The sequence below is a fragment of the Abrus precatorius genome, unplaced genomic scaffold (assembly GCF_003935025.1).
Source record: "Abrus precatorius isolate BTA unplaced genomic scaffold, Abrus_2018 Scaffold4, whole genome shotgun sequence".
Classification (NCBI taxonomy): Eukaryota; Viridiplantae; Streptophyta; class Magnoliopsida; order Fabales; family Fabaceae; genus Abrus; species Abrus precatorius.
In genome coordinates, this window is record NW_020874384.1 from 2326515 (window position 1) to 2428766 (window position 102252).

Here is a 102252-nt window from a genome sequence, read left to right on the forward strand (position 1 = left end):
AATATTTGGAAGTGGGAGGGAGTTTTCTTCATCATCCTTCTATTGAGATAGGATTTCATCTTCGTCCTTGCTAAAAGAATAAAATACTTTGATTGGGGGACCCATAACAGCATGTTCTTAATGGAGGTTTCTTCAAGAGATTGAGAGGGTAGGGTTTGCTGAAATGGTTTGAAAGGTATTTCATTGAGGTCTATAAATGAACTAGTTAAAAGTTGTGTGTATGATTGAAGGTCGAAATTCATATCACATGTTGAAAAGGATGAATAGTTTCGTAAGTTTGGTAAGGTGAAGGTGAAGGTAAAAGTTGTGGTGGCTGGGTTACACATGCCAAGAGACAGTGACTTCTTAGTCACGCATGCCAAGAGTTAGTGACTTTTCAGTCATGTAAACCAAGGCTACGTGACTTCTCAGTCATGTAAACCAAGGCTACGTGACTTCTCAGTTACGCATGCCAAGAAATAGTGACTTCTTCATTTATCTATAAATATATTTATCCAAAGCTACATATTTTCATTCAAACTTGCATCCATATTTATTCTTCGTTTCTCTCTGTCTTTGCTCCCATTACTAAAAATGTTTTTCTGGAAGCAAAATGAACACAAGTCTGCCTTCATTGGAAAAATGGTAAGTTTTACACATTAGCATTATTAACTGAATATGTAAATCAATATTCTACATATAATGTTACTAATTTATTAATAACTGTAGGAAACTGAAAACATGATTTCATCTTTTTGTTATTCAATGTCAAAAATCTAGTCCTCTAATTGTTTCTATACTTGAACAACTTGGTTTTACTGGGGTAGTAAAGCTAAGGCATCTTAAGGTGGATCACACATTGATAATAGCTTTGGTCGAGAGGTGGAGACCTGAAACTCACACATTCCATTTTTCAACAAGAGAGTGCACCATAACCCTGGAGGATGTTGCATTTTAACTCGGGCTAAGAGTTGTTGGTTTACCAGTCATTGGTCCAACAATGTTTGACTGAGAAGAAATGTGTGACACATATCTCGGTATCGTGTCAGTCAAGGGAGAGTCACTTATTGGCTCTATACTAAAATTAAAGTGACTGAGAGACAACATGTTGCTATTACCAGAAGAACCATCTGAAGAAGAAGTTCACGCCCATTGTAGGGCTTATATACTAGGTTTAATTGGTGGTGTTTTGATGCTTGACAAAACAGGCAACAAAGTACATCTTATATATTTAACTTTATTAACTGATCTTAGAAGAACAAGACGATATAGTTGGGGTTCTGCTTGTTTAGCTATGTTGTACAGGAAAATATGTAGAGCCACAAAAGTTGGTAGCAAAACAATGGGTGGTTGCTCATCACTATTAATGTCCTGGGCATGGTATCGTATGCTATATATTGCGCCAATTTCTAGTAATCTACTAACATACTTTCTCGTGTGCAGATGGAGCGGGAGTAAAGTACTAAACTTTCGAAATAAACCTCACAATGATGTTATGGGGTATAGATCAATATTTGATCACATTCAAGCTAATCAAATAACTCTTCATATTTATTTTCTTATCTTTTACACATCATCTTAAGTAACAAAGTTAAATATATTTGTAGTTTTTATAGGCGCCATATTAAGACTTGCAAACATCAATACCCATGGAAGCATATAGAGATGTCCAACTGTAGACTTCATGTACCATTATCCTTTGTTTTGCAATTGTTGACTGACACCAAACAAATAGAGTCAAATTACAGTTTCGTCTAATTCAAGAAGTCTCTTCTCCACCGAATAATTTGAATGAACTCCACAAAATTGACATGAGAGAAAGACAGGATGAAAATTAGGTTACAAGACCTGCTCAATGGATTGAGATATGGAACAACAGACGTGAGCTAATAATAACGGGTCATCCAATGCAAGGCCTATTGTATCACACAAAAGAATACACGGAATAGTACATTGTCAATTCTATCTATTTCCTATCTATGTCACCACTACTACAAGATCCAAGGAGGAGCGAACAACAACTAAAGACTACCAATACATTTGAAATGGGTACGACTTCCATACCATCGTATCACAAGACTGCATCAATTTTTCTGAACATTACGCCAGAAGCAAACATAATTAACACAAGACATTCGTTTGCAACAACATCGAAGAATTTTTTTACTAACTTATTTGGAGTTGATTTTACAACTCCATCTTCAGCACAAACTTACATGCAGTCTCTTTACCAACCAAATTTTGCTAATGAACCTGGTAATTCATCAAATGTATTTCAACAATTAGACCTTCATGATGATTCAAATCCTCCATAAGTTCATCCTGAAATCTCAGAGCAACAACCACAACAACGAAACCCACCACGTCACAAATGTCGCTCTCGTTGTGGAAATGGCCACCATTACGAAGATAATTAATTATTAATGTTGTTATGAATTTGTTATCATATTTATTAACGCACTTTATCTTCATCAATGTTACCTTAATAATATGAAAATGTTAATTTTAAAATATTTGTCTCAACTATAAATAATTAACTTATAATTTAATATTTTATTTAATTTTTAAAAATAAATTTTTTATTTTGAAATAAAATTTATTCAAAATTATAATAGTAACGTTTTAGAGTTTAGGATATTAAAAATTATAATATTAAATAATGACATTTTTAAAAATATAATTTAATTAAAATAAAATTTTATTCAAAATATCATTTTATCATACTAATATTTAAAAATATTAAGTCATAATTAAATATTTAAATAAATAAATAGAATAATATTTAATATATTTTTTAATTTTAAAAAATATATTTAGTATTCTTTAAGTATAAATAATTTAAGCATTAAATTATTATCTAAAATAATATACTTATTATTTAAATATTTTAAGTAGTTTTTAAAAATTAACTAAAATAATTTACTTATTATTTAATTATTTTAACTAGTTTTTAAAAATTTAATTATTATTTTTTTCTAAAAATATTATTTATTATCTTAAATATGTCAAATAAATTTTAATAAATATTTAAAATTAATATTATTATTATTTTTATTTATTTTAAAATAATATAAAAATATAAACATAATTCAAATAATAAAACTTATTTTATTATATATAACTAACAAAATATTTATTAGAATAACATAATATAAATATTCATTTTAAGAAAATAAAAATATAAAAATATAATTTAAATAATAATATTTATTTTATTATATATATATATATATATATATATATATATATATATATATATATAATTAACTCATAATTTAGTTCCTAGAGAACTGAATTTTGGATAACTAAAAATTTAGGTCTATTCTAGTAATTAAATTACAATAGGGTCTATTTGAGTGTTTTTTTTTTTTATATATATAATTTTACTATAAAAAAGTCATTAAATCTATGCATATTATTTTAATAAATTATTAATGCATAATTTACTGATTTAATAATCAATAATAACAGAAATATATATATATATATATATATATATATATATATTTAATATTATGTAATAAAATACATATATTCAACAAAATAAATGCCAAACAAACTAAGAGTTATTCAACAATGTTTATTAAATAATTCGCGTTTAGAAAGTAAAGTTTTTTTTAATAACATATTATGGCCAATTTATTATTTTCATATACATTAAACATAAAATAAAACAAAAGCTTGTTTTCCTCTTATCTTATTTTATATAACTTTCATCCTCTATCATATTTTTTTTTATTAAATGGGATCTTAATTCATTGATTTTGTTATCATATGATTTGTGTTTCTAATTGAATGATATTTGAATGATACAAGTACATATATTTTGTATATAATAATAATAATTTAATATTTGATTTCTTAGGTAAAAGAGTTAATGTCTGAGGAATGTTCAAAAAATTTAATTTTATAAACTTAATCCATAACCAATGTTAAATTGATTTTAAAAATCTAGATCCATATTAAACCGATTTTTTTATTAACTATATTTATATAACTAGTTTAGTGTCTAAATCTATTTTTTAAAATTAATTTTTTTTTTAGTTATCTAAATCTATATTTATAAAGCAACCTTATATCTTTATTTATTAAATTTTAACATTATATTAGTTTACAAAATTTTATTGTAACTATATTTTACCACTAATATTTTTTTATTAATCTTAATTCTTATAATTAAAATTAAATATTTAAAATAATTAAATATATTAAAATATAACAAATATTTTTAAATTAATTACCACTGTTATTTTTATATTTACGTTTTTTTTAATTTTTAAAATATTATAACAAAAAATTTATTATTATTTATATTATTAATTTTATTTTTATAGATTTTAATTTAAATTTTTACTATAAAATATTTTTATTAAAAATAAGTTAAAAATAATAATAAATATTTTATATATTTATATTAAATATAATATATTAATAAATATTGTTAAAATATTTATGAAATGCACTAATTTAATGCAATATTTTTTATAATAAATTAATTTTCTCTTAAAAATATAATTCAAAAATATATTAAAGATCAATTTTACATTAAAAATTAGATTTAAAATTAAGTTTTAAACTAATTCAACGTAAAACTAAATTTAAAATCGATTTTAAACTAAATTTAAATTTTAAAATTATTTTTGAACTGATTAAAAAAATAAATAAAATAGTTTAAAATTTAACTCATAATTAATTTGTGTGATGAATAAATGATAAAAAGTAGAATATATCTAAATATTTATTACTTTAATAAAATATAAAAATAAAAAATATTTTTAATAAATTAAAATATACGTAAATATTCTTTGAATATGTATTGTTAATATAATAGACTAGAGTACTTTTGTATTCATATTTTATCTTTAATAAATATTGATGCTTAATAAATATATATATATATATATATAATGTTATATTATTTATTATAAAATTTAAATATTTTTTGATATAATAATTTCATAATAATTTAAAAAAATTATAGTATCTTTTTACCATATATAAAAATAGTTTTAAAATTGGTTTTAAACTAAATTTAAATTTTAAAATTAAATTTAAATCAATTTTAAAAAAATTAAAATAAATTAATTTATAATCTAATCCATATAATTAAATTTTAAATGAATCTAGATTAATTTTTTAAAAATCTAATCCATAAACCCTGTGTCTAACCCATATTTGGCAAATGAGTGAAGGATATGACATTTGCAATTTGGATAAGCTCCATGGTGGATAAAAAAAACACAGTTAAGTGGGCCTGTGGGCTAATTATTGGGCACCGCATACCCTTATAATACATGGGCCGTGAATATGATTTGAACCAAAAAATAGCAAAAAACAGAAGAGTTTGGTACAAAACAAAATTCAGATCAATGAGTAGCAGTTGACGAGAAAGAAAAACCCTAATAGAAGAGTAGAGAAAAAGGAGAGGGTTAAGATCAGAGAAGAAACCATGTTTCCAGGAATGTTCATGCGGAAGCCAGATAAAGCTGCAGCACTTAAGCAGCTCAAGTCTCATGTCGCCATGTTCGGGGCATGGGTTGTTGTTATTCGAGTCACCCCTTACGTTCTTCACTTCCTCACCGCTGAGAAAGAGGAACTTAAGCTCCAACTTTAGCTTCTCCCTCTTCCTCTTTTGGTAATCCACCACCTATATTCTTTTATTTTAAATATTTATGATCCATTTTTACACCAATATTCGGAATTCTATTTGTGTTTAAGATCCCTTGGGTATCTATGCAAGGGCCAGATTGTTGCTGGTTTAGGTTGAATTATTACATGAATAAGGTCTGCAAGCGATTGTCTTATTTTGTGTACTAAATTATAAGTTGTAATTAAGGTTAGTTTTGAAATATAGGAATGCTAGCAGCGCATTATTTTTAGTATTGGATCAAATTCTTGTAGGTTTGAGTTCAAAACCCTTTTGTTTTCCTAATACTGAGCTGCTGAATGCTCATGAGAATTTCATAACATTTTTCCCCTTAAAATACTGGTATCCAATGTAGCCTAAGTGAAGAGTATACCTCCACAGGCGGGTAATATGTGTTGTGTATTACAGTCTGTAAACGGACCTAGGAATCTGTAGGAGACAGCATTGTGCTAGTTCTAGTATTTTTTTCAGTATGTCAGAGTTCAAAACATGTTACATACTTAAGCTGATTTGCATTCATGTCAATTGTACTTGTCCCTCACGTGCTAACACTTCATAGGTGATAGTGACATGAATTTTAAACTATTAAACGGCATGTGATTGGCATTTATTTCTCCATGTAAGTTACTATGCCTGCATTTGTTGTATGTGCTTCATCAATCTAATGGCGTGCATGGTTGAGATCCAACTGAAAATTTGAGTTTAGAATGATGAAATAATATTTGGTTATTGACAATTGATTGATTTTTGATTGGAACTTATGATGAATTGAATTTTGGGCACAGAGTGTAGTTAATCTCTCTTCACTGTACAGCCCTGTGTTTTTCATCCCGCAAGAAAACTGAAAGCCGAAAACTACAGATTGAATTTAGAGGTGCAGTAAGGAACAAGAACACCCTTTCTAGATTGGGTTTATATGGCTGTTAAGCATTGGGTCACTAATATGGCTTTCATAATTAACTTTTCCAAACCTAAGTTGTAAGTGGTTGCGTTTTACTCAGTACATAACAGAGGGAGATGTCATTGGATATATTGGGAGATATAAGGTTGGTGGTATCTGTCTTTTAGATGAAAGGGAGAGGGTTTATAAACCTTGCAAAACCCTCCTAAACACATGTTTTTTAGTTTTCCCAATTTGAAGGATTTTTTATTAACTTTCCTTCATCCTCTCTTCTCCTCTTCTTCCTTATACCTAGTGTTATCAAATGGCGGTTATGGCAATGGTGCCTAATGGTGGCATTTTTTCCCCAAACCCCCACTAGCATGGCAGTTTTTAATGGTTGTGGATGGCAGCACCATGGCGGCTGTTATGCTCCTATTGGCCATGGTGGAAAATGTTAGTTTTAAGGAAAAAAATGAAATGGACCTCTGGTCCGACCTCGTTGAAAGTGACCCTAGAACCCAAAACCATACTTTTTGATAGTGTCACCATTACGCCACCGTGGAGTGGCTGTCAGCGGCGGGATATTTGTTGTTGTGAAGTGTTTCTGCAGTTGCAGAGTTTGAGCCCTAATAAGTTCTCGGTGTGGGTGTGCATTTTTGAAGCATGATGGAGAAAAGGAGCGAAAGTCCAATTTTGCTCCTGCCAGTGTCATTTAGCCCTTTTTTATGGGAAAAATGGACTTTTTGTCTCACTTAAAATTTTTTCCTTCTCTTGTTGAGCAAACAGTAATTACACATGTTCTCTCTTCCTTCTCTAAAGCCAACTTATCCTTCATCTCCTCCTTCAGCATTTTGGCTGGAGAAGACGCCCTTTCTGTCTTTTTTCTGGCAACTGTGACTGTTTTTCAGTATCTATTTTCCATTTTGCTTCTCTATGCTCTGTTTTTCTGCTCCATACAGTGCTCTATTTGTCACTCTCTTTGCGTCTATTTTGCTTCTTCTGATACTCTATTTTTATTTTTCAAACAGTGGTCTGTTTCTCACTCAGTTTGCATCTTCAGTTTCCCTCTTTTATTAGTTTTCCCCTCTCCTATTCTATTTTTTTCAATTCTGATTTTCCCCCTCCGATTCTGTTTTACTCCCCCCATTTTTTTGGTTTGATTTTTCCTTATTATTCTGTTTTCTTGATTCCATTTTCCTGTTTTCACTTCCAAGTTACCTTCTCCATTTTTTTATATTCTGTTTTTCTGTTATAACTTCAGCTTTTTTTCTCTATTCTACAACCATTTTATTATATTTTTCTCAAAACCTTGTTTCTTTCATATGTAGTTAATTTTGTATCACATTTTACATTTTATATATATACCTACCTGTCATCTGCCAGTGATAACATTCCTTATACCCTTCAAACCCCTTCCTTCCCTTTCCCTCTAAATTCCCAAATAAAGCCTTAGGGTATTTGTTGTCTAACTCTCAATCGTATAGTGTTCGGCACCCAATTTTGTCCCCACTTTTAATTGTGACTTTTTACCTGAAATTTCTATAGCTTTTTAATTTGTTTGTTCATTGTTTATGGTGTTTATACAATGATTTCTGTCTCGTTACAAACAAAAAAGAAATAATGTTTTTTTTACCTTCCATTACTAGGCATGTAATGGTGTATAAGCTTTTAGCTGTTCTTTGTTTTATTTGATTTTGTTAATTTAAGTCGGCAGATAAATTTTATCATTTGTGACTGTCTATTACTAGGCATCTAAAGCATCATTGGTTCTTCCCTCCGGGTGATAATGATTTATATTCTTACATTTTTTAAAAAATTTTTGCAGTGGGTCTTGAGGAGGTGTTCAGGAATATCTTGTCATGATGTTTTTCATGTAACCCTCGAGTTTGAGAGGCCATGATAAATTTATTTTTCATATTCCCGTTACATTTGGAATATCAATTATATGGCGAGTAGAGGCTATTGGAAAACAATTTTTATTGTATCTTGATCTACAGTAACAAGCCGACGAAGATTTTATTTTAAAATTTTGTTAATGATTTTTGGTTTAACAATGTTTGGCTTCGTTTTGCACGAGCTATAATCTGTCCCGGAAAAGGGATAGATCTTGACATTTTTTCTTCTTTTTATGGAACGGGGGATTCTTCTGTGCAAGACAAAAAGAAATGAAAAAGAAAACGTTGTGGCGAATTAGAATTTTTTTGGGCCATAAGCTTATCGTATTTTTCACATTATTAAGGCGTTTTAGCGATATAATCAAACCGGCTAGGCAGTCTAAGTCATGGTTGAACCGGTGTAAACAGTTAATCTGGTTTTCATAAGAATGGATTGTCCAGGAGAGAAATGTGTTTTTTTATTATTTGTAAAAATTTATTAAAAATATTATACTACTATTAACAAGTCTTATTCGTGATTTTTTTGAATCAATAATTATTAAGTGCCAGAATTCTTGCAACATAAGAGTCCGATTTTCACAACGGAAGCAGAGACTCCAACACTGCGTTGAGCACTGAAGTACAGAACAGAGAGTTGTTGAAGCCTTTTGTCTTGCGCAATGTATGTATTTTGGCCTTTCAGTCAGAAGTGACGGGTTAACACTGCCGTCATCATTCTAGTTCTCCACTACCACTTGTTGATCACATCATTTTCCAATGAAAATGGGGTCAATAAGGGTGTGACAAATGGCGAATCTGAGTTACATCTTTAGAAACCACTGGTATACAATTTGCCGCTGGTCATTCGATTCATAAATTCATTTTGGACAAAGATGCTTATCCTGTCTTGTCCCTAACAAGTAAGAAGGGTAACGACCATTCAAAACCATATAAAAAATTACAAGAAAAACATCGAATATAAAGATAAATAAGTAAAGGGATCAAATCTGGGTGAATATATCTGATCTCAAAATATTTAGGAGTAAGACTCACCCCATTGTTTCTACCTAAAGTCGTGTCAAAGAAATCTCATATATTTAGCGGCACCGAGGATATGCCACCGAAAAACCCAGTAGCCCACGTGTCAATACCATCATCGTAATTAAAGCAACCAAATTATTGTTCAATCAGCAGAGGGCAAAAGCCTTTGCACAAAGTCCAAACTTTCACCTAACAAAAACATGAATTCTATCATGAAGTTTCTATTTGGAAGATTGATGATGTCTTCATTGTCATAGAGTGCAACCGATGTCCTTACAAATTGGAATTTCTTCCCTCTCTTCCTTGGCTTGCTTCATATTTGGCACAAGGTTGAAAAGAGGTACAAAGATCTTATGTTTTTGCTCTGCCAAATGGTTTCAGCTGAAAGAAGTAAAATTTGATGATAAGATTGGATGGTGAGGGAGTTTGGTTGAGTCTTGAAGGACAACTATGATATCAACATATCACAAGGAAAGAGGAAAATCCAGAAATAGAATTAGTACAGTTAACAGTACATTCTATGCAATAGGTTGATGGATGAATTACCTGGCTCCGTGGGTACCAGTGCCAGCTTGAGTCTGAGATTGGGCCAGACCATGTTCTCTTCTGCTTCACTTCTCTTTATGTCTTTGGGGGTTGAATTCTACAGCTACACGGCTTTCTGGTACTTTCTCTTTGTGTGGTCCCCCTCTTTGTTATTCTAATTATCTCGAAGTATAGTTGATGTTTGCCATTATGTTGCTCTCGTTTTTCTGGCTTCACCCCTTCTCCCTATGATTCTGCAGTGTTATAGGTTCTCTAATGCATCCTTTTCTTTCATATGTATTAGTCACTCAAAGCTAGCATTGACTTCATTTAGCTCATTAAGCTGCTTATTCTCTAGAATTATAAAACGACTAATTAATTTTATGTCAAGAATGATACTTGTAGATGTTTTACATACTATTCTACTTATTCAAGTCAGGTTGCTTAATCGTAGTGAGGTAATTTTTCTCTACAGATTGGAGGAGAAAATTGATTCAGTTATTTTACCTTTAACTTTCCTCCACCCTCTGCTATTGTTTTGCACCGAGTGATAATTAATTGACATCAGAATGATCTTGGCCGATTCAACTTGTGACAAGTGACAGGAATATATAGAACTCAATATAACTGAGTGAAATCATTACAAATTTTCTACTATAGAGTACTAGATGATTAAGTCAGCCAGAAAGTCGTTGTCATTAGTTCTTTACAGCAGGTTTGTAACACTACTATAAAACAAAAAATTAATTTGTATAAATAATTATGAAGCACATCTTTTGAAATTTACACAACAAAGCCGCGCTCAGGTGAAGAGCACAGTTGAATCTTGTATTACTAATCTTCTCTTTTACTCGTTAATATGCTTTCATTTCTGCTTCTGTTAATTTTGCATCACATGAATGTTAGTAGTTGAACAGACATCAATTGCTCAAGTGAATTTGTTGATTTTTCTGTTAATTAACTGGCTTATTTTGTGTTCACTATCCATGTCCAAGCTATTTGGTGACAATTATGGGTCTGGTCATACCATGGAGTTTCACATTAGCACTAGTGGATGGATATTCTGTTATGGTCAAATGCCCCATTCGTCAACCTGGAATACTGCTGATTATTGTTGTGGGAGATTGGGTATGTAGTTCTGATCAACAAGTGATATCATATAGATAGATACTGGCAAACGTGTGTTAGTAACTCCAATTTATTTGCTACAGGTGTTATCAACCCTCACACTAGCAGCAGCTTGCTCAACAGCTAGTGTTGTAGATCTCCTGCTCAACGTGCAGGAGTCCTTTTGCCCTCCAAAGCTTTGTGGCAGGTACAGGATATCAGCAATTATGGCCTTTTTGTCATGGTTTCTATCTTTGGCATCCTCTCTTCTTAACCTTTGGCTATTACCCTCTTTGTGATTCTCATTTTAATTCCCCTGTAAAAATATTAAATTAATCATTATTTATTTGTAGTTTTTTCCTTGAATTATAGCATGAGAAATACGAAGGGACAGGATTTTAAATGATATGTAGTCATAAACACTCGTATAATTTGTATTTGTAAACATTTAAAGGATAGAGAAGCTCAATGTTAAGTTGTACATAGGAGCATAGGACATCTCGAGTCCAATGAATGTATACTCAGCTTCAAAGCAGACAAGTCAGCAACTACATAAATGTAACATAAATTGTACATACTAAACATGTATTTCACCATCATTTACTTCTAGCCACCAAGTCCTCTAGTGCCCATTTTGGGGAGAAGTCACAGCTAAACACAAAATCAACTTACAAAATAAACACTTGTACTTCAGAATTACAGTTAGATCATGAACCCGGCACCAGATAGCAAAAGGGGCTTTCTTCTTATTCTATTTATTTTAAAAAAAGGCACCACAAAAACCTCCCAAATCGAGCATATAAATTTGAAGTGTTCCCGACACTTACTAAATGGCTCATATCAAGCAAGTGTACATTAATTAATTGTCATTTCTGCTGCTGCACAACAAATTAAATTCCAGAGATAACCTCAAAAAGGCTTGCTTTGGACATCCAAATATACTGTGGGAATATCATACAAGCAACTGGCGTTAACTTCATCAACATCAGAACAGAATTTCATAAAAATGTGCTAGACCTGTGCTCAATCGGCAGCTTTGTTTCTTTGTGATATAATGCCATCTATCTCAAGTTTATTCTCAGGAGATAACCGCTACTGTGAGCGTCTGAAGACAAAAAAATATATCAGGATACAATTTTGGGAAACAACAAGCTATTATTCTTTTAGCTCGGCATTTGAGTTTGGAGCATTTCTTTCCTCAAAGCTACTGCCAGTTCCTCGTTCCCTTGTGTAATGTATCCATCAATAAAAGCACCATATATTTCAGAATTCAGATGAAACCCCTTTCCAACCATTTCTGCCTGAATCTTCAACGCTTCTTCCATCCTCCCTTCCAAACATAACCCCTTTATCAAGGCCTCATAACTCTTTTCCCTTGGAAACAAGTCAAACTTACCAGCTGCACACCTAAAAAATTCCAGTGCTTCCTGAACTCTACCCTTATCACAAAGCAACCTAATCATCACATCAAGGGTTGAAGCATCAGGTCTGAAATCCCTCCTAGACATATCCTTGTAAACAAGAACAGCAGAATCAACATCACCAGCATTGCAATACCCCTTGACAAGATGCTCATAAGTTGCAGCAGTGCTTTCAACACCAGCCAATGCCATTTCCTTGAAAAATTCTTCAGCCCTTCCAACATCTCCAATGTTGCAAAACCCGCCAATCATAGTGTTATAACAAACCACATCAGGCTCCATTTCCTCATTTCTCATCTCTTCCCACAACTTGTCAGCATCTCCCAACCTCCCTTCCTCGCAAAAAGCAGCCATCAACACACTATAGCTGTAAGCATTTGGTTTACACCTCATTTCACCCATTTCATTCCAAATTTCCTCTACCTTTTCCATCCAACCATCTTGATAACAACACAACATCAATTCATTATACGTATGCACATTAGGGGTAACTCTAAAATCAAAACTCCTTTTCGAAATTTCCTTTTTTTCTTCATCTAACCGGAATAACTCACGGTAAATTGCATAACCTGCATCCACCCCTCGGCTTTGACAAACCCTAGGAATCAAACAATTCAAGGTGCTAACTTTAGGGCTAATCCCGCGAGAGAGCAGCATTCTAACTATTTCAATAGAAGGGTCAACCTTTTTAGAATCCAAACACGCTTTAATTAACAAATCAAACACAAAGGGAGCAGACCCAGAATCTCGGTAACTCTTAACAAGGGTCTCGAAGAGCTTCAAAGGGGACGAGTCAAAACGACAACCTTCATCCTCGTTTAGCTGAGAAGCCCGAATGGCAGTTCGGATGACATCGTAAGCGTGTGAACTGAGGCGGGCACGTGCGAGGATGTGGATGATGGTGGAGTAAGAGGAGAGGTTGTGATGGCAGAGGGAATTGGATTTGGTCCAGTGGAAGAAGCGAAGAGCGAGTTGGGGTTTGTTCTTGAGGTTGATGCTAATTTGGGAAAACTCAAAAGGGTCGATGCCGTTGGGGCACGCCGATCGGAGAGTGCTCCAACGAGACTTTGAACGTTGATGGGTGAGGATTGAAACCACGCTTCTTACAATTCCACTTTCAGAGCTTTCGTTTGAACAAAAGTAAGAGATGAGTGGCAGAGGTTTCGGCCACAGAATCAGAGGTTCGTGTAAGCGTTTGAGGAGTTGAATCGCCATTCATAGCATGTTATGTTACCACTTCTTTGTCTTTGGTTTACTATAAAAATTTACTAAAATAAATTATTTTAAATGTAAGTGTTTTCTTTCTGTTAGGGAGTAACGTGAAATATTAATTTAATCTTAGGCAATTTTTTCAAATAGTGTTTGCCTAAGATTAAATTAATAATTGAATGGCGAAAGATTGAGTAAGAAAAACAGCAAGATACCAAAAGCAACAGAGGGAAAGAAAAGAAAACATCAATAACTAAGCTATGTCGTTTTCCATGGCAAAATGAAAGACTTTTCTTTGCTGTAGCGATTGACTCTTTTGTTTTATTTTAAAGTAATCACTAACTAGTTTGTGAATCTGTTACGGTCCAATGTGAATATAATTCCTCAACTTAATATAATTCCAATATGTCTCTCATTTTGGTTTGATACGGTTCCATTTCTATTCAATACTATTCATTCACTAAACAACACTATTTTTATACCTTAAATTGCTTAGGCTAAAGAATTTTTCTCCTCTTATGTTATGGAGGGTAATCATGCATACAACTCTGAAAGAATCAGCGTCAGTGCAGCTGCCGAAGATGGTTTATTGAAAGGCATAGATGGAACTTGGAAGGAATTGTTTCCATTGTTGCCAAGGACAAAACAGAGATCAGAATAAATGACGAGACCAGAAAAGAGAAACACATTAAACTTTCCCTTTACTATAAGGTTCCTCATGTTTGTTTCTGTGGTAAAAAGAAACAAAAAGAAAAATGGTCAAAAAAATAAAGGATAGAAAAAGGATCAAAGTGGTATCTGGTCATTATTGTTTCAATGTGGTTGTTCAATTCTTCTGGCATTTGTTCCTCAAAGAAGCAATACAATTGGGAAAGGGTATATAGGATAGGTTCTCCACAACCATTTATCTCGGCCTCTGTGAAACATCCATCACTCACTATGCATCTTCCTTTAATGCCCTCATGAATTGAGTTGGTAATGCTTTGCAAATAATGGTTTTGTTTAAATGATTTTAAAATTTTATTTTAAATAAATTAATAAAGTTATGATATTATACTACGATTTATAATAAAAGTTTATTAATTTACTTAAAAATAAGATTATTGAAATGCTTAATTAGACACATTCTAAAAAAAAATCCCATAAACTCTTGAGAATCAGTTCCTCGATCAGACTTATATCATGGGTCATTAAGATACAAAATGGATAGGGCCTTAAATCAGGTATAGTTTCTTTTCTAGAACCAAATGGACATAAAGATTAGAGCTTTAGAAGGTACAAAATAACTAATTACGAAAAGGAATTTATTCCCTAGTTCTTTTGTTTTTGGTTTCAAAACTTCAATCACGGAGGGAGATTGCGTGTCCGTGATTCTCTATCATCCTTAGCTTTCAACTAAATTAAACATATCCAATTAGACATACATATCCATAGTCCTTCATTCTTTGCCTAATTTGAAAACACACTTGTGTCAATTACTCAGAATAAAATGCCCAACTTATCTGTACCATATCATTCTGACATTAAACTCGATAGATGCTAAATTCTTATTCTGTAATGGAAAATTCCTATATTGCATTATTATCTTCCCTCATCCCTTCATTACTTTCTTGCAATATCTACTTGATATATATTCAAGACTACATGATCTGCATAACATGATAACCAATAAAGCATAGACCAACTCTCAATTATATGCACAGATTGAAAACTGGTGCAGCATGCATTCATCAGTCTAACATGCTAGAACATCACCTAAAGTAAATAAAATAATTAATAATAATAAAAAGGTATAAATTCTCAGGTGGGGCATGACCCAATATGCCTTATGTCTGGCTCTTTTCCTTCCCGTTGACGTGGGGATTCTCATATGAAGTCTCTATTTACCACCATCACAACCATCCCAAGAGGAGGCATTAATTCCTTTTCAATTGCTTCCACCATAAGCCAAATCAAACCCAAAAATCAAATGACATCTTTCTACTCTCTCAAATCACTCTAATTACCCATCACCAACCAACACAAAATCCACATCACATTCCCTTCACATATAAATACAATCACCGTTTAACGCATGCCACATATCAAATTAACACTCATACACCATCATGAAGTACAGTGAAATATCCCATTTCAGCCACCCACAACACAAGCTAAGATTTGAGTACTCCGAATTCCCCTTCAAATGCGATGGCTGCAAGGAAATTGGCATAGGATCACGTTACAAATGCTCCATTTGTGACTATGACCTTCACATGCACTGTGCCATGATAACATCACCCACGTTGTTCCATCCATTCTACACCAAGTGCACCTTCCAGTTCATGTCAGCACCACCAGGTGACACACCACGTTATTGCAACGCGTGTGAGAAGGACGTGAGTGGGTTCGTGTATCACTGCAAATCATGCGGGTTCGATCTCCACCCATGTTGTGCCAAGCTTCCAATGGTGCTTGATGATGGCGAAGTGAAACTCTTCTTATATAGCAAAGTTAGTTCTGCATGTCACCGTTGTGGGAGAAAAGGGCGTAGCTGGAGTTACAGGTCCAAGTGCAAGAGTTACAATCTCCATGTTGCATGTGTGAGAGAGTTGCTGGTGGAGAATTGGCATGAAGTGTACGTGGGATGCAGCAAAGTGGAGAGTAACATTCCTAGGCTGAAGAACACTCTTTACAGTGCTCATAACAGCAGAAGAAGTAAAGGGAAGATGAAGAAGTGCTGTGAGATTGCAGGGTTTGCTTTGCAGATTGTGATATCAGCAGTGTTGGGTGATCCAACGGCTCTCATTGCAGGCATTGTGGGCTCGTTCATGTCACGGGCTTAAGCTTGAGGGGACAGAATCTATCAGTTTAAGGATTTGTACTTTGCTGTTGTTAACGTTAATTAAATGCTGTTTAAACTATCTTGTCAAATGTCATCAGTTTCAGTTTATAGTTCCATGATTTGAACAATTATTCAATTTCAGTTAAATTCACTTGAAAATTATTAAACTCGTCAAGTTTTTCGTTTAATCAAGAAAACGTTATTTTAATGCTTAAATGTTGATGTGATTAGTTTGAAGTTTTTAGAAATTAAAATAATATTTTACTCTGTGAAAGCTATGTTCGTCAAGTTTCAATTCACTAAATTTATAAATCGTAATTACCGAGTATCGTAGATGAAGTAGTAGGAATTGTTCTGGATTAATTTGTTTTCTCGAGTTCGATATATTATGTGATATAAATAAATTTATAAAAGTGTAATATATTGTTACTTTATATAAATTTATAAAAGAAAATATTTAAACATTTAAATTAAAATAATTCATTATATTTTATACTTTTTTTTACTTTTATTGTATTTTTTATGATTATTAAAAAAACTTTTGATATGAGAAATTTAATTTGTTTTAAAAATATATAAATACTTAAAATTGGGATACAAAATATTACTCATGTAGTATTAAACTAGGAAGACTAAAAAAATACAATTAAGTTCATAAGAAATGAAAAGGTGTCTTTTGATTATTAGTTATAAGTGTTTATTTTTTTATTAGAGTCACCCAGATCAGAGGGTCCAATTCGAATGATGTTGCATTTTTTGGATATAAATTATTTGGGCTTTTTTCTGGGCTAAGGATTGGGAGGTCCGGTTGAATTAATTGCTCTTTTGATGTTTTTCTTTACCTCTTCGACCAAAAATATAATTACTCTCAAATTCTTCACAAAATGTTTGTAGAGGAGGAATCAATTTATATTAATATAAATTCTACTATTTTTATATCACTAATAAATTTATATAAAATATAACTGTAATAATAATGATTTTCATTTATATTTTATAGAATATGTTCCATATAAATTATAAAATCTAATTTTTTATATTCTATTTTTGTAAAAAGTTTTTCTACGTGGAAATACTGTCCTTTTCTTTGATTATGTTTTGGATTAGCACAAATTCCTATGTTTCACATCGCCTGCAAATTAATTGATATTTTTCATAGATTTTACTAACGAACCATACTTTCATATTTGTCATTTTTTAATAACTTAACCACAAATATATTTATTAGAAGAAAATAAGATTCTCTAACATTTTATACCAATCGTTTTTGGAAAAAACACTTTGACTAAATTGAATCATTTTTTCCCTTCCCTGAATAAATATAAACATTTAAAAGTACATTTAATCTTTTTGGAAACATAGCTCAAGAAAATAATAAAGGAATGTCCTACATAAAATGGAAACATAAAAACGTGAAATAGAAAATTTCAGGCGAAGGGGCTAAAATCCACGAACAAAAAGTAATGTGAAAACAAAAAATAGGTTAGCATTGAGAAAATTCAAGGATGTTTCCTTATGGACCCTTCACATTATGATTGTACTGCTATTTTTGGGGCCATATCGTGATGTGCTCCATCACTTTATTGTTACTGAAAACGATAAGCATTTTCATGACTTTCTAGTCTCTTCTCTGTTCTCATTCTTCTTCTTTTTTTGTGATGAATTTTCAATAAGACAATTTTCCATATCAACTAAGTTAAATGCATAGATAAAATAATATATGCAATACTGATAATAATATACGCGTCAGCTTGTGAACACAAGTACAACTACAAGACAAATCTTCATTAAGTTTAATTAATAGAATAGAATAACATCAACAAGTTGTTTTAGGGTTGGATTTATGCTTATGACATTTTATTATTAATTAAATATCATAAGTACTACAGTTTTAACCTAAACCACTTGTCTACAACGATAAGTTACAAGAAAATATTTCATTGACATATATAATCTGATGTTCTTTATTATACCTATCATTGTTTGAACAAGAGAGAAGAAGGGATTGATATTGATTTTTTTCTTTATTAGTTTAGCATGTTACTAATTGAAAAACCATGAATTCTCTGTATGCCATCTGGAAAACGGGACCAAAACCGTGTCGAGAAATGCACGACATAACAACTGTAGGTTGCGTTTGTTTCCATTCTTAGGGAAGAAACTACGAAGAAGAATGTCCAAAAATGAATATTAAGAACCTTCCAATCACCTTCCGTGCTTTGCATGAATTTGTCGCATAAATATGAAATCAACAATAACGTCTTCTTCATTTATTTATACTTTACTCGTTCTCTTTTTCTTCTTTGCCTCCTATAAATAGCATCACACCCGAGAACTAATTTCTTTATTTCATACTTCAGAAACAAACTAAGAAGCATATGGGAACTTGTGCATCATCTGCTCAATATACAAACAAAAGTGGTAACCAAAGTTGGCAATCCACGGTGAGCATAGTTAAGTTAGATGGAAATTTGCAACAATTGAAGAAGCCAATAAAAGCATGGCATGTTCTTTCTCAGAACCCAAACTGCTTCATCTGTTGCTCAGAATCCATGTATGTTGGCTCACCAATGCTTCCTATCCCTCCAAATGACGAGCTTCAATTGGGTCATATATACTTCATTATGCCACTTTGCAAATCCCGATTGTCACTTTCTCTGCAGGACTTGTGCGGGTTTGCCATCAAGGCTAATGCAGCTCTTGCTTCTTCAAAAGCCAATTACTCAATCTCAAAATCCAAATCTTCCTCACAAAGAAGTTTTCGCACGCACCCAACTCTTTCAAATGTTTCTCTAGGATATTCCCATTAGAATTTTCGAAATTTCGAAGATGGGTCTAAAGTTTGAACGTGTGATCTTCACCCATGTTGAAGATGGTGAAGTCAGTATTGCAGTTTAGAAGTGCAAAGAAACTGCAACTTTTGTGGGATTCAATGGGAATCATAAATGATTTTTGAAAGGTGAAAGGAATTAAGGAGACAAACACTGCAGAAGCCTGAACAAAATCCAATATGTATGCTTAGCTAGCTAATAAACATTTGTGTCAAATAGTTGTATAATATTTTAAATTTATTATGTCGACTCGCGCGGTTGTTTATTAACATAGTTTATTACTTGCTTTGATTATGTACATAAAATTTTGAGATCATTGATTTTGTGTTAGCACTTTGTACAAAATGCAATGATAATGAAAGTATATGATATTCATGTAAAAAATTGATATTGGATTATTCCTTTTTCAACAATTATGGTGGTTGAATTGAATTTGGGTACCAAGACTTATAAGAAATATTATGACATGTGTGATTTCGTCATATATATTATTGCTTGAACAGGTAAACCAATAGGTAGCTTCTGTTTTGGTATGACCATATTCTAAAATTTCCAAACCTAGTTGCTTTTGCTTATTAGTAGAGGATCCCTATTAGTCCTTAATAGGGCCGGGAAGACCTGGACTTCCAGGGTCAAGTTGTGGCTCATTGAGGGCAAAGGTGAGGTCCACACTCATTTGGCTCCATTTCACTTTAAAGAGCTATTGATGCCTGGGTTTTTGTTTTTCAGTTACAATTATGTTATTTTAACTGTTAAAAATTAAAAAGCATATATGATATTATAAATTATTATTATTATTGTTATATACTCAAAATATTTTATGTCACTTTTGGTTAGTGAGAACCGGTTTTTTATGTGTCCTCTTTATGCCAGCAGTTTCTTGAGCTTTATCGGATCTTAAGGAATTAATTACTCGATTAATAGTTGTTTTGTAAATTATTCTTTCAAAGAAACTGTTTTATATAGCATAGATATTATTAAATTTATTTTTTAATTGAAAATTTATTAGGATGACACAAAACCATTAAAAATACATGGAGAATTCAGGGACAGTGATCAAGAATACCATAAATACCATGACTAAAGAGGAATCAAGCAAGAGCTGAAGCAAATCTACATTCAGTTTAAGCAATTTTATCCTCATTTAATATTAATAAACCTAATTTCACTATCATTATTTATCTCTATTAATTTTAACTTCAGTTTAATCAACTTCATGTATTAAAAACAAATGAAATAACAGAAGCAAGAGAGAAATCATAGGGACCAATCATTCATGCATCATGACAATCGATACATGGACAAAAGAAAATAAACAATTTCCCATGCGAAAACTATATTTTAAGTATAAATGGCAAAGCTTTATTTTATTTATTGATATATAAATATATAATTTATCTGGAAGCCTTCCAATTTCCACCCTTCATATTTTTCTATATATAATTTTCCCTTTTTCCCTTTTCTATATATAATTATTTTTCTATAATAATTTACAAATTCAGAAAGGCACGCACAACAATTGATTGCTATTTCTGTTTCCCCTGTTATTTGTTGAGGCAGAGACAAACGGGTACACACACGGCCTCTTAAATAATAATTTGTAATTTTAACAAAATATTTCATAAAGAATAAGTTTGAATTTTTATATTAACCAAATAAGTCTAAAACATAATTGCTAAATGAAACTTTTATTGTATTCATAAAATCACCTTCCATAACTGTATGATATTGTTAAATGCAAAACACTTTCCAACCTCAATAGCAACATAAAAGTACATTCTATTCACACAAAATAAAAACACAGGCTCAATCACTAGCTCTTTTATTCAAAAACTTTGTGACTCCATCAATTTTATTCAATTTGAGATGAAAGGATTTAAGAGGAGGGTTTCATTTCAGCTTTAATGGCATCGACCAGCTGATCATAAGCTATTCCCCATGCATTCTTCATGTCAGGCGACCACATTTCAGGCACAGCTTCTTTTATGGTCTCCAAAAGTGCGAACTTTGTTACCTTAACAAAATTTAAAAAAACAAAATATACATTAGTCTTCTACAAATGTACTCTCCATATATTAAAAAAATGAATATAGGGTGCTGAGATATGTAAAGAAACAGAGAGAAAAAATGAATTATAAAAAGTATTTTAGCAATAGGAATAATATAATGCTTTTTTTTTTCAGCTAAATTACATTTGAGCAAATATATCATTTTCGATCTATTTATGGACACTGTGACTTGCAAATAAACAAAGCTTTGTGTAGTTTATATATATGTATACCTCAAAATGCTCATTGGCCACGCCGGTTTTAAAATGGGTAGCACCTAATTTTTTCAAGTTAGATTCTCTAACGGTGACTTTACCAGCCTTCCGCAGTTGAACCGCTGATTCACAAGTCTGCAATAACAAAAGCAAAATTAAGCAAGGAAATTTTTTGAAATGACAACATTTAATATTATTAATATATTAAATTTTATGATTTTTTTTATTGTGCTCTTTAAAAAACATAACATTTAAGAAACAGTTTTTTCTTTGATACATGCAAATGAAAAGTGGTGGCTCTAATTCAAAGTCTCAATGGTAATGAAAGTCAAACTAAGTAGGCTTGCTTACCATGACAAAGACAGACATGGCATGGGGCTTGAGCTTCGGGTTTTGCTCCAAAGGAACTTTTGAATCTCTCAAGAATGAGAACAATTTCTGAGCGGATGGAGCAATCTCAAATATTCTACCAAATGAAAAGTCATGGGTTGGTCAAACAAATTAAAGATGCATGAGATATAAGCTCAAAATGGTTAAAGAACAGAATGCCTTACTTCAAGAAAAACTTGAGACCAAGTTCTCCTGAATTCTTCTTCATGACGTTCCATGATTTCACGACCAAAGCTTCTTGCTCTTCCGTGAAACCTTTGACCTCGGAGGTTGTCATGTTCTCTAGTATGCTAGGTGGGTGCTAATCAAGGTATGTGTTTGTGGATTGTGATGGCTTTGAGTTTTTATAGTGTGATCGTTGTTGGCCTTTCATGGGAATGGGGAGTCATTATCGATGGCTTGTTGCTCAAGATCTAGTGGTTCTTATATATCCAAATGTTACTTGTTTTGTCATTATATGTTAATACAATTCAATCCATTTGATTGAGTTGCAGCCTTTGTTGTATATAAAAACAGTTGCAATGTGGCATTACCAGGTGTCCAAAACTAGGGGCTGATTGAGGAGAGAATAGAATGGTTTGGGCTACGTGGGTTGAATGGTTGAACCCCTTTCGTAAGCCATGACCATATCAAATTCTATTCAAAGTCTTATGCACACACGTAACAAAGCCCCACTTCCCTTCCTTGCCATATCTTATTCATAAATAATTATATTTCTTCCCTAACTTTTTATATCAAATTCTTCTAACTCTTTTAACCTTCAATATAAGATTTTTTATATTTTTAATTTTTTAATAATTAATATAATAAGCTTTTTTGGCTACACTGATTGTACTCCAATATGATTATCGACTTTTAATTTTTAATATGTTTTAAAAAATAACTTATTAAAATAATAATTTTTAAAACTATTTTTTATTTTTTATTTTGTTTACATAAAAGATAAAATTTATTTTTTTATTTTTAAATTTTGTTTCTATTGTAGAAAAAATTAGGAAATTGTGTCACATATTCAAATGCTCTTAAATTTGGATTTGGATCTCCTCTAAGTGAAATGGATATCTAGTTTTATTTTTATTTAAATTAAATAGATTAGATTAAGCAAAAATATAAAAAATGACAAAAAATTTTACTTAAACTTAAGCGAATTATTTTAGTTAAACGAATTTTGCGCCTTCTCTTTCAATTTTCTATTCTCCTTCTTTCCATAATTAACATTTTCTTCTTAACCTTCATATTCAACAATTTTCCTTTTCTCATATCGAACTCCTCTCTTCCTCTCTCAACTCATTTTTCACTCCATCTCATACCCGACTCTTCTCTTTCTCTTTACACTCTCACGACACTCCATACCTATCCTTTTTCTTTTCTTTCATATTCAACTCTCCACCATCATCCTTATATCACATTCTCTTTATTTCTATTTTTCTTAGGTCCCCTCTTTCCCTCACACATTACCTTCATTTCTTCAAATGTACAAAATTTACTTAAGTCAAAATAATTTGTTAAGCGAATTTGTAAAATTTGTTTAAGGCAAAAAAATTTGCTTTAGCTAATTCTACATTAAAATTTTTTGTATTTTTTACATTTTTACTTAAAAAAAAATAAAACTAAATATCTAGTTACTGTCACAACTAGAAAAGATCCAAATCCCTTAAATTTTGTTTGCAAATATACAGAACAAATACATGTGTTGTAATATAGCAAGTTTTGTTAATTTTTTTATAAATACAATTTTGTTTCTAGTACAAATGAAATATAACAAAATTTTAATACATGTTTTTATCTTTTAATTTTGTGTCATTTGTATACAAATTTTAATTAAAAAAATTAAATAAAAGTTAAATTTCATCTCTGGTATGGACAAAATTTGCAATGACAGTAGCAAAATGAATCCAAATAGAGAAATATATATAAACTAATTTTTCAAAAACAATATGTTGATCATTTTAAATAAATTTTCAACATGTATAATTTAATTAAAAAATCTTATAATCACCGAAAACATTTTCCCATAGTTTTCTATCTCAGCTTGAGCCAAGGCAATTTCTCTTTCATGCCGCTGCTGTAGTTCAGAACCCGTAAATTGCATACACTTATGATTCCCAAACGACTATCTCAATTATACTCTGATCCTTCGTTGGCAAAAGTTTGCCAAAAAAAGTGTCTCTATCGTCATTTTTAAATCTTTATTTTTATGTAAATATAATCATTATTCAAATAATTTTTGTTTAAAATGTTATTTTTTATAAGTACATTAATAATAGAGATATTTTAAACTCAAAATTTTTAAATATGAGGTTAATGTATAAAAATGATAATGTTAAAATAAATTAGAGAAAGCTGTAGTAATTTGTTATTGTTGCGTTTGAGTGACTTATTCAATTGACAAAAAATCATTGAATATAATAGAAAATCCGAGGGTAACATATAAGAAGTTAATGAGGAAAAAACATAATTTCATGAAATATATGATATAAGGAATCAATTCATTGATAGTAATATTAGAATTATATCATTTATATAACATTTTTATAATAACTTTTTACAGCACTATTTTTTTTCCATTATATTAATTATTTTGTTTCATACTTCTTTCTCTTCTCTATCTTTTTGTTTTGTTATGATGACTACGTGATACTAAACCCGGTTATTCTTTGCCAACTGTTAGTGATATTGAGTGCATGCTGTGCATAAAAAACAGAGGATAATATCTTTTGAACAACAAAATGAGACAACTTTGTCTCATTTGATTATGAAGTGCATTTTTAAAATGTGACACCAAAAAAATATGATATGAACTTTTTAATATTTAAATAATAAACCCAAAAAACAATCCAATGCAAGATGATTGTGTAAGTCATCAAAATACTCACAATATGTTCTTTGATTTTTTTTTCTCTTTTTAAAAATGCTATTTCTTACGAAGTATTAAGTACAAATTAAGAGTAATGAATTAGTAATTTGACCAATCAGTTTGCCCATAACAATGCATGAATGATATTTAAATAAAAGTCACTCACATATAAATTGCAACTCATCATATTGTTATTCTTATTTTAATATTTTATTAAGCAAAACCTAACTCAGACTAGTGAAAATTAGACCCAATTTAATTAGTGGAGCTGGCATTTTACCTAAAAATAGAAAGATGAAGTATTAAAAAGAGTTAAAATAAATATTTTAAATGATAATATCTGATTGATTGAGCTAATCATAAATTGATACCTATCAATTCTGATCGTATCTGCAACCAGCTAGAATTCGTCAACAGAATATGTGAAGCATTAATTATTTGATTATGTTGTCTCTATTCTATTCCACAATTATAAGGGGGCCACTACAAATGCTTATATATATATATATATGTATGTATGTATGTTGCATGTAGTCAAGGAAATCAAACAATCAAGCTTCTGAGCTTTAAAATATTGTTCTCAAACCTGATTTTCTTTCTAAAAGGAGTGCACTACTTACTTTTCTTACGAATTGAATAATACTTCATGTTCCATTCCAAATAATTTTAAAGAGAACAGATTTTAAGAATTCTTACAATTCATCACCTACAAATTACAATTATGAATTGTTAATTAATGCTAAATACTTTCAAACATAGCAACCCCAACATCAACATACATATATTATTCATACAAACGAATATTATTCAATTTGAGAGGAAATGAGCTAAGGAATTGGAAGAAAGTCTAAGAGGAGGGTTTCATTTCGGATTTGATGGCATCAGCCAGCTGATCATGAGCTTCTTCCCATGCTTTTTTCATTGCCGGTGACCACATTTCAGGCACTGCTTCTTTTACGGTCTCTACAAGTGCCGCCTTGGTTACCTTAAAAAAACCAAAGAATCAACTATACATTAATCTTCTAGAAAAGTACTCCATCAAATGCAAAAGCACTCACCATGCAAGATTAACATAGGGTGCTGAGATATAGATATATTGATGTAAATAATATGATATTTATTGACATTTGACAGTTACAATTTCAGCTATGCTCATATTGAAAAAATATATACCTCGAAATGCTCGGCTACTACACCTGCTTTAAAATGAGTAGCACCTAACTTTTTCAAGTTTGATTCTCTCACAGTGACTTTACCAGCTTTCCTAAGTTGAACCGCTGATTCACAGGTCTGCAATACCAAAAACAAAATAAAATGATACCAAGAGACACAATTTATGTACTTCATGATCGGTTGTAATTAAATACGTTAAGGAGAATAATGAAATTGAGACAATATATTAAAAACTACATTAACATTTTATAAATAGAATCTTATTAATAAGATGAGATCATTTAATTATCAATGACATAATTTAGAGAAATCCAACAAATAAAGTTATCGATCGAAATGGTGAAGTAAAAAGCTTACCATGACAAAGACAGCCATGGCATGGGACATGAGCTTGGGGTTTTGGTCCAAAGGAAGGTCTGAATCTTTCAAGAAGGAGAAGAGTTGCTTAGCTGGTGGAGCAATCTCCAATATTCTAAATAAAAAGTTTGAAGGCAAAATGAGTTGGAGTATATAGATGAAGTTGAAGAAATGGATTGGCTTACTTCTTGAAAAACGTGAGACTCAGTTGTGGAGAATTATTCTTCATTTGGTTCCATGATTTGACCACCAGAGCTTCTTGCTCTTCGGTGAAACCTTTGCCCTCAACGTTGGTGGCCATGTTATCTGGCAATTGTGATAACAGTGACAGTGGATGATGTTGTGGCTTGTTTGATGCTTGATGTTTGGTGCACCTTTTATAGTGCAATTCCTTCATAATCAAGTTGCCTCTTCGTCGCAATGGGTAGTCATTCCCCTGTGCCTCGCACGTTCTTTCATTCTATTTTTATTTTTTTCAATATAATACTTTTTATATGCTCAATGGAATATCATAAAAAACCTTGATTTTTAATTTTGAATTTGAGTTCAATAAATATAAAATATTTTAAATGCCTAAAAATTATGATAATTATTACTCATAATAATATTGTTCAAATATTTAACATGGTGAAATGGAATAAAATTTATTTCGCTTTATTCAATCTCATATATTTGTTTCCCAAAAAAAAATTATTATTTTTAATTTTTCAAATAATATAATTTTTTAGTTTATCTCTTTCCCGTTCGCACCGTTTGCTGAATAAATTAATATCCAAATAAATCCTCCACGCTTGGAAGATGCAAATGGTGATGACCTGCCAACGTAGCCACATGGATTGAAGTTTGAACTTTAACGATTGATTGACCACTCTTTGCGTTAGCCATGAACAAATTAACCTCTAAGAGAAATGTTAAACATGCTGTAATATTGTGTCTTATGTTTTAGAACCCTATTATATAATTATAAAATCAGAAAAAAAAACAAAAATTATAAGTCAGGTGAAATTATAAAAATACTTGTTTATATATTATTCAGATGGAAATAAAAAATATAGACACCATTCATAGACCAAAGGAGGGAAGTGAAGGTTCAGAAAGAGAGAGATATGAAATTTACATGCGAGAGCATTTTAACCTTAATTCTTATATTTCATCTCTCTCAAACCTACTCTAATAAGAGAGGGACAAATGTCTCCATTTTAAGGCAATTAATATCGCAATCGACAACAAAGGAGGATTTGGACCAATAACATAGTAATATTCGTGAGCAATGAAACGTAGCCATAATGATTTACGTTAACACACAGGATTTTCAGGAGGACAACTCCAACAAATGTAAGTGTAGTTGGATATTAACTGTTTTGAGTCATGGGCTCTACAGAGCAACTGGTTACAATCATAAGAAGAATATCTTTATTTACTTTTAATGCTGATTCAGTTGTGGGGTGTAGATTAGACCTTCATTCATCATACGCCCTTCCTATTCTTAACACATTTATAAACAGCTGGCCAAGATCTCCCCCACCCTAATAATGCATTTTTTATTGAATGAAGTGATCACGTGTTAACAATAATTTCCTCATCACATCCCTAATTGGAACTCATAGGCAGCAACAAAACCTTTAGCGCAAAATCCTCTTACAACCCTTTTTCTTTGATGTTTGCCATTTTGGACACATCTCTTGATGGGGGAATTCTAAATAACCTACCGTATACTCCCACCAACAATTAAAAGAGGCACAGCATTAAGGCCTTGCCATAACTACACTTCCAAAAACAGTGCTAGAGGTGAAAGCTCAATTGCAAAACAGCATACCCTTAAGAGATGGTGACGTGCTGACAAATAATCGGTAATCAACAGCGTACCCTTTGAAGTGTAAGTGGCCTCAGGTCAAAATTTCTCTCATTTTAAAAAAATAAATGATCAACTACATCACTTACCTAAATATCAGCAACCAAAAATCAAGACAATCAGCCACTGAAGATAATTTTTTAAAAAGCATATTGACAAAAAGTGAAGTGATATACAATATGGAGAAAGAATGCTATTCTTAACCACATCCATAGTTTATATCAGGTGTTGCAGCAACAGCTGAAAATGGAATTTCAACTCTCTCCTTCACTAGACATCGAGCTTCGCCATTTTCCAGCACCAGAATTCTCCCAGGGGGACACTGAGTAATTGGTTTCTCACTCTCATTCTTAGTGATGGTCCTCTTGTTCTCATTTTCTACTCCGTGAGACTGACTCCGGCCTTGTACGCTGAAACGAATGCCTAACTTACCTAAATTAGGCCCAAAACCAGACAAACTTACTATTGATACCACGCCAACTACTGTGAGCATTGTTTTGGCTGCAGAAGTCATAAAAGCTCCCAATCCTTTTCTTGAATTTTTTTCTCCACTTTCAACATGATTTTGCCCTTTCTCACTTAAACTCTTTTTTGCCTCAATCATTGAATCAAGTGTGATTAACCCATTGCGACCAGACTTATTCACGGAAGGGATTTGTGAGAGATATTCCTTGTCCAGAGATGCAGAGTATGGAGGGCGGCTTGGATATGGAGGAAGCAGTAGATCATTGTTAGGCTCCACCTTTTCACTAGCAAAAGTGGAAGCTTCATGTATCACATCCAATTCCTTGCCTTTGTACTCCTTAAGCTTATCAATTAACATTTTGCGACTATTTTCAATCTCAGTCAAGGCCATTTCTCTTTCAAACCGCTGTTGTTGCTGCAGAACCTGTAATTTGCACAAAATACTTATGATTCCCAAACTATTATCTCAATCATATTTCGATTACTTTCCATAGCAAATCATAACAACAAATCAGAAAAACTTTAAAAATCATAGCACAAGTACCATCGCAAGTTCAATGATAATAACCTCGTACTGATGATAACAAAAATCATATTTCTTTCAGTGACACTGTAGCAAAGAGGTGTAAAAGACTGAAGGCACATTGATCACTAGTTCCAATGAATCAAGTTTCACTTCACACTGGGATTTGCACGGCCAAGAATGAGAAAACTATTCATTTAGAATGCAAATATGCAACGGAGCTTTATTTGTAACTGTAAGGTAGGATGAATATATTCACCAAATTTCTACAATAATCTAATCAAGCAAGCATCATAATAACAGAAATATTACACTATAAAGCAAGTAAGAACAAGAACTTCAATTTTGACTTTAAGACAGAAATAAAATGCAGGGTTTCTTGGGCTTACTAAGAGATGGACCAAAACGCAAGTCAAATCTCAAATTTACTGATTGCTGCATCAGTAATCAACCATTAAGCTAAACATTAAAAAAAATAAAATAAAAAATTAAAAGACGAGCCCTCTTCCTATTCCCCCACAAACCCTAATGACTAAAAAGTCCCAAATTGAAAACCCTAATTTACTCTTAAAAAAAGAGAGAGATTTTGAAAAGAGGGGTACCTGCAAGGAAGAAAGCTGGGTCTCCAAGGCCTCGAGGGCATCGCAAATGTTGAGAAGCCTTTCAGTAGCGTCGTCGTCATCGTCATCGGCGTGTTGGGAGGGGCCATTGGCGGTGGCTCTGTTGATGCAATTGCTGATTTTGAAACGAAGTTCTGTGGCTCTGGCCAACACCAACCCTATTCCTTCGTCCTCCATTTCTCTCTCTATCTGTCTGCGTCTGTTTCTTGTGCTGTGTTGGATCCTAATTTCAAAGGACAGACTTTGTGATTTGAATTTGCATTATTAATTTTTGCGAATTTCAGAGGACATGAAAATGAAATACAAAAGCGCCAAAATACCTCTCTTTGCTGCTTCTGTCAATCTATCACTGTCTGGCAGTGGTGGGGATTCCAATCAAGTGATTCTGGTGCTTCCCATCTCTATGAAAATCTACTCTCTCCCTCACTTTTCTGTCTTTTCAAACTCCCCAAACAGACCAATAATATGAACACAAAATATCACTTCCACAAAATACTCAATTTTCTTTTTTTTTTTTAATTTATTTTAGCCATGCAATTGAATGTTGTCTTAAGTGTTTGATTGATATAAAATTATAGGATTTGTATTTAATTTTTATTAAATATTTTATTAAAATATATTTTATAATTTTTCTAGCTCACATAGCCTACCTAAAAGTTTGATATTCCTTGGATGTCTATGTATTAAATTTCATGTTTAAAAAGAGAGATAAGAAAAAAGAACAAGTCAGTAAGGTTTAACTTTTATTTAAAAATTAATTAATTATAAAAAAAAGTTAAGAATTTTTTTAAATCTTTGTAATCTTCTTATCTCTTCTTTTTTTTTTTATCATTTTTAAAATTCATATATTTTTTACTTCAATTTGATTATTAGATGAATGAAATAGTAAAAAAAAAATATTTTTAAAAGTTTGAAGTTAATTTTAAAGAAAAATAATATTTTTTAAAAATATTTTAATTTTTAAAGTGAGAATTTTAAAGAAATTGTAAAAAAATAAAAACATTATATTTAAAAATATTAATTTCAAGGAAAAACATATTTAAGTTTTTATATATTTTTAATAAAATATATAAAAATAATAATGTTATTTATATTATTAAACACTTTATCATTCTTTTTTTTCAATTTTAAACATCCAAATAAATAGATGTTTGACCTCTTTTTCTTTTTTTTTTTCCCCTTCAAATTCTCTCTATCTCTCTCCTCCAAATATTTAAAAATTTTATTTTAACAAATATTTTTATAAAAATTAAATTTAAATTATACAGCTTATATATAAATCAAATATTTAATTAAACCATGAAAATTTTATAAGACTACATTAATGCTAAATAAATTACATTTTAGTAAATAATAAAAGTTTTTTAAGTTCTGAAAATATTGAAGTAAGGTTGGTCGCCTTATTTTGTATTTAAAAAAATAATAATAATTTTAGGTTAAATTGAAGGATCTATCATATATGTAGTTAAATTGAATATATCAAAATTAAATTATTTTTTTATAATTAAAAAATATCCTATCTTAAATAATAAAAGATATATCGAATCGTTCTTCATCAAAGAAATTATATTTTTTTATAAAAATAAAATAATAACATGGGAAATCGAAAGTATAAAGTAAAACAAACCATGTCAAATAGTATTTGATTTTATTTTAAACAATTTAAATATATGACGATTAATTTCATTTATTTTGATGAATCCAATCATAATCTGAGTTGGAAATGTAATAATTAATTATTGTTGAGAAGCATTTTTAAACTGGGAAGAGAGGCTTTGGATAAAGGGAACCAAACAGATCCAACAAAGAAATAATACAACTATTGGGTGGGGCTTCTTCAATCCACACAGAATATAGATTTGTGAAAGCCAACATCAACTTCATATGCAAATTTATTCACATATCATTTGATTTGCATGCATAAATGAACATAAATTAAAATACAAAGCAAGCCTATAACATCATCACATATATTCAATTTTTTGAAGTTTTTGATAAATTCTATATTTTTGTTTGTCCAAAAATTTTGAATGGTGTTATCCTTTTTGTTTTTTTTTTTGGGTCCAACAAGGAACATACAAACAGTACTTACATTTTCAAAAGGAATAACAAGTGCCTTGGTTTGAAATGCCAATGAGGTCTCTGAGGGTAAGAGATGCTCTGGTATACCGTGAACATGTCGATGCAATAAAATCTGGTTTGGTGTCAAGCATCTTCACTTGCAATCAACTCGTTCACCTTTATTCCAACCATGGCCTTTTGCACGAGGCTCACAAACTGTTCGATGAAATGCCCCAGCCAAATGTATTCTCTTGGAATGCCATAATTATGGCTTACATAAAAGCACACAACTTGACTCAAGCACGAGCCCTTTTTGACTCTGCCTCTCGCAGAGATTTAGTTTCCTATAATTTAATGTTGTCAGCTTATGTTGGTGCTGATGGGTATGAGAATGAAGCACTTGATTTGTTTACTAGAATGCAATCTTCACGTGACACAATTGGGATTGATGACTTCACTCTCACTACCATGCTTAACCTTACTGCCAAACTACTCGTGGTGTGTTATGGGAAGCAGATGCATTCATATATGGTGAAAACTGCAAATGATTTAAGTAAGTTTGCTGTGAGTTCTCTCATAGACATGTACTCTAAATGTGGTTCCTTTTGTGAAGCATTCGATGTATTCAATGGTTGTGATGGGATGATAGACTTGGTTTCAAAGAATGCAATGGTTGCAGCTTGTTGTAGGGAAGGAAAGATGGACATGGCTTTAAATGTATTTTGGAAATATCCTGAATTAAATGATACCGTGTCTTGGAACACATTGATTGCAGGATATGCCCAAAATGGCTATATGGAGAAATCACTTACCTTGTTTGTTGAGATGATGGAAAATGGTATTGATTTCAGTGAACACGCTATATCAAGTGTTTTGAGTGCCTGCTCTGGTCTAAAATCATTGAAACTCGGCAAGTCTGTCCATGCTTGGGTGTTGAAAAATGGTTACAGTTCAAATCAATTTATTAGCAGTGGCATTGTCGACTTCTACTCTAAATGCGGGAATGTTAGATATGCAGATTCAGTGTATACAGAAATTGGGATTAAAAGCCCATTTGCAGCTGCTTCCTTGATTGCAGGCTATTCATCTCAAGGCAACATGACAGAAGCCCAAAGACTTTTTGATTCACTGTCAGAAAGAAACATTGTTGTCTGGACAGCTCTATGTTCAGGTTATGTCAAATCACAACAATGTGAGGCAGTCTTCAAACTTTTCAGGGAGTTTAGAACTAAAGAAGCACTAGTTCCTGATGCAATGATCATTATAAGTGTGCTTGGTGCCTGTACCACGCTAGCTGCTCTTTGTTTGGGAAAGCAAATTCATGCTTACATGTGGAGAATGAAACTTAAGATGAATGAAAAATTGCTGAGTGCTTTGGTTGATATGTACTCAAAATGTGGGAATATCACATATGCCGAGAAACTCTTCCAACTAGTCACTGATAGCGATAGAGATGCAATCTTATATAATGTCATGATAGCTGGTTATGCTCATCATGGCTTTGAAAATAAAGCGATTCAGCTTTTTCAGGAAATGTTGAAGAAAAGTGTCAAGCCGGATGCAGTCACTTTTGTTGCGCTTCTATCAGCTTGTCGACACCGTGGATTAGTAGAACAAGGAGAGGAATTTTTTATTTCCATGGAAGAAGATTACAGTGTATTGCCTGAAATTTACCACTATGCGTGTATGGTTGATATGTATGGAAGGGCTAATCAACTAGAAACGGCAGTAGAATTCATGAGGAAGATTCCCATACAGATAGATGCTACAATCTGGGGAGCATTTCTTAATGCTTGTCAGATGAGCAGTAATACTGCACTTGTCAAACAGGTAGGAGAGAACCTATTAAATGTTGAGGTAGATAACGGGTCTAGATATGTGCAATTGGCGAATGCCTATGCTTCCAGAGGGAAATGGGATGAGATGGGACAAATAAGAAAGAAAATGAGAGGGAACGAAGCTAAGAAGCTTGCTGGTTGCAGTTGGATATATGTGGAAAATGGTATTCATGTATTTACTTCTGGTGATACATCTCATTCAAAAGCAGATATAATATATTCAACTTTGGCATGCTTGAACGGAAAAATGCATTTATCTTTCGCAGAAATGAAGCGACTTTATGAAATTTAGGGTGATGTTGAGGATATACTTTGATGGTCAACTAGCCAATGCCACTCAAAGTGGATACCCTGCCATGTAGAGATCATAAGACCACCATTCAATACAGCATGCTTATAGATACTATTGCATCAAGGAATTGAGTTTATACTCAATCAAAATTATAGTACTACTGTGAAAGTTATTGGCAGACCTTACTTTTTCATGAAAGCGTGAACGGAAGAGATGTATAAGAGTTTTTGACAGACTGAGACTACTTCACCTTTTCACCAACCTAGCCAATTCATCATCCTGCTACTTCACCTTTACACCAATACCAGGTAAATGACCTGTCCCTCTTGTATGTATTTGTATAATATACTTATAACCTTTATGCAGAAATCTTTTAATGATCCATTTCATCTTTGCTGTAAATTGCCCTTGGTATTATGTATTAATAATTGAACCTACATGTTAATATATGTGATATTATCATATCCTATCTTTCACAGAATATATTGGCAAGTGCAGTAAGGTACAACAAAGAACCTTAAGTTGGCAAAATGACTTATAAATCGATTATCAGGATGCAAACTTCTGTGAAGGCAGTTATTCAAGACAGAAATGTTGTTGTTTTTCAAGCTACATGACCAACAGTGTCTCATATTTGGTGACATATGGAGTAAAGAAGGACTAAGCTCATTGATTATGAAAGTTCATGGTGAGGTGATTTTATCCTTAAGCATGTCGGTGCTACAGTCGGTGATTTGAAGCATGCGGATGACAAAGTAGGAACATTTCCTGAATTCTTATGCTTTAGTTCGGTTTTCAAGCATGTGAGGAGCTAGGGCTGTTGTAGCTGGCTGTTGAGTGTTGACTTTCTTGCTTTATGCCATTCTTTGGGGACGAATAACATGAGTCCATTATTCACCTAGGGTAGTTTTGCTGTGCCTTCATGTTAAGTGTTTCCAAAGGATTTGCTCGGGTCCTTGGAGATCCTTGGAGATACTTTAGATACATTTGGCTTGTTATGTTTATGGTTATCTGAAAATTAATATATCTATTGGTGCCATCCACAACGTGATTTAAAATTTAATCTAGATTGAAAAGTGTATTAATTCCTCCCTAGAAAGAAAAATGAGAAACCATGATTCTAACTATATAACTAAAACTTGTAGAAATAATTAAAAATTGAGAATTTTTTTGAGTAAATGGATTTATTTTCAATGATTCTCCCGTTACCTTCTCATTTTGTATGGCAAAAAGGCCACAAAAATTGTACTTCGTAGCATTTCTAGGTGGCAGTAATGATTTCTAATGACCAGTGAGCAGACACACAAAAAGTGTTCAGGATTGATCCATCAGACAAAGCAGATGTTGTGGAAAAGAATTAAGAATATACATCCAAAATGTGATAAAAAAAATAAAAATTTAGCTATAGTAAAATACTTAAACCCAAGGACCTTAAGATAGAGTTATGCAGCAAAACATCTGTAGTACTAGCCACCAAAATTTTCAGATTGTTGCTTGCTATCCGACTTACTTTTTTCTCTGCTTCCAACCCTCACCTTCCGAGTGTTTCTGTTCTGAGTTTATTATTTTCATAGATACAAGGTAGACACATTTCTTCTGCTTACCATAAGATGTAAGTCTTGTATGGATGTGGATAGAGAATAGACAGACAACTATTCTACCCAGACAAATTCATGAATCCTATCAAGCATGCCGTTACCAAGCTAATTCCTTTGAAATCAAGTAATGGAAAGTGAAGTTATGAGGGGTTAATTCAATTCCTTTCCAGCTTGTCTTTGATTGAAGCTCTTGAATTCTCTTTTGAGAATCTGGTAGATAAGGCTTAACCATCTCCATCAAATTTGATGCTCCTAGACCTGAATTCTTTGCATAGGAATCAACTATCTTTGGGAGAACTATTTTCTGTTCCTTGCTTGTGGTGATGGTGGACTGAATGTATTCTTCTTTCGCAGATACTAGCTCCTCCAAGACTCTCTTGGATGTGTACAAACGTACCTGAGAAAGTTACAACCAACCCCAGCTGAGAGTCTGAGAAAGTGACCAAATAAGATAATTTCTTGAGGGCAGGGAGTTGTGTAAAGTTACATTAAATAATGTCAAGTACAAAGTCATCTATTATAGCCCAAAGCAGTAACTGTATAAATGCAAGAATCAATTGAAAAATTTTGTTTGTTCAAATCATTATATTCAGACCTGTAGACAATGTTTCAAATAATCTACATCTATAAAGATGGGCTTTCTGCTTTCTTGAGTTACCAAGAGAAGAGGGTTTAGGGTTTAGGTTTATACATATCCCTCTACACAAACAAATTGAAAATACAAAAAGACCAGAAGTCTACCGCGGGATCAGAATGGCTTCCAGAGCAAAGAGCAAATAATAATAAAGGTTCTGGATGATGTATAGCATATCCTTTTCTTGCATCTCTAACTTTTGGTTTTGTCTTTGAAGGAAACCATGACCGCAGCCACTAGGAGAAAAAGAAAGATTGAATACTGTGTTAAGAAAGGCGAAAGACAATATGATTTGAGCTTACTAATTTGTTTGCAATGTAAAATGAAATATGGAGTCTTCTTAAAAGTTTTTGGAAATCATATTTACTTGTCCTGGACGAGGCAATCTGCATCCCAGAATGAAATTCTGTATCAGGTCTACGCTTATAGTATGTCCTCCAATGTTATATGCAGCCTGAAATATATTTGCTTATTTTAGTAAGAATTCATAAATACCAGTCGATTCCATGGAGTTTTATGAGTGACAAACGTACCTTAAGTACTGAAGACATTCTTTTATCATTGTTGGCTGCAATTCCGTAAACTAATAAGGCCTGTGGAGGACAGACAAGAAGATGGTGGGATTGGTTCATGGACTTGAAGCAATACCATGAATGAGATAAAGAAGAATAGAGATTTAGAAATTTTACATGCATTGCTAAGGCATTGTGCACATTAATCCAAAAGGCGAGCTTTTCTTCGTGCTTCATATTTTTAGGATTAACTTCTTCTAGCCGAGAAACAAGTGACCTGCAAGAGAGTAGGATGCAAGTTGTTCTATCACAAAAAAGAAAGCATCTAACCAAAAAGAACATGTTCAAATCTTGGTATACCGCATACATTTTGGTGCACTGTACTATTGTTGATGACTTCAATTTTCATCGTAAAAGCGTTGATGTGTTGTTTCTTAATCCAACAAACAGATTATTTAAAAGGAACTTATGAATTTGAATAAAACAACATGATTAAAGAGAATAAGCACTATAAGATGGCTCACCTAAATCTACGGAGCATGTACTCAATTTCTTTTAATTTCTGGTTATCTGTGCACAATTGATGTATCCTTATCATTGAGCAATAAGGTCCATTAAATTCTTTGAAGCCTCTGACGTGGAGAGGGTTACTGGAGTTTAAATTGATGGATGAATGTTTCTTCCATTGTGATCCCAACTTACTACTCTGGCTCTGTGAAGATAAATCATAGCCAGATGATGAGAATGAAATAGGGGATGAAGCATTTTTATGACCAAGAGAAGGTGTCTCTGCAAGTTCACAATATATAGCTGATATGCACTTAATCATCTCCTCAGAAAGCCAATTTGGTGTTTCTGGAACATTATCCACACAGCAATTCCCAAGATGCTCTGCCAAGCTGGTTGAACTGGATTTAGCGCACTGAGCTTGCTGGTGAAAATAATTTGGAAGCCAGATATTAGAGGCCTGCATATGAAATAAAAGGAAGTGACCACTTTTCTTCTAGTTTTCATATACTTACCTCTAACATGGATAATGGTAGAGAATGGTAAGAGTCTAAAGCTTTGGTCTCAATGTTCACAGGAGAAGCTTCAATTGAGCATGTTGTTTGTTGAGATAGCGCTGAGTGACATCGATGAATGCTAGAGTCTAAAACAGTTTCTGGTTCCAACTGGTTATTGCATTCCTTGATCTGAAAGTCAGCTGAATTACTGGGAGAAATGTGATGACTAGAGTGCACAACTGAAATTTCTTTGTCATAGATAGCACCACTGCCAGGCGCTGTAGACGTTCCTTGGTTAATGTCTGAAGCTAAGTCCAATCTCCTTTCCTTGGTTGATAGAGATGAAATTTGTTGATCAAACCTTTTCCGATACAAAGACAGAAGATATTGTTCCAAATACACGACTTCTAATTCTAATATTCCAATTTCCTTAATCAGTTCCTTTGCAGCCTAAAATAATGTAAGAGGTGTATGTAATGGATAGTCAGAAGCAAGATCCAAAAAATTTCAAACAATTTAAGGAGTAAAACTGTACTTCCATGTAAATGTACCTTGGGTATTGAACTTTCTATTGTAGCATCCTGTGAAATAGGCAGATAACTTGCTTTCTCTAATGTATGCCGTATCACAAATTGTTGCTGTAATCGTTTTTGAAGCTGTAGAATCTTCAGAGATAAAAAGCTAATTTGTATGAAAAGCTATAGATAAAATGAATTCTACATTCCTTGACTCAAGGCTTATCTAAGCTATGTATAACAAGGAAAATCGAATCATTGCCTTCAAATTCATTTGCTTATTAGTAGCTAACCCATATAGTGACAACTTAATCAATCAAGATTTTTACCTCTTGAGTTAAGGAACTTTGGAGATCCATATTATGGTGTTGCCTCTTCTTGGATTCAATGCTTTTCTTTAGTTCCCCCAGTTCCTTTTTGTGACATAAAAGAAAGAAAATTAGCAAGAGTTGTACTGCTTCATAGTATATAATACAACAAACACTACTTTTATGAACTGAAAAACATTCTTTTGTGAGAAAACAAAAAAATCAGGGCTAACAAATCAAAGAACAACGCTGGTAAAGGAAGTTTCTGAGAGAGAGAGAGAGAGAGAGAGAGAGAGAGACCACTTCAGGCCTATAAGAAGTTTCACTGATGCTCTCTAATTCATCTCCCATGAATAATCTCCTTTTCATTGGGTCACTGCAAAACAGTAACAAAATGTCAATAATAGGAAGTGAGGCACATCACATCGTTTAAGTTAACATTGATACTGTTAGCCTGCAAAACTAATTAAAAGAACTTCTTCGTAGGACCAATTTTGGCAGTTTAGATGAATTAAGTACAAATTGCACCTTGATTTTTAAAGCACTTACTACTGATTATATGCGTCTCAGGAACATGATATTTAACATTAGAAACTAATAACCGTTAGGTTAATCTAGTGTTATCATCCCTCTCAAACAAAGCAAGATTATGTATATTTAATAACAAAAATGTGAGAACAAATTCTGGGTACCTTAAAGAACCATTATTTGGTTGAAAAGTTAATATACTTACTGAAGACCAAGATGTATGTCACTGCAAATCTTTCCTTCAATTTATTTGGTTTAGAAAGATGACAAGCACACAAAGAACGAAAAGAAAATGTTCAAAGTAAGAAACCAATTGTGTCAACAAAAACCTGTTAGAGCGGTTGTGACTTGGAATTGACACAGTTGGGTCCATGAACTTGAATTGCTTGAAACCAGAATCCCGCCACTTTATTTCATGCATGTTAGTGTCAGAATTGGCTTAAAAACTGCCCATGGATGCACCAAAACTACATTAAATGCGACAGACACTGGGACCAGATATTGACAAAAGTTTCATAACAGTGACATTGTCAAAATGTAAGATACATCCAAAATACATTAATTTAAAGCAATAGTGTGCTTACAAGTAGCAGAATCTCCACTCTGATGGAATGAGACTTCTCGCACAGACAAGTTTTAGAAAGCTGAACCGAGTTTGGTGGTTCAAAAACCAAATAGGCTCAGTTATATCTATTTCAATAACACATTTTCCCTTTTTATATTCGTCAGGTAAATGTGATTTTCAACCACAAAGATACCAAGACAACAAGGGTATATTTGTGCAGTACTGCTGTTGACAATAGCAGCTCATAAGATTTGGTTTATTTTTTAAACTATTTTGACTAGTCTCACATGACTAACCAACCCTTTTGGAAGCCTTTGATAAAGTTGTGCTTTTTACATTACATTGAAAGAAGAAAATAATGTCATAGCTTTTGAAGAATATATTTGAAAGTAAAACTTGGGGATTATAAAAGAAGGATATGACAAGAAACATGAAGCAAACTGAGATACGTGCATCACAGATTGTGGCCATCAACAATGATGCTTACATATAACATGCATGTTTAAAGGCACACCAACTTTGAAGCTTTTGTGGTGGTGGGCTTTTTGCATTGCATGAAAAGAAGCACTTCAGTTTGGTTTTTCCCTTTATCTTATAGCAGTGTCTAAAAGCTGAGACCTTCACCGTTTAGAATGGAACAAAGTGACAAAATACAGAGTGGTGATTAAGATGACAGTTTGTTGGACAATGGACTTGCATAAGCATAATGCATACAGTTCCATCCACTCGTGCACTTCAATTTCTTTCTATGCCATTCCAATAGCAAATTCCCATGTAGTGCATTTCACAAATCATTTACCATGATTTGGTTTTAAATGGTAAAAGTGCACTAGTGCAGTGTCCTTGAAGTTTGATCAAGTCATTTTTCTTTCTTCGTTAAAGAATAGTTTTCAACTTTTAACCCGGTAAGTTTATCTCTCTAGTTGAAAATATAATTAGATATTTTAAACTTGTTTTTGGGGTTTATTTTAAACAATATAAGTAGAAAATTAAAAAAAAAACACATTTACTGTATTGTAGTTATAAAACTATAATAAATACCCTTTTTTAATGAAATTTTGCCATTATTAATTGTTTAAATTCACATTAAACATTGAAATTATCAATTTTTTAATATAACATGACTTCTAATTGTTTATACATTACACAAACAAATTTTACCTACCAATTAGACTACCTGGTATGATCCTCCTATGACAATGGCAAGTGAAACCAATGGTAATAACTTTACTACCTAATCTTGACAGATAATTGATCACGTTTGGTGTAAGGAATTGTAATTTTATGTAAACAACAATTAAAGGGGTATGCTTCATTATTAAATTATATGTTGTACAAAAAACAGTTTCAACATAATATTACATAAATTTACAGATATATTTAAGAAAGTAAAAAAAATCTTAATTTTTGAACCGCGTATTATATAGTCTTGCTCCCCACGACCCCTCCACTTGAAGAAGAAAACACAGTGAGGTTGGTCACTTGGAAGGAAAAGGAAGACGCACTTAAAGAAAAGGAGCCTCAAAAGGGCTGAAAGTTTATTGTCAAAGGAAGAAGCTGTGTATGTTTTGATATGAAATGACTGGTTTTGGTGGGCTGTCCTTTGTCCAATTTCATGGAGAAAATTGGATACAACCAATTTGTGCATTGTCAATTACTTTGGTGGGAAAAAGTGCCTTGCCTTTTGTCATTGGATAGGGTGCTATACACGTAGTGAAGAGCATAAAATTATGTCTCTTATGTAGTTACAAAAAGGGTGTAGATATTTGCATGTATCCATGGTTAATATCACACATATTTTACATTAGGCAAATAAATAAAATACCCTTTGATGAATACTGCTTTTCTTTCTTTCTTTTCTTGGCCATAAGTAAAAGAAGGAATAAACTTTTAACAAGTTGATAATATAATATGCTCACCAGCTATTCTTTTTCTTTCACCTTTCTTTTCTTTTCCTATTAAAAAAAATAAAATGTTTCTGCGTTATCAAGGAGTGTGTTTAAACAATAATTTGTTTCATATCTTCAATAGTAAATTTTATTAAAATAAATTTAAAATAACTTATTTTATGTGTTGTTTGATAAAGCTAAGTAGAAAGTTTATATCTTATAAACTAGTTGAAAGTTTATAGTGCTTTGAGTAGTTGATTGAATTAATGTTGTTTGAAAAAATTAAAAGTATATTGAATGATTGAAAAAAAAACATATAATATTATATTAACATATAATTTCAAAATTATTTAAGATTTTTATCTAAGTGTAATTTATTTAAAAGAATAAGGATAAAAGTAAGATAGAACTATAGATAATTATAAGCTAAATGCTACTTTAACAAGTTTTTCAAAAGCTAATTTTTAAAAGCTCATTCTATTATTTAGTTACTAAATGACTTTATCAACTTATTTTCTTAAAACAATATAAATTATAATTCCTAAATAAGTTATAAACTTATATTGTCAAGTACATTTTTAATAAATTATATTAAAAAATTTACTAAAACAAAATAAATAATTATAATAATTATAAATTATATATTGCTAATAAATTTTTCCTCGACTCTTCTAAAGAGATCCTACTTTCAAATGTTGGTTAGGTGCAAAATAGAAGTAAAAACCACATTTGGGTCTTGCAACTTGGAGTTTGACTTGTGGTTTGGTTAATCTGGAGAACCAATGCAATTGTATTCTATTTTATTTCCCAAAGTTGGGATATTAATAATTAAAAAGGGTAGAAGAGGGTTCAAGTCACCATTTGAGTTTCTGACTCTGATCAATAAAAATAGGAATAGTTAATTAGAAATGGACCTTTCTTATCGAACAAAACAATTATCAAGTTTTCAAAGGAAACTGACAGACATATATACTTGTGTGAGTTGTGGCTTTAACCTTTGATAACATTAGCGCTTAGTACGACCTTTTCATTCAATAATCCAAAACGAACAAAAATTCTACTAATTTCAAGACCTCAGAATTAGTGCAAAGCTAACATAATTAATGGGTCTTCAGATATGACTTATTAATATAAAACGTTTAAGATACAGCAAATCAAGCTTCTTATGTCAAAACTTGACACTAAACAATATAAGACGTGTTAGTAGAACTTCGAGTTAAAGTCTGGAAAGGCACGGAGATCAAAAAATAGGAAAATAAATTAGAGGAAGCATTTAATGATATTTTGAAGTGTATGAATGAGTTAGTGTGTTTGATAGTATATGGAACCAATGCATGGATATGGGGTGCCGAACATTTTATAACAATGTCAGAAGATAACCCAACTTTCTTTCAAACAAAAACACAATCTTTTCGTTGAGATTGGTGAGAGTGGAGTGTTTTGCTCTGTGAGAAATGTTCTCTTTCCACGCCTGTTTTTCCTGTCTTTTTTAAGGATTTTAAACGTTTATAAATAGAAAAATTTTATGAAAACTACACATTTATTGTATTAGCTGCTTATCATTTGTTGAAATTAACAAAGCTTTTTTTTTTTCATTGTTTTTTAAGAACTAAAGTCTTATAATAAACTAAAAAATATATTTCATCTCATATAAAATAAGATTCAGATTCTCTTCCGTTATTATAAGAATTAAATATCTAGTTTTATTTTACAAATTTTCTCTCTCTTTTCCATTTTCTTTTCTTCCTCCACCACTCTTTAAGCTTACACCTGCTTCCTCTTCTTCCCATGTTAACAAAAAACAAAATACATTAAATGTATTTGTTTATTATTTAATACTCTCTCATAAAATAATAAAACAAATAAATAAATAAAACATAATATTACTCTTAAAAACTAATGAGCCACAGTAGCGTTGAAAAATCTTAATCAAATAATAAAATATTGAGTTGAACTAAATAATTTGATCCACTTAACTTTATACATAGATGTATGCGTGTGTATCCGTGAGATTAGAACACAATCGAATTTGAACTTTTGCATGTAAGATGCATTCTTGTTTAATCTTGTTTAACAATGCTCTAATAGCATTGGATAAAAAATTAATAAGTAAAATTTTATTAAAAATCATATTAAAGTATGATAAAAATGCATTAATAATAATTTAAAAAATATTTTTTTTATTTCTTTAACTAGTATTTTACAATTTTTTTAATGCATATAAGCGCATGAATTTCTTAAATCAAGATCGCGTGTGGTCGCTGACAAACAGATGACAGGTTAATACCATGAAAATATAAAAAGTTAAAATAAAAAATAAATCTAACTTTCGTAGACGGAAAACTTATATTTATAGATATATATAAAAGAATACAATCAAAATAGTCACACACAAAAAATTGTCCTTTTATGTTTTCTTGTACAGACGAACAAATTTCCTATGTTGCCAACGGTGGCAAATGGGATTATACACAAGCACGTATTGAATAGGGGTTCCAATTTAGGTTATGTTCATAAAGTCGAATTTGTGAAAACCTATTCCTAATATGAAGTAAAAATAAATTCAATTTAAAAGAAAATCAGACAAGTATATAATTAATTTTCCCTTAACTATACCTTACGTTTTATTTTTAGAACGCGAGTATATTTTGTATATTATTTTACAGTATTAGACATCAATATCATTGCATCACATCCCTATATATTAAAAAGATATTTACTAATACAGATTTCTTAAAATATATTAAATCAGCACTTTACTAATGTGTGCGATGTTTGGAAAGAAATAGCATTAAAAAAATTGGGCTTGAACAAGAAAAATAATGAAAACAGAAAGGGAAGTGAAGTAACCTCCACTTGTAACTCCAAAAGATAGGAATAAGAACATCCTAGAGGTTGTCCTCAAGGGTGTTGATAAAACCCAGGTAGACATTTATACATGAACTACTAGCAAATAAATGCAGCAAGGCTATATACAGCGCTAGGATTTTAAACAGAAACGCAAATGAAGCAGGAATAAGGAGCTTGGAACTATTCTTTTGGAAACATATATCATCAGCAGAGACATGGCCAAAAGAAAGAGATATATATGAAAGCAAATTGTGGGGGGTAAACTGCATTGGTGTAAAATCCAAAATGATTAATTCCATTAAAGGCAGCAAAGCAATTTATGTTAGACCTGTACGCCTGTACGTATATAAGGTGTCCTTCAAAGTCAATTTCTGTCTACAAACTCTGCTGGCAAGTTTAGATCAAAAAAACCACCTCCAACACTCTCCTTTCTAGCACGCTTCCGAGACGAGCATCCACTGTCATCTGAACTCCCTGATCCAGAAGGCCTATCAAGTTCTGCTGTTACACCTACGCTCGCAGCATATATACAACAATCCTTTTCACTCAGTAACATTTCTGATGAGCATCCACAAAGTCAAACTGAAGAAAACATACATAAGAACATTCGTAACATAATAGAATAAGAAAACTAAAACTATAAATTTACAAGTTGCCACCATATTTCCATGTGTGAATTTTTTCAAAAGTGAGACCTACGAAAACTAATACTAACCAATAAACCAAGTTCAAGAATCATAAGCAAAATTACATATGTAATTTTCGTTCATCCGCAAACTTGACACTTTTTGACAAATCGTAGTCTATTATAACCAGAGTATAGCATGTGTTGAATCATAGCAGTGACTGTAGACGTAATACTGTAAATAATTTGTTTTTACGCATAACAAAATAAAATGTTGCTGCAACAAATCAAAACCTTAAAACCATCAAAATTAGTTGCTCAACAACTCAGAACAATAATTAGCTCACACAAAATTTCATGTTAATACATTCTTTATGAGAGAAGTTTTCACAAAAAGCCAATGCATAAAGTTTTGGTCCAGCTAATTATTCAAACAAAACTATTTACCAGTATTATTGGCTTTGTTGCTCCAACAAACTGAAAGTTCTGATGCCCTCTCGATCCCCTTTGACTTATATGGAGCAATACTATGCATGCCAAGATGGAGAGAACCCAATAAATCGTTCTCGATGCATTCATACCTGCATCAAATGTCAGAATTGACAATTATCAATGTCAAAAGTCAGTAATGTGCGAGGACCTTGCTTAAAGCAGAACTCACATTTTTTGACAAAGTTTGTCAGTAATTGTCGAAAGGTTGATGATCTGCATCCTTATCTCCATAACCTTATCATCTGAAAAGGTTTCAAAAGGCTCCTCCAAAATTTTAGAGAGCTTTTCAACATTTGCCTCAAGCTGCTGCTGTTGATCCTCAAATAAGTTTTGTTTTATTTCCCTTTGAGCTTCTGTCATTTCTTCCTTAAAAAGCTCATCTCCAAACATGTAGAAAGCAAATGCATATGAATATGATAGGACACGCCTAGATCTGAAAAGTCTGGCAAGTCCATTATTTACCCAGCTATAATCTCTAAGTGTAGAATCCTTTTCTTCTGAAATTGCAATCTTCCCTTGTATAGTCTCTTTCAGTTTGCTTTCAAGCTTAAAGGAGTCTGTGTGAGCTTTATATCGGTTATGATAGTGCATATACCGATATAGATCCCTCTTTGCCCGTTCAGCTGTTTTCTCTTGCTCTTTGTATCGACCACAGCTATGACCAGCTATACTTGACCAAGTATGCTCTCGGCCAGTAGCTCCACCACACAACCAACTGCACCAAAAAGGGAAAATTATTATAGAAATCAACTCCTGATCCCAGTTACCATATTTAAAATTAACCAAATCTTAATAGCCAAAAAAATATATAATTGCGTCAAATTGTTAATGAACAGAAAAAAGTTGGGTGAGAATATATAATGCAGGAAGGAGGAGTGCTCACCAAAATGCTTGGCCACAGATACAGCTAACCAAGTTACAACCACCATTCTTCTCCACTGGTTTGTGGCACTTTGGACATGGTTTTGTATGAACAGTTATCCAATTAACAGTTTCTGATTCATCGCGACACTTCTTAGCCCAAAGCTCCCACATCAAACATGAACAAGGGGAGTGTGCTTCTGACAAGCAACTAAAACAAAATTGTAAACCACATGAACATTCTACCTCACACGGTTCATCATCCTCAACCCGTATTGCATTCCCACAATGAGGTGTGCTGGGACACCATTTAACTCTCTTATTGTCTTCAATGTAGGATTCAAGCAGAAAGCGTTCATATTTCTCTGCCATATCAGGGTGCTTTCTACTTAGAAGAGTTCTTACAACAGCTTCATCACAAATGGAATTGCACTTGTGTGCCATGCATCTAATGCGTTTACTTTGACCCTCATTTATCTTGACAACAAAATGCTCTGTCCAACCTGTAAAAATGGACATGAATACAGAGAATCACATAAATGAAGTTTGCATGAATTTCCATTACTGTGCAAAATTTAACAAAGAAATATAATTTCTGATGACACCTCAAATCCAGACAAGTCCAACCATTAAATTATGAAATCAAGATATATCACAATTAGAGACCAATCTTTTATAAGGGTGTGGAAAAAAGGCTGACATAGACCCTCACTAACTGCATTATCAATGATACAATTATAAGCCATGCCATCAGCCCAACACCTGATAATTTTGTTGAAAAGCTATAGAATTGTCACCTATGAAATTTAGAAAACCAAAAGCCACGATGAGTAACAAAACAACAAATGGCCACTCACAGGAATTGCAAAAGCAGTGACCACAATCCATTCTCGTTGCTTCATGACTAGGAATGTCCTCTATGCAGATTTCGCACATTACTGTAGAAGGAACAGATGAGTCAGAGTCGCGATGTTCATCCACACTAACACCAGCCTCAGCAAACAGAAATGTCTTCCCCTTGTCTACATACACTGCAAACAACTTCTCCACATCCCAACGATGATAAATAAGAAGCGTACGAGCATGTTGCTCTCTCACTGAAAGCATGTCCATCACTCGGCGCAAATCCTCCCTCTGCATGAATGCGCATATGGATATCAGTAAAATGAACAAATATAATTCATCTAATCAAAACACACTAGGCAGTTTCTTTTTCTTTCTCACGTCACCTGTGCAGCCAGCAGTGATTCCTTCGTAATCACCTGCAAGTACCAAAACAGTTCAGCAGAACACAGTCAGTGCAAGGAAAGAACACAAAGGAGCCGACTTCACATAATAGTCACAATGAAAACCAATCCTCGGATCATATAACCCACAAAAACTACAACCAGATAGAAACCTTTAAAACTCAAACCATAAATTCAGTACCCACAGTCGAATTCAAACAATCAGACCAAAAATTCAACAAAATATTTATCTAAAACAGTTTTAAAAGCCCTACCTTCAACAAACCCGTCTCGATATAAGAGCAAAAAGATAAATGCACTTCATGAATATAACAATCCACAAACCATGCGATAAGGGAGGAAAAAAAAAAAAAACACACACACACACACACATAAACGCACGAAAATCATCAAAGAAGGAAAAACATAAAAAAGCCAGTTTTTTCACATGAAGAAAGAGAAGATGAGAAATCGGGAATAGCCATAAACAGCGTATCGTATCGGAAAGGAATGATGGGAATACCTGAGTGGTAGGACCCTTGGAAGAGAGGAAAGGAAAATCTTGGTCGTCGTTTTCAAAGGGGTCGACAGAGTCTTCTCGATCGGAGTAACGGTAATCGTCGTCGCTGCTCGCGTAATCGTCCATCCCCACCTCCAAAACCCAAAAACGATTGAATGGCTGTCGAATTTCAATTGATAGAACAAAACGCACAATTAGGGATTCGAGATAGGATCGAATCCGGTGATCGGAAAATCAAGAACGGAATTCCGACGATAGCGCCGGCAAGAGAGAGGGCAGGTACACACACGCCACTCCACACACACACACACACACACACACACACACACACCCCCACGCAGAGACAACCTTTCCTTTCTCCTTCGCAATTTTGCACTTAGCTTTGCTCACACAATGATAATTATATATAATTATATTATTAAATTATAATGATAATAATAATTGTACCGAGTGATAATAATAATAATAATAATAATTCATCTTCTCAGTCTTCTCAGATATCTAAGATTTGATTGGTCGCTCGAATTATTTTTTGGGAATGGAAAATAAAATAAGTGGTTTGAGAATTTCACTTTATGATACTAATAACAGTGAATTTTCCTACTTCTTCCTCGTTTATCTTTGCGTGCAAATTACATTATTTGATTTTTTAAAAAATATAATGATTGGCTTTATCTTTAGGAAATATTTTCCTTCATTTAAAAAATATAAATAAACGGTACGACAAAACTTGGAAGATTTTTCAAAATCTTCAATTGGAATTTTGGATTTATATTAATGGTAAGATTTAAATTATTTTTTATTTTAGAATTCAACAAATGTATTAAAATTAGACACCTTAGACGTTAAGGAGCCCTGGTTTTAAAAATTAATTAATTAATAATATTTTTCGGTTCACAGATAAAATCAATAACTGAAGTACGAGCAACTACAAAGAAAACAAGTGTCATGCACATCTTTAAAATATAAGAAATCGTGTATAGGCGGTTTAAGACATGTGTTTTTTCAATTAATAAATGTATTTTTCATTCATGAGTATTATTAAATTAAAATAAAATAACAAAATGCATTATATAATCATTTTAATTTTAATAAACTTAAACAATTGATATTATAATTATTGATAAATATTTATTTTATTAAATAAACTAAAATTAAAGGGAAAAGGATAAAATCTAAACTTAAATTTGAAAAAATTGCTTGATATAAGATAACTCATTTGACATGATAAAAAAAATTCAATTATTAAAACATTTCTATTTAAAAAAACTCTCATTTAATAATTAACATTTTAAATGGAGAAGTATATAATTATTTTGTACTATTTTTCCTTTTATATTGTATTTATTTTATCTCATAAACTGAAGGCACACATATAGTTTAGAAAAAGAGAGATAAATTATTTAATTTTTGTATGACGAATAGTTTTTGATAAATGTAAAGTTTATTTTAATATTCTTACACTTTTAAACAAAAAGAAATTTTTTTAATAAATATATTAAATAAAAATGTTTTTAAAAAAACAGTTATCATCTTTTTTTGTTAAACTAGTATTTACTTTTTAATTAAATATTATTTTTTTATAATTTATCACTTAATCTTAAAAATTTTATCTCTTTAACACAGTCATATTTTTTAGTACAATATTTTCAAGATAACAGAATGGTGTCTCTTTTCAAAATAAAAAATAAAAAATCTAAGTCAAAAAGTTATATTTATTACCTATCAAATACAAGACTTAAAAATTAACATATAAGTCTTATTAAAATAATGTTTTATTTTATAAAAGTTAATGAATAATTTTTTTAACAACTATTTTATTGATGCCATGTAGTTGATATCAATTAAAAAATTATTGCTTTTTTATTTTTATATCTCTTTAGTAGGTAAAAGTGATAATAATAATAAAAATAATTAATTAATATACCCAAAAAACAATAAAGTAGATACGTAGCGTTTTTATATTATATTTATTTATCTTTACTAGGACGAGGCCATAAGATAAACTTTTCATAACTTGTTTTCTTTGCATTGATTATTTAGTATTTTTAATTAAATATTATATTAATTTTAATATTTTCCAATTTTTTTTTTAATTTTAAATATATATAGTACAGTCACGTTTAATACAATAAATATACTTTATTTTGTAAAAATTATTAAATTTAATAAATAACCATGTAATTATTTATTTTTCATTTAAAATTTCAATGGAATGATATTCACATCGTTCATAACAATAAAGAAATATTATTTTATTGATTTTTATATCTCTTGAGTAGGTAAAAACAATGATTATTTAATTTACATTAATAAATACTAAAATAATAAATTATATGTATTATTTGATTATGTTTATTTCTAACTTAACTACCTAAAAAACAAAATCTCTACGATAAAAAAATCAATATAAAATAATGTCATAAAATATATCTTATCACATTGATTCAACAAATATAAAAAGTTGGATGAAATCATAATAATATATATAATTTTCATTTTGTTTATCAAACAATTTTTTTCTTATTTTTATTTGTAAGGTATTTGTTTAGAAACGTTTGATATTTTTTTATTATATTTTCCTTTAACGTTTTTATGAAATATGTTTTTTTTATTTGTCTTTAATAAATAAAGTTGGTGAAACTTAAATTAAAATTAAAAGAGGAAAAATATTAGTAGAGTTAAATTTAGTGATATTGAATAAAAGTAAAATTTGTATGTTATAATATTTAAAAAATGAATAAAATAATTAACTAATTTGAACTATCTTTATTTATCTGTGTAATATAGTTAAAAGTGCTATATAGAAAAATAAAAAAAAAACTAAAGGGATAATTTTTTAAATAGTTTTATATAATAAATAATTTTTTCTTTGATTCAATAAAACAGTGCATGGATGTGGGGTGAATTTAGGCGAACACTAATTTATATTTATTCAATAAATTTTTTATCACATAAGAAATGACCTAAATTTAATTATAAAATTTGTTTAAAATGTTGAAAAAAAACTGATTTTAACAAACTATACAAACAAAATTATTAATATAAACTAAAAATTTATAAAAAGAAGTAAGAAGTTTTTTTCAATAATGATTACAGGTTCATATAAAAATGATTACACAATTAACGTGTATACTTTTTATTTTAATTTTTGAATCAATAAGTAATTTGAAATGACATTACATAGTTCCACTTCTAATTTTATTTATAAGAAACAAATATTTAATTTACCAAGATAAAAAATGTAGTTATATGTCATAAATTTATACTTTATTTAAAATAATCACAGTATTAAATGATCAAATTAATATATTATATATTAAATTAATAAATGTATCCAGTTTTATGGATAAAAAGTGTATACATTACTAACACAAATTATATAATAAAAAATTGTGTAAAAAAAGTTAACAAATAATGAATTTAAGAAGGGTATCTGTTTTTTATATTTAAAATAAAAAGTATTAATATTTTTTATAAATAGAATGAGAAGCAGTAGTTATTATTAATTATTAATTTATTTTAAAAATTTGAAGGTGTCACTGTTTCTGGGTAGACATGCCTCTTTAGCTGGTAGATACATGGTCTAAATGCATAGAAATAAGATATGCTTCTCACAATTCACACTCATCTAATATTTCCTCTTCTCAGACAACTTCTAAAATTTTTATACCTTTTTTTATATTTATATTTTACTCAATTGTTAATGACTAAATTCTAACCCAACCTTACCCATTAATCTACTACAAAGCAATTGGGAGCCAATTGATAACTTTTAAAAGCACTGTTATTTATGAAAATATTATTAAAAGTATAAATGTTTATTTATTTTTTCTTTTGCAAAATTTACTTAATAAGACATTTGCTACATGATGTAGGTGATTGGAAGAAGTATTAATAGATTTGATATGTTTAAAGGGTGCTAAATATACTTTTGATTTTAGAAAAGCAGTGAAAAGCACAATTGACGGGTGCATTGCTTATAGAAATTTTGTTTTATTTTTATGCTATATTTTCGTGTAAAAATAGCTGAAAGAGCAATCTCTTGTAAATTTTTTAAATTATTCAGAATTAATTTAGTTTAATTTAAGCAGAAAATGAACTCTTTTTTCTTTTCAACAATAGTATAATGTTTTGGTACAATATTATATATAAAAAAGTTATTGTTTAAATGGTCTTGAACTGTCAATTCTGGACTCTATATTAATTATAAATAACATGATTTTTACTTTTAAACAACCAAATAACCAATAACATTATATTAACTTTTTATGCATAAAAACATAATATTGATATTACTGAATTCACTATATTTATAATATAAAATGTTATAATTTTCAATGAAAAAAATACTATTTATCTGTTTCTCTTCCTGTGTCCTTCAACACATGTTAAAAAAATTATTTGATTATAACTATATTTGCATTATGCAATTAATTGAATGATTACCATAAAGTTTCTTACATATTTAAACGATTATTTAAAAGTAGTTTGTATTTTATACTAAAAATGTCAAATATTTTATACAATGTAAGCACGAAAGTGACATTTCAAAACTAAAATTGATTAAAAACATACTTGAATCTTATGTACATTTGAAACCCCTAAATTAATCATTATCTTCTAATAGCATTTATCTGTCGTCTCTCCTATGGGTGACAGAATATTTCTTTTCCCCTCTTATCACTGCCTCGAAGCATAAATAGAGGAATTCATTAGAGCATTAGGATAGCAACTTGAGATGGTTTCATTTACTTTTCAACAAAGTAAAATTACTATTTTGGTGCAATATTACCATGACTAAATCCAATAGTTAAGGTAAATTGAATTCCTCCTTTAAAGCAAGTAAATCAAAATTGCAGCAAGGAAAATAAATTAAAATTGATGACAAAACTTCATACAATATACAGTCTAAAAGTTCAACTCGTCAACATTGATTCTGAAAGCAAAATCTTCACTTTCTAACTCTTCATGAAGTAGATTCATAGGTGACGCTTCAAATTTCTTAAAAGGTGGTATATCCTCGTATGATGACCTCTGTCCCTGAAAAAATTTCATTGATCATAGTTAAAAACATAAATGCAGAACAATAAAACCACAAGCACATGAATCATAATCCTTATCAATCTCTTATGCATACTCCTACTCTAAACTCAGATGTAAAATTATAGCTCCCTAAAGAAACCCCTTAAATGTGTATCACTACTGATGCTGAAATCTGTAAGATTTGTCACAAAAAACAGAAAGAGTCATGGAAACGCAGTTATTAATAGCAAAAAAATAGAGCATACTAGATCTTCCAAAGAGATATGTGATATCACATTGGTAGAACTTATATGCTCAAGTCTTGATAGCAACTAACAGGCCTTTCTTTTTATAGTTGCAAGAAAAACAAAAAGTGAGGTTATATGGACTTACCTTCTTCAGAACATAGACAAAATAGTGAAAGGTTTCACCAAAAGTAGTCCACTCAACAGACCAACTGAAATCCGGTGCATTAAATATAGGGCGCCTGAAATGTGGCTGCCATGAATTTTAAATAGATTAGAATTAGAATCACAGCAGTGCCCATTAAAAGAGGATAAGCCTAACAGTTCATGCTTGAAACCTGGCCAAAAGTTATTGAGATAAATGTGCCATCAGCTTTCAAAACCCTGTGAACACCTTTCAAGGTGGCCATGACCTTGGATATAGTTTCAGGCTTTGGATTCCACGGGTCACCACTGTCTACGAACAATACATCCTTCAAAACCAAGGATAACACCTTCACATCTAACCCATAAACTTCAAACACTTGACCGTTTATTCAGGAACCATAATAATCAGTTTAGAATATCAACCCAAAATTCCATTATAGGTCAAAGGAAAAATCATTTAATTTACCATAGTTCCTTTCTCAATAACCAAATCAAAACACTCATCCTCAAAAGGTAGCTCTAGCATATCAGCTTGCTGCACTTTTATGCCTAATCACAGGAATGAAAACATGCTAAAAATACAAAAAAAGAGAATACATAACAAATAAGAAAATAATCAATTAAAAAACATATATATAACAAATCATACATGATTAATGTCTAGCAATTACTATGAACTTACAAACTGACCTTTGAATCCCCGGGACAGTAACCGTTTCTGCATGTTGTGAACTGCAACAGGTGAAAGGTCAATGCAAGTTATGTTGGTTGTGCCATCATTATGCAACTGTTCACACATTTGTGAGTTTCCACATCCAAGCTCCAACACCTACAAATATGCATGCATCTTCTTCAGTCATTAATCATCGCAAATCCTTTCCTAATGTATGAATTTCAACACATAATGCATACAGAAGAATGGGGCGTGAGATGGGGTTGAATGAGGTGGCGAAAATGGGAATAATCCTTGAACCACTCATATTGCTCCTCCTTCGAAAACCTCTCATCCCTGAAACCATGGAAAATTTCGAAGCTTTGAGAAATTGAGAAAAATTGCAAATTTTGAAGCTTCTACTAGTAATTACCAGTAGCAAGGATTAAGGTATGCGGAAGCTGTTGAAGGCATTGCCCTATCCTCCATTTTTACTCTTCAAACTTCCAATCCAAAACCCTAGCCCCAATGGAATTAAACTATATTTCAATACTTGAAGAAGCAAATAAATTAAATAATACGCAATTAAGTTCAAAGTTTTTTTATTAATTAATTAATTAATTCAGATTTTTTTATATAGTTTTAAATATTTTTAAAGTCATAATCGAAAAAAAAAGATTTGTATGGTTATAAATTTTAGTGGCTGGCTAACAACCACTTTAATATATTTTTAAAATTATAAGAACTTAAAATTTTTTGTTCTTATATTTTTACAATATGCCTGATGTCACACTAAGTTTTTTTGTGTAGTGCTGCACTGGTTACAAGTATCATTAAATTACACTAAAATTTTTGAAATAAATAATTTAAAATATATGATATAATTAATTTTGAGTTTAATAAAGTTTTAAATTTTAAAAATAAACATTATAATAACTAATAGTAAAACTTCTATTATATCAAATAAATTATAAAAAATTTTAAATTAATGTTAAATTAAAAAATATATACATAATGTAGAACAATTATTTAAAGATAAATATAACTAATTCTTAATGATATCCTCATGTTAAAATACTTATAAGAAAATTTTTATTTATTTATTTTTTAAAAAAATACTTTCAATTAAAAATTAGTACTCATAATTTACACATAAAAATTTATATCAAAATATTATTATTATTTGCTATTAAATTATTATTTAAACTATATTACGTTGTATTAGTTATAAATGTATTATCATTATAAATTTTATTATTATAATAATATTTTCATATTTTTTTAAAAGTTTAGCAAAAAAAAAAAAATTGCCATGTTTAGCACAATTAGTTAAAAAGATAGTCAAAAGTTGAAAAATGTTAAATTGGTTTGTTAAAACTATTTAATAAAATTATATTGTAATTATTTTATAAATATAAAATGATGTAGAGGACATCTCTCTCACTATTTATATATATTAGTCACTTTTAAACTCATCGTATATTTATCATAAATTAAAATATAATACAATTTTTTATTAAAATAAATCATATAAAATAACTTTAAAGTAATAGGATAAAAGTAAAAAAATAATAATAATAAATTATAAGTTTAAATATTACTTTAAATAGCTTATCAAACACTTGATAAAAATAAATTTATAAAGTAGCCAAATAAATTATAAATTAACCAAAATATCTTGTAATATACTCAAAATATAAAGAGAAAGTGAAAAAAAAATAATTTACAACAATAATTTTTTTATCCTCCAACCTAAAATAAATAATTTATAATTATTATTTTTAGTTTATACTGCAAGAATATTTTATCAAATACAATCATATTAATATTCGTGGTTATATATTTCATAACTAGTTTATTTTAACACACGTGCACATGGTTTTTTTATTTAAATATTGTAAATTAAATAACTATTTCTTAATATATAAGTTTTTTGAAACTAATTCTTTGTCTAGAGTAAATTTGTCACATCGATGTGTTATTTTACTAAAGTGACTGTTGAAAATATATTTTTTGAATTTTTTTAATAATGATTTTCACCATTGATAACATGAAATATACCAGATTGAAGCACGTGTCAGAGAATCTACGGTTTTGTCACTTAATTGGCAAAATTAATGAAGAGTTTCGGCACCACCGTCGCGCAACTAATGAAAAAATGACACATGAATTTGATGGACCTGTTTCGCCACTAAAAGCGTGAAAGTAATAAATTTTAAAAAAATAAAAATTAAAAAAATTAAAAATGGATTGCACGCTGTCAGTGACGAAATAGTATTTTGCCAAAAGCATGGTGAAACCATTGAGAAGCTGTCACGTGGCAGGCGGCACAGTTACCGTCCCCACCCCTTCGCTCCTCCTTTCTTCTTCCATTTATTCTTCTTCCGTCTGACGTCTCTCCTCTTCTTCATTTCTGAAAGGTTGCAAAGTGTGAAAAATTGTGGCTAAGATTTTACAGTTATTAAATTTTTATTTAAGGTAATCATATTATTTATATTTATATATAATTTTATATTTTGTTTATTATTTTAAAATGCTGAAAAATTGAAAACATGTTTTGTATTGCAGGTAAATTGAGTATTAGGGAGTAGTAGAAGAATTAGAAGAAGCTTAACAAAGGTTAGTAAAATTGATTTGGTTAATTTATAATTTAATTTTATTAATTTATGTTTAGATTAATAGGTTAAAAAATAAAGTTTGACTGATTATGTTAAATTATAAATATTTTTTGTAGACAAAGAATAATATAATGATATTTGTTAATTATATGTTTGTATAATATTATTAATATGATGTTGTATAATATATTTGTTATATATTTATTTAGAGAATAATACAAAAGTAGTTAAATAAAATAATTTAATAATAATAATGAGAAATATTTTGTTTAATTGTATAAAATTTTGTTATACCTAAATAAATTTCAATTATGATAGGAAGATTGTAAATTTTGTAATTTTATATATTGTAAATATGTAAGTAATTTATTTATTTTTTTAAAATGGAGCAATAATTTGTATGTAAATATTAAGTAGATATTATTATATTATGTTATTAAAATTAATGAAGATAGATTCATTATTATAAATATGTTAGTAATTTGTATGTAAAAAAAAATTATTGTATTATGTTAAAAATTTAATTTAATTTTAAATGTAAATGAAATTTTGTTTGATTAAATTATTAAAATTAAATAAGATTAATTATATATATTATAATTAAGTTAGTAATTTGTATGTGAATATAAAAAATAAATTATGATATTATGTTAGTCATATGTTTATTTTTTAATTTGAATAAAATTAAATTTCATATGTAATGATAAAAACTATTATTGTTAGTTATGTTAGTTAAATTTATGCTTTTAATTAAGTTGTTGTAATTTAAATTTATGTATGTACAAAGAAAAAATTATTTTTAGAAAGATAGGACATTTTTGACTAATTAGAATGTGATTATAATTTTGTAATAAATTCAAAAAAGTTCTAATTAATTATGTTAGGAATTTTTGTTAAATGTGATAATAATTATGTTGTTTTTATTTTATTTTTTATATAGATGACATCATTTTTGGGACATAATAGAGTTATTAATCTCGAGGCAGAGGATTCATCACTCCTTCTATTTCAAAGTTTTCATATCTTTGAACATATTTGGGATGGACGTGATCACTTGATTTTGAGGGTCAGGAAGAGTCAAAATATTTTTGGTGGATTAGAAGGTGTTCCTCAGGAAATTATTCCGCATTTAGAGTTAGCCAGTTTTATTGAAGTGACTAACTTATCACAATTTCCCCTGGACGTGGGACTGATTACTGCATTAGTTGAGAGGTGAAGGCCTGAAATGTACACTTTCCACTTGCCCCCTGGAGAGTGTATTATTACTCTTCAGGATGTTGCTATCCTATTGGGTCTACGCATAGATGGGAGACCAGTTATAGCACCTACTAGAGATGATTGGGCTCAGATTGTTGAAGACCACTTAGGTATCAGACCAGGGCCAGATGCTTTTGTAAGGAGTTTTCTGAAGATGAGCTGGTTGGATGAGAACTTTAATCATATTGGGATGCATAATCAGAATGCTCTACAAATTACTCGGTTTGCTAGGGCATATATATTGAGTTGACCGGTCAATATAGTTGGGGATCTGTAGTTCTAAGTTATTTGTACCGAGAGCTATGCATGGCCACCAATATTGATCGCGTTGCTATTGGAGGACTTCCTGCGTTGATTGTGATGTGGGCTTGGGATAGATTTCCTCATCTAGCACCTAGTAATCCCCCTCATACACGTGTCAATCTTCCATATTGTGTGAGGTAAGTTGGAATTCATTTTGTATGCATTTATTATGATTTTACCCTTTAATATTGATTATGCCAATAATATATGTTTGTATTAAAACTTCTCTTGCAGATGGTTATTACAGCGTACAAGGAAAAGGAAGAAAGATGTCTAGTACTACAGATATATATTAGATCATTTAACACGTGATGAGGTAATAAATAATTTTCAGCTTTTATAGTTATTTAGTATTAAAAAAACTTGAGTTATTAAACACTTATTAGTATAATCATATTTTAATTAATTGTCGTTGAATATTTTTTTACAGATTATATATGTGGCATACAACATGGAGTTCATCAACATGTTGTCACCTATCTATAGAGATGGTATCAACTTATGGAGGGCAGTGGTGCCCCTGATATGTTTTCAGGTATGTGAATGGCACCAACCTGATCGAGTGATGCATTAGTTTAGTATGATGCAGCTTATACCTAAGGCTCATTACCAGTCTGACCAGCTACATGACCTTACACTTAGAGGAAAGACTGGAGAAAATTGGTCAGCCAAATTTAGTGTTATATTAGAAATCTAGGAGAGTAGAAGACTTTAGGTGATGACTAATGAACTCTAGTATGGTTTATTGAGTTCAAATTCAGAGTATATGCGTTGGTATGTTAGTCACACTCGCGTTGGATGACCAGGGAGGCAGCTGTTGCGGCATTATTGGTATATTGTTATAATTCTGTTATGAATATTGTGAACCTCGTTTAGTGCCAAAAAATTTTGATTTTATCGTTTTTGTCTGTTTAGGGTGATGCACTTAAGAGAGTCCATTACTTAAACACTGATAGTCACACTCGTCGTTGGATGACCAGGGAGGCAGCTGTTGCAGCATTATTGGTATATTGTTATAATTTCGTTATGAATATTGTGAACCTCGTTTAGTGCCAAAATTTTTTGATTTTATCGTTTTTGTCTGTTTAGGGTGATGCACTTAAGAGAGTCCACTACTTAAACACTGATAGTCACACTCGTCGTTGGATGACCAGGGAGGCAGCTGTTGTGACATTATTGGTATATTGTTATAATTTTGTTATGAATATTGTGAACCTCGTTTAGTGCCAAAAAAATTTGATTTTATCGTTTTTGTCTGTTTAGGGTGATGCACTTAAGAGAGTCCACTGCTTAAATACTGATGGTCATGACTCATTTACCTTTGATGAATTAAAGGACTTATCTGAGATGATGCTATCACTGAAAAAAGAGCAAGATCACATATTAGAGCTGGTTTAATCCTCTGATCCTCTAGTGTAGAGTGGTAATCCTGAAGATCCAAACTTACACTTTGAGCAGCCCAGACAACGAAGGGAGGATAGAAGTTTAACACATCGACGAAGACAAGTGCAGGCAACAGAGTGGGTTGTCCCTACTATGCCAGAGCACCCTGATGGTGTATTCCCTGTACCATCACAGTTCCCATTTCACCTATCTCATTTGCTTGCAGGCCTTACTCATTTCCATTCATCCCAGAGCACCCAAGAGCAGCCACAACCCCCTACCTCACCATTTACAGGGTCTGAAGAATACAGCCCACAACCTGATTTTTTTATGACACCTCCTTATGAGCATCAGGCCCTTTTGACACCTGCTGCCCCATACATCCAACCTGACCCTATACCTTCGTTCATGCATCCCATTGAGTCAGATATTGATCTTAACGCCGATTTTGGTAATGTCACAGATGTAGGAGAGGTTCGTCGTAACCCTCATCGAGGAGCTCGAGATAGGCCGAGGCAATGCATCTTGACTCCATCAAATCACGATCATCAACCACATAGGGGGGATCAACAATGACGTATATTATATGTTATGTCTTATTTAACATTTTAGTTATAGTTCACTTGTATGGATATATTTATTTAGTAACATCACAGTTTCTTTTGCTGAACATTAACACAAATCCAAATAAACTTCCATCTCTAATTAAGGTAAATAAACATTAATACAAATCTAAATGATAAATATTTACTAATCTAAGGTACGTTCCATAAATCATGCCTGACGTTTAATTGTCATGATTAAGTTGAGGACAATGGCATCAATTATGACCTACTTCATTACATTTGGTACACCTTTGCCTACTTTGTGACTCAACCCAGTCCATTTAATTCCTAATGCGAGTTAAGTTTGGTCGTCCCTTACTTCTTGCTCTTTCGACATCAGGCATCAACTTCCATCCACTATTCGTAACGATGTTACAATCATTTCCAAGTGGGCTCCACTGTGGGGAATATGCATTTATAACATACTGCATTGAATAAACTGGGTCAACATATTGCCAAAAATCAGTACTCATGGCTATACAGGCAGCGATCACATGCGAGCAAAGAAATCGATATGACTGAAATTGTCCACATTCACAAAATCTTCTAGACAATATAACTGTCCATTTCTGTCCACCCCTTTGTGTTATTGGATTAAACGCTTCTTCCACTTCAAAACTAGTTCTTTGTATGTCATATTGACGAACTATATGTGATGAAGCTTCTTGTTGATTTTTTTGAATTTGTATCATAACTTTACAAGTAAACATGCTTCCATTATGAAGGTCAGACATAGCCTCTTTTTCACGCTTAACAAAATATTCAACCAACCGTCTATAAGTGGCTTTTACCAGTGCAGTTATGGGTAGATTTCTAGCACCTTTCAATACCTTATTCACAGCTTCAGAAAGATTTGTGGTCATGTGTCCTTCCTCATCATAAAATAATGCACATTTCTTTTTTGATATGCAATCAATCCATATCTGTATATCTTCAGTTTGATTACAAAATCTAGATAACTTTTGCTGAAATATGACCTTCGATGGTATATAACCTACATATACAACATTGAAAAGATTAAAACATTAAAGTTGTAATTCAATTAAGTTTAATATTAACATAATATATGGAAAAAAATTAATATTTACCCAATTTGATGAGGTCTTTCTTCAATGCTATATTTTTAAACTGATGATTAAAGTTGCTGGCAATATGACGAATGCAATATACATGATATGCATTTGGAGGTTGCCACCCAATGTGTGAATTTGACACTGCCGCTTTTATACTTTGATGTCTATCTGATATCAAACAAATTTCTATTTTATCAGTAACATGCAAATGAATCAATGCCAAAAATCATTCCCACGCTGACAAAGTTTCTCCTTCAACAATTGCAAAAGCTATTGGAAGGACACAATTGTTTCCATCTTGAGTTGTTGCAATGAGCAACGTGTGACGATACTTACCATATAAGAACGTCCCATCTACTTGTAAAATAGGTTTACAAAATTTAAAAGCTTCATGACATTGTTTGAAAGACCAAAACTACCATTCAAATACTCTAAACCTGCTATCCATTTGATGACCAACCACATACTCTTTCGTTTCAATTTTATAAACGTATCCAGGAGCATGTAATTGCATGTATTATAACTAATGTGGCAACATACTGTATGATTCATCTCAGTCACCAAAAACTTTGACAATGGCTTTTTGCTTCGCTTTTCAAGCTTTTTTATATGAAATTTTGTATCCAAACTGTGAACTTATTTGCTCTTGTATTAATGAAATATGATATCTGTAACACCCCAAAAATCCTCTCCTTTCCAATCTTTATATATATGTGTGTGTACCTATAGGTGTGCTCAAATAAAATAAAAAAAAAATTAGTTTATCCAAATTATTTCTCCTTGATATTCATATATGTCTTAGTGTAGTTAAAACTATTTATAAATAATATTCTACTGATTTAACATCACATGAAGTTTTTTTTTTTATGTCTCCCCCTTCTCTTATCGTTTGAGTGGCAAAAGGTATATGTGCCCTAGTTGACACATGACCAGATTTGTTTATTTATTTTTCTGCAAAGGATACAACCTCAGGTTCAATCAGAGGCTACATGAGAGAGTAGTATGTTATCATTTTAAAGGCACATCCAAAATCTTGATTTCAATTTTTTTTTTCAAATTGGACATTCAATTAATAAGTCACCCCACAAAGTCAATATTACATCTCCTTCGTGTATGTGAACGCTTAATGCAGCAAAGAGACCTCTAAATCCTTTTATGTCCCTGCATGGCGTGAATTTAGGTGGCCTTCCACTCATGGTTTTGTTGAGTGTTAAATCTGCAAAAATATCAATACATATTAGGAGTAAGGGGACGTGATACCTAATCTAAATCTAAGCAAAGTGGAATGAAGATCCTTTATTAAATGCAACCCTTACCTATGCACAAAATGTGTTCCTTCCTCTTTATGCTGGTAACCAACTAAATCCCCTATCCTAGGCTTGAAGTGACAATACTCTTGCACTCATTCCTTCCAGCAAAAACTCCGTAGATCATCAAATCAATTATGTGGCATTGGAAGGTTGAGACACAGCCACCCATGGTCTCGTAAAAAATTAATGCCTATTGTACTATACTCTTGGAAATTCCCACCATTTGAAAGGAACAACAGAGAAGAGATAAGACTCTAACACTTCTTGCATGCAAAATCAAGGAGTAGAATATGTATCAAGAAAGAATAGCTCTCAGCCCTTGTTTTAAAAAAAAAACATTCTAGTCCTCGAAATTCTAATCTTCTTCTCCCTCTTTCACTTTCTTCATCACTCTACATTTTAATTTATTCATTTTGCTTCTCGAGGGACTTCATCAAGGATTACTCCAAGCTGAATTGAGACCCTCCACACTCCATACCTTTTTTCGATCACGAAGTTCTTGCTAACAAGTAAGGGGGAGTCCATGATGTGTGTACTTGTATTCGAGTTTCATGTATGTTGACTGAGAATTTGTTGCATACTAGTTGAACCTCTATGAGATATTTAGTAAATCCTTATATTGTGCGTGTGACCGAATTATGTTGCATGCAATCCAATTACAAATATTTCATCAAATGAAAAAGAGAGAAAAGAAGTAGAGACATACACTTAATTAATGACAATTAGCAACCTGAATGATCATAAAAATTTCAACTTGTACGAGGAAATAATAATAGTGAGTGCTGCACTTGATGGAGTAGGGACAGACGAGTGAAGAGTGAAGAAATGAACAAGAGTGATGAGTGACTTAGTGGTGTACAAATAGACGTCCCTTCTTTTCGCATGTCTATGAGAAAATTTCATTTAATTTTAGTGACTGCGAGAACTTCTTTATATTACTTTTGTAGTGTGTCCTATATGAATATATGTTTTAACTTGGCACATAAAAAATTGCTAAATTGTATAGGTTGCTTATTTAAGTATTGATAAGTGGAGGCTATTTCCCTGAATATATAGGAAGAATATCACTTGACGATTTTAACAATTATAAGACATTTTCCTGTACCATAACAAGGACAACTGTAGAAATTATAGTAAACTAGAATGTCGGGAGAATATGCCCAATAATGTGAGAGAATGAGAGTAAAATTTGACTACATACTCCGAAACTCACGTATAGGTAATTGACATAAATCACCCAATAGGTAAATTAACTGCATGGTAATGATTTTAGATACAGTAGGATAAAAAGAAGGATAAAAAGAATTAAGAGAGGAGGTGGGAACATGACGGATAATTAAACTATAAATAACTATGATCCAATTGTTATTTGATCTAATAGTGTATTAAGCATAGTAGGAAAGGAGAGTGACTAAGGCCCAAAGAATTTAAGAAGCAATAGTATGCAGGTCCTAAATAAGAAGTTCCCAAAGTGGCATAACTCTAAATTAACAAGCAAATAATTAAAAAGGGAACCATTAATCCGATTATATTCATGATTAACGAGTACACCCTAGTAATTTAAATATTCAAGGAGAATTAGACTGTAAGTTGATCCTTATTGAAGTTTATCTGAATGTATAATAGTGATGCTAATTAGGTAAGACTTGGGTGACAATAAATAAATTGGAAATGAAGTAATCATGCATCACGCTCATAAAGGGAGAAATATCCTACGGCTACAGATGGCACAGCTGTGGGATGCTTGTGTTAGGATTAATGATGATCCTTAGGGATGGTAAAGGAAGGGATGACCCAATGGCGCATAATAGCTTACTGTGACCAGGTCACATCGCCAACAAACCCTTGCCAAGCTTGACGTGAACACCCGTTACCAAGATGGCAGTAGGCCCATTCCTGAACGACACTCGTGAAGTGTAAGGAGACCATTGTCACAAAATTTTGAATGTGCTGGATGTGATAGTAGGGAATGGAGTCTTCCAATCGCCTTGAGGTTAAAAGTGAATGAAATGGAAATTGGTACATGGAATCTCCATGCATTGCATAACAACAAGAAATTATTATGAAAGAAGAAGAATTCTCCATAACTTACTTGCATCATGCATCATCTCATTTATGAATACTAGTGAATTCTGTTTTGTCTTATTTCAAATGCAGCATTGATTCTTGATAGATTTATTTTTAATAAAGTAATTCTTATACATATATTTTATTTACTTTGATTGATATTATGGACTCACCCTATCTTTTCTCTTTTGTTTCCTCTTTGTGGTGTGTTTGTTTGTTCGGTGTATTGTGTATGTTATGTGCAGATGGGTTCCGAAATGATGAAGGTGTCGGTACTTCCGACCGAAGATGACTTGTGGATCTACAATAACACCACCCAGCAGACGATTTACCAAGTATTCGCCAGGATGACCCTTGGGTCAGTCATTGAGGTGGGTTGGGAGACCTGCTGCATTCTAGATATGCCCGTTGAGATTGTCTTTTCTCTACCTTTGTACACTACCAGTATATTATTCCCTTTCATTCCACCTGTGGCCGTCCTGCTCCCATGAAAGCTGATGTTCCCGTTCCTTTACCTATCATAGATAGTACCCCAGATTCTCATGCACCTAACTCTCTCTCCCTTCTCCCGCTGAGCCCGAGTATGTGGACATTCCAGTGATTGAGTCATTTGTTAGGCCTTGCCCTCCTAGTCCATTTCGTCGACTATCACCCATTGATGAGGCCAGACCCTCACACCGTAGCCCTTCACCACCCCTATCTTCTCCACACTTTAGTATACCCCCATCTACCTCTACTTGGATGGAAGATGTAGACGAGGATCTGCCCAATCTGCCTTCCTACCTGGACGCTACCCTCTCGACTTCGCCTGACTCTGATCCCTCAGAGGAGTATACTCCTTTGGATTGACTTGGTGTTATATATATATATATATATATATATATATATATATCCATGTGTGTGTTCCCTTTCTTTTTGCATGATGGGAATTTTGGGAGAATTAATATGGGAATTGGTAGTTACTTTTTGAATGTTTTGGATAATGTATAGTTATGTTCTCCCAGTAGTGTGTCATGCGTTGGAATCTCTTTTATTTCCTTTTGATCTTCAAATGAACTATGTTGTGACTATGTATGATAAATCAGTTAATTTTAAATTTCGTCTGATGAATTAGTTTTAGCCTTTAAATTATACTTAGATTGATTGTATGATAAATGAAAAGAATATTAAGGATAATGCACATCTAAGATATGAGTAATTAAATGAATATTTGGTTATGCATGTTAACTCCTATATTTATGAAATTGTGTGAGTGATATTACGATCAAGTATTAAGCCCTTAGATACACGTGTTCTATATTTGAAGTGTAACAATAATGGTATCAGAGCAGGCCTATCTCCCAATACAATGTGGTTCGAGGATGAACCAAGTGGAAGCTAGTGGGCATGTGACACCCAGGCGCTAGGCGAGGGCGAGGAGTGATCGCCAGTGCAATGTGGCATGGACAAGGAGTGACTACCTGGCAGGCTTCCGGTGGTAAGAGGCACATGAATGAATCAAACTTACATCGGAATAAGAGGGACATCCAAAGACTGTGTATACAGTTAATGATAGTTTAAAGGAATTGATTAGAACGACCTATACCAACAAAATGCATTTACTTTTCGATGGCCTATCACTTAAGAACTTCAAAGTTAAGCATGCTTAGCTTGGAGCAATTATGGGATGAGTGACCTTCTGGGAAGTTCCCGGGAAGTGTGCGAGTGAAGACAAAGCACATTGAAAAGTCTTGTGTTGGTTTGTGGGGACAGTCTTCAGTCCCAAATAAATTGCCTGGCTATTACAATAATAGTATCAGAGCAGGCCTCTCTCCCAGTACGGTGTGGTTTGAGGACAAACCACGTGGAAGCTAGTGGGCATGTGACACCCAGGTGCTAGGCGAGGGCGGAGAGTGATCGCCAGTGCAATGTGGCACGGACAAGTGTGCGAGTGAAGACAAAGCACATTGAAAGGTCTCGTGTTGGTTTGTGCGGACAATTGTCTGTCCCAAATAAGTTGTCAGGCTGTTACAATAATGGTATCAGAGCAGGCCTCTCTCCCAGTACGGTGTGGTTCGAGGACGAACCACGCGAAAGCTAGTGGGCATGTGACACCCAGGCCCTAGGCGAGGGCGGGGAGTGATTGCCGGTGCAATGTGGCATAGACAAGGAGCGGCTACCTGGCAGGCTTCCAGCGGTAAGGAGCACATGAATGAATCAAACTTATATCGGAATGAGAGGGGGATCCAAAGACTGTGTATACAGTTAAGGATAGCTTAAAAGAATTGATTAGAACTACCTATACCAACAAAATGCATTGCTTAACTTGGAGCAATTATGGGATGGGTGACCTTCTGGGAAGTTCTCAGGAAGTGTGCGAGTGAAGATAAAACACATTGAAAAGTCTCGTGTTAGTTTGTGGGGACAGTCGTTAATCCCAAATAAGTTGTCGGGCTGTTACAATATCCAAACTGTGAACTTATTCGCTCTTGTATTAATGAAATATGTACCGATGGTAATTGTATAGATAATAAAACATAAAATTATGAACATATAGAAAACATTTGTCTTACCAACGATGCATGAACATATCAAGTCTGAATCTAACTTTTGATGATCTTGAGAAATTTTAAGATTGACACATGTATGTGAACCGCCCCATTTAGTAATTTTCCACTTGTTTAAATTCTTCAACAATAAAGCCCTCACTCTCCATGGATAACTAGAGGTATGGTTCAAGCATTTCACATACAAACATGTTAGTTTAGACTCAGCCACAAAATAACTTTGATGAATCTTCATTGCGTAATGTTTTAATGCATTTTTCACATCTTCTTTACCATCAAATAACATGCCAACGAATAAGGGATCTCCTTCAACCTATGAATTTACATCTTGAGATTTTTCTTCAATCATCTCTTCATCAGGATGTTCTCAATTAATATACTTATATTGTGGAGTAGTATTCCAAAAAGGAATTATAGTATCTCTTGCATCATAATTTGCAAAATTATAATTAACATAATTAATGAAAAACAAAAAATTTTAAACAATAGTCCATATTACCTCCACCTAATATGTTTTTTTGTATATTTAAGTTGGAATCAAACTTGCCTTCAACATCAGTAGAAGAAGAACCGTCTAGTGAAATTTTTCCTTCATCACTTTCATCACCATAATTTGGGCCTTCATTATCTTCATTAACTTCAATCCTAATTAATAATACATTATTTTTATCTAACAAATACATATATTAATAAATTATTTTATAAAGTAATTCATATTACCTTCATAGTAATCACAACTCAAAATCGTCCCATTATTTTGCTGTGAAAGTGATAAAGTTAAATTCATCATCTACAACAGCATTGATGAACTTTCACCAATAGCAATATCCACATAGAACTCTATAACAATTCTACCAGATTGTTGTTGAAATGCACTTATCATACAATCAATATCTTCATCATCACAAATATCTAAAGCTGTATACTATCTATTATTTCTATCAATCAAAAAATGTAAAATTAATCTAGAAATAACTTCATTACGATCAAGATTAAGTTTCAAATGAATTTTTCTTTTTAAGTCTTTAAAACTTATTCCTCACTTTATCTGAATCATTTTCTTTCTTCCTTCAAAACTCACACCTTCATTACTTTCATAGATTCTATCATTCCAATATATAATTATAACATGTCCACTCATCCTGCATTTCTACAAATAAAATTTATTTAATATCTAATTTTTTCTAAATTTATATCAAATAAATAATAATACTTCATTATTAATCAATCTATTTAATTAAAATAAAATAAACAATAACTACATTCATAAATTTACATCAAATGAAGAAAAAAAAAACTGACTTGCTTTTTTTCAAACTTGTTAGTCGTCAAGGAACTTCAAAGCTGAAAGTGGGGTATATGTATATGAGAAGGGGGCCATATATATGGGAGGAGGGGTCGCATGGAGCTGTGCAAGTTTCGCCCTGCAAATGATGAAAGTTAATGTGCAAGTTTCGCCAATTCAATGACGAAACCACCAGTTTTGCCACTTCAATGTTGAAACCACCAATTTTGCCCTGCAAATGGAGAAAGTTCCTACTATTTTTGCCATAAAAATGCAAAAATTTCCTAATGCAGACACGTGTAACGATCTTATATTTTCGCTCTTCTTGTGGCGAAACCAGTTTTAAAAAATATATATATTATTCTTTTCGCCAGCTGCTTTAGTGAAACACCACATCAACGTAACAAATTTACCCTAGACAGAGAATTAATTTCAAAAAACCTATATATTAAGAAATAATCATTTAATTTACAATATTTAAATAAAAAATTCCATGCACACACGCATTATATATATATATATATATATATATATAAATGATTTTCTTACATTAATATAAGTCTAAAAAAAATTTTACATTTGATATGAACTTTTTATTTAACTTATATTTAACGATTAGTAAAATAATAAATTATAACCCATTAAATATAAATTAAATAAAAAGTTCATATCGAGTACAAGAATTTTTAAAATTACACTAAGAAAAAATCTTGCCTTATATTTATAAAATATAAAATTTGTGTGTATTCGCATGGTCTTCCTATTTTAAAATTCAAATGTAGATAACATCAAATTTGATGCTAAGAATCTTTATCAGAACTCTTATTTATATTGATATAAAATAAGAAAAGCATATATTTTTTCTTGTACTAAAGAAAAGCATGTTTTTGTCCACTTAGAAAATAAGATAATCCTTTCAAAATCCAAATTATAAGCCCACGGAAAGCGAGTGGTATATTAGTTGACAGCAAAAATGGGATTTGCAGTGAGGACAAAAGCATTCGGAACAATAACATATCACCAATAAATAAAATTGGAAAACGAAAATAATAAAAATAAATGAAAAAAAATCTGAAAAAAAAAGTAATATCTTTTTCTTATTTAAATTGCTAACATAGAAAAGTAAATTACAAAAAGGAGCAATAGTGCTCGTTGAGGTTCACCAAAAGGTCATCAACAAATAAATGACATTGCTGAAAATTTCAATTCGCAGAAATGCTTCCGATCTTCATATTCGAGTGACTACCCTCCATATGAATTGTGGGATAGACTCTTCAACAATTCTATTACAATTATGGGTCCAATAACTCAGTAGTAAAATTAAAGCTCAAACTATAATATGAACAAATTTAGACAAGCTTTTGTAAAAAGTATTAACAGGAGAAGAAAAATAAGGAGATGAAACAAATGAAATTAATGTATGTTCTTTTTCATTAGAGAAGTTAATTGAGAAATTTGAATAAGTTTACTAAAACTGGACCTATTTATAATAAGGGTATAAAATATACACTGAAAAATTGCATTTCTAACCTTGTCTGATTCCATTGGAAGGCAGTTTCCTATGATTTTTTCATGGAAGGTGTTGGTGATGCTGGAGGCTTCAAGTCCTCATACCTGAATGTTGATTTGAATATTGAGCATAAACAAAACATCTTGGCCCAAAGCGTTGATGTATTTGGTCAATGCATCTTCTTATATATAGTTATAGGTCCATTCATTACCAATATTATGACTCCTTTACTCACTTGAATTTCTAACCAAAAAATAAACTCAGAATTATACTGCCCAATGTGTCCTTACATTATTCAGCATGGCTTACATTAAGAGATGAAGAAAAATTTAAGGCAAGTTGGAATCAGCTCACATTGTATAAGGTGAAAGTGGTCTTGACTTGGGTTCATCTGTTATTGAAGGCTGGGCTGGTCCATTGCTTGATACGGTATCTATCTTTGTCACCCCATCCACAACAGATGTGGAAACTGATACATTCGGTGCATTAGGAGATGGTGAAGTTGGAGGCTTTAAGTCAGGATATCTGCATGCATAACATAACATGACATGACATGCCCTTAGAGAATAAACAAACAAAATCTTACTAAGTTGAACAACCAAACTACATCATATAAGGTCAAGTGCTAATGCATAGGCACACACATATAAAAGTACTACCACTAACTAAGCCACTGATAACAAGAATGAAAATAAAAGAAAGACAGTAATGTGTATTGACATATAAGAGCACATAGTTGAGAGATCCTCACGCCACATAAGGAGAAAGAGGCTTTTCCCCTTTAGAGAATGATGCTGTCTGAGAGATGCCATCTATTCCTGGCACACTACTTGGAGTATCTGAAGCACTGGCTTTTGGCACTGTGTCACTGATTTTTACATGGCCACTAGGCTGAGAAGGAGAAGGGGATGAAGGTGGCTTTAAATCATCATAGCTGAAAAAATAAGCATCAAATTAGTTATTATGCCTTCACAGTCCACAATGAAAAAGTTGGTTGTGTCTTAATCCTTATAACTTTTCATAGCAAAGTCAATCAGAAAGAGTAATAAATTTCATTAAATTATATTTGAGTATATGTATGTTGACTAGGCAAGATTAGTACTAATCTGGCTTACGCAGTGTAAGGAGAGAGTGGCTGTTTTGCCACTGGTTTAGGTTGTGAAGTTTCTTTCTGAGTGGCAGTGCTAGTTTCAGCTGCCACAACATCAATAGAGGGAACTGGATCACTGACAGCTGCAATATCTGGTTCCTGAACCACCCGAATAAACAATGAATTAAGTAATAGCTCATGTTAGTAATAGCAAAGGTATATACATTAAAATGTACACTATATATAAGGAAGAAAGCACCTTGGGAGAATAAATGTAAGGGCGTTGAGAAGGTATCTTTGCAAGAAGTTCCTCCATGGGAGTTAGCGGTGCAATTGTCTCTGCAATTACCTCTACTATTTTACAATATGAAAGTTCACGATTCTTGGCCATGACTGCCATGAGTTCAGCAATCTGCAATGGATCAGAATGAGTTATTTTTCTTTATCTCTTCACCAAATTGAAATTCTACAAGCAGTTATACAATTTGTTTTTATATTGAAGGAAGACACCATAATTGATAGGAAAATAAGACTTTTAGCATGCAAGATCAATCACACCACACCAATACATATAATCCTATTTATGAGAGGTAACAATTAGCTTCTAGGTTCTAACATGTCTACATTTGTTTATTCAACATCCAACATATTAACATCATGGCGTGGCACGTTGATAATGTTCTACATGTATAGACAAGAATGAAACAACAATGGATTAAATAAAGATGGTGATGCTGCCCTCAGTCTAAAAGCATTTCTAATCAGTATACCCTACTCTGAGGCAGCAGACAGCAAGCGGAGCTAATCAAATTTAAACTTCTATATGGCTGCAAGATTTATAAAGAGAGAAAAAAAAACTATGGTCGGTTCAATTTTCATGAACATAACTGGAATGTTATCAAATCAGAATAGGCTCACAAAAGAAAGTAAAGAAAGTAGAACAAGAGTAACAAAGAACAAGAAAACGCAAAGTACCTACTGTAATAAGAATAACGTGTGTTAATATTATTATTTTTGTTTTATCGATTTGCAGGCAAAAACCATTCCATATACACATGAACATTACAATGTGTAAAAAGATGAAATTCAGTTACTTTTATTTACTATCAGTACTGGGGTAATTAAGATGGAAAATCAGAGTTAACAACTTCCATATCACAAGAACATTTTGCATGATAAGTACCTGAAGGTTTGACACTAGACCCCCAAATAAAGTATCTTCCGTTGATAGGGTTATATTATGAGTTTCCTTGAAAGCATCAGTTGGCCGCTCCATACCTCCAGGTCTCACTATCTGAAGAGTGAAAAAACAAGTAGACAATTAGGACCCCTTTGGAGTAATTAGTATCATAGATTCAGAATGACTCACTGTGTATGGAATTCCACTTGCTAGCAATGCTTCTTCTGCCTTCCTTTTCCAAATCAGCACTCCCCAAAACAAACTTTAAAAGCAGAATCAAGCAATCAGCTGAACTGTTTCATGATGTCAATATGCAAAATATAACTAAGCTTGACTATGAACAAATGCACTTTTTTGGACACAGCTAGTACATGAGAAATCTTTTATACTTACTTGAGGATAGCTGCAGGAAAGCCAATTTTGTTTGTTCCAAGTGAAGTAACCAATATGAAATGATTTACTTTGGCAACAGTTGCTGCATAGTTGAAAGGGCAAACATTGGCGTTTTCAACATTTAGAACAAATGTAAATTAATGACTGATCAATTCAAGATTAGGGCTTAACAAAGTTTGAGAAATAAAAAGTGAATGAAAGCTTTTGTTACCAGCATCAATTAAATTTTTGGTTGCCTGATAATCTATTCTAAAGGGTCCAGTGATGTCAAAAACTTCCTTCTCACTGGCACCAATGCTACATATCACTGTTGATGCATTCCCTAGTGCTGATACAATTTGATCTGGTTTCTCCAAATCACATTCCACAATTTCAAGCTTCTCTACAGCTGGGCTAAAAACCAAAAACATTCTGTTATTCAATACAGCAGCATTTTTCCATTAGGAACCGAGACACCATGATTTCAAAACTTTCTTGTCTTACCTTGACTCTCGCCACTTGCACTTGTACCATCAAGCTTCAATTGTTCAACACTCTGCACATATTTATATATTTAATGCATATATCCATTTTACATAAAATATTACTCATATAACATATTACAGATAATTATTTACTCTCAGCTACAAATAAACTTCTACCTTAACTAATGCACCAGCTCTCTCAGCATCTCTCACTCCAGCTCTGACTCTAAAACCAAGCTTTATAAGCTCCCTGGATGACACCATAACTGCTTAGCATTTTGAAAAACTAATCATCTTAAAAATTTGAAGTGTATAGTAACAACAAACAAATGTACCTCACTGTCCGTGAACCAACTCTACCAGTGGCACCAGCAACAAATACCAAGTTGTCATCCTTTGAATTTGTTTTCTCAGGAATCCCCTCAGCAGTACCAGTACTAGATTTTGTTGAACCTTGTATACATATAATATTTAACATTCATTGAGATCAATGACACTCCAAATTAAGAAACATATTTTGACAGTGTGAAGGAGCACAGTTTATCACCTGAAGCTTGAACTCTGGTGCAATGAACTTTGTGCTTTGTGGTTCTTGTGGTACTGGGGTACCTCATGAAATCTGAGTATTGGGAAAACTTGACATACCCAGAAGGTTTATCTGTGGCAACTCTACGTGACAAAGAGGAGGGAATGATGGTTGAAGTCAGTGACTGCAAGGAGAAAGCCTCCATAGGCATAGCTTGAAGGATGTCTGTGATTGAGAATGAGAAATATGAAGTTGTGAATAGTTTTGATCATATTATCCATTAGTATCTTTACTTGGCACCAATGCCATCCTCAACTATGTGTGGATATGATATGATCATAGATGGCCCTACCCCACATGAGTGACTCACTCCTCATGTAGTTACATAGATTGCCCTTCAAGAAGATCATAAATTTTCTTAACTTAATTATGTGCAATAAAGAGTATTTTTATTTTATTTTTAATTAAAATTTTACCAGAAAATTTACAATAACTTAGAAGTAAATAATTATTTTACAAATTATTGAAATAAAATTTTAATTTTGATTAAACAACAACACAATTTTTTTAAAAAAGTACACTGAAATGTTGTCTTTATTTTAAGTATTTTTTACTTTGTTGAATTTTATTTGAACTTTGGTTGTACTGTTATTTTTTTAATGTCCATGTTATTTAATTTATCTTTTGTCATTTTTGTAAAAGGTTTGATATAAAGATGGTTGATTACTATCAACTAATTAGAATACATTACAGGTATAATTTTAATATTAATAATTTATAATTATTATTGATATAATAATTTATGATTAGATAATAATATAATTGTTTTTTACACAACTAAACAGCAATGTAAATTTTTAATATGTTTAAACTAAATTCTTTTTGTAACTATTGTGTCATGAACCTTTACGCTACATGCATATCTGTGTTAGAAGCATTTGCTTCTTTGGTGAATTTGAAAAACAACCAGAAAAGGGGTTGTATTTGCCACGTTTGTGGAGAGTGAATACTTTCATTTTTATTTGAAACCCAACCCATGAGTATGTGATTGTAAAAGTTCATAGGGGTGGTTTTGGAAAGGGAGTGAAGGATAAAATTTATATTTTAAATGAATATATTTCAAATTAATTTTTTAAAATTAAAGATATAAGTTAATATATAACATAAATTTAATGTATTAATAATATATTTATTATTATAAATAATATATAATTCTTTTAATTTAAAATTTAAAAATATATCTTCCCCTCTAAAAACAACTTAAAAAAACTATCATCCACATATTTTCACCATTTTAATTCATTCTATTTTACTCTATTTTTCCCCAAACATAGCTCATTCTAAGATTTGAATCCTCAATACTATAAATAAAGTTATATAATGTACTAATTTGAAGATATTGTACATATACCTTATAAGATTAACGGTAAGGTTATAATTATTAATTAGAAAATTAATGATTAAAATAAGAAAAATATTGATTTTAGCCTTATACATTTAGTGTTAAAATTAAGTAATAAATAATAGTCAGTTTTTATTTTAAAAATATTTACTATATTTTATAATTTAAATATAATAAATGTTTTTCTTTCTAAATGGTTTTATTTTTATATATTTAAATTTAATTCTAAAAGTTAAAATTAAAAAAGTTATTAAAATTATAATAGAATATTCACATTTACATAGTAAATGATAAATTATTGATTTTTTATTTTTAATAAATAATTATATCTTCACATTTTATCATTCTTTAAACTACAATCATTCTAATTTTCAACATCCTTATCTTTAAAAATTTTAAAAATTATTTGAAAAGGGGAGTTTCACAAGAAAAGACAAAATTTATATTTAAAATCAATATTTTTTTAAAATAAAAAATAAATTAATATAAATTTATTATATTTCTTAGTATAAATAATATAATTTATAATTTAATATCTTCTATATTTCTTCCTTTCAACAATCTCCTTCCAAACATTAATTGGTGGCATGGAAGAAAAGAAACCTGACAATGTCCAAACGCAGCCAAAACCAAGGTTGTTGCTGTGCCACAAATTTCCACGATAAAAACCTGCTTATACACTTAAATTCACAAAGTAAACACAGTCTCCCCAACCAAAATTTAGAAAATTAGAAAATTATTGGATTGTTTATATTATACTGTGTTTTTTTTTAATTTATGGAAAAAATATATATTTGAATATAACACTATCCAATCTTAAAATCATGATAAAAATTAAAATATAATACAATTTAGTCACTTATCTAAAGAATAAAAAAAAACCTAAATTGATATTATTCATCACTATTTTTTTAAAAAATAAATAATGGTTAATATAAATGCAATTGAAAATCATCCACAATTAAAAAAATGCATTGAAAAGGAAATTTTTATAAGGTATAAATTTAATTTAGAAAAAAAAAAAGAAAGGAAAGAAATAAAAACGTGGCTCACGGATACATGAACCAACCATTCTAATGTCACCATCCTCGTAGCGAAGCCGCAAAAACTGCCAAATGCTCAATTCACTTCACTTACCTTACCAGAAAAAAAAATATTATCCTGAATTTTTATTATTGCTTAATTTTTTATAATTATATCATTAATAAAACTATTTTACATAATTTTTAAATTAAAATGACATAAATGTATGAACATGTGAATAGAGAGAGATTGGGGATACCAATTTGTCCAAAACAAAATCTTGTAACTTGGATTAAGAGAATATAAACTGCTGAAGAAAAAAAAAAGTTGAAAAAACCAGTGAACACGAGTTTGCAGCCATAAAAAAAGCAAAAGCGCGTTTTGCAGTGCTGTGTTGAGGTACTCTCTAATGCTATCTCCGATGGCTATCTCGGCGCACCTCTGTCGTCTTCCCGCGACTCGCACTGACCTCGCTTTACCGGAGACTCTCACCAGAATTCGCTGCCGGAAACCTTTCTCCGTCCGATGCTCCGGTGATTCTTCTTCACCGTCCGTTTCTGTGGATTCCGATTTCGATCCGAAGGTGTTTCGGAGGAACCTGACGAGGAGTAAGAATTATAACCGCAAAGGCTTTGGATACAAAGAGGAAACCCTCCAACTGATGAATCGCGAGTACACCAGTATGTTTTTTTCTCTTTTTTCTTTGTTGCCTTTGCTTTGAAGTGAGAACAAGTTTGCTTCTTTTCAACAGGGGTATGTGTTTAACTTCTTTTAATATGCTTTTGAATTGAATATCATAGAAAAGTTTGGTACTTTCTTGCTGGGTATGCGTTTACTTTGGGGTGTGTGTGTGTGTGTGTGAGAGAGAGAGAGAGAGAGAGAGATTGGATAACTAATTTTGTGGTTAATTTTTGCGGTTCAAAAAATTATTTGTGAAGATGATTTCCTTACATTTCATGGAAATTGAGCTCTGAGTTAGTTTTAATTAAGCTTATGATTTTATTGGGGGTTGTACTTCATGTTATGTGTTGTTCATTGTTTGTTTGTGTGTGTGTGTGTGTGTGTTTGTGGTGATGTTGTGTGTACTGTGTTTTTGTAATTTCAGGTGACATAATTAAGACTTTGAAGGAAAATGGGAATGAGTATACATGGGGTACTGTCACGGTGAGGCTGGCTGAATCCTATGGATTCTGTTGGGGAGTTGAGAGAGCTGTTCAAATTGCTTATGAGGCCAGGAAACAGTTTCCTAATGAGACAATATGGCTTACCAATGAAATCATCCACAACCCCACTGTTAATAAGGTCTCTTCATATGCCCTATCACCACCTATGATCTTGGATTTTTTAATCAATGCTTTAGTTATGTCATTCTGTTCATGAAGTTGGTAAAAATTGATTTATGTCCTGGACTTCATCAGTAATCAGTAATCACTGCCCTGTTTCTAGTAAATGCCATTTTTTAACATAATAATGTTAGTAAGTGATGTTGATAAATTACTGATGCAGCGGCTAGAGGAGATGAATGTGCAGAATCTTCCTGTAGATGAAGGTAGAAAACAATTTGATGTAGTCAACAATGGTGATGTAGTCATATTGCCTGCTTTTGGAGCTGCAGTGGATGAGATGTTGACTTTGAGTGAGAAAAAGGTTCAAATCGTTGATACAACTTGCCCATGGGTTTCAAAGGTGTTGTTTTGTAAAAATGGCTTTCTGTAGTGCTGATTTGCATGATTCAATCAGTTCAATTCATATACTCTTTCACCACACATCACCAAATACTGAGATTATTTCTTCAATGAATTCTTTGAAGGTATGGAATACTGTTGAAAAGCACAAGAAAGGAGATTATACCTCCATAATTCATGGTAAATATGCCCATGAGGAAACTGTGGCAACTGCTTCTTTTGCTGGAAAGTATATAATTGTGAAGAATATGGCAGAGGTTTGTCCTTAGTTGCTGCTAATACTCAACTTTTTGTGTGAATGCCTTGAAGAAATTTGATGTAACTATTGCATAATTGTTGACTTTATCCAGGCTGAATATGTTTGTGACTATATTCTTGGTGGTGAATTTAATGGATCCAGTTCAACCAAGGATGCCTTTTTAGAGGTATGGTTTTTTTTTTATCATGTGTGTAATCGTGCTTTCAAAACGGTTGTCTTCATTGTCTTGATTATTTATTTATTTATTTATTTATTTATTTATTTTTGTACAGAAATTTAAATATGCAGTTTCTGAGGGCTTTGATCCAGACAAAGACCTGGAGAAACTTGGCATTGCAAACCAGACAACAATGCTCAAGGGAGAGACGGAAGAGATTGGTTTGTATTTTTTTGAGAGTGGGGAAGGGGTGGGGCTGGGGGGATTAACTCTTTTATCTCTAAATTAAATGTACTTTGATATTTATTTTACTGATCATTTCACAGGGAAACTAGTGGAGAGGACTATGATGCGCAAATTTGGTGTGGAAAATATCAACGAGCACTTCATAAGCTTCAACACAATTTGTGATGCTACTCAGGTAGTTTCACTCGTCTATGATGTTCTTGCTTATTTTAGATTAGTTAAAATTTGATTGCAACACTTGTTAAACCAGTTGTAAGTTCACAGCATACATAATATTTATTACAACTTAATGGTCATTGTGTATGTTCTCGGTCTAATCTACAGCTAAATTGAATTTTCTTTTAGGAGCGACAAGATGCTATGTACAAACTGGTGGAGCAGGATATGGATCTTATGTTAGTAGTTGGTGGATGGAACTCTAGCAATACATCGCATCTGCAAGAGATTGCTGAGGAACGTGGAATTCCTTCATATTGGATTGACAGTGAGCAAAGAATTGGTCCAGGAAACAGAATAGCTTACAAGTTGAACGTAAGCGTGGATAAAGAGATTTATACCTTGTCCAAGTTCTTAGCTCTTTTTATCCTTCACTATTAATAAAATGTTTGTTTTTTGGTCTATCAGCATGGAGAGCTGGTGGAGAAAGAAAATTGGCTCCCAGAGGGTCCAATAACAATTGGTGTAACATCTGGTGCATCCACACCAGACAAGGTAATAATATCTCTTACCTTGCCAGCAAATTGATAAAATTTGTAGCCTTTCTTTTCTTATTCATTTTTGTGAATTTCTATTATAGTTTCGCTGTAGTAGACTTATAGTAAATGTAGTTTCAGCTCCCATTGCAAACTAACGAGCTATTTCCAAATCTGATAGTTACTTCAAGGGGCATTTGTCAATGTCAATATTTATATATATTTCTAATGCTGTGCTATACTATCAGTTTTTGCCAATAACGTCCAAATCAATTTTGTTTAATGCTATTCTGCATCATTGGATTTCAAACAGGTTGTTGAAGAAGTGCTTATCAAGGTCTTTGACTTGAAACGGGATGAAGCATTGCAACTTGCGTAAAGTAGGTTTGCATACATGCATTGTCAATGTATAAATGAGACGAGGGACTTAATTCACTGGGTCTATTACAGTCCCATGTATTCTAGAATTAATTAATAACAAAAGTTCAAGAGTTCTTATAGCTGCCTCATGTATTGTTGAATTAATACAGTAAAAAAGTCAAGGCAAGTGGTTCTTCTTAATTCAGTTGCAATAGCAACCTGTACATTGTGGACGTATCAAATTCAAATTGAGGATTCACTTTTCAATTACTTAAATGAGGGTCCAAATTAACACAGACAGGAGAGCTTTGATAAAAAAATTGGTCCTATAATCAGAAAGAAAAATACAGGAAATACACATGTATATTGAACTCAGTATATGCTGATAATCTAATCTAACATAAGCTGCAAATGTTTTCTTGATATACACCTCGAAGGCATCTTTCGAGCATTTGTAAAATCCTTGGCTGATCAACCAACAGGACATATGCTGGGCACCTCATGGATGTTCATACTTTATCGTTTTTGTATAATCCATATAATATCATCAAATTTAAGAGTCTTCTTTTCCCATCTTAATGTCTCGAAAGCCAAAAGCTAACCACTAATGCTATCAGCTTGCTTAGATAGTGATGATTCAACTATTTCAGGGACCTTATCAAGTATGCGATTCATCTCCTCTGGAAACTCCATCTTTGCTCTATTCGTCTTCCCTCCAATGATGACTGTTGTTCCATCTTGTAAAGCCCATATCTTTCAGTTGACCAAGAAGTAAATGAATAGTTCAATATACAATTAAATGGGGATAATTGAAGTTTTAATTAAGTTACAAGAAAGCAATGTTATTAGTTCAAGTTCTACCATGCATTAAATTTCATGGATTTTTTTAGTCATATAAATCGTGCGATTCGTTCAATGTTAACCAACATCATACAGACAGTGGTCCATTTTTTAAGAGGAATTTTCGGATGATGGAGCAATTTTATTAGTCAAACAAGAAAACAGATCCAAGTCATCATCGCTTGTTTGAAAAGAGGAACATGTGAGCAACATTGGAGAAAGAATGATAAAAATCAAGTTCAGCAGAAATTTCACCTGTGAATGAGACAAATAGCTGATGCAAGTAGTGATCATTAGAGCACCAAATCCAGCATACACAACTGGCACACCTGGGTCAGTCTGTATGAACAGTGAGTCAATGACAAAGGTAAAGTAACTGATTGCAGAATGCTTTTAAGTTTAAGGTGGCACCTTCAAGTCCATGCCACTACTTCCTATTGCATCAACAATGACAATTTCTGTGCCATCAATATTGATTGGTAGCTTTGAATTAGGCCGTCTAACTCCTGCAAATTTTCCTTCCTTATCATAAAGGACAATTGACTGCAGATCGCGAGCAAGCATAGATCTAAAATTCAACACAATAAAGTAAGAAGGATGGGACAAGGTGAAGATCAGTGTGTAAATGCCAGAATGACCTCCGAAATTCTAGCCTGCAATGGGGGCCTCTGCAGTTAATCTACCATTCACAACACTTCATTTTAGAAAATTCATATACATGATATTGAAAATATCTTCATAATAATAATAATAATAAGATTCTTTTCTTATATTTAGAACTTCAATTTTTTATTATAGCTTCTAAATCTTCAAATTTTATTTTTAAGATCCCAAAATTGTCTCCCCTACTCATAAATTAAGGTGGAACATAAAAAATAGCATTAGAGAGAGAATGCTCTTATGAAAAACAGTTCTCAACTTCTCTGAGCTTCCTAATATCGAAAATTGTGACATTGGAAATTGGAATCACAGCAAATTTTCGAAGACTTACATTCCCTTAACATCAGGAGAGTTAATATCTCCAACCGGTAGGAAAGTACCAAAAAGTTTCTTATCTCCGTTGATCTTCAGAGGTGCCATAGCCAAGTTATATGGTCCTTCATTGTCCTTCAGAATTTGCAAAGCCGAAATACTCCAATCTGTCTGGTATATGGTGATACCACCATATCTTAAAGGATCATTTACACTGATTGTTTTCCTCATCACTTCCTTCCCATCCATGTTAAAAAGGGAAAGATCGGTGTGGAACTGTGAAACCTGTAACATAAACCAAGAATGAACAAAACATACATAAAAAAAGTAAAACATCATATTTGGAAGATGATTCAACAATGATAGAACTATAAACTGATGAAACTTTTTACCTTGACAGGTTAAAATTTCATGAATACACTGCTGAATTCAGTTGCAAGTATTATCACTACAATTTCATAGAAAACAAAAATAAACATTTACCTCTCCACTTTCATAATAATCCATGTAGAATCTGTTAACATGAATCTCTGTATTAAAAGCCTCAGTTGGAGAGGAGAGAAAGCCAGTAGGACCCAGAACATCACCTACAACAAAATTTAGCCCCTGGGGCACAGTGGCTGAACCTCTGAAGCTCCCAGCAGCACTGAGAGTTCCTCCAGCCATTATCAGCAGCAGGGCTATATGGACTCCAACAGGGGCCAACCGACCTGCTAGCCCTCTAAAAGCGTATAAGGATGGTCCTTTTAAGAATACCTATCATCCAAAATTACACTATCAACACAAAGAAATGTTCAAAGTTTTGGCCAGTAACTATAAGAATATCTTCTTGGTTAACCACGAATCATATCCTGTAAGTATGTCCTGGGTAATCTTAGATTCTAAGGGATGCAAAGTAAAAGAATGAGTTGAGGCACCATAACCTCATATCCAGCTCCCATCAATAAAGTACCAACATCTTGGACTGATGCTCTTGGCAACGATTCTGAAAATTCTTGCTTACGTATAGCCTCAGAAGAGTTCAAAAATGACCATCTAGAAAGAACTTAGGCCTTCAGTGATCAAGAAACTTCCCAACTCGGGCATTAAGAATACAAAAAAACTGGCAAACAAACCTTCTTGAAACCTTGATGAGGGGAATTTGAGTTGTGTAAGTGCAGGCCATAAGGGATGCACCCAGGAGAGCCAAGACTCCAAGAAATATAGGGGATGAAAACATGTGATCAAAACCAAGGGCGAGAATCCATCTCGAAGTAAAAAATCCAAACATGGGATGATCTTCAGGGTATTTCTGGAAATAAAAGTCAGGGGCCTCACCTTGATCAATAATTGTGCCTGGCATAGAAGGCCGAGTTTAAGTTAAGAGTAAAGCTATATCCTTCTATCAATTTTCCTTATATCCTATAAAGTATACAGTAAGTATTAAATGAAAATGTAAATGTAATTAATAGTTTAGAAGCATAAAAAGCTTCAATACTTTCTTCATTTAGTAAGTACGAGGATTTAGAACTATTCTTTAGTTATTATGATCATATTAAAGAACATTTGCAGTGGCTATAAAATTGAAGCGATATCATAGAATGTCAAAATACTGAAATAGCATCCACAAACTTCCGGAGCTTTTGCATCCACTTCTATCCTCACAAGGATACAAAGCATAATCAACGTGAGAACTGAGAAATGTTTCTGTAGTGCACATTTTGTTATCCCAAGAACTTCAAAACTTTGAAGTTAATTGGATTTGAATACATAAAAATCTAAGATTTTCATCATAAGTCCCAAAATTTCCTATATCTTATGCTCAAATACAAAATAGATTTCTAAACAGTAACATATTCAAAATGCTCACACACCACCAGGCTTCTAAGAGTTTAAAATTTTGAAAAAAACTACAATAGTAAAAACATCTGGTTAATTCAGACAAATAGAAATAGAGAAAGAAGAAAACTTTAGCATATACCCAAAGCCATCAAAGTAGCAACGGCGAACATCTCCCCAATAGCCAAAGGCAAATTAGAGAGAATCTGCAACATCTTCCTACTCAACATCTTGGCCAATCCAAAAGGGCCTCCATTCTTCTTTGAGGTTGCTGGAACATCACCATTGATGTCAGCATCCTCTGTGAGTGGTGGAGGTGACGCTTCTGATAAGACAATTTTCTGTGACACGCCCTTCTTCCCATTGTTTTTGATATCTTGAGAAGTTTTCAGCTTGCAGTTTATGCTGAATGGAAGAGTGTGAACTCTCTTTGCAACATGGGTGTTGTATGAGAATGGCTTGAATTTGAAGAAGTGAAAGATAGGGACTTTGGGGAAATGGGTTTTGGGAAGACATGGATTTGAGGTGTTTATGGGACTCAAAGCCTTCATTGATACCCACTGTTTCAGGGACTGTAAGCTCTCTGCTTATGAGCCATAACGACCACAGCGGTTACTTTATCCCAAAACTAGATATTTTATATATTATATTCAGATGTTTATATATGTACATTGGTGAAAAATAATTTAGTACAAAGAAATATATACGAATTCACAAAATAAAATGTTCATAAATAAATAGTTAAACATTAAATTTAAAATTAAAATAAAATACCTAACTTCAACGTAATTTATGTTAAATCCTTCTCAGTTCTCATACAATTTATGTATTTTGTGATAATCATTTTTGTACCAACAAGAAATTTCGTAAAAATAATTCAAACTTAAAAACAGAAAAAAAAGTAATTTTTTTAATGCTAGTGACTAACTAATAATTTTAAACATTCAAGAATTAAAGTAATCGACACTTTATTAAAAATAATAATAATAATACTTACAATCTTGGATTTATTGAAAGACAAGGATGAATACAACCTTATACAAAATAAAATAAAATAAAATGTTTAATCTTGAAAATAAAAGAAACAAACTAACAAATAGATATATATAATTTTCTTTCGACAAAGTTACATCTTTTTATTATTGTTGAACACGGCTTTTTTTTTTCTTAACTATCATAATAAGTTATATTAGCATCTTTAATCAATTACTTAATTTTATAAAAGATAACTTGTCCCATTTTCGTAATCAATACTCAATTTTCTCCAATTTTTTTTATCAAGATAAAATATTTAAAAAATCATTAAAACAATCTATTAACTAAATCTACCTGCTCTTATTTTAAAAAAAATACACATTTTCTTACAAATCACATGTATGTATATCTTTAATGTTGGCTCATTTGAAAGGCTAACGCAAGAAAATTGATAGATAGCCTAATTTTATTGTTTAGAATCGGTCCGAAGTAGGGACTATAATATGCTAAATTAGAACTCCAAGCGAAGATAATCGAGAGATTCCGTATGAAGACCTTGCTTATTGGCTTGTGCATGCGTATGTAGACAAAGAATGCTTGTATAAACACCTCTATGTTGTAAATTTTTACCTTTAAAAAAATGTTTTAAATTATTTAACGAAACATGCATTTAAATAACTTGAGTATTCAAGATAATTAAATTCTTTCCTATTTTCTTTCTTTTATCCTATTTTAAAAACTACTTATCATTTCTTTGGATAGTTGTTAAAAAACCCTATGTTATATATAAATGTTATATATAACATATAACATTCCCATTAGAGATAGACCTCGGATTAAACGCATCTCCAAATTATTTTAAGCATACAAGCTCGATTCATGTATGATGACCGAAAAAAGGAAGCTTGATTCGTGTCCCCAAATTAAAAATACAAACTTGAAAGGTATTAAATGAAATTATTTAAATAACTAGATACTAAAAAAATAAACTACACTGTCACTGCAATTGCTAAATTGGCTTAAACAACGTATCTGATAACATTTCATGGGTTTCCAGCGATCTATTAACCTGTAAAGGGTGAATGGGGTTCTGCAATTGTGAGATTACTTGAGCTGTGACACTATCAATGTATCCTCTGTCAATGATCTCCTGACATGTTACAGCTCATAGTTTTGAAATTGAAAACAAACGCACAACTATCAGACAAAGATGTCAATTTTACTTTAACGCTCTTGGTTGCCGATCTCCTTTTAGTACAAAATAAATAATCCTGCGAATACAAAATAATGAAAATTAACAGTGTAAATGATTAGCCAATATCATTCCTAAGAATACTAGCATTAACAAGTCTTCTAACAATGACCCCCAATGGAAGGAAGGCAGCCAGAGGCAGAATTTGTTTAATGAATAGTGATGGCTGTGAATTTTATTTTATATGAAACTTTGTTACTAAGAATAAAATATTATACAAACTTATAGCTCAATTAACACAGGCCAACGGGTTTAAGACATGGTGTGATGTTGATGGTGGAGGTTTCGTCCAAAGTCAAATTTACCTTTCCATTTTTCTACCAAATTCTTGCACTTCTAATGTATGTAACCCCATCCCTCAACAAAATGGTTCTTTAGAGTTGTAGTAGTAAAAGGGTGAAAGCGTAGATAATGAAAAATATACAATTGTACCAAATTGAATTTTGAATAAAACTGAAAATTCAATATATATGTTGACACGAAGATCATAATGTTGTACACTGCATAATTTCCATTTCTTAAAAAAACTCAGCATTAGATGCTTTGACCCTGAAGACGCAAAATGCCAAGAATAATAAAAAAGGAACCTGTGTGCATGTCTCTGACTAAGGTTCTGTAGCATGAGCATGATCATTCTTTTTTTTTTTTTTTTACCCTCATTTTATTTAGAGGAATGGAAAACATTAATCACCTAAAACGTGTTGAATTCAGATCTGCTTTGTTAACAGCTCGAGGTCAGATCCAATTTCAGAAATCTTGTTATCCTTAGAACCCTTGGCTGCTTTTGCAATGTTCGCAACATCAAAATCCAGTGCTATTTTTTTGACAAGACCCTCAAGCATCTGTTTGAAAAGGATTAGACAAACGAAAAATTGAGTGAAGCAATTCAGAGGTAGATATGCCTCAAAGCACATGGGCTTATAAGCAAAGACAATTTGTCTAATGTCACATTTGGTTTGAATACTTGATCTTCATTATTAGTTCTCCAACATTTAATTGTTTCTTATGCTCTTGAATAAACAGTTTTATTTGATTCTAGCTCAGTATATAAGAGAATGTAATTTCTTATTCCAGTAAATCCTGTGTAGTAAGAGTGTAAGACAAAGGTGTTCCCCTGACTAGGATATGAAACTGAAACTAACAACCAAAACAACTTGCAAATAGGTTGAATAGCAGAAAGAATAGACAAGGGTGATAATTGGACTGGATAATCAGGCTTTGCAAAAGCAAATCGTAGCAAATAAGCAAAAATGTGTAGTTACATAAATATGGGATGCAACATGCCGAACAGCTCAATTTTATACAGACAAAATAAAATAGAATATATGCATCAAACACAATATGAGAGCTAGAAACTTAAAAATACCATGGATCCAACAGCAACTAAAGCACGGAATTTGGAATCAATTTCTACATTTTCATCCTCGACAATCTGAAAAAAAAAATAAAAAAATACATATCAGTATAATTTAGAAGTAATAATAATGATAACAACAATGTCTAAAAGTAGGAAATTTGATATTTTAAATATTCTAGAAATGTACAAATTTAAAGCACCTCAGCCCTGCAACCGTATTTATATCTTATTTTAAGTGTGGAGAAGCTTTGGATTTAAAGGCTTTTTGTTCACAGGGAACACAGCAAAGCATATGAAATGCAGGATAAGTAAGACAAAAATTAGCATTGTTTAGGGGTGAACATTAGAACTACATACCACAAGGTGCAAGGTATCAGATTGATGGGGATGTCATACATAGGATGCAAGCTCAGTGGATGACATAAGCAGATGCTTGAAGTGTCTATCAATTCTCAAAGGGAAATTCTACAAGACAATTATAAGACAAACAAAGGTCTACGCTAGTTCTAGTGTAAACAAGAGCAAAAAATAAGTGTATAAAGATGAAAACATTGAGGTAGATGAGTAGACAAAACAAAATTTGAGAAAACTGTTTGGGAGAAAGTTGGAGTAGCACTGGCACCTATTGAGAAGGAGACAGATTCTCCTAAGGTGGTTTGATCATATAAGAACAATAGATGCAACAGCAAGAACAGAAGATTTGGGGGGGGGGGGGGGGCGCGAGGATAAGTCAAATAGAAGATAATCTAAATAAAAGGGGGTGAAGAAAACTTGAGGGAACTATTTAAAAAGACCTTGCCCTAACTGATTTTATTGAAATTTTGGTTTTTGATGGGGCCTAATGGAGTTGATCAAGTCAACCTCACCTAGCAGGATAGGGTTTGGTGATGCTGCAATGTGTGGTTGTAGCCAGGTAAAAACAGCAACAGCATAAAACATACCTCAAGTGCTGCTGATAGAACTTGGGATTGACCTTCTTGATCCTTTGATTCAATCAACAGTACAGCATAACTGTGAGAATCACACAAGAAGTAAAGGTTACAGCACACTTACAGTGAGGAGTGAGGACCCTTAATATTGCACTTCTAAAAGTAAACCACTGCAATGATGCAATAATGAACATAAAGTGTGATCTAAATATGTAAAAGCCATCACAACTGCTTCAGTGTCTATACTTTGGAAGCAGGGTAGCAAAGTTGAGTGACACAAGCACAGAAGAAAAATCTAGATGCTCTCATAATTGCCCTCCCTTTTCCACTTTTCCATCCAAGAAAAAAAATGTAATTCATTTAGCCTTTTTCATGTGTGCATGTGTTTGTGTGTGTGTGCATGTGGTGGTGGTAATAGGTGTTTAATAAAAGACCAGAAAACACTTGAGCACTTTTGCACCTAAACAAGGAGACTATATCTTTGCAGCTTTAAAAAGCTAAACAGACAAATCATACATATGTAATTATAAATGCAAGAACTACTAGTGACATTGTGTGAGCTAAATACCATTAATTAATCAAGTATTTTTTTTTTTTTCCAAAACAATTGTGCACTTATAGTAAAAAGAAAACTAAAATATTTGTACCAAAAAACAGACTTACTTTAGTAACAAGGTAGAGTACGACAACTGCAAATTTTTGTTAGTAGATGAACTACAACTTGAGAAAGCATCAAGAATCTGCAAATCATACACAGTCAGCATAAATAAATGACCAAGATCAATCTACAACCCAAAGAACAGAAAATGGACAGACAAGGTCACTTTGTCCTACAGAAATGAAATTTTTTAACAAAAAATTATAAAATGGCCAAAGTCAAAGAACTAATGAATTGATAACTGTACCAGTGATGTAAAGAGAGTCAAATTATTCGTATTATTACAAGGCATTGTGAAAAGCATGTATATCTATGAATACCAGTAATACTTGGAAGGCAGAGGGAATAGAAAGCCCTTATTAGCCACAGAAGATGAGTTTATGCAACATTTTCTTAACAATGTTACATAAGAGAAGTTCTACATTAATGTCACTCTTCCAAGAATTTCTTTAAAAAATCCAGGTGAAAATATTGTTATAAAGAGATGCTAACCTCACTACGATGTTTCTGCAACCAGTTATAGTAGCAAGAATTCTTAAAGAGATTAGTTACAACACGAATGCTAGTCAACAAATTTGCAGGAATTGCTGGATTTCTGGTTACTTTCTCAATCACTTCCATCAGTATGTCTGGATATAACACAGGAGAAAAGCAATGATAAGATTACACATCAACAAAAAGGTATAGAAAGAAAAATAAGGTTCAAAATGCAAGGAGTATCAGTAATCATGAATATTTCAAATAAAAAAGATGGGATTATATAGATTATTGTCATAACTTAATGTCAGAAAATAAAATGATAACAATGTTGATACCATTTTCTGCTTCAAAGTGCTTGTGAAGTAAAATAGCCCCATCTGGATGAAGAACTATCATCCTTACAATATCAATGACTGCATAGATAAAGCACATTAGAAGAAGTACCCAAAATCAATATCCTACATATCAATGATTTTGTCAAAGTAACAATGAAAATTTCTTGAAGTGCATAAAAAAGGAGCAATGCAAGAGACAAAATCCGGAAAGTAGTATTACACCAACTAACCAGGAAATATCATTGTGATTGGCCATGATCGAAGCAGATTCAGTAATAAAGCTATATCAGAGTCTGCAAATTTACTAGAATGATAATGTGAAGTATCTTTCAGAGTTTTGACAATTGCACCCAATCTGGAAACATTGAGCTCATTCAAAGACAAGTTCTGCTTTTCCTACATGAGATTGACAATAGAACCATATTACTCAAAAAAGTCATTATTTGAATTCATAAAGCCTTACATGCTTGCTAAAACATGAAGCTTTATTGTTCTTAAATCTTATATAGCAAATCTCTGCAACATGGAACACTCGTGCAGGGTTTTTCTTCGTGAGGGAAGTAAGTCATGTTTATGTCCATCATATTATAGGGCATCATAGCATGTAAATCCCAAGTCTAAAATTAAAAGGCATTTTAAACTTTTTACAGTCAACCTTAAGCATGTGAAGTTAGAGTCATCGACAAGTATATTGAAGTTTGAAATGATCATGGATAAAGTAGATGTGGAAGATTAAAAAAGTCCCCCAGTGTTGACCCCTGCAAGTGAGTTCGTCATCCTAAATTAAAGTTCCTTGATTCCTTCTACCAAAAAATATGTTTTTTACATTATGTATTACAAATTAATAACTAAGGAGAAAAAATTGAAAAATTCCAATCACGTAGTCTACCTGGTCAGATTGTAAAGCATTATTGAACTCCGTAATCTTTTTAAGGATCCCATCAAATTGAGCTGCATCAAAAACAAGCATCCCTTTCTGACAAGAAAAGTAAGAACTGGGCATGAGCCATCAAATTAACCAATTAACTTAGAGAGGGAAAAAGTATGAAGTTCCACACACAAAGGACATTTGAGCACTGGACTTAGAAATGACTACGCTACTTTTAGCACTAACCACATGTAAGTGGGATTAAATTACTTGTACATTGAGCAACATTCTATAAAGATATAGTGGTCTGCCCAACGGACTTCTCATAATAATAATAGCAATAACATTAATGTCAAATTACAAAGAAAGCAAAAGTTGATTCAGTAACTCATCAAACAATTTTCCTAAAGAAAAAATAGATTTGCAACTCAAATGAACAAGGGAAGCACCAAATAACATCTATCAGTGTCACTTCTTCTTACTGAGCTCCACCTAGAGCCATATTGTCCATGTACTGAATAAATAGATCATTATCATTAATACACACACAGATAGATAGACCACAATTAAAGCAAAATATAAAATTTTAGAAATTCCTTTTTGAGTAGGTTAATATACAGATCAGATGCTAATACTATAAATTTACACTTGGGACACACCAAAGATAGTATGTTAGGACTAAGGACAATGCTACATAGCATGGGTTTAACAACTTGGATGTAGCCCAGGTAACTAAATAACAATGCATTATTTTTATTTTAATCAAAATAAGAGAAAAGAATATAACTACAGCAAAAGGCATAACAGATCAACCACATTCTCCAGACCTAAGAACTCACAGGCAAAAATGTATTTCCCTAAGACTAAAGTATATCAAAGCACACCTTGGGAATATGCTTGAAAGTAGGTTTCGCAGAAATATCTGTCATTAAAAAGAAAACAACAAATTTAAGTGGGACTGAGTCGCACAAGCACATGATAAAACACGAACATGAAAAATCTCATGCAAGACAAGATTAGGCGAGTTTTTATTACCAGATGCTTGTGAAGGTTGTCCTGGTACGTAAGCATGGGCTGAACAGAAAATAAGAGAAAAATAATCAAATTAAAAAGGAGGACTGCAAGGATAATAGGCATCATTGATCACCATCAATTTTTGTTACTAGACATTATACTTACATCCAGTGTAGGGATCACGAAATGAGGTGTCAAAAGTAATATTGTTTTGTCCAGTATTTTGAAGAATGAACTGTACAATTTGCTCACGGAAAGAAAGAGGAAGATTCTCCTTGAGTAGCCATTTATCAGCAGCATCATATGGATTATCTGGAAAAATCTTACAATTTTCTTTTAGTTAGCACTAGCAGATTATCATTCACATGCATAATCTGGGCAAGGTTTGATTCTCAGAATCTCAGCATCTAACACAGGTCATACAAGAGAAACAACTGCAAGTGATAATAAAACTTAAGGCAGAAAATGAGCAATAAAGTAGCTAAGACTTAATGGATTAGTACACCAAGGAGAAGTCTTACAAACCTCATTTATTTCCCTAAGCCTTAACAATTAAACCACTCATAAGAGAGGATCATAGTTTCACATTGTAAACAAATAAGATTGAAAAGCTTGACACATTCTCTTCTTCACAAACCTCTTTCTACTATCTTAAAAGTTGTGACTACTTGACTACTATCTTAAAACTTCAGAGCATAAGCAAAAAATACATGTAAGCAAAACAAAAATATCTGAGTAGTACTTGACTACTCCATACCTCCTTTTTCTTTATAGGAAGGACAACGAGTACATGGTCCATCTCCTTATAGATCCCTAACTTGCTCATATCTCATTCTATTCTATGTGGAACTCTATTAACACTTAATTTCAACATGGGCGAATTGAACATGAGCAGGCATGCACATGCAATTTTCCTTCTCAAAATTAATACAACCTAACATAACAGTTCTTGTTTGAATTGGCCCAGTAGTTCATGTTACAGAATCCTTATTATCTATGAAGCCTAGATACTTAGTACAACATGGATACGGAGATACGGGAAAAATTTGAAATTCAAGATACAATGTGGCTTAAATACATTAATATGAATTTAAAGAAATAACATACTTTATACATATACAAAATATATATAAAGAGATATTGATAATTCATTTATATTAATGTGTTATATTTGAATATCATTGATCACATTTTACAAAAAAAATACATACGATCATATGTTTCCTTTGTCTAAGTAACTAAGTTAAAATATTTCTCCTATTATAAACACACAAAAAAATTACATACTTTATCCCCTATTCAAGTTAGAATTTCACAAAAGAATTGGTAGTTCTATCTAAATGAAATATAGAACTATCACAAAAAGAAGATCCTACCTTTTTATACTATTTAATTCTATCTAAGCCATATCAGATGATCAGGAGCCGTATCAAGTTGGAAATTAATTTTTAAAAATAAATTAAATTATAGATGCTTTTAAGATAAGTATCTGGACGTATCAGACATGTATCAGTATCGGATACTTGTCCAACACGGATAAGTTGGCTGTTTTGAAGTATCTGGGCTTCATAGCTTATTATTGACTCAAATGTGAATACATCCATCTACTAAGCTAAGGTTTCAGAATTAAAATACACAATAGTTCTAGAAACTAATAATTAATAATGTTTCTATTGACTCTACAAAATCCAGAAAAATTCATTATCCCAAAACCTTTATAACAGAATATTACATCTCTTGAGAATGTGTACCTGATCGATTGTATGGCAACTTACGGATAGGCAAACCATCTCCAATATCGACATCAAACACTGAAGAGCCACAGGTAAAGTTATAAGAAATGCATGTGAAGAAGGTAAACCCAATCAAGTGTTCAAGGGAAACATAGGAAACTGACCATAATCATACTGAATACCATCGAAAAAAGGGCGATTTGATTCCTCTGGTCCATCAACAACTTCACCAATCTTTAAATAAACATAAATTGTTAATAAAAAAATATTGAACTCACCTATATTTGGCACTTGAACTTGAGAATTAGATGGGTTAAAGGAAATAGAAACAAAAGAAACTAAATTTGTTCATTTGGATTTGGAGTTCTGTTCCTCAATAAACACCAAAATTTCATATAGAATAAAGCAAGGAAATTACTTTATCCCACTTCTGTTCTCTCATGCTCCATGCATATGCCACTCCATTATCTCCCTCTCTGACTACCTTTGTCTGGCCATCACTAGTTCCTGTTCAGAATTGGAAGATGCTTAAAACAAAAATCATGACAAAACTGGACTGCTGAATTATGTAGGAAAGTAATAATGAAATTCAAAAGGGGGAAATCAACGTAACCACACATTGTATTATGCATGCATATAAATTACAGAATGTCATAAGGTATTACATAAAAGCTAACACTGAGGACTTGTAGAACTGGTGAATATTTAGACTATTTAATGCTACAAATCCATGCAATCAAGTTTTCCTATCCAATCTGAAAAGATATCCAAAAATGAATTTGGTGTCTGATATGCAAGCATAATTTAAAACAATAGGCTGTATCCGTGTCACATTGTGTCAGATACGTATTGATGAAAGACACTTAAACTTATATTGTATTTTTTAAATTTTTTAAACTTTTATATCTAGCCAGGCTCACCTAGTGTTGTTGTTTTTAAACTTTAATATCAATAGTGATAAAAATACTATAATAGCTATATAAATAATATCATTCTAAAATGACTCATGCTTAAAATTAAAATTCCCCTTTACTTTAAAATTTGTGTTTCCATAATTCTATTTACTAATTTTATGTCGTGTTACAGTTGTCTTGTGTCATATCCTCGTGTCCATGTCGTATCCTATCTATGTCTCATGTTTCCATGCTTTCTATGACAAGTAAATTGCATGTCCGTGACCCCTAACCCTCCAAAAAATTTAACAAGTGGTGGGCGTAGGGGGCAAAGCTTATGCCAAATGAATTTTCAAAAGTAAACAATTAAAACCAGACCTGGGATCTTCAGTGCCTCCAAGCCTGGTAACTCTTCCAATTTCAATCCTCCAACCCTCTTTCTAGCAAAAATTAACAGACCAAACTAAGTTCATCAATAATAGCAAGACATGATTAATCCAAGCATGACAGAATCTATAGATTAAAATTCTAAAAATAAAAAAACAGGAATACATTTGGATTTACAAGGAGCACAACATTCCCAAGAAAAAGAAATCATTTATTCACCAAGCACAAATGAATCATATACTTTGCAAGTGAAAACCTGGATTAGGAAATTCACAATATGGACAGAAAAGAAAAGGAGAAACTGATGAGAGAGGGGAGTACCAAGCACCTTATGACCAAAAAAACACATACCTACTAGACTTGTATTGAGAAAGTTGTGAACTGTATAAATCAAGCTCCTGCTTGTCAGCAACCTTATCCTGATCTACGGTCCAAATGCGTACAACTCCATCTGAACATGCTGTCACAATATCCCCATTTTCCATAAATTTTGCATCCCAAACGCAACCAGGATGCTCTATGCTCTGAACACAAACTCCATCTGAAAATATATGAGAAAAAAGTCTGTAATTCCAAGCCACAAGTTACATAAGCTGAGGCAAAAAACCAAAACAATAGACCATGTGAAGAAAAACCGATGCCTTTAAGAAGCTTACAACCTTGGACATTTCATGTACATGGCAACTTGAAACAGTGAAAATGGATTAGAAGGGTCTCGCCATATGACACTCCCAAATAAAACTTCTTATTAAAAAACTAGTTTATACCTCAATTTTTGAAACAAAAAGTCACAAAAAATGGTGGACAAATATTGACATAACCCAAACATTAATGCTGAACTCATGAACTGTAAAAATTGCAGCTAACTAAAGATAAAAGAATATCAAGCAGTTTCGTAAAACTGTTGGCAAACATAAGGAACAGAATGAGACCCCCTTAATAAAAGCCTCCCTTATAAACTTTGTGAAGATTGACCACCAACATCAATTCTGTAGCTTGCTAAACTCACTCAAAAATAAACCAGGGCCACGAAACTCATGAGTATTGAGTATTGTAACTAAAGTAATATATGCAAATAATATTCCAATGACACATGAACTCTATAGCAATATGCTAGAAAGAAGTAATCAGTAATCACCTTTCCAAATTTTAGCAAACCGGTCTTCACTACCACTGATAATAAGGCCTGATGCATGTGAATCAACTGAATAAACAATAGCAGTATGACCAACCATTTCCATTAACACTTGACCATTTAATGTCCATAATCTGAGAGAACTGTTGTAACAGAAACAAATCAAGCAGGGTATATATATTTTCTGAAGTAGAAGCAGCGATTCAATATCAATTAGATCAAAAGGAGTGTGTGCGGAAATGAACCCACCCATCATGGGATGCAGATAGGATTCCAAGATCAGACATCACAGCCAAGCCTCGAACAGTATCTGCACACTCCTCAAAGATAATCAGCATTTGCCCAGTGACATTAATTTAGGTTAAGACACTAAACAACAGTGAGGAAAAATGTAACCGATAACAGCCTAAAATGATATAATATAACTTTCACAGCAACAAAATTGGTGACAAAATAAAAGATTAAAATGCATCATGTTTGTCTCAAGACAGCAAAGCCAACCTGTATGCCCTTGAAAGGTATGTAAACAAGTTTTTCCTCTCCAAATCTTTAAAGTAGCATCACTAGAACCTAAAATTGTCAGAAGATAAGTTAACAACTTACTTCAGTCTAACGCCATTCACACATACTCAGCAGAACAGCAACTGCAAAATTCTTCCTAAGAAACATGACTATAAACTAATAATTAGAGATAATAAAAAGTTATAGACAAAAACGCATCAACAACTAGCTATACCTGTAACAAGCTCGCCTGAAGGCAATTTTACAACTGCTTGGACTGGTGCCTTATGAGCCTCCCAAGTCTCTATAGATTGCCCATTCCTCCACCTTCTCAAGGTACTACACGAGTGATTCAGTTAGCAAATAAAGACAAAAAAAAAATCACATAACATATTAAAACAGTGAATCGAAGTCAAAAGATATTGGTGAAGTTAAAGTAAAATTGAAAAACCTACCAATCAACAGAAGAGGAAATAAAATCACCATCATCGAATGCAATGCCAGTGACCTGCAACTGATGGCCCTTGAGCATGTGAACCTTCTCACCGGTGTTCAAGTCCCAGACGAAGACAAGAGTGTCCATGCCGCCAGACACAACTCCACCTCGCGGAAAATCGGTGTTGGGAGGAATCCATGCCAAGGGTCCAACAAAGCTCGAATGCCCCAAAAGAATGTTGGAACACACGAACTTGCTGTGGTCGGGAGACCAGAACCTAACCGTTCGGTCCCTCGACGACGTCGCTATGCCCTCCTTGCCACACACGCATATTCCACGAACCTGCGTTCAACCAATCAATACATAAAAAACGATGATGATTGAGTTCGAAGAAGTTGAAGAATCGAAACATAAATCATACATCGTCTTCATGACCACGAAGTTCACATCGTAACTGATATTCTTTGAAATCAATGTCCATTTGTTTGAGAGAGAAAAGGTTGAAGAAACGCTCGCAATTCACAGCAAAAACCCAGCTCACACGCTTCCTCTGCTTCTTACTGCAATTTCCCTTTTCTTTTTATTTATTTTAATTCTTTTTGTTCTGAGTTACCAACCAATGCATATAGGCAAAGTGAGGTTTTATAGTTCACCCCTCTGCAACTAACCACTGTTATTTGCTCCAATTCGTATAGTTACAATCATTTATCGGCCCAGACTCTCCGTTTAGATTAAATTAGGGTTCATTTTAAATAAAAAGGAGCAAAATTTTTATTATTATTATTTAAAAATTATTTTCTTAAATTATTCAAAAGGTCTTTTATATTTAACAAATCAATCTATTTGATTTAGTAACAGTAAACAGTTAAATTATATTTTTTTCATGAATAATTATATATATATTATATAACAAATTTTAAATTTAATATATTTTTAAAGAGTGCAAAATTATTTTTTAATACTGATTTTTTTTATATTAAATGTAATTAAAAATAAATTATGACACTTTTAAATTTAAATTAATGTTAAATTAAAAACTAAACATAATTTAAAAAATACTTGTTATAATTAAAAAAATAGTTCTTAAAAATATTTTAGACGATAATATTTTTAAAATTTATCTGCTTAAATATTTAAAAAAAAATAAAATCTACCATATCTTTTATAATTGAGAGAGTTTTATATATCTTTTTTTATTTATAAGATATTATAAAAATTATAACCGTTAATACAAAGAAAGTATAAAATACTTTCTGAAAAAAGTACATAATGTCCTTTTAAGATTATTGGTATCACAACAAATATTTTTGAAAAAATGTTTTTGCTTAAAAATTAACATTCATAACTTATATACAAAAATTAATGATAATATTTGTCTATAATATTATATTTTATAGATTATTTATCAAAAATATTAATTTAAGTACAAGTTTAAACTAAATAATTTATCTAAAGTGGATTTTATAACTTATTTAAAAAATATTTTTAAAATTAAAGAAATATATTGAATCAAATCCTATTTCTAAATAGAAAAAGTTTGACTTTAAAAAATATTTATATAAAATAAATAAGTTAAACTAAAGGCCTTAAATAGATAAAACATTAATAAAAGTATTGGAATTAATGATATTATAATTTTAGTATAATTTAGTAGAATTATTAATTAATATTATATTTTTAAGAAAGCTAACTACAATGCAAACGTTTTTGTTAACAGTGCTTGTCAAGTGCCTAAAATATTGTTTACATATTTTTCCATTCCCCCACTTATTCTTCCTTAAATAGGAGGATAGAACAATCTGTTTTTCTAAAATATTAGGTAGTATTATCTTATTAATAAAATAAAATAAATATTAAAAAAATATTTTTAACTATACTGGTTATAGATGCATATATTATTAATATAGTGTATTAACAGAAGTAATGCATAAAATACATTGCATCATTACTGATTAATACAAGAATTATTTTCTTTTACAAATTAAGTTAACGTGCAAGAGTGAAACTGAGAAGAAAATAAATGTTTAAATTATACTTTATCGGTTATAATATTATAATTCACAATGAAATTGATATAAGTCAGTTTGAGTAATTTTTTAAAAAAAGTTATTACAAAATAATCAGTGTAAAACATAAATAAATTATTTTAAGTTAAAAACAGTTTTTTTTATTCCTTAAAAAAAATATTTGATTCCTCTAAAGTTTAAAAATATAGGTTTTTTTAATTTATAAAAAAGATTATTATTTTTTATATTAATTTTGTTTTCTATAAACACTTTTACATAAATTTACTTAAAATAAACTCATGTTTCAAAACAAAAATAATGATTACGAAGAATATATAAAATAAAAGATAAAGACAAAAAAATTTATTATAAATCTCAACAAATTTAATTTAGAATTAACTTGAGATTTATAATTCAGTTTTTTTTAATTATTATAAGTAAAATCTCTCTCTCTATATATATTTATATATATAATTATTTTAAATAATATTATAATAAGTCAGTAATTTTTTTAAAATATTTGTATTATTTAGTAATTTTTTATAAAATATTAGATTAACAATATAACTATTAAGCTATATTTAGGAGTTATGTTTAAGAGGATAGAGAAATGAAGAGGTTAATCTTTATCTTGAAGTTGCTTAATTAGGAAAGAAAGGTTTTCAAATACTAGTTTTTTTAGTTCTTTCAGTTGAAGATTTTCTATCTCTCATTGTCATATACTCTTTCACAAATAAGATTTTACCTTTTAAAAAAAATTAATTTTTTAAGTGATTTTTTATAAAAAATAAAAATATTAATTTTAAAATTATTAATTTTTGGAGAAAAAATAATATTAATTTTTATTTATTTATTTATTTTTATTTTATTTCTTTATTTAATTACAGCAAGTACTTAGTTAATCTTATAGTATAGTCACCCCTAATTAGAGGAAATTTGAATTTTTTGTTTGACATGGAATGCTCTCAACCTCCCCCCTAGGCTACTAGATGGAGGTAATTCTTCTTCTGCTCGTATCTCCTTCTATGATAAAGTTTTGGGTGGTTGTGCTCTTTTACCTAGGCCTAAAAAAAGGATTTTATTAAGGCCAAATTGTTTCGTATAGAATTGGAGGATGGTAACCGCCTTAAATTGAGGTGCTTTATGGATGAGGACGTGGTGAAAGCTTTGTGTGCTTCTTGGCAGGATGCTGTTTTGGTTAAGTTGTTGGAAAAATCTCTAGGCTTTTTTACCATGTGTGAGAAGTTGAGGGCAATCTAAAAACTAGTTGGAGATTTTCACTTGCTTGACATGGGTCATGGATTCTTTATGGTGAAATTTGACTTTGTTGCTGATAAAGAAAAAGCTATCTCAGATGATCCTTGGTTAATCTTTGATCACTACCTTACTGTTTGTGAATGGTTTTCTAATTTTATTGCTTATGAGGACCACATTGATAAGACTTTGGTGTGGGCGAGATTTCCCTCATTGGGTATGGAATACTATGACGAGAGTGTTCTTCTTACTCTTGTTGTTGTGACTGGTAGGCTTGTAAAGGTTGACTTGACGACATTATCGGCTTCATGGGGTCGTTTTGCAAGAGTCTGTGTTGAAATTACCTTGAATGAACTGTTGGTAGGAAGAGTTTGGTTCCAAAATCATTGGTTTCATATGGAATATGAGGGTTTACATTGGTTGTGTTCTAGTTATGGTAGGTATGAGCATTTATTGTGTTCTTGCCCCATTGTTCTCCTTGCTCTGGATCAGGATAATGGTTTATCAGAGGAACTGTTGTTGGTAAATGACCAGGGTGACAAGTCAAAGATGGTCGTCCGACAGGCTGAGGTGGCATAGGGTGAATCTATTCAGGGTGCACCTTCTTCGCAATCTATAACGACACCCAACAATCGCGGAACAGATATTTTGCATGGTGATTGTTGATAGTCCAAAAACTGATAATTCAAATTTGAATCAAAATCTTTTTGAAGTTTTAGATAATTCTAAAAATGCAGATATTGTGGGAGAGCCTCCTATGGCTGATGTGGCAGTGAATGTGAATTATGTTCCGGTTTAGAATGTTGACGTGGATAATAATAAGATATTAAATCTCACTATTAAGGTTGGTATGGTGTCTACGAAGGTAGAGTCCAACAGTAAACCCTTGGATCATTTCAAGTAGCATTCTCGACCTTGCTCTCCTAATGGCCCACGTGATGTGGTTGTGCCCCCTAGTGCACCTCGACAAGGTTCACAACCTCCTCCAAGTTTTGTGGGGCCTGTGTTGCCGAAAAAGATTCTTTACTCATAAGTCCTAGATTCTCTGATGCACATTGCATGGAACATGCACAAGAAATTTTTCGTCGAAGTTGCTCTCTAGCCATGCACACGGATTTTAATTTGGACCTTCCAATGGTCATTGGAGGTCCTCGTCTTTTGTATATTGGTGATCCAAAACCTCTTGATCTGGGTATTTTAGATGGTCCAAATCTGCCTTACCCTATGAAGGATGTTAGGGACACTGTTATGGCTTTTTCAGAGGGTGAAAATAATGATATTATGTTGGACAAAACTCCTCTCGAGTTCTCTTCTGATGTGAGGTATTGACATGGGTTTCCAACTCCCTTTCTTTTATTTGGTTTACGATGAATCACCTGGACTGTTATGTACTTGTTTGGAATATTAGAGATGTTGTGGAAAAACATAATGTCTCACTTCTTCGGGATTTACTAAGGTATTATATGCCTGATTTATTATTTTTATTTGAGGTACATACTTAATTTACTCGAACGAGTAAGTTTTGGTAGTATATGAATTTTGAGATAGTTGCTATCCAAGAGGCACGAGGCCATACATTTAGGCATTAAAGCAGCGTCATTCGACATTTACTTTTCATGTATTGAATACTATGTATCAATCTATTTCCATTGCTATTTCCAAAGGTAATAGCACGTGGATATGTTCAAATGTGTATGCAAATCCTTCCCCTATTGAACGATATAAACTTTGGGATCACTTTCTTAATCTTTATCTTATCTTTCGCCAATTGTGGGTGCTTCTAGTTGACTTTAATGAAATACTTTTACCTTTTGATCAACGAGAGGGCATCTTTTCCTATCAACGTGCCGATTTGTTTGAGGATTTTATTAATGATTGCGATTTATTAATGTTAGGTTAAGTTGGTGGTCATTTCACTTAGCACAAGATGGCTGCTAAGGATAGACCGCTTCATAAACAACTTATCGTGCTTTGGGTGATATTACTTGGAAAATGAAGTTTCTGGAAGCAATAGTGAACGTTCTTCCTTGTCATCATTTTGATCATAACCATCTTCTTCTTTGTTGTGGTGGTTTTTCTAAACAAAAGGGGGTTCAACCCTTTCATTTTGAGTCAACTTGGTGTACTTATAAGAATTATGAGGAAGTTGTTATCCAAACTTGGCAATAAGGTGGTGACAATTTTGTGAATACTTTGGAGTGTGTGCGCAAAGATTCTAGTGTTCAATAAGGAGGTATTTGGTAATATTCAAAAACGTAAGATTGAACTAGATCAATGACTTAGAGGGATTGAGTAATCAATGTAGAGGGTTGATTCTCTTCGTTTGCTTCATCTTTATCATCAACTTCTTCATCAGTACGAGTTCACGCTGTTTCAAGAAAAAACTTTATGGTTTCAAAAATCTAGAGAGCGGTAGATTAAATTTGCCAATAAGAATACTAAATTCTTTCACACCCAATCAGTTATTAAGAGAAAACGTAACAAAATTCATAGCCTTTATTTAGAATTTAGTGTTTGGTGTAAGGATGATAAACAACTTCACGAAAGGGTTGTTGATTTTTTCAAAGATTTTTTTGAGACTTCTGATTATGTGGCTTCTAATGTTTTATCCCCTAGTATGCCTCATTTATTGGATGATGATATTCAGTGTCTTGGTGTACTTCCTTCCAAAAAGAAGGTGTATATGACACTTTCGAGTATGAAGTCTTATAGAGCCCTTGGCTCGGATGGCTTTCAAACTATATTCT

At 31.9% G+C, this 102252-nt stretch overlaps 16 protein-coding genes across 35 annotated transcripts; 6 read left to right on the forward strand and 10 right to left on the reverse strand.

The window, feature by feature from the left end:
- Window positions 1-5327: 5327 nt before the first annotated feature.
- LOC113865822 (mitochondrial import receptor subunit TOM6 homolog) lies at window positions 5328-8509 on the forward strand. The gene is made up of 2 exons (XM_027500594.1): window positions 5328-5614; window positions 8335-8509. Exon 1 carries the CDS (start codon window positions 5429-5431, stop codon window positions 5591-5593), a length of 165 nt encoding a protein of 54 aa, XP_027356395.1. The 5' UTR covers window positions 5328-5428; the 3' UTR covers window positions 5594-5614; window positions 8335-8509.
- Window positions 8510-9401: 892 nt separating this feature from the next.
- On the forward strand, window positions 9402-11628 carry LOC113865819 (CASP-like protein 5C1). 3 transcript variants are annotated; one of them, XM_027500592.1, is made up of 4 exons: window positions 9402-10103; window positions 10945-11077; window positions 11161-11264; window positions 11429-11564. In XM_027500592.1, exons 1-4 carry the CDS (start codon window positions 9958-9960, stop codon window positions 11460-11462), a joined length of 417 nt encoding a protein of 138 aa, XP_027356393.1. In that variant the 5' UTR covers window positions 9402-9957; the 3' UTR covers window positions 11463-11564. The 3 variants fall into 3 exon arrangements, with proteins under 3 accessions (XP_027356393.1, XP_027356392.1, XP_027356391.1); XM_027500591.1 differs by having other exon boundaries at window positions 9402-10088; window positions 11161-11628; XM_027500590.1 differs by having other exon boundaries at window positions 11161-11485.
- A 591-nt stretch (window positions 11629-12219) lies between these two features.
- On the reverse strand, window positions 12220-13692 carry LOC113865162 (pentatricopeptide repeat-containing protein At2g15980). The gene has a single exon (XM_027499545.1). The coding sequence runs from the start codon at window positions 13690-13692 to the stop codon at window positions 12220-12222; it is 1473 nt and encodes a 490-aa protein (XP_027355346.1).
- Window positions 13693-14470: 778 nt separating this feature from the next.
- Window positions 14471-16647, forward strand: LOC113865817. Its single transcript, XM_027500588.1, has one exon. The coding sequence runs from the start codon at window positions 15795-15797 to the stop codon at window positions 16509-16511; it is 717 nt and encodes a 238-aa protein (XP_027356389.1). The 5' UTR covers window positions 14471-15794; the 3' UTR covers window positions 16512-16647.
- Window positions 16648-18888: 2241 nt separating this feature from the next.
- On the forward strand, window positions 18889-19320 carry LOC113865165. Its single transcript, XM_027499550.1, has one exon. It carries the CDS (start codon window positions 18889-18891, stop codon window positions 19318-19320), a length of 432 nt encoding a protein of 143 aa, XP_027355351.1.
- A 1842-nt stretch (window positions 19321-21162) lies between these two features.
- LOC113864663 (non-symbiotic hemoglobin 1) lies at window positions 21163-22322 on the reverse strand. Its single transcript, XM_027498641.1, has 4 exons — window positions 22159-22322; window positions 21956-22070; window positions 21623-21739; window positions 21163-21355 (listed from the first exon to the last, which is right to left on the reverse strand). Exons 1-4 carry the CDS (start codon window positions 22269-22271, stop codon window positions 21218-21220), a joined length of 483 nt encoding a protein of 160 aa, XP_027354442.1. The 5' UTR covers window positions 22272-22322; the 3' UTR covers window positions 21163-21217.
- Window positions 22323-25668: 3346 nt separating this feature from the next.
- LOC113864662 (non-symbiotic hemoglobin 1-like) lies at window positions 25669-26712 on the reverse strand. Its single transcript, XM_027498640.1, has 4 exons — window positions 26567-26712; window positions 26382-26496; window positions 26025-26141; window positions 25669-25836 (listed from the first exon to the last, which is right to left on the reverse strand). Exons 1-4 carry the CDS (start codon window positions 26680-26682, stop codon window positions 25699-25701), a joined length of 486 nt encoding a protein of 161 aa, XP_027354441.1. The 5' UTR covers window positions 26683-26712; the 3' UTR covers window positions 25669-25698.
- Window positions 26713-26865: 153 nt separating this feature from the next.
- LOC113864661 (plastid division protein PDV2) lies at window positions 26866-30243 on the reverse strand. 3 transcript variants are annotated; one of them, XM_027498639.1, is made up of 3 exons: window positions 30162-30243; window positions 29824-30064; window positions 26866-29122 (listed from the first exon to the last, which is right to left on the reverse strand). In XM_027498639.1, the coding sequence occupies exons 2-3, from the start codon at window positions 30016-30018 to the stop codon at window positions 28433-28435; spliced, it is 885 nt and encodes a 294-aa protein (XP_027354440.1). In that variant the 5' UTR covers window positions 30019-30064; window positions 30162-30243; the 3' UTR covers window positions 26866-28432. The 3 variants fall into 3 exon arrangements, with proteins under 3 accessions (XP_027354440.1, XP_027354439.1, XP_027354438.1); XM_027498638.1 differs by having other exon boundaries at window positions 29824-30082; window positions 30162-30238; XM_027498637.1 differs by lacking the exon at window positions 30162-30243 and having other exon boundaries at window positions 27816-28322; window positions 28410-29122; window positions 29824-30107.
- A 1677-nt stretch (window positions 30244-31920) lies between these two features.
- Window positions 31921-35055, forward strand: LOC113865693 (putative pentatricopeptide repeat-containing protein At3g18840). The gene is made up of 2 exons (XM_027500411.1): window positions 31921-34340; window positions 34512-35055. Exon 1 carries the CDS (start codon window positions 31969-31971, stop codon window positions 34030-34032), a length of 2064 nt encoding a protein of 687 aa, XP_027356212.1. The 5' UTR covers window positions 31921-31968; the 3' UTR covers window positions 34033-34340; window positions 34512-35055.
- Window positions 35056-35476: 421 nt separating this feature from the next.
- On the reverse strand, window positions 35477-39552 carry LOC113865166. Its single transcript, XM_027499551.1, has 11 exons — window positions 39461-39552; window positions 38904-38979; window positions 38625-38708; window positions 38332-38445; window positions 37799-38230; window positions 37301-37707; window positions 36954-37053; window positions 36798-36857; window positions 36632-36718; window positions 36372-36500; window positions 35477-36027 (listed from the first exon to the last, which is right to left on the reverse strand). Exons 1-11 carry the CDS (start codon window positions 39550-39552, stop codon window positions 35728-35730), a joined length of 1881 nt encoding a protein of 626 aa, XP_027355352.1. The 3' UTR covers window positions 35477-35727.
- A 4720-nt stretch (window positions 39553-44272) lies between these two features.
- On the reverse strand, window positions 44273-48587 carry LOC113864823 (probable E3 ubiquitin-protein ligase ARI2). 4 transcript variants are annotated; one of them, XM_027498969.1, is made up of 7 exons: window positions 48163-48579; window positions 47643-47675; window positions 47271-47547; window positions 46436-46916; window positions 45722-46267; window positions 45508-45641; window positions 44273-44945 (listed from the first exon to the last, which is right to left on the reverse strand). In XM_027498969.1, the coding sequence occupies exons 1-7, from the start codon at window positions 48283-48285 to the stop codon at window positions 44800-44802; spliced, it is 1740 nt and encodes a 579-aa protein (XP_027354770.1). In that variant the 5' UTR covers window positions 48286-48579; the 3' UTR covers window positions 44273-44799. The 4 variants fall into 4 exon arrangements, with proteins under 4 accessions (XP_027354770.1, XP_027354773.1, XP_027354772.1 ...); XM_027498971.1 differs by having other exon boundaries at window positions 44356-45017; window positions 48163-48581; XM_027498970.1 differs by having other exon boundaries at window positions 44441-44973; window positions 45521-45641; window positions 48163-48587.
- A 4483-nt stretch (window positions 48588-53070) lies between these two features.
- On the reverse strand, window positions 53071-54753 carry LOC113865168 (EEF1A lysine methyltransferase 4). Its single transcript, XM_027499556.1, has 7 exons — window positions 54662-54753; window positions 54489-54585; window positions 54267-54405; window positions 54043-54125; window positions 53768-53902; window positions 53578-53682; window positions 53071-53202 (listed from the first exon to the last, which is right to left on the reverse strand). Exons 1-7 carry the CDS (start codon window positions 54715-54717, stop codon window positions 53071-53073), a joined length of 747 nt encoding a protein of 248 aa, XP_027355357.1. The 5' UTR covers window positions 54718-54753.
- A 14944-nt stretch (window positions 54754-69697) lies between these two features.
- LOC113864495 (protein TIC 62, chloroplastic) lies at window positions 69698-74098 on the reverse strand. Of its 8 annotated transcripts, none has more exons than XM_027498268.1 (14): window positions 73860-74094; window positions 73648-73765; window positions 73490-73562; window positions 73338-73383; window positions 73060-73236; window positions 72849-72930; window positions 72645-72717; window positions 72459-72569; window positions 71535-71687; window positions 71301-71470; window positions 70937-71119; window positions 70540-70710; window positions 70206-70289; window positions 69715-70007 (listed from the first exon to the last, which is right to left on the reverse strand). In XM_027498268.1, exons 1-13 carry the CDS (start codon window positions 74047-74049, stop codon window positions 70235-70237), a joined length of 1602 nt encoding a protein of 533 aa, XP_027354069.1. In that variant the 5' UTR covers window positions 74050-74094; the 3' UTR covers window positions 69715-70007; window positions 70206-70234. The 8 variants fall into 8 exon arrangements, 4 of the variants coding, with proteins under 4 accessions (XP_027354069.1, XP_027354065.1, XP_027354067.1 ...); XM_027498264.1 differs by having other exon boundaries at window positions 69730-70007; window positions 71301-71434; window positions 73332-73383; XM_027498266.1 differs by having other exon boundaries at window positions 69731-69958; window positions 71301-71434; window positions 73332-73383.
- A 2212-nt stretch (window positions 74099-76310) lies between these two features.
- Window positions 76311-79950, forward strand: LOC113865887 (4-hydroxy-3-methylbut-2-enyl diphosphate reductase, chloroplastic). 2 transcript variants are annotated; one of them, XM_027500672.1, is made up of 10 exons: window positions 76311-76943; window positions 77369-77565; window positions 77770-77949; window positions 78074-78205; window positions 78299-78373; window positions 78480-78585; window positions 78691-78785; window positions 78956-79141; window positions 79235-79321; window positions 79616-79950. In XM_027500672.1, exons 1-10 carry the CDS (start codon window positions 76673-76675, stop codon window positions 79679-79681), a joined length of 1395 nt encoding a protein of 464 aa, XP_027356473.1. In that variant the 5' UTR covers window positions 76311-76672; the 3' UTR covers window positions 79682-79950. The 2 variants fall into 2 exon arrangements, with proteins under 2 accessions (XP_027356473.1, XP_027356474.1); XM_027500673.1 differs by having other exon boundaries at window positions 76516-76943; window positions 77770-77910; window positions 79616-79860.
- Window positions 79784-83926, reverse strand: LOC113865886 (cytochrome c biogenesis protein CCS1, chloroplastic). 4 transcript variants are annotated; one of them, XM_027500668.1, is made up of 8 exons: window positions 83435-83926; window positions 82590-82809; window positions 82398-82509; window positions 81958-82230; window positions 81494-81759; window positions 80914-81070; window positions 80758-80841; window positions 79784-80415 (listed from the first exon to the last, which is right to left on the reverse strand). In XM_027500668.1, the coding sequence occupies exons 1-8, from the start codon at window positions 83841-83843 to the stop codon at window positions 80260-80262; spliced, it is 1677 nt and encodes a 558-aa protein (XP_027356469.1). In that variant the 5' UTR covers window positions 83844-83926; the 3' UTR covers window positions 79784-80259. The 4 variants fall into 4 exon arrangements, 3 of the variants coding, with proteins under 3 accessions (XP_027356469.1, XP_027356472.1, XP_027356471.1); XM_027500671.1 differs by having other exon boundaries at window positions 79867-80399; window positions 83435-83907; XM_027500670.1 differs by having other exon boundaries at window positions 79871-80415; window positions 80914-81001; window positions 83435-83907.
- A 1127-nt stretch (window positions 83927-85053) lies between these two features.
- LOC113864278 (phospholipase A-2-activating protein) lies at window positions 85054-96952 on the reverse strand. 2 transcript variants are annotated; one of them, XM_027497827.1, is made up of 23 exons: window positions 96667-96952; window positions 96265-96587; window positions 96045-96148; window positions 95810-95878; window positions 95558-95618; window positions 95312-95451; window positions 94525-94714; window positions 94165-94226; window positions 93312-93400; window positions 93058-93127; window positions 92912-92971; window positions 91326-91472; window positions 91182-91220; window positions 91031-91068; window positions 90168-90254; window positions 89509-89674; window positions 89279-89356; window positions 88956-89092; window positions 88469-88545; window positions 87818-87887; window positions 86886-86951; window positions 86211-86361; window positions 85054-85538 (listed from the first exon to the last, which is right to left on the reverse strand). In XM_027497827.1, the coding sequence occupies exons 1-22, from the start codon at window positions 96724-96726 to the stop codon at window positions 86227-86229; spliced, it is 2268 nt and encodes a 755-aa protein (XP_027353628.1). In that variant the 5' UTR covers window positions 96727-96952; the 3' UTR covers window positions 85054-85538; window positions 86211-86226. The 2 variants fall into 2 exon arrangements, 1 of the variants encoding a protein (XP_027353628.1); XR_003504812.1 differs by having other exon boundaries at window positions 85158-85538; window positions 86107-86361; window positions 96667-96893.
- Window positions 96953-102252: the final 5300 nt, after the last annotated feature.

Excerpts from the sequence above, each read along its gene's own strand:
- LOC113864495 (XM_027498268.1), bottom strand. The coding sequence starts at position 74,049 with ATGCCTATGGAGGCTTTCTCCTTGCAGTCACTGACTTCAACCATCATT. Across the intron at positions 73,563-73,647 it reads GTTGGTTCACGGACAGTGAG|GGAGCTTATAAAGCTTGGTT; the intron begins GTACATTTGTTT and ends GGTGTCATCCAG. Across the intron at positions 71,688-72,458 it reads GTCTAGTGTCAAACCTTCAG|ATTGCTGAACTCATGGCAGT; the intron begins GTACTTATCATG and ends GATCCATTGCAG.
- LOC113864823 (XM_027498970.1), bottom strand. The coding sequence starts at position 48,285 with ATGGACGATTACGCGAGCAGCGACGACGATTACCGTTACTCCGATCGA. Across the intron at positions 47,548-47,642 it reads AATCACTGCTGGCTGCACAG|AGGGAGGATTTGCGCCGAGT; the intron begins GTGACGTGAGAA and ends GCATTCATGCAG. Across the intron at positions 46,268-46,435 it reads ATCTGTGGCCAAGCATTTTG|TTGGTTGTGTGGTGGAGCTA; the intron begins GTGAGCACTCCT and ends TTTTTGGTGCAG.
- LOC113864663 (XM_027498641.1), bottom strand. The coding sequence starts at position 22,271 with ATGACAACCTCCGAGGTCAAAGGTTTCACGGAAGAGCAAGAAGCTTTG. Across the intron at positions 22,071-22,158 it reads GGTCTCAAGTTTTTCTTGAA|AATATTTGAGATTGCTCCAT; the intron begins GTAAGGCATTCT and ends TTCATTTGGTAG. Across the intron at positions 21,356-21,622 it reads TGGCCAATGAGCATTTTGAG|GTAACAAAGTTCGCACTTTT; the intron begins GTATACATATAT and ends AATTTTGTTAAG.
- LOC113865162 (XM_027499545.1), bottom strand. The coding sequence starts at position 13,692 with ATGGCGATTCAACTCCTCAAACGCTTACACGAACCTCTGATTCTGTGG.
- LOC113865817 (XM_027500588.1), top strand. The coding sequence starts at position 15,795 with ATGAAGTACAGTGAAATATCCCATTTCAGCCACCCACAACACAAGCTA.
- LOC113865168 (XM_027499556.1), bottom strand. The coding sequence starts at position 54,717 with ATGGAGGATAGGGCAATGCCTTCAACAGCTTCCGCATACCTTAATCCT. Across the intron at positions 54,586-54,661 it reads TACCTTAATCCTTGCTACTG|GGATGAGAGGTTTTCGAAGG; the intron begins GTAATTACTAGT and ends CCATGGTTTCAG. Across the intron at positions 53,203-53,577 it reads TTGTCTATGTTCTGAAGAAG|GGACAGAGGTCATCATACGA; the intron begins GTAAGTCCATAT and ends AAATTTTTTCAG.
- LOC113864662 (XM_027498640.1), bottom strand. The coding sequence starts at position 26,682 with ATGGCCACCAACGTTGAGGGCAAAGGTTTCACCGAAGAGCAAGAAGCT. Across the intron at positions 26,497-26,566 it reads AGTCTCACGTTTTTCAAGAA|AATATTGGAGATTGCTCCAC; the intron begins GTAAGCCAATCC and ends CTTTTTATTTAG. Across the intron at positions 25,837-26,024 it reads TAGTAGCCGAGCATTTCGAG|GTAACCAAGGCGGCACTTGT; the intron begins GTATATATTTTT and ends GGTTTTTTTAAG.
- LOC113865819 (XM_027500590.1), top strand. The coding sequence starts at position 9,958 with ATGGATGAATTACCTGGCTCCGTGGGTACCAGTGCCAGCTTGAGTCTG. Across the intron at positions 10,104-10,944 it reads TTCTGGTACTTTCTCTTTGT|CTATTTGGTGACAATTATGG; the intron begins GTGGTCCCCCTC and ends TCCATGTCCAAG. Across the intron at positions 11,078-11,160 it reads TTATTGTTGTGGGAGATTGG|GTGTTATCAACCCTCACACT; the intron begins GTATGTAGTTCT and ends TATTTGCTACAG.
- LOC113865822 (XM_027500594.1), top strand. The coding sequence starts at position 5,429 with ATGTTTCCAGGAATGTTCATGCGGAAGCCAGATAAAGCTGCAGCACTT.
- LOC113865165 (XM_027499550.1), top strand. The coding sequence starts at position 18,889 with ATGGGAACTTGTGCATCATCTGCTCAATATACAAACAAAAGTGGTAAC.
- LOC113865887 (XM_027500672.1), top strand. The coding sequence starts at position 76,673 with ATGCTATCTCCGATGGCTATCTCGGCGCACCTCTGTCGTCTTCCCGCG. Across the intron at positions 77,950-78,073 it reads CTTGCCCATGGGTTTCAAAG|GTATGGAATACTGTTGAAAA; the intron begins GTGTTGTTTTGT and ends AATTCTTTGAAG. Across the intron at positions 79,142-79,234 it reads GAATAGCTTACAAGTTGAAC|CATGGAGAGCTGGTGGAGAA; the intron begins GTAAGCGTGGAT and ends TTGGTCTATCAG.
- LOC113865166 (XM_027499551.1), bottom strand. The coding sequence starts at position 39,552 with ATGCATGAAATAAAGTGGCGGGATTCTGGTTTCAAGCAATTCAAGTTC. Across the intron at positions 38,446-38,624 it reads AAAGTTCCTTAACTCAAGAG|ATTCTACAGCTTCAAAAACG; the intron begins GTAAAAATCTTG and ends TTATCTCTGAAG. Across the intron at positions 38,231-38,331 it reads TAGAAAGTTCAATACCCAAG|GCTGCAAAGGAACTGATTAA; the intron begins GTACATTTACAT and ends ACATTATTTTAG.
- LOC113864661 (XM_027498639.1), bottom strand. The coding sequence starts at position 30,018 with ATGGAGGACGAAGGAATAGGGTTGGTGTTGGCCAGAGCCACAGAACTT. Across the intron at positions 29,123-29,823 it reads CCCAGCTTTCTTCCTTGCAG|GTTCTGCAGCAACAACAGCG; the intron begins GTACCCCTCTTT and ends TGCAAATTACAG.
- LOC113865886 (XM_027500668.1), bottom strand. The coding sequence starts at position 83,843 with ATGAAGGCTTTGAGTCCCATAAACACCTCAAATCCATGTCTTCCCAAA. Across the intron at positions 80,842-80,913 it reads GTAGTGGCATGGACTTGAAG|ACTGACCCAGGTGTGCCAGT; the intron begins GTGCCACCTTAA and ends CTGTTCATACAG. Across the intron at positions 80,416-80,757 it reads GCTATTTGTCTCATTCACAG|ATATGGGCTTTACAAGATGG; the intron begins GTGAAATTTCTG and ends GTCAACTGAAAG.
- LOC113864278 (XM_027497827.1), bottom strand. The coding sequence starts at position 96,726 with ATGGACATTGATTTCAAAGAATATCAGTTACGATGTGAACTTCGTGGT. Across the intron at positions 95,879-96,044 it reads TTCAGGCGAGCTTGTTACAG|GTTCTAGTGATGCTACTTTA; the intron begins GTATAGCTAGTT and ends TGACAATTTTAG. Across the intron at positions 94,227-94,524 it reads TCTCAATACAAGTCTAGTAG|AAAGAGGGTTGGAGGATTGA; the intron begins GTATGTGTTTTT and ends AATTTTTGCTAG.
- LOC113865693 (XM_027500411.1), top strand. The coding sequence starts at position 31,969 with ATGCCAATGAGGTCTCTGAGGGTAAGAGATGCTCTGGTATACCGTGAA.